At 44.0% G+C, this 144,179-nt stretch overlaps 1 protein-coding gene across 1 annotated transcript; it reads right to left on the bottom strand.

Moving 5' to 3' along the window:
* Window positions 1-71,191: 71,191 nt before the first annotated feature.
* Window positions 71,192-124,713, bottom strand: LOC144766622 (protein mono-ADP-ribosyltransferase TIPARP-like). Its single transcript, XM_078650407.1, has 6 exons — window positions 124,543-124,713; window positions 118,883-119,355; window positions 98,623-98,791; window positions 96,444-96,631; window positions 85,111-85,356; window positions 71,192-72,999 (listed from the first exon to the last, which is right to left on the bottom strand). The coding sequence occupies exons 2-6, from the start codon at window positions 119,344-119,346 to the stop codon at window positions 72,555-72,557; spliced, it is 1,512 nt and encodes a 503-aa protein (XP_078506533.1). The 5' UTR covers window positions 119,347-119,355; window positions 124,543-124,713; the 3' UTR covers window positions 71,192-72,554.
* Window positions 124,714-144,179: the final 19,466 nt, after the last annotated feature.

Genomic DNA, 144,179 nt, shown 5'->3' with positions numbered 1-144,179 from the left:
GTTTTATGCCGATTTTTCTTCATTTTCATCGCGTTTCACACCGATTTGATTCTGGACGCTGGCAATTGCTGTTTTCTGGTATTTATAAACGTTTATCAGTATTATTTATTTTGACAATATCAAATTCAAGTAAGGTGCTGCCTGCAATAATTTTTGTATCTTTCCTCAATAAGATATACATTGATATTTACATATATTATTTTTTTTTTCTGGGTTTGTGTCATTATGCCTGACACTAACAGTGCCATTTCTTCTGGTGAAAAGCCTGTACATGGCCTGAACCTAAATGCTCCAAGAGAATTTTTAGTTGTTCCTGGTGATCCTCCTGTTGCTTGGTTAGATTGGAAAGAATATTTCTTGAACTATGTTGCAAATCTTGAAGATGTTAGTGGACCTTTCACTCCTGAAAGAAAAAAAAGGATTTTATTATTAGGTCTTGGCCCTGAAGGATTAAGAATCTACAATCAGTTGGACAAGACTGATAGATCTGCTGGTGACATTGATGTTTTCAATTCAGCACTTTTGGATATCGATGATTATTTCTCTCCTTGTGTTTGCATTGCTGTCACCAGACATTCCTTCTTTCAACGCAAGCAAAATAAATCCGAATCAGTTGAGGATTACGTTTCCGCACTTAGAAAATTAGCTGTTAAGTGCAAATTTGCTCAACTTCATGATGATCTTATTCGAGATCAAGTTGTCATGTACACTAAAACTAAAACCATTCAGAATAAACTATGGGTTGAAGGTGATGGAACTTTGAAAGAAATTATCGCCATGGTTAAAAAAGCTGAACTCTCAGAACGTTGCGCAAAGGCTTCTCTTTCCAGTGAGAAAAAGGAAACTGAAATCGTAAACAAAATTTCTGAAGGGAAATCTTTTATTAGAAGTAACAAAGATTTCAGGTCTACTAATGCTAAAAAAGAAAATTTTGACTATAAGAAAACCTCTGAACCTGTGTGTTATAGATGTGGTAGTCATTCTCACCTTGCTCATTATCCTAAGTGTCCTGCTAAGAACACTAAATGTCTGAACTGTGGGGTTATGGGGCATTTTGCTAAGGTCTGTAAAAGAAAAGTCTTTAAAAATTCAAAAGGTAAGATTGCTTGCATTCAAGAGGTAGCACAGGATTGTACCTCATCTTCTGATGAAGAAGTTCTACTTGTACAAAATGCAGTTAAAAAAAAGGTAGTATTGAACATTTCTGATATTGATTCTAGTAAACCCTTATGCCAAGTCTCATTAGGTGGAGTCATGACGCAACTTGCTGCAGATTCTGGGTCACCCTATACTATTGTGAACAAGAATGTTTGGGATCAGAAATTTGTTAACCAAATTGGAAGTTGGTTGGAACCTTCTGATATCTCACCTGTTAGTTATACCGACAACACAATAGAGATTTTAGGGTTCAGACTACTAATTTTCAAGTTTAAAGGTATGCATGCCACTTGCAAGTTGTATGTGTCGAAGGATGGTCCTTCAGTGTTGGGTTGGAGGGATCAAAAAAGTCTACACATAATTTTGGATCCCAATAGCAAGGAACAAGTGTTGGTTTCCTGCATAAGTGAAGACACCAAGAAATGGGTGATTGATGAGTTTCCTTCTGTATTTACTGGCACTATTGGCAAGCTGAAAGGTTTTACACATCAAATCAGACTTAAAGACAATGCTATTTCTAAAATTCACAAAGCCAGGAATATTCCTCTCATCATTAGGGATGAGGTTAAATCCGAACTTGATAAATTGTTAAATGCTAATATTATTGAGACTGTTGAAGCAGCTGAATGGGTTTCGCCATTGGTCGTCGCACGCAAGGCCAATGGCAAGGCCCGTTTATGTGTGGATTTGAGATATTTGAACAGTCAAATTTTGGTTGATCAATATCCACTTCCACGCATTGATGAAATGTTGTCCTTAACCAAAGATGCAAAAGTTTTTTCCACTTTGGACCTATCAGCAGCTTATCATCAGGTTGTTCTTGATCCAGAAAGTAGACATCTTACATCATTTGCTACTCCATTTGGATGTTTTCGATTTAAAAGAATGCCGTTTGGCTTAGCCTCTGCTGCGGCAGTATTTCAGAGGCTAATGACCAACCTTTTTGGAAACATCAAAGGGGTAATCTTTTTCCAGGATGATATTTTAATTATGGGAAAGGATAAAGATCACCATGACAATCTCCTGAGAAAAGTTCTTAAGGTTTTAGCTGATAATGGTTTGGTTGGGGAGCTCAGCAAGTGCAAGTTTTCAAAGAGCTCTGTTACGTATTTAGGTCATGAAATTTGTGATGAAGGGATAAGACCTAAAACAAAATTAGTTGAAGCAATAGTGAATTCACCTGAACCTAAGTCCAAGGATGAACTCAGATCATTTCTTGGTTTAGCTGAATTTTACTCTAAATTTGTTAATCAGTTTTCACAGAAAACATTTCACATGCGTGTTCTCATGAAGAACAAATCACCTTTTGTTTGGGATGAGAAATGTAGTGCTGCATTTAAAGAAATCAAATATGCCATAGTGAATGCGCCTATGCTACAAGGTTTTGACCCGTGCGCCAAAACTTATTTGACCACTGACGCTAGTGGAGTTGGTTTGGGGAGTGTTCTCTCACAGATTTCTCAACAAGGTGATGAAGTTGTCATAGCCTTCGCTTCACGATCATTGTCACCTTGTGAGGAAAAGTACTCTGTGATCGAGCGTGAGACGCTTGCTGTGGTATGGGCAATGGAGCATTTTCGTAAATTTATTTGGGGTAAACAGTTTATTTTACGTTCAGACCATAAACCTCTGACCAAGCTCCTCACTACGGAAGGTTTGTCCAGAGCTTCAGCCAGGATTGCTCGTTTATCCATGAGACTCCAAGATTTCATTTACACTATTCAGTATGTACCTGGTGCAAAGAATGTGGTCGCTGACTTCTTAAGTAGATTACCCTTACCAATGAAGGAAATTGATTTGAACTCTTGGAATGATTGTTGTGTTGCTGGAATTTTTTCTGATCCTCATGGCTTATCAAAGGATGAGTGGAATTCAGCTTCTGGCAAGGATAATGTTCTTGAAACAGTTAAAATAAAAGTCAACCAAGGTTGGGTTGTCTTAACTAAAACTGACAGTCAATTGAAGCCATTCTGGGAGGTCAAAGATGAACTCAGTCTTGACGGTGATTTCTTATGTCGTGGTGACAAACTCATACCACCGTTAGGAGTACGCCAAAAAATTATCTCTTTGGGCCATGAGGGACATCCTGGAATATCCAGAACAAAAAGAATTATAAAAGCCTTGTACTGGTGGCCAGGCATTGACTTGGAGATCGAAAGGTCTGTTCGAGACTGTGTGCAATGTGAGTGTTCTGACAAAAGTCAAAAAACGCTTAATCCCCCAATGTCCTCACTTAGGTGTCCCAAATTACCCTGGGAGGAATTAGCATTAGATATTATGGGACCTATTGTGTGGCAAGATGATTCTATCAAGTTCATCTTAGTCTTAGTAGATCTATTCTCCAGATGGATCGAATTGAAAGTAGTTAACAGAGTCAACACTGAAACTGTTATATCATTTTTGGATGAGTGTTTTATCAGAGAAGGTCTTCCTGCTTCTATTCTAACTGACAACGGCGTTCAGTTCAAATCTGATACCATGAGGGTATTTATGGAATCATCTGGTATCAAGCAAAGATTTTCTGCTGTTTATCATCCCCAAGGCAATTCTGTTGTAGAAAGGGTCAACAGGGTTATTAAAGGAACCTTGCAATTAGCCAACAAGAACAGAAAAAATTGGTATGGCGAACTTGACAAAATGTTATGGTCTTATAGAATCACTATTCATGAAACGTGTGGTGAAAGTCCATTTGGTTTAATGAGAGGCAGATTTCCGTATTCCAAATTAAATCCTGTGTGGATGGGGAGAAGCAAAGAGTATGCTTGGAATTCTGACAAGGTCACAGAGAATATTTGCAAATCTCAGGATAAAAGCAAATTGTATTATGATAGAAAACATGGTACTAAAGATACTCACGTTGAAGTTGGCCAATTGGTTAGAGTTAAATCTTCCAAGAAAATTGGGAAGTTACAACCTAGATTTTCTGATCCCAAGACAATCACTAAAGTAATGCGTAATACCGTCTTGTTAGATGATGGTTCCATTCATCACATGAGTAAGATTGCTTTTGCCAGAGGGTCTGATCCTTGTAAAAACAAGAAGGGGGATGTGTGTGGTGACTTTTGGTGGTTGACTCCAGTTGTGTCCTTGGATTCCAGCACAGATTCTTCTGACGGAGACAATATTGTTAGTCAGTATTCAACTCCCTCTGACGGTGACAATATTGTTAGTCAGTCTTCAACTCCATTTCCTGGATCTGAGTCTTTGGTCGAAGAACCTCAGAACGTTGGTAAAGAGCCTAGTTCTGTGCCATCTTCTTCTCTAATTCAATGTGATCACTATCCTCCTGTCGCTGAGAGTTTGCAACCTCTTGTTCTTACCAGAAGTGGTAGAAGTGTTGTTACTCCAAGATTTTTAAATGATTTTGTCTGTAAATAATTCTTTAAGTTGATTTTGTTTTTTATTATTTTAGGAGGAGGATGTGTAGTAATGCTTATAATGTTATTTTTAGAAGTGCTTATTTAGCAATGATAGAACTGTTGTAGGTCATGCATAGAATGTGTGTATGTCACTATGCTTGTGTGTGGAGTGCTGGTCAGTCTGGAGTTCGTTTACAAGCTGGCAGCACCTTTTTATCTGTACTGCATATCTTGAGGAATAAAGAAGATTTATCACCAAACTTGGTGGGTATTCATTCACTACACCCCCCCCCTCTCATATTGTCATCACTGTGCCCAGGAAGAGTAGGACTCGCATACTGAGATTACTCTTCCAGTTTCGATGATGAAATGATCCCGGGAGGCTGGGCGGCAGCCGGCTGGCCTTCGGGAGCTGTCCCTCGTGTCAGGGAGAGAGAAGCTCTGTGATTGATGAGGAGAGAAGGCTGTGGAATAACCAATCCAGCCTCTGAGAGCTTCACCCCCTCCCCAAAATACTACAGTCACGTGACCTTGAGAACCATTTGTGAGACCTGTAATCCGTATGAAGCGAAGGTCATTGTTCTGTCTCTATGGGAAATCAGATGAACACAAGCTAGGTTGTTACAAAACGTGAACATGAAGCACACCAAGACAGAGATATAACAACACAGCAGCATAACTGAAAGTTAAATAAATGTAGTAACAGCAACTAAATACAATAGACCACAGAAAGATAATGACACAGAGAATAGCCGGGTCTGGTGGCTCAGTAGACTAGTGTGTCTATTGCAGGGGCCTGTGTTCAACCTCATGGTCACGAGTTCACTCAGCCTTTCATCCATCTGAGGTCGATAAAATGAGTACCATTGAGTTGGGTAACAATACATATCTGTTATTCAGCGCCAAAATACCTCCGGTATGTTATGCAAGAATACGAACTAAATAAACAACATGTGATGAACCTAAACATAGCAATTCAGGGACAAAGCCTAAAAACAAATCTTTACTCCCAAGTCACTTACACTGACAACCTCACATGCCAGAATTCGTCTATGGTTGGTAAATATCTTTGAGAGTGGCTATGGAGCAAGCAAATAGGAAGGCCTTGGGTAAACTGGAAGCCCCTGAGGAGTGGGGGCTTCTGTGCACTAGTCTTTGGCCAATCAAGTTGTGTCGAAGGCCCGCTTTATTCAGATTATGGCGTTATATTTAGCATTTCAGTGGAATTAAAGTTATGACTTAAAACGGACAGTGACCTTGTGGTGAATGTCCTGTGGACAGGGCGGCAGGAAAATGTACTGATTATAATGGGAAAGGTGTATCTTAAACCGCACAGAGACAGAAGACAACACCTGAATTCCTCCAGCAGGTGCGTCGTCCTTGCATTACCACGCACTGCCAGCAGATGGTGCCGTTTTCTTTCCTACACCAATGCTTCTCCCGTGACCTGGTTGAATCCAGAGCTGGTAGCAGGCCACGCCCCTCCCTCTTCCCGCCTAATCCATTGCAATCCTCTCTCTTCAAAGTAGCCATCTGTAAATATTTCCGATTTAAACCGGCTCTCAGTCAAAACCTCTGCACATCTGTTGTCCGGTGGAATTCATCATGTTTGTTAAAATAAAAAGCAGAGGGATTGGGGAGGGAAAATCTAAAAAAAGAGGCCGTTAAATACCAGCCAGCAAAATTCCACCATTTATGGACACATGCAAATTACTCACCACTAGTATCACAGCAAATGGCATGCCGCTAATAAAAGACTAAAAAGGTTCTTTCATGTGGGGGGTCTACATTTATTTAGGTATGGTACATGGAACCTTGTGAGGTCATCAGCCGCTTGTATGAGGCGTGTTAGCACATGTACGATATCTGAAGACTTGCGATCTCATCATGCAGATGTAAGACATACACAGCTAGATTCATGAACGAAAAATCGGCTCGCAAAGGGCCAGATTCTCAGAATCTGGCCCTTTGCAAGCGCAATTTTTGCATTTGGGATTCATCATCCCAAATGCAAAAATCGCTATTTGCGAAATCGCATATTTGCGAGGAATTGCGTTTAAGGAATCTCTATTTGAGATTCCTTAAATGCAATTCATGAACCAATTTTAAATTGCAAATTCGCAATTTTTGGCCGCTATTTACCACGAAGTCTGACTTCGTGGTAAATAGCGAAAAAATAGAAAAAAGCACTTTAGTGCATTTTTCTCAGTTGCATGTTACACACACACATGTCCTTTGGACACCTGTGTAAATTTGCATTTCAGGGGTGCTACAGGGTGTCCTTTGGACACCCCTGGCACCCTTGAAATCGCATCCTTATTTGCGATTAGCAAATTGCTAATCGCAAATAAGGAATAACTCCCCATTCATTCCTATGGGCCTGTAGGCCCATAGGAATGAATGGGGAGTCATTCCTTATTTGCGATTAGCAATTTGATAATCAGAAATAAGGATGATGTAGGAATCGCAATATTTTGTGCCATTCCTACATGAATCCCGTTTTGCAAGTCCTTAATAGCGATTCCTTAATAATCGCTATTAAGGACTCGCAAAACAGGACTATGATGAATCTAGCTGTTAGGCACAAGTGTGTATTTTAGGATGGTCTAGAACAGTGGTTCATAACCTGAGGTCCGGGACCACTTGGAATCCACGACAACTACTCAGGGGGTCCGCGACTGATTAGAAAATTAAATAACATTAACACATTATTAAAGTGTATATAAATGAAGAAGCAAAATGTAAAATTGGAAATTGAAAAATGTTCCTTAAATGTGAAGGAATCGGAAATTGTAGACTAAAAATTAACTTAGTGTCTTCAGATTGATTCGGAGATCCCAATTTTTCTATCTTGGGGGACCTTAACCTACATTTCGATAAACCTAACATCCCTACGGTCAGTGGCATTCTTGCGGACTTGGAGGCCCTTCAGTTGGTGCAATTGGTTCGTCAGCCCACTCACACCGGTGGCCACACATTAGATCCTTTTTTCACCAACTTGGCAGAGGCTTCTGTCACTGCCGTCTCACCCCTCGGTTGGACAGACCATTCTTTGGTTGCCATCTGTACCCCTTTGCCGGGAAGGATCATTATCCCCCCTGCAAAACTGGTCGTAAGGCGGCATTGGAGTAAATTACGGCTGGAGGACTTTCATCGTGCCATCGCCATGGAGCCATTAGATCCTTTTGTAACTGTTGACACAGGTTACGATGGGTTCTGTGTTTGGATCTCCAAGGCGCTTGACGCCCTTATTCCTCTTACCGCTTGTAAGATCAGTTCTAGGGACTCTAGTCCGTGGTACGACGGTGCCTTACGTGCACTCAAGGGTACCTGTAGGCGAGCAGAGAGGGCTTGGCGGTAGGCGTACGATACTGGGAAAAAGGCTATTTATCTCGCCTCCGTCAAATCTTACCATCGGGCTGTTTGCCGAGCTCGGGCAACTTACTATACTGCCGAAGTTGGCAACAGGTCCAACCCCTCGAAAACCATCTTTAAACTGATGAAGGATCTTTTAGCTAAACGACCCTGTGCTCCGACGACTGGCTCCACCGCTCACTGTGAGGCCCTTGCTTTGTTTTTTCAGGATAAGGTCTATAACATCTATAAGACCTTCCCTTCCACAGGGCCTCCAGTGGAGTCTCCGACTAACATCTTTGGAGATACCGTTTTGCACGCGCTGCCCCCGTTGACATCTGAAGGGTTCGACGTCTTGGCTAAGCAGGTTAAATCGGGGTCCCCCGCTGACCCGCTTAGTTCGACTCTTTTTAGAGATCAGTCGTTCGTGGGACGGACTGTGGTACACTCCTTGATTAACTTCTCGTTGGAGTCCGGCACGGTTCCCCTTAGCTGGAAGCGGGCAGTGGTTTCTCCCATCTTAAAGAAACCCTCACTAGACCCAGATAAGCCAGAAAATTATCGGCCTATCTCCCTGCTTCCTTGGCCAACCAAAGTGTTGGAGGCCCATGTCAACAAAGTTCTTTCGGCCCACCTTATCCAGGCTAACATCTTGGACCCCACCCAGAACGGCTTCCGTGCTGGTCACAGCACGGAGACCGCCCTTCTCTCCATGGCGGAACATCTTCGCACGGTGATGGATGCGGGGCAGACAGCGGCGCTCGTTTTATTAGACCTGAGCGCCGCGTTTGACACTGTTTCTCATCCCATCCTGTTGCATCGCCTGGAGGAGATTGGGCTGGGTGGTCCTGCCCTCCAGTGGTTCCGGTCCTTCCTTGACGATCGTTTCTTTAGCGTTGCCCAGCCACCGTTCCAGTCCCAATTCCATCCTCTGAAACAGGGGGTCCCGCAAGGCTCCTCGCTGAGTCCCACATTTTTCAATCTATACGTGAGACCGCTGGCTGAGGTCGTCAAGCAATGGGACATGACTATGGTCTCATATGCCGACGACACTCAGCTAGCGGTTACGATCAGCGGGGATGCAGACCGGGATGCCCCCAGGTTTCAGAGTGGACTCAGGGCGGTGGCAAGCTGGATGAAGAACAACTGTCTCCAGCTCAACGCTAAGAAAACAGAGATCATGATCGTCGGTAGGGGGGCGGAACTGTGGGGGGACAGGTGGTGGCCGGCTGAACTGGGGCCGGCCCCTTGTCCGGTCACTGAACTGAAGAATTTGGGAGTATGGATGGATCCTGCTCTTAGCTTTGTGGGCCATTCGAAGAAAATCGCGGCCTGCTGTTTCGGCATTTTGCGGTCGCTGCGTCCCATTCTTAAGTTCTTTGGCCATCGTACCAGGCAGTTGATAGTCCAGGCTACTGTGCTATCTCGCCTGGACTATGCAAGTTCTCTCCTGGTGGGGACCAACTTGGCTGAGGTCACCCGCCTCCAACGCGTTCAGAATGCTGCGGCGAGAGCCATTGTTGGCTTACCCCGTACGAGTTCTGTCTCCGGCACACTGAGATCACTGCACTGGCTGCCTATCAGGGCAAGGATTCAGTTTAAAGTGCTGTGTTTGGCATTCAAGATTTTGAGGGGAGGGGGTCCTCAAATTCTTGCAGATCTTCTGTCCTGGTATGTACCTACCCGTTCTTTGAGATCTGAGGGCCAAGCTCTTGCCGTGATCCCTCGATACAGGTTGTGTCGGGTTGGTGGTCGATCCTTCCGGGTCAGAGCAGCCGAGCTTTGGAATTCCCTCCCTGTTGAATTGCGGTTATTAGATGATCTTTTAGCTTTTCGTAAAGCTTTAAAAACCTTTCTGTTTTAATAAACCTCCTTCTTTTTTATCTGTTGTGTTCCCTGTAGGTGTTGCATATTTCCTGCCATGCGCCAGGACGCCCCTTAGCTGGGGCAGCTGTGCGCAATACAAATATGTGTAACATAACATAACATAACAGATGGGGGGCAATGTAAGCGCATCATACAGCATATAATATGGATAATGATTGGCCTCAGCTGAATTTAGAAAAGCTCCAACCTTTCCATTACAATGTAATCTTTGGTGTATTGTTTGATCACTGCATGTTTACGTATCTTTGTGTATTGTTTTGTGGTTCAAATCATCGAAATTGCTTTGGCCGGGGTCCCGGATTACAATAATGGCCCAGTGGGGTTCCCCGGCTTCCAATAACGATTCACTGGGATTCCCCTTATTCCAGTGCTGATTAAATGGGGGTCCACAGACCAAAAGAACCGCGAATCTAGGATATTTCATAGCATGCTGCGCCATCAGCCAGAGTACGCTATTTGAAGACATTTAGAATTTGGAGACTTATAAGGTCGTCACCAGTGCAAACTGAGTCTTTTGAGGCTATTAGCTAGACATAAGAATTACACTTGTCCAACTCTCCAAATTTCATCCAAATGGCTGTTGACTCCTAAACTCTGCCATAACAAATATAAATGTCAAGTTTCTTCTGTTACTCTGTCTATTTCCGGTGGCCAGAGGCTGAAGCTCCATTATCTCCAACAAAGCTGGACGAAAACATCCACCAGAGAGGAACAAACAAGAGAGATGGGGAGGTGCAAAAAGGACAGAGAGATTGCAGAGGGACAACTACACCTGACCTAATTGTATTGGAGTCTCACACCTTGAAGCACAGTCTCAGTGGGTGTGAGATTCACTTCTAGGTGCTCCAACTGACTCATCACTCATTGACTGTAAGTCACTTCCCTGGGGTACTATCCTCACTCGCTTCAAGCAAGTCCCACATATTTCTGCACAGTCTTTCTCAATAGATGGGAGTTTCATAACATGGACCATAGGTTTACTGGCTGCTTGCAGACATTACACCACAGAGCACTATCCCAGTGGTGTGCATCTGTCTGGCCAGAGTGCAATCTTCCTCACTTGTAGCAATTCTAACTTATTAGGGCACCCCCTCACCAGTATGGAATGGCTCACTCAACTTGGTGCACAGTGTCACTCAACTGATATGTATGCCACACTGGAGAAAAGTCTAATTTACTGGGTATAGGTCGCACATCTTGGTGCACCATTAACCCCTTCCCTACGGGGCATATTCCCCCGCTGTGCTGGGGGGGAGGGGGGGCGCACACAGCGCCCCGGTGCTCGTGACGAGCTCAGCTCGTCATGCAGCACGGTGGTCGTGTGCTCACACCTGTTTCTTTAGAACGCTCGCACAGCAGGGGAATTTGCCCAGCGTACGAGCGTTCTAACGGTCATGACGAGCTCAGCTCGTCATCAGCACACGAGCACTGTGGCTCATGACGAGAGCATGGAAGGTGTTAAGGTAATAGTGCATGAGTCTCATGCCCTGGTGCTGCCTGCAGCCCCCAGTCCATGGAGCACAATCTCTCTAAGGAAGTGAGTGCCATCTCTTGGAACATGCCAGTCTTTGAGACCGAGTCTCGCATCGCGGAGAAAAGTCTCAATCAATGAGTGTGCGTCTCATGCCATGGTTTCACTCATTGCATATGAACCATGAATGTAAATGCAGAATCTCATTTGTTTGATGTGAATCCCATACTTAGAATGCAGTTTCACTCCCTTTCAGTAAACTAAAGAGAGCATTAGCTACATGTGAAATGTTGGTATTGTAGGAAAGGGAAAGAAAAAGTAATAAATATGGTTATTAAGGGCCTGATTACGTGTTTGGCGCCGGCTCTCTGCCGGGATAGCTGTACCAAACCCGCACAAGGACCGCCCGCCGTATTACGAGTTGAACTCGTGTATGGCAGACAGTCCTTCACTATTTCCAATGGCGGTGCCTGGAAAACAGGCACTGCAATGGGAACATCAAAAAAAGTTCCAGCACGGCATAGATGGTGACGTCCATGGCGTGCTGAAACTTTGGGAGAATACAGACACATGTTGTATTCCCTGAATGTATCCCCATGGCGGGGGGCATGGGGTCCCTGTAGGGCCCCCTTTGTTCCTGCACTACCGGCCTTTTCATGGCTGTTCTCCTGCCATGAAATGGCTGGCTGTGCAGGAACTCGTAATATGCTCAGCAGGACTTCGCCAGTCCTGCTAAGCATGTTACATTGTGGCGCAGCTCCGCCATCGACAGGGAACAACTGTTCCCTGGCGCAGCTGGGGGTCCTCCGCTGCAATGATTTTTCAAGTCGTAATGCAGCGGATGGACAACCACCACTGCGAGTCTGGCGTTTACAAGACATTCAGACTTGTAATCAGACTCTAAGACACTTAACCATACAACAAATACATTAAATACAAAAACAAGGAAAAGAAAAAAGAAACACAGCTTTCACATCCTTTTTTTGTCAAGATTATTCAATTTCCTCACAGATCTTAAAAAGCGTTCCAACCCCACAGCAACATCAAGAAAGCGCATATTAGCTAACAGGTAAATTGCATCACGTCTCCTTCAAATCCTATATTTTAAAAACAATGGCTTTAAAATTTTTAATGCAACTTAATACATTAAAACGTAGGTACTTGTACATTTTGTTGTCTTGTCACATATGCAGGTTCTCCCTCTTGCTTGAAATATCCCCGCCATACTCGGTACTTGCAAAGTGGGGTTACAACCTAGTCTAAATTTTACAATTTCTCATCAAAGAGATGGATCATCAGGTATAGATATGGAAACGGATGTATGTCGTTTCAACGCGATGTTTTACATCGCAGTACTTTACGACGCATGTTTTACAACGCAAGTCGTTACAACGACTTGCATTGTTGGGGGCTGGATAGTGAACAGTTTAATTTACTATTCCAACTCCAGTCCCCATGGATAGTAGGGAAGGAGTTGGATAGTAAATTAAACTATTTACTATCCTGGAGCGCCCCCCCAGCGCAATTCGTTGCTACAACTTGTGTTGTAAAAGTTGCGTCGTAAGGGAACTGCAGTGTAACATCCGCGTTGTAAAGGATGTTTCCCATGGAAACACGTCAGAATTGCCCGGAGTCTCCAACATTAAAGAAATTGAGGATTTATGAGCTAAATAGGCCTATCTTTTTGCAAAGACATGCTTAATGCAGCCTCCCTAAACAACTTATTTTGGGGGAATGGACCCCATCCTCCAATAGCTTCTGAGGTAGAGAAGTATTCCTTGGTATCCTTGATATATTTCAGAAATTCCTTTGCCCACATAAGTTCACTATGTTGGGCCTCAAACCAACAGATCAGTTATAACTCCAGCACTCCTTCTTCCGAAGACAGTTTATTACAAACATTTTTAAAACAAATACCAGCCATATGGGACCATGCAAGTAAGTTAATTTCACAACGTACGCTTTGGATCATCAACCTTTTCAGTAAACATAAAACTCGTTTCAGACACCTACTTTCTAACAGGTCTAAAATATCTCTTTTGTTATGCAGGTGATTTCAGAGCCATAAGGTGCTAATGGTGGAATTTTGAGCAAAAATACATTGACTAAAGGGGGTTATGATAACCCTTTCACTTTATATTAAACTTTACCAAAGAAGCTGCCTGTAAAACTGCTCTTGCTTTGACAACTCAAAAATGTTTGTCTAAGCTTAAATGATGGGGAAACAGCATATCTAAATGTTTGTAAAATCTCGCTTGGTCTAACTTTCCATTGTCTAAAAACCATGTAAAGATTTTTGCTTTTTCACCTATTGTAAAACGTTTGTTTTTTCCCTATTTATTTTTAGATTATTTTCCTTACAATAGTCTTTTAAAATATCGATTTGTTTCTGAAGGCCCCTTGGGGTGTAATTCAATAGAACCAAAGCATCTGCTTACACCAAGCATAGTATATGAGACAGACTCATCTTAGGGGAGAAAGAGCTAAGAACATCAAATGGACTTGGTAAGTCAGCCAAATCAATCAATCAATCAATGGCTTGTATGGCGTGACTATTCACCCGTAAGGGTATCAAGCCACATACAGACTAAACAGAGCGAGGACGCATCCCTAACGCAATCCATTCACAATACAATTTTTTTTTACTAAGGAAGCCAGAAGAGTCCATTTCAAGTTGAGTCCAATTTGAGGTATGAAGGGCTTGTATTAAATACAGCAAGCCATGTGGTATATTCCAGGCTAACAAATTTTCCAATAACATGTCACTATCGGCGAAGTCAAAAGCTGTACTCAACTCCACAAAGCAACACCATCTCCTATTTATTTCTTTGGACTTCTTTTCAAATGACCACAATACAAAACAATGATAAACCCTCCCTGTTCTACTAGTAAAGGCTTAATTACAGAGGCATATTCCTCCAATTTTCTCAATAGTACTTGAGATAAGATCTTTGCGGAAATATCCAAAAGGTTGATGAGCCTATAGCTGTCTGGAATGCTTTCATCCCTTTTCTTCGATAAGGGTATTTATTAATGGACCCCTTCCAGGATTCCGGAATGGTACCCGTTTCTACTATCCACTGAAATAAAACCTGTAGCTTTTCCACTCACCATTCACCATTTACCCTTATTATGACTGAGGGTGTGTTATCAGGCCCAGTGGCCCTGCTTAATTTGAGTGATGAAATTACATTTTTTGTTGTTTAGGAATTTTAGATTTTGTACTACAATGGATATTGAGAAAATACTTTATGTTGTAATTAGATATCACCATAGATTTTTTTACGAACTGTTCAAATAGAAGTTAGTTAAGATAATCATGTTTTTAAAATTTTCTATAGGTATGGAGTAAATGATGGTTTAGCAGATGGGATTTTCCTTTTTGATATGTGAAACAGCAACTGTCAAGATTTGTGTATGAAATTATTTTAAATATTGTGAATTTGTAAGTATGAGTTCTAAACTTTGCATGCAAAAACTGTGTTTAAAATGCACTTTTCATAATTCTGAATATCGATTCTGGAATGTCTTAGTGTTTTAGCTCATCTTGATTGATTGCACTCCCCGGATGAAGGGAAGAGGCAATAAATGTACCAAAACATGTTCAGGATAAAACTTTGATTTCAAACTACATGAAAATCAGAAACTGCGGTTAAACAACACCAATTACATTTGGGATTTGAAAACTATAAATGGCAACTCGCCTATAAAATGAACATAGATCATCTGGTGAAGGTATGTTCTGTTTAATCGATTTACACAACCAATAACAATTTTCTATTTTGTGGTCCCATTGACATTAACGAAGTTGTTCATAGGGAATTTTAGTCCAATGTCTCTCAAATCTCACTCCTGTGAACTCTTGGATTTGAAATCTCATTTGAGACCTCCCGGAGGGTCTGGTTGGCCACAGGTTTACCTGTGGAAAGGGAGGGAGGCAAGCCACTGGAGGAACAGGGGTGGGATTTTACCAGCAGTGGCGGACGCTCCATGAGGGCGTTGGAGCGCCGCCCCACTGCTCTCTTGCAGTGCTAGAAGCAGAAAATAAAATGGTATTTGAAATACCATTTTATTTTCTGTCTCTCGCGTTGCGAGAAAGCAGACAGCAGGGGTATGCCTGGTTGGGGGCGGGGAGGGGAGCGTATGCCTGTTTGGGGGCGGGCAGGTCGGGGAAGAGTGGCTTGCACCACTTTGAGTGCTGTGACTGCTTGGTCGGCCCTAGGGCCGACCAAAGCAGTCATGTGCACTCTACATTTTCTCTATGTGGGCTGCATATAGCCTACATAGAGAAAATGGCCTCTTTATCAGCGCCCCGCTAGGCGCTGCCCCTGACTCGGCACCAATCACAACGCTGCCATTGCATTGTTGTGATTGGCTTAGGAGGGGAGGGAGCTGTAGCATTCCCAGACAGGCCTGCTTGGCAACATCAATGTAAAACACTTCGGTTTCTACTGAGACAATGTGCCTCGCCACATCTTCCGCCGTGCCTTCTTTCAGGCGTGGACCTTCCTGATCACAGGCATCCGGATGGGTGACAATGAAAAGAGACAGCAGGTAAACACAGGAGGAGAAAGAAGGATGTGATAATGGGATAACAAGTGGAAAAAATCAAAGTATTTATTGGATTACAGTGAAGTGGTGAGGGATCAGAAAAGGAGGAACAATCTACATCATCATCATGTGACTGTGGACAAACAGAACAGAAAATATGCAGTACCACAAAAGACCACAAGCCTGCATCACACATGGGAAGCAGGGATGGAGGCAGTGAGAAGGGCCAAGATGAACCAATGTGGCGGGCACAGCAGATGAAAAACAACATGGTGGCTGCGATTTGCAGGAAGGCGCAATGTCAGCCTATGCACATGATGCATAGTGGCAGAGAGTAAATGAGGAGACGCAGAGGGACAGGGGAAAAGAAAGAAAAAGAACTTGTGGCTGAAGAAGAGGCAGCCTACACAGTGGGTGCCTGACGGCAGAGGACAGATTCAATTTAGGGGAAAATGGCGCACAGAAAAAAATCAATGCATTTGCTGCAGGGGGATGATAGTGACAGGGAACATATGAGGAAACTCAATGGACAGAGGCAAAGGAAAAACATAACCTGCAACCTTCATAAACAGGTTGCTCTGGCAGTAGAGACAACAGGTAGAAGGAGAAGGGGTGATTAACAGGATTAGTATGCGGGCTTGAAATGTATTATATTTATCTTCTTGTTTTACTGCTCCCATTAGCAGTGCTCTAAAGTCCTGCATATATGAGCATAACTCTTAGCCCCTTCCGTGCTCCCGTCGGCCAGCGGCTGACGGGAGCACTCCATCCCCAGTGCTGCGCACGACCGTTGGCTGACGCAGCACCACCCACCCTTTAGAACGCCCGCACCGCGATGGAATATTCGCCATGGTAAAAGGGTTAAAGAATAAAAGGTAGCATTAGTTATACTTGAGCCCAGATGTAGTGCCTTGTGAGTTAGCGATGAGTTTTTTGTTCCTGATGGACTCCGTAAAGCTATGACGTAACTGTTCTGGTGTAGTGAATAGAGTTTGTGTCTAGAACATTGAGCTTACAGTTACACACTGAGGAATAAAGATGTGTAATACTAAGCTGCATGTGTGGCGTATTCTTCTATGAGTACCCAGGCTGGGGAGGAGGCTACACCACAGAGCAGAGTGAGATGGCAAGTGCCCACAGTCAAAACCTTGCGATTCAGTCACATTACTTACATTTTGCTCTGTCCTTAATTTATTTGACAGAACACTACGCTGTGCACGACAGGTTATAGCGAGCTCTTTTTCACTCGTCCATATCGTTATATTTTTCAAAGTAAGTTAGTGAAATCATTTTTGCTGAATATAATGGACCCTGATGTCTCTTGAGTGATGAAAAATGAATGTATTCAACCTTTGGGCCATGACATTTTAAAATTGTGATTCACTCTTATGTGTAATGAATATGATTTGGTCACAATAAACTGCGTAGGTTTAATCATCTTTTTAGATTTAATAAATGATGCACCTGTTGGGTGTTTTGCACACGGTTATTCCATAGAATATACAGTTAGAGATATTTTATTGTAAAATATGTTATTCAATACAAAGTGGTAATTAATTTGTGTTATATCCACACAAGGGGTTGTTCTCCACACTATTAAAAACTGTCCTGATGATGGTCTTTTAGACACCTGCAACTGAGACCGAAAGGTCGACCTTCACATCGTCTCCAAAATATAATTTGTTTTCCCTAAGGGTTTCCTTTGTCCATGTTTGACTTGAGTTACTCTGGGTTGATTATTTGGAGTAGATGTTTTGATTATGAACTGTTCATAATTTTATACTGTGAGATTTATTTCTGTCTGTATCCCCATTTTTTGATTTAATCTGATAAAATTCAGTTTCTCTAATGAAATAGGTTTTTCCGTGTGCTTTCTTCTTTTTATATTGTTGCGATTTATCTGTGTTATCCTGTGGATACATCATTGTTAGATTGTATACAACTAACTTTCCAGACTAATGCATACAAATTCTTGTGTTTAAGTCTCTCAAGTAAAATCCCTTGTAGACAATCTCTCTTTGATACTATATTTTGCCCAAGCCTACAAGGGTTTACTGGGTTACCCAATTTCACTTACACACAGTCAAAAGGAGCACGCACTAGAGACACACATACCAGGGGAGGGGAAGGGCACAGTCTTTTCCATTGTGTGTCCCTCTTGTGCAATAAAGCAGTCTCACTCACTGGGTGTGAATCGTACATCGTGGTGCACAGTCTCGCTAAGTGAGTGAGCGTCTCAGTTGTAGGAGCGAAGAGTTACTCACTGTTGGTGCCCCTTCTTGGAGCACAAATATCCTTGCTAATTTGGGTCAAATCCCAATACATTGGAAAAAACGCAAAAACAAAACACAAATGAAGGAGAGGTGGAAGGGGAGGGGAGGGGAAAAAGAGGTGAAGGAAACAGGCACTGGCAAAATCCGTAAGGTATTTAAAAGATATTAGCTGACTTTTATCTATGCAATGCTTGTTGTCAAAACTATACAGCATTGCAAATAGAAAATACATTGTTTTTTACTGATGCTGAACAGCAGTAACCAAAAGAAATAAAGCAAAAATGGCTGGCCTGAGAGTGATGACAAATATGCGCTAATGTTTCTCTACGATGTGGCATAGCTTGATGATATATACGTGCACATTTGTCAAAGTAGCATGTGCACGTATGCGCCTTAATAATGCAGTGGTACATTATGAGTCATAAAAGTTACATGCACATGCATCATTAATGTTGCACACATGTGCATCCATTATGCTGCAGACACATTTTACTTTTAATTGAACGATTCAAGATGGTGAATGCTCTTCTTTGAGTAGTAAATTAGAACATACAGAAGGTGTACAAAAGTGCATTATAGAAAATTAAGTGCCCTACAAATAAAAAATTATAATATATACAGAGAAGGATGCAGGAGCGATGGAGCACAGGGACAGCAATTCAATGCAGCTGAGCGGCAGGGAGCAGCAGAGGAGCTGAAGCAGGAGGAGAGAAAAGAAGAAAAAAGCTAGGAGGGGTTGGGAGGGAGAAGCAATGGTTTTGATGGGAGTGGAAATGGGCTTACAAAGGGGGAAACAGTACATGGGAAGAGAGCAGGAAAACACGTGCCCCCCCCATGGAGCGATAAAAGAAAAAACTGTTCTCTGAGGTAAGCCTTAGAAGGATACAAGTCATGCAATCAAAAGGATTGTAAAGAAGCTGTGCTCAAGGAGAGGGACTAACACTTTCAGAAGAAGGAAAGCCATTGACTAAAGATAATGCAAATGAGACTACAAGAGAACCAATCACCGATAAGCATGGACTGACACAAAGCCAGTTCTAACTTTTGCTACTGACAGTACAACAGTAGGTCTTTTGATAACTTAGGCTGTAAGGTTAGGACCTAGGGGCCATATGTATGAAGCAAATTCGCATTCGCATTCGCATACGCCGAGATTCGCAGAATTTTGGCGTTTGCGAATACGAATTTGCAAAATGGTATGTATAAAGGAAAATCTGGTGCAAAATAAGGAATCGCAAAATTTGCGATTCCTTTTTGTGCAATTGCATATAAGAAATCGCAAATTTTGCGGTTCCTTGAATGCAATGTATGAAGCAAAAAAAAAATTGCAAATTGTCCCTAAGGAATTGCAAATTACCACCAACTTCAAGTTGGTGGTAATTTGCGAATTCCTTGAAAAATGCAAATTTTTGCATTTTTCAAAGTGCCATGTGACGCACATACATGCCCTTAGGGCATGTATGTGCACCACATGTGCACCCATGCTTATTTCAGGGGTGCAACAGGGTGTCCTTTGGACACCCCTGCACCCTTGAAATTATTCTCAATTTGCGATTTTCAAATTGCGAATCGCAAAATTGAGAATACCTTCCCATTCATTCCTATGGGCCTCCTGGCCCATAGAAATGAATGGGAAAGTATTCCTTAATTGCGATTCGCAATTTGCTAATCGCAATTAAGGAATACTAAGAATTCGCAAACAAATTACGAATTTGCACATACATACCAATTTGCGATTCTGAAATAGCGATTTCTTAAAAATCGCTATTTCAGAATCGCAAATGGGTACCTTGATACCTATGGCCCTAGGTGAGGTCTAAAAATGGAACAGAAAGTTGATCATAAATGTCATATTTGCTACAGTTCTCATCATCATGGATATGTCAACCTTGCCTTTGTCATATCAGTGTTTGACCTATACACTATAGGTCTGGATGCGATACCTCCAGAGATTAAGCAGATGACTATTAATCCATTACTTAAAAAGCCCTTTCTAATTAGCAAGCAATTGTTGTATTACTTCTTGGACAGCATCACTCTGAGCTCAGAGAGAATATTGTGGCTGCATGAGATGATCTTCCAGAAATTGTTCTTTACCATGAGTGGCGATTTTGATCCTTTTAGACGTCAGCTCTGCGTTTAACACGGTGGAACCTCCCACTTTGATTTGATTTTTTTTTAGCATACCAAGGTCATTTCTACTTTTTTTCCCCTTTATTCTGCTCCTTTTCTCTCCAAGAGCCATCTATCTCTGTGTCTCCGTCTGGAATCCCAGCTTCTGGAATTACTTGGCCGCCTTGAGGTATGGATGAACAACAACTGGCCTCAGCTCAATGTTGCCATGACAAAACTCTTCCTGACTGGTCTGGCTCCAAGACTCCTTCGATGTGCAGTGGAGACCATTTGCACCTCTTTGTTCTACAGGTGATCACTCTACAATCAAAGGTGAGGACTCTTCAGGTCATATTGAATTGCAAGAAGTAGCTAAATCCTCAAATTCAATCCAGTTTAAATTTAAGACAGTTTTTATATTTACAAGTTAAACTTAAGAACATATAAAACATGGTTTATTTAAACTCATGAGAGACAAATAAAGAAAAAGAGAAAACGTAGAATAACAAAATTTTGGGGAAAAAGGGCTTATATACAAATTTCATTGACTCTTTTGTGTTATTTACAGGCTTTTTTTTTTTTTTTTTTCCACAACCGTGTTTTATTAGAAGTTTAAGCAGATCATACAAGCTTTTTTGACATGGGGTGCTGCGATCACGCCATGTCTTGATTTAAAGAGCTCATGTCTCCTGTTACATATAATAATAATGCATGCAACCATCCCAAGCTCCCCTCTATATCGCATTGCATTTGCTGCAGAACGTTTGATGCCAACTTAAGCATGATCTAGCTGAAAGCGGATACGCATTTTCTTTCCCTTTAAAAATCCTTCACTCTATTTTTACCGCAACTTTTACAAAAATGACCTGCTCTAAATTTACCTCTCCTTTCTATTTTTATTTTCCATGTAGAACACTAGGTCTGTTCTCCCTCGCGCAGCTCAAGCAGATTTTGGCTCACAACCAACCTATCAATAGAGTACTTCAATTTAAATAATCATTTTAATGTAATTACTTCACGCGGCGTGTTAGTCATGCAAAGGTCAAGCTCCGCACACATGGCTGGAATTACTGATGATTTGTCCCAAAGGACCCTCAGGAGACAAGGGGACTTCATCCCCCAACCAACAGCACGCCAGGAGGCGCGTTTGCCGAGTGGTGGAGAAAGGGGGCAGGACCTCCGGTGAGATGATGGCTTTAAAAAAAAGAATATATATTTTTTTTCAAGGGAGGGGGCTGCGTGGAACCCCTTCCCTGGGCCATTTTAGGCCCGGGGGGACCCCAAACCCCCAGGGTCAGGACTTTTTTTAATGGGTGAAGGGAGCCGCACGGCACCCCTCCCAGAGCCGATTTCAGCCCTGGGGGAGAGCAGTGTGGTCCCATCCCGGGCCAATTTTGGCCCCAGGGACCTGCCTTCAATTTTGGGTGCCCTAGTCCCACCCAGGGCACCCATTGACAATAGTTAGGGACCGCAGGAAAAGGTTCAAGGCCCCCTGGGTCCCTGCCGGCACCCTGTGTCCTGCGGGAGCCAGCATTTATTTCACTGGCAGAGAGCTGCTAAACATACAGCTCCCACTACTCCACAGCAAACAAGCTATGTCCCGAGAGTGGGCACAAGTGGACATAGCAGAGCCAGCACTGGGGGGCTGGTGGTCCCCAGGGCCAATAATGGCTATTAAAAGGGGGCGTGCGGCCGCCTCCACTATTGATTTTAGCCCCATGGACATGGTCCCCGGGGCGGGTGGTCCGCAACAGACCCACTTCATTGCTTTCATTTGGTCCGGGGGGGGGGGAGGAGGGGGTGGCGGTCCCTGGGGCAAGCGGCGGGCCATGGAGGGGGTGGCTTTCTCTGGGGCAGCGGTGGAGGCCCTATGGCCTCCCCCGCATTATTTTTAATTTACATCTGTGCCCCGGGGAGGTGGTTGTCCCCGGGGCAGCGGTGGACCGCAAGGCTTCCCGTATATGATTATGTGACTTCCCCGGGGAGGTGGCAGTCCCCAGGCAGTGAGGGAGGTCATCAGGCCTCCCCCACATTATCTATCATATAAATATGTGCCGGGGAGGAGGAGGTCCCCGGGGCTGCAGGGAAGCCCGTAGGGCCTCCCCCGCAAGCTTTTATATAAATCTGTGCCCCAGGGAGGTGGTGGCCCCTGCATAAATTAAGTGACTGCCCGGGGAGGTGGCTATCCCTGGGGCTGCGGGGGAAGCTGTAGGGTCTCACCCGCATTATTTTTAATTTACATCTGTTCCCCAGGGAGATGGTGGTACGGGGGGCAACTGAGAGGCTTCCCTGCATATAATTTTGTGACTGCTCCTTGTACCGCCACCTACCCGGGGCAGCTGCGTGGCTCCCCACATACAATTATGTTACTGCACCGGGGAGGTGGCAGTCCCTGCGGCTTTAAATAGCCTGAGGAGGGGGACCCTGTGTGCCCCTCTCCTATATTTCCACAATTCCCCCGATTTCAAACAAAGAGAAGGCGTCTGAGCTTTGTTTTTGGCAGGGGTTGCGGATCCAGCGTGACTCCTGCTGATTATTATTTTTGTAATTTTATTTTTATCCTGGGGGGTCACTGTGGGACCCCCCACCCACCCTCAGAGGCCTAGGGGGTCAGGCTGTATCTACCCCGACCCTTTTTTTTCTTTTTTTTCTGTGACTTGGTTCTCCTGAGTCACAAGATGGCTGCCAACCCTTCCTGATTTGAAGTGTTGGCAGCCAATCAGATCTCAACACGAAATTAGGAAGGGTTGCAGATCCACTGTGTTCCTATATATACAACTGGAAATTTCTCCGCAACTACTGAATGGATTTACACCAAATCACAAACAAGTCACACCCCTGAACCAACATCTACCTTCCTGCCAAATTTGGTGTAATTCCGTTGAGCAGTTCAGGTTGTAGCTGTGTCTAACGGTCACATGGGAATTAATATGGGGAAAACGTGCTTTTAAGCGCCCTCTGGTTCTCGGCCCCCCATTAAGAGATCATCTGAAACTTTCAAGATAGCAGCTGAAGTGAGCATCGTATTAGTTTTAAAAGTTCGTGATGATTCGTCAAACGGCGGCAAAGTTACTAGCCAAACAAAAAATGCAGTTCCTATGGAAACTAGGTGCTAACTATAACTACCTGCTGGCGTCCTAACTCCACATCTATGTACCTCGAAGATATATATATAGCTTCAAGGTGCATAGATGTGGAGTTAGGAATGGTAAATCTCTACTTCCCTATATGCACTTAACTTTCAATCTTTTGGCCCTCGATATACTGTCCACGATATTATTGTAGGTCGATATTCTGAGGGTCAGTATTCAGTACTAAAATGTTTTCTTACCAAATTCCATAACCTGGGGGTCTTTTTTTACCATCCATCATCATATCCTCCGCAATAATTTTTTGCTTATGCACCCAACTGCTGCGTACAAAAATGGCCCAATTACCCGCATATGTTAGGATACTAATATGTAGACCCTCTAATGACTAAGTAAATAGGAAGGTCCAAGAGGGAAAAAAGTACAAGAGGGGCGGGCCAAAGCCCTGCTTTACTCCACTGCTTATCTCAATCTGCTCTGTGCATTATCTCAAGTCCCACCTGCATCCAGTGTGCCATGTGTAGCTATTTCAGCAAGTCAAGGTGCATCTGAGGAATCCCAAGAAGCCTCAAGTTTTGTCCACAGTAGCTTCTTCTCCATATGTCAAATGCAGTATGGAAGTCCTCCTGAAAGCAATAGTAGTTAGAAAAAAAGATACTTACCTTCAACAACAATTTTGTAGGCTGTCTAAATTCAGATGCTGTCCATCCTTCCGCCATCTAGTGGTTGGGCTTGGAAAAGCATATTTTCATTCTAAAGCATTTTTCAGCATCAACCATGTGTACAGTAGGTATTATTATTATTTTGAGTTTTATATAGCACTAGCTAGACCCGAAGGTTATCAGAGTGCTTTACATGTTATGTAATTCCTAAGAGTCATAGTTGAATAATAAAGCATGACCCCATGATATCATTACCCCAAAGTTAACAATGTCCCACAACACAGCCACCATCAGGGTGTATATTCACAGACAGCACATTATTTATAAGGTATATAGGTAAAGACAAAGCAATTACACTATTCACCAGTATCGCAAAGGGTGCAACCGGAATCTAGAAGATGCTTCAGCTCTTTTTTTTGCAGAATGGTTCACCTGCCATGCATCAGTGTAAAACAGTGTTACCACTTTATGGAAATGGGGGTACAGGGCAAGGGCAAGTTGCCTGCAGCACTGTTGTCTCTTGTTGTGCCTCGGTACCTACACAGTAATACCTAATGGCAATCACCCTCACTGCCTCAATTCAGGAAGGACCTCAAGACCTGGCTCTTCGACTGAACCCTCCTTTCCCCAGCGCCTTGAGACCCTAATGGGTGATTAGACGCACTCTATAAGCAAATAGTACCAAGAAAAGTAAAGAAGCTGCTTTCTTCCTTGGTCACAATTTTCTAGGACTTGAGAGCAAACTTTTATAATCTAATAAAAAACCTAGCAGAAAGGAGTGCATGATTAAACAAGCAAGTGTACCTTTTGGTGACATATTACACAAATGTTTGCATGGTATGTGACACAGACACTTGTCAGACTTTCTCATGGTTTTATCTTTTGCAGTGTAATACGTTAGGGTCTGACATCCAAGTTATGGGAAGTTTCTTGCTTGATATTTGAAAACATTTCTAGTCATTCGCCAGTTTTCGATTGTCTTGAAACACATGTAATGAATGGAAACCTATTAAAAGCGACAAAATCTAACTGTAACTCACCACAACTACCATAAGAATGCAAAAATAGTACATCCTCCATGCAGCATGTCTCTCCCTGAGCTCACGCCTGTTACCAACTCAGATTATGGAATGAATGGTGATTTTGATTCTGAGAAAGCAGGTCTGGATCCAGCAAAGTCAGAAAACTTCAGGCCAGCATACCTCAATCTGTGGCAGAAAAGATTTAGGGGTAACTGGCTAATCAGCTGAGAACTTTTTAGAGGCAAAGTTGAAGAATTGCATGAGATTGACAGGATGTATCCTACGCTGCATGGGTACTACTTCAGTATTTAATGGAGTGGACCAATAGAATGTATCTGCTTAGAGATTTGTAGGGATTATGCACAGAATATTTTATGTGTACTTGTGTTGGTGCCTAGGTCATTTTATAAGAATACCACTAGTAATTGGAATGATGACAGTGCAAATTCTTTTTGGAAGACAACCGGGAAGTTTCCTGCATGGATTGGGTACTGTAGTCATACTGGTAGCTCCCTAGACAACCGTTGGTCAGCAGTGGTGTAAGCCCCCTGATGATTCTTTGTAATCTGTCAGCAGCTTTTGACAGTCTGAAACATGCCTTACTGCAGGGTGGTATACAAGAGGGTGAATGCAGTGGCTAGAAATGACTGCTGTCGTTTCTATCTCAAGGTTCAGCAAGGTTCAAAATTAGGGTCTTTTCATCACATTTGCAAAGACCAGACCTTTACTTTAAGGACTGCCACATAACTCTTTACTGTCTCCTTACCTCTTGTCCAGGGCAGATGCCAGCCTATGTAGAGCCTTTGGCCAAGCTCGTCGGCTCTCATGCCCTTCAGCTTCACCTTTTAATGTATGCCGATGATACCCAGATAATAAATATAACTTGATTCGAAAGATGAGGAAGGAACTCTCTTTAAGCAAGACATGACACAGGAGAAGAGTGGATGAGATCTCATTAGCCAAAGTTCAACACTCACAAGATGGATATTGAGATTGTAGGGGTCAGCACAAACACTGGACACCAGATTGCTGACTATAAAAGAAGTGTTTCACCCAATTTATTACTGTAAAAAATCTGGAGTTTTTAATACCACTCAGACCTTGATCAGTTGGATTTACTTTCAGATAGTCTATGTTATGCATTGCTACTAATTTCTGCAAAATCTTTTGAAAATCTTTGAATGTGTTTTGCAAAAAAGCAGAAACCTTTATTTGGCAGCACTCAAAATAGGACTTCAGCTGTGGGTTTCAAGTGAAGCACTACTCAGCAGCCCTCCCAGGGAATTCCGGTCAATGTGGTCCATCTCTTGAAAAATGACGAAATATAAAGGGCATACAGAGCAAAAAAAAGTGCTAGCAATCCTGGAATTGCGCTACTAAAATCACGATGCGGGTATCCGGGCCAAGTAATAGAAAGAAACATGAAGAACATCCTAGGGACACATACTTTTTATTTGCAGATGGGGTGGATTAATTAAAGAGATATATGAAGATCAATATATCAACCAAAGACAACACTACCTGCACCGTGCAGACAATCTACACCCCACAGGTGATAACCACACTTTCATCGAACAAATAATGGAGATCCTCTCTATCAACAAAGCGCCACACAGTTACCAGATGTTCCTTGGGGACTTCAACATTGACTGGTACTACTCAAATGATCCACTAATGAACTGCTCTTCTCCGTGACCTCAACCTGCTTCAAGCCTGCAGCAGCCTTACTCATACTAAAGATCTTAGACTTAATCATAGCCAAGGAAAACACCATCCTTTTGGACTCTATCTCACCCTGTGACTGGACTGACCACCACTGCATCACTTTCTCAATAGCTGGAAAGATACCCACCTCTAAATGCTATCCCGTGAAAACAAAACATTGGGTTAGAAACACCCTCAATCTCAATTAAGACTTGCTGGCCGCCACTAGCCACAATCTCCGGTCCCCTCCCACTAACATGGTTGGCACTCAAACCCTCACTATGCACTATTTTAACTCTATCTCCAACATCCTGGACTACATCGCCCCAAAGCAATTAAATAGTCCCAATAAGAAGAAGCAAACCCTGGTTGAACTGTAGCCTCAACGAAGAATGCTACGCCCTTTGGCTCATGGAAAGAGTTTAGAGACTGAACCTCTCTCTGACTAACCTTAAACTTCTGCAGATAAAACAGAGCGTCTACAATAGGTGCATCAGGAGGGCCAAATCGTCACATTTCCGTCATCAACTAGACACAGCCTTTAACCCCTTGCATGCTCGTGACGGAACCATTCCGTCACAAGCCACGGTGGTGCTGTGCTGGTGATGGAATGGTTACGTCATGGCCCGGTCGCCGCCGATCCTGCGTGGCTGTGATTACGCGCCTGCGCTGAGCGTTCTATTAGGCGGGCGGGCCGTGACTGAACCATTCCGTCACAAGCACAGCGCCACAGCGGCTCATGACGGAGTGGTTCCGTTACGAGCATGGCGGCGCCGCGCGGCCCCCCTCCCCCCTAGCACCGCAGCAGAATTACCGCCGGGGCCAAGGGGTTAACCATCCCAAAAAACTCTTTGAACTAGTTAACCAACAAACTACTAGGAAATAGTAATTCCACCATGTCAGACTCTACAACACTAACTAATTGTCAAACTTTTTCCTTCTTTTTTTGAGAGAACTAAATAAATTGACAATGATCGCTGAAATGCTGTGAATCTCTTACCGACTGAAACTCCGCCACAGCACGCCTCCATTCCGCAGGAAGGGCAACCAGCCCCACAAACCTAGAAATAATGCCTCTTGATCCATATTTCAGACATTTTCTAACTCTAACTTCTTAAAGCTACTGACTTCCACAAAATACTCCAACCACTTCAATCACCCTCTCCCCTCCAAAGTCCTCAATGAGACTTCACACCTCCTTATACCAGTATGGACCAGAATTATCAATGCCTCCCATACACACGCCGCTATGCCAGACTGTCTAAAAAGTGGCCAGGCCACCTTTAGGAAGCTGGCTCTGTATATGATATTGCCACAGGGTGGTAATACCGTCCAGAGTCCAGGGGCTCCCCAAAAATATACAGGGCTTAATGTAAAACCCAAAGTGCTCTTTTACTGGTGGTGTGGGTGAGCAGCCTTAAACCTAACACAGGGGAGTGTAAAGCATTTATTGCTCAACAATGATCAATAATGGACACACGACTCAAGAAGGAGATCCAGAACAAATTTGGAAATAAACATTGTGTTTGTATTTTATTTTAAGACCAAGGTCTTTGTAATAAATTATGTTTTTCATAAAAAATACTTTTCACTTTGAAAAATCGACACTTAGAAACTTGTCAACTTAGTCCAATGTTTTCCTATGGGGAAAACAATTTTGTGGTTAAGCAGGTAAGTATTAATCTTACAGTCCCAGTCTTCAGAGCCAAAAGTTAGCAAGAGCCAGGGGTCAGGTAAGTATCAAAACTGCACCACCAGCCCCAAAAACGTTGAACATTCTCCCTCCAGAGACCAGGACCAACCCATCATATCACCTTTTCAAAAAAGAAGTTAAAATGAGATTGCAGAATAATCTCCTTCCTATCTGATGTGATTATCCATACCACTTGGATTACATTGTTTCCCTACACTCACTTACTTTTGTTTTATAATAATTCGCACATTTTTACTGTGTGTGTTATTATCCTGTGACTTTGTACTTGCTCATTGCATTTGCTATAGTTATGCTTTACAGCGCTCTGATACCATAATTGGTCTTGTTCACACAATATAACATTTCATAAATAAAAAAAAATCTTTTGTGGTTAGGCAAAAGTTTAGGAGAATGCACAAACAAATAGAAAAAACAAAATAACTGAATAAATTGAAGCAAACGAGTGACTCTCATAAGTTGCTTTTTGTATGTCATTTTTTGTATCAGTTTGAGAAGGGTTAATAAAAATGTACAATTAAATGCTATCCTTTAAAAAACATAAATGAGATGTTGATGACCAGAAAAGGAGAACACATTTTCAGCTAATTGGACCTACAATCAGCCTGTAATTAAATTACACTCCATCTAGAATCAAGAGCTATGACACCATTCAATGCTTTGGAAGGAGTGGACTAGTTGAAAAGGGGAAACATCCTTTACCACGCAACTTTTACCACGCAGTGCTTTTACAACACAGGTTTTACAATGAAAACCATTACAACGCATTGCACTGGGGGGCGGTCTAGGATAGGGAATAGTTTTAATTTACTATCCAACACCTTCCATACTATCCACGGGGACTGGAGTTGGAATAGTAAATTAAACTATTCACTATCCAGCACCCCCCAAAGCAATGCGTTGTAAAGGCTTGCGTTGTAAAACTTGCGTTGTAACAGCATGCGTGGTAAAAGCATGCGTTGTAACAACGTACATCCGTTGAAAAGAATACCATTTGTTTTAGCTGTGGCAGCTTCCATTTTCCAAAGACCGATGCACAATCTATTTAAGAGTCATAAACACACCTAGCATTCTCACAATGCTACATAGAATTGACTAGGAGGAGCATAACACAACATCGAAAAATGTACTAAAAACAGTGCAGCAAGCTAGGCTGATGTTCAAAAAGTAAAAATGCCAGGTCAATGTTGAAGGGATTAAATATCTTCACCACGTAAAATCAGGACAGTGATTAAACTTAAGCAGGATTTGTGGAAAGCAATAAGAGAAGCACCAGTGCTAAAATCAGGACAGTGGATCAAACTTAAACAGGATTTATTGATAGCAATAAGAGAAACAAAAGTGTCGATAAACATAGACCAATTAAAATATTTTATGAGACTAATGGAATACTATTTCAAGTTGATTTTTTCACTACAGTACATTATTGGAACCACTATGCAAATTGATGTAAAAAATGCCTAGAAATGTGAATGGGGAGATCTGCAAAGGTTGGTGTTTGAGAATGTAAAAAAGTTAATTTTTGAAACAAGGGTTTGGGAACTATTCTGTAGGAAAGGAGATGCTACAAGTACAGTGGATGCCAGCCGTTATGGGTTTGGAGCAACATTGAGACTGAAATATGAGCATATAAGGGAGGTTCCTGCATTAGTCTCGAGAACACATCATAAAATCAAAAGCAATCATACAATTATTGAACGAGAGACACTGACGTGCGTTTGGGTGACAACACACTTCAAAAAATATTTGTTGGCTGGTAGTTCACTGTGAGGGCAGACCACAAACCACTTGTGAAAGCATTAGAACCAGCAGCTGCAATACGGTAGGCCTCATATTAGAACCATGTGGCGCGACAAGCTATGCCTCATATTAGAAACATGTGGCGCGACAAGGTATCCACGAGGCAGGCACGTCTGACATCAAGACTGCAGGAGCAACAGTACAAAATGGAATACTTACCAGGATGGAAAAATCAATTGGCGGACAAACTAGCAAGAGAGTCAGACACAACAACAACAGACAGTGGAAAAGAAGCTGAATCGGGAACTGTGATAGCAAACCTGGATGAGTTAGAACAAAATAAGGCCACTTTAAGAATGGGAGAATGTAAGAAGGAACCAAAGGTATATAAAACTTTGCAAACTATCATGAAAAGCACAGAGCAAAGTTGGGACACTAAGAACAAAGGGGACGATTCACAGAACTAATCTGAGACAAAATCCTAAACGTATTACTTTTGGTATTCACAGAAGGCATTTTAGTAGTAAAGTTAGGACTCCTATCTTTACTACTACTAAATGCCTTTTGTGAATACCGAAAGTAGTAAGTTTAGGATTTTGTCTCAAATTAGTTCTGTGAATCGGCCCCATAGAAATTACTTTAACCCCTCCCATGCTCATGACACGCTCAGCTCGCCATGAGCCACAGTTGCGCTCTGCTCATGACGAGCTGAGCTCGTCATGACCGCCGTGGCGCTCACAGGCAGGGATAATTCCCCTGCTGTGCTGAACGGTCCACGAAAACGGGGGAGGTCATGACGAGCTTGATGAGCACAGCACCACCATGCTGCATGACAAGCTCGTCATGAGCACCGGGGCGCTACACGCGCCCCCCCTCCCCCCAGCACAGCGGGGGAATATTGAGGAGACAGACTAGGGACAGTCACCAATGTGCGACGAAAGCAGTTGCAGCAAGGCAACATAGGAAAGAAATTGATGAAAAGGCACCTGAGAGTTACAGAAGGTACAAAAGCAATTGGATCAAATTAAAATTCCTAATGGGAATTGCAATTAGCAATGTGATGATGTTCTTGGAAGAGAGTTTCAGTGGAGAAGGAATGATGCAACAGATTGCCACAGACAACGAGTGCAGCATAAATGGAAGAGTATCTGTATCAAACTCAAAAAAAGTACACCCAACTTTTCTCAAAGAAACTGATTAGTCAAAAAAGGTCACCATACAAATGGTGATCTGTTGCAGTTTAAGTGTGGAAACAGTAATACAGAACATGTTCACTGCACACAGAATCAAGACTACGAAGTCAACAGTCATTCGGCATTTGAATACAATCGTCGACGCAAGCAGCGTGACAACTTAAAACCATGGTGGACAAAGTTTATCAAAAAAACACTAACAGAGAAAGGGAAAAGGCTCTTAAAACAACAACAAACTGACAGTATTTCTCTCTTGGAAAGGTGGGAACCCTAGTGGTGTGCCATTGGACAGAAATCAAGGCATAGCCCTAGGGACGGCTGCTCATAGACAGCGACTGCAGCAGGTGCACAACACCCATTGGGCTCCAAGGGCTTCAGCCCCCCGTCTGTTGTGTGTGGCAGCCCAGGATGAGACAGCTTCCCAGGCACACACACAGCCCACCCGAGCACTTCACAGGTCTTTAAAATACCATTTGCATGTTAATGAGGCCTTGCTGTTGTTTGGCCCCTTCTGAGAGCCCCTGCAGCTCCACTCTGCTGACTATTACTTAAAGATTCAGCCCCCCCACCCCGAAATTTGTCTCTAGTTGCGCCTCTGGACTGCAGCATAAGTCAGACCCGATTTAGGCGGCAGACTCCCAGTTTGTAAAACCATACATGGCTTTATTGTACTTGTCTGCTACCTAAAAGTGCCTTAATTTCTTCCAATGTTAGTCAAGGGGGGTATAATGCCTCTATTTCTAAATGTTGCCATACATGCTGCAGTACTAGATCCAAGGAGCGGTGTACTATCCAGTCTCTACCACAGACACCCCCTGCCTCCTCCCCATCCCTCTAATCCACTCTCCTTTCACGTAGAGCCCCAGGGCCTACACAGCAGGCCCACGCTCAAACACAGCACCACGCGGACGTCCTACGTACACCCACCGTAGCAAATACGTGGTGCGTCAATGACACGCACGCACGCATGCCCCCCACGTGAGGACACGTTGATTACAGGGCTTTCTATGACCGTTGATGACCGTGACGCAATGCAGGCGGTGCTGTCTAGCCAATGAGCTCGAAATTTAGTCTGAGATCAGTTCAGCTGAAATCAGCCCACACTTCTTCACCCCATATTTGCTTTTCTTTCTTTCTTTCTCTTTCTTTCTTTCTTTCTTTCTTTCTTTCTTTCTTTCTTTCTTTCTTTCTTTCTTTCTTTCTTTCTTTCTTTCTTTCTTTCTTTCTTTCTTTCTTTCTTTCTTTCTTTCTTTCTTTCTTTCTTTCTTTCTTTCTTTCTTTTCCCTCCTTTGCACTTCCATGTGTCTTCCTTTATTTCTTTCCTCCCACCCCGTTCTTCTTCTTATATTTTCATTCCTCCCTCCCTCTTTCTGTCACTGCCTTTCTTTATTTCGTCCGCCCCCCACCCCTTCCCCCTTGTAACCATCCCTGTTAGCATCCCACCTTACTTTTTTTCTGCCCTTCTTTTTCTTTGGCTACCTTTGTTCCACCATCCCTCATTCTTCCTCGTTCCCCAGAGGTTTGATTGAAGTGTACAATGCAATCAGACTGAGCCAGTCACCAGAGACAACACATTCCAGACATCGGCCCGCACACGCCCTCCCACAGCACACTCACAAGCCCCCTGACTCACAGGAGCTGGAAATAGACGTGAGAAAAAGGAAATGTCAGATGATGAAACTCTTCTTGCGCTGCAGAGGCAGTAACACCTCTAATCAGACACAAACCCGCCTCTGCACTTGAAGCCTGACCTGTCAATGACAGGCTGTCATAGACACTTATGAGTGGTCACGGCTCTAATAACGCGCCTCAAGCCGATACTCTACGACCCAGGTCTGTTAATACTCAGCAGGGCCGGTTCTAGGATTTGCGAGGCCCTGGGCTAAAAAGGAAGGTGTGAGGCCCCTCTAATGTAGATAAGTGGCCCCTTGCAAGGAGACCATTCACAGACACTGTGGGAGGCCTATTTCCAGCATTTTTGCGCCCCCACAGTTTTAACTTTGAGCCCACAAGCATTTCTCACACCTTCAGTCCGATAGGTGTGAGAATTGCTTGTGGGCTAAAAGTTAAAACTATGGGGTCGCCAAAATGATGGACAATGGGCCGCCCACAGTGTCTTTGAATGGGTCTTCTTTCAATTGAAGGGAGCGTCTCCCTCCCTTATGTATCCAGATACCATCCCTGAGAGGCCCGGGGAGGGGGGCCCCTCCATTTCAAAGAAAGGTGACACCTTCCTTTGAAATGGATCGCCAGGGAACCGCCAGGACGCATCACCAGTGCGTGGCCCCATGCTGGTGAGCTGAGTGCGAGGCCCTGGGCAGCTGCCCACGCTGCCCATGCCTAGCGCCGGCCCTGATACTCAGATACACACAAAGCAAATGCTTGAACTCTTTTAATGCACCTCGAGCATCCCTGCAGCACCCGGTGATGTTGCGGTCAGCAGTTTTGTCAGTGCGTCTCAAGCCCTGGTGCAAGAAAAGAAATGCCCCCCCCCCGCTACTATTCGAATGATCAAATACAGCAATAATCAGGGCAAGTGGCTCCTCAGGACTCTCTGACCCGGTGCCACTGCACCTGCTGCACCAATAGACCTGTGCATCCAGTAGCGAGACCCACGCCCAGCTGTGCCACTGCCGCTCACTTGCGATATGCAGCGCCCCCTGCTGTTCTTCCGATGCATCACATTTCTCACCTAAGGAGTAGAGCGCTACTCACTAAAAAATCGTTTCAACACCCCATCAGGGGTAACAAGCGCTATATAAATGCAAACCTTTTAACCTCTTCTGTCCCTCTTCTATCCTTCTGAATCCAAATAACTGACTAACCTATCCACCATTTAAATTACTTTCATATTCCACTATACTAATTCAACACTAATCCTTTATGGGTTCTGGAGTAGTATGCTGCTTGCCGAAAAAGTGCTTTGACGCCTCGTCAGGGGTAGTAAGCGCTATATAAATGCAATTACAATACAATACAATACACCTAGTACCTCCCCCTGCTGTGCTAGGACATGAGCCCGCGCCTGTTACTGGTTGGTACTGGATCCCACACACAGACATACCAGCACCGATGAGCCATAAAAAGCGCTTTGACGCCTCGTATGGGTTCGTAAGTGCTATATAAACACAATTACAATGTGTCGCACCCTCTGCATCCCCTCAAACAGCTCTGTCGGCGCACCTCTACCCAGACCCACGGCAGCCTCAGCTACTCCGGCCCTGTCTCCCTTCGTGCTGTCTTCCAGCGTTTAATATCTGTAAATAATTCATTAATCGCTGCCTCCATAATGCACGAGCGGCGGATTAATTATTAAAGAGAGCCTTCTCACCTCTGCAGGAGTGGCTGTTAATCACCCATGAGAGGACCCTGCAGTGCATTGTACTCTGTGTCCTGCTCCACCTGGGGGGTCTCGAGCCAATGGCCGCGGCGCCAGAGATCCTGGGAGATGCCTCGAGGCGCTCAGTGATGCAGTAAAAAAGATGTCTCACAAATTCATAGATTTTTGTCTCGCACGGTGATGTCTCTGGAAATGTGTTTTTAAGTGGGGGGTGTGTTTGTGTGTGTGTAGTAACATAACATGTATTTGTAAAGCGCACGTTCACCTCTGACGGGGCATCTTGGTGCTGAAGAACAGATGTTTATTTTTACCCAATGTTGTATATTCTTACTTGGTGTCTGTAGTCCCTTCTTAGTGTTCCTACCTTCTCTATCTCCCATAGTACCTAAGTGTGTTCTATCTGGTGTGTTTGGATTCCAGCCTTGGCAGTTGGTCTGGTCAGCTGTGGTGTTTTACTGCTCTGCTATCTTATCTTGCGTAACTTAATAAACCTATCTTAATATCCTGAAGACGTGTCCTGCTGCCTACTTAATTCTATTTACAACACCCAACTCAATGGTACTCATTTTATTGACCTCAGAAGGATGAAAGGCTGAGAGGACCCATCAGGATTTGAACCTGTGACAATGAGGTCGAACACAGGCCCCTGCAGTGGATGCATTAGTCCACTGAGCCACCAGACCCGGCTAGCAAGATTTCACTCATGTACATATTCCCAGCTTCAGAGACTGCTCACAAATTGGTACAGCCAGGGTTCATAAAAGAACTCTAGAAACCCGACTGGGAAACTACAGCTGTTTTCCAAAAAGTGTAATATATTTTGTGAATTAAAGCATACGTTTTCCTGCAACATACCATTTATATCTATGCCAAGTGAGTCCACTATTAGGACTTAGTTACAGAAACAGTGGAGGGGCAAGTTTGTGTTTCCCAGTGATGTTTCAGGCCTCTTAGGGTATTGGAGACCATTGACTTGGTCAGTCTGATACAACTTTTGGTAGGAGTCAGACGGTTGAGCTGATTTTTAAGGTCTCATTGGCATTTTACACCGTGACCATGGGCTTCTCACCCATTTGGAAAATGTTTTGAAATTGAGTTTTTAGACATCAAACTGGATAAATCTTTTGCACCAAATTTTCAAGAAGAAGTTCTTGTGGGTTGTGTGGTGTTCCAAAGTTCAGTCCAGTCGCCACTTCTTTACAACACCCACATTCATGGTCCCCCCAAAAGGCATTGTAGGGGAGTGCAGACTGATAGGCAGATCCTGCCTAAGGGTTCCACGTCGAGGAACAATAATGTTTGCGGCTGAGTGTCACCTATCATCAGTGGCGGTCACAAGTGCAAGTCCCGGGGTCATACAGTTACCATCTCACATACTTTTATCGAACCCACGAAAAGCCTGGCGGTCTCGAACAGAGAACAACAGAAAATGACTACCACATCCTGGGAGAAAACTCCCAGAGGTTCACGTCCATTCGTTTTTTGTTCTTGTTTTGTTAGGTTGTTTATGTAAAACAAAAAAGTTTGCGAACGGCTGAATGAAACATGGCGGACACTTAGCAAACGTATAAAGTCTTTCAGAGGAGCCACCGGGCGGGCGGTGGGTCGTCTGAAGACAAAGATGCCTCCAGCAGGCAGGCGGAGACTTGCAGGGGCGGCTCCCCAGCTGTGGCGGAGGAGCGTCGCCCCACTGCTGCTTCCGAGCAAAGGAAACAGTGAAAAATAAAATGATAACAAAATAATTGTATTATCAGTTTCTCTGCAGGGTAGCTGAGTCACAGGGCGGGGTGGGGTTGGGCCATCCTGAGCTTTAGGAGGAGGAGTGGTGGGCACTACTAAGTGCGCATAACGGTTTGGGTGTCCCTCTTAGGCTAACCAAACCGTCATGCGCACTTAGCATTTGTCCTCCCAGCTGTGTTGCACAGCCGGGTGGAGAAAAGCCACAGGCTCCCAGACACTGTCTGAGCAGGAAACCAGGCCGCTCAGACCAATCCCAGCGCTTCTCTCTTTGGGAGTAGTATTCCCAGCATGAGAGAAGTACTGGGATTGGGATCTGGGAGCCTGCGCACCAGCATGGAGCATGGCGGACTGGACGTAGCATCAGGTAAGTCATAATTTATTCCATTTTTCAAATATTTATTAATGTATTTATGTCCCCCCTCGTCCACCCTTGCTGACCCACCAAGTCGCATTGGGAGCAGCTTCCACTGGTGGAGAACTCTAAATGTGGCAGGAGGTAGTCCGCGAGGGCAGACGAGAGTATTACTCTGGGGGACAGTGAGCTACCCGCCAAAGCTGTAATTGAGGGGACAAATCTTTGAATAACATAAGGATGGCACAGAGAACCCCCCTTCACTATTTAGTACAGAGAGAAGGAGCCAGGATTTAGAGAAGAAAGAAGTTATCTGGCATGAGTAAGATTTCAAAGTGAAACAAACAGATCCACAGAGCATTCAACAGCAGCACTGAAGAAATATATTAGCAATTAAGTCATCCCTGCCCCTCTACTGCATCCCACTGTAAATGCAGAAGTCAGCAGGCTTGCATGCAGAGAAGCCCAACCCTTAGCAGAGGACAACGAGTTTGCTGTATGCAGCCAAGAGACGAGAACTGATAATCAGAACAAAGTAATGGGTCTCATAATAAAGGATATTGCTCTGCGCCTAAACAGCCAGCTGATTTTTTTAGACGAGATGCATTCTGCCCACTGAAATAATTCATTGCTTTGCTTAAGAGAGGGATGATGTGTAGTTAGAGTGCACAGAAAGTGTTGAATAATACACTTGAGAGCTTGCATTAGAGAGTGTGTTGCTTTCTTACCTCGCCGCCAAGTCCTGGAACACCCTCCCGATCCTCATACGGCATACCGAAGACCTACTTACCTTCAGGAGGCTACTCAAGACCTGGCTGTTTGAGCAGTAGCAGCATTCCCCCCCCCCACCCCCCAGCGCCTTGAGACCCTCACGGGTGAGTAGCACGCTTTAAAGATGTTTTGATTGATTGATTCCAGGCACCTGACCCTCTCACAAGACCCAGTGGGAAGAGCTGAAGTGGCTGTTTATTTAAGTTACACGTCTCACCTTTGGTTCTACTTTGCTACAGTGTGCAATGTAATGTAATGTAATGTGGTATTTATAAAGCGCAAACTGTTGCTCCGAAAGGAGCATCCTGGCGCTGATGTGCAACGAGAAACTAAGCTAGAGATAGTTAGATTGCAGCCCAGACCACTGAGTCCTTTGCTTTAAAAATCCATATTGTCAGTGCCTTGCAGAAGTTACTTTCCATGGTATGGAGTCTGATATCTACCGGGAGGGTATTCCAGGCCTTAGAGGCCAGCACCGTGAGAGATTTCCCTCCCTTGGTTTGATATTTGAATTTTGGAATGATAGCTAAATTAGTGCCTGCGGAGCGAAGCACTCTTTTAGGGGAAAAGGTAGAGAGCCTATACGAGAGGTACCTAGGTCCCACCTTATTAAGGGCTCTAAAGGCGGTAAGAAGGATTTTAAAAAGAATCCTCTTGTGGAGAGGAAGCCAATGTAGGCTCCTGAGAGCAGCCGATGCTGAGGATCTGCGCGGTAATCTCACAACTAGACGGGCTGCAGCATGTTGGACACTCAGAAGTTTCTTCAGGGTGGTTTTCTTAGCAATAGGCCATTACAGTAGTCTAGGCTAGACAGAATAAGAGCCACCGCCACTGACTTTCTGGATTCTACTGGGAGGAAATCAAACAACTTTTTTAGGGATTTAATAATGCCAAAGCATGTCCCAGCAGTGGCTCGTGCATGAGAATCAAAGGCCAAAGCCGAGTCAAATTTGACACCCAGGGTTTTCGCTGTTACAGTCTCCAGGGGTGGGGGGGGGGGGGTGATGAGCCCGTCGGCCCCCAATCCTGTGGTAGGAATTTGGTGTTTTTACCCATAGGGAGGATGACCTGGCCTACTTCCGAAGAGAGGGTGATTCTGCCAATAAGCCATGTGCACCCCAAGTGTGCTCAGCTCAGAAGGAGCCCGCAATTTCCACACCACAACAAACCATCCACAATGAAAAGGGCTGTGGGCAGCTTACACTACTGCATCAGGCACTGTCACATCTAACCGTGCCAACACTGGGCCCCTGCATAACTGGGTCTAATCTATCATCATGGAGTAATCTGGTGGGGGTGCCTAGACCATGAGACAAATGGGAAGAAAGCATATGGCACCAACCCCCACACTGCGTTGTTCATATGAGTATCTTTTGATGTCTAGTTATTTGTGTAACCTTGTTCCTCTATATACAACAGTGATTATACAAGATTTGGGATACTATTCTCCGTTCTTCTGTTTCTTGGCAAAAGGTGTGAGGCCGGCTCACCAGACCAGGTATTGAAATGATGCCCGGATATGTACCCAGGACACAAAATTTAATTCCCCATCTGTACTCCTCATTGCACACCTGTCTCCATAAACCTACAGCAGACCACACTTGCCAAGGAATACCCTTTTTAACCTCTAGTTGAGGCATACGGCATTGGAGGACCAAATTATGCAGCAGGAAAAGGCAGATTATGTGGCATAATGCAGACGAGTCCATAGCAGTATTATTTTGTCATCTTGACAACTATTGATACTTTCTGGGCAATGCACCACCTCATTAGTACCAGTTTAACACATGTATGCAGCAATCAGCAATTGAATAGGTGATCTGTTAACCTTTGGCAAAGATCTACCACTGTGCACAACTATATGTGTTGCTTTTTGTTTGGGAACTTTTGATCCATGTGTGCTAGAAACACGAGTTCTTGTATGAACTCTGAATATGATGCAGCAGATGCTGGATTATGTGTAGGCCTGGGCGGTAAATTCCGTTCGCGGAATTTGGGAAATTTCGAGTTCCGTTGAGAGTGCGAAATTGCCCAGAATTCTGCGTTCCACGACTTCGCGAAAATGTTTGCTTGTTCGCGTTCTCAAATGCGTGTTCGCGAGATATTTCCCCCAAGCACGCAAACAGTGATTACGAACAGTAGAAAAGCATCGCGAACAGGCAATTCCGTGTGTTCGTGGAATTTCTGCATGTTCGCAGAGATTTTTCACCATTTCGCAGAGATTTGCGTAACGCGATTACGCCAATTCCGTCCACCCCTAATTATGTGGCAATACAGACAAATCCATGATTATATGATGTTTTGAGATATTGAAATGGGTGGTCAAATTGATAATCGGGGTTTTCAAAGGCATGGCATTCCACCAAAGACATTCCTTCAGTATCTTTTAAGTGTTGGCACATGCAGGACATCCTGGGAGAAGTTTCACCAAGAGGAAGGTCAGGAGTTCTTATTGGTCGCCTGACATGGATAGGGAAATTGACGTAATTGTTACAGATTGCTCAGCGTGCCTTATGTGTGACGAATGTATGAGGACCAAGGATCCTGCTCTTAGCTCAGTAGCATTGTTAGCAACAGTGTGGGAAAAGGTAGCTCTGGATTTTATGCGTTTTTGGAAAATGTTGGAAGAGTAGACTATTTTGACTGTGATTGTGGATTTTGGATCAAAATGTTTTGTATTTTTTATTAGTTTATTGGTTAGCAAGATGACCACTAAGATTTGTTGAAAAGTTTTTAGATGTAATATTGAGATGGGATTTATTCTGAAGCACCTCTTAACGGGTAATGAAGTGTAGTTGTACTTTTAGGAAATGGTTCACTTTTTGAATGCTCATGCCATACTTCAGTCATGTATGCATTTGTACCATCTGCAGGTGAATGGGTTGGTGGAGAGTGTGAATGGAGTAATTCAAGCCATTGTGTGGCTGTGAAGATAGCAGTGGATAAGATAGTTTGTTCATTCAGAATGACACCACATGCATTGACACTACATGTACTGAATAGGAGGATGGGTTTGGCAGATAAGGGGGGGTGTTAATGAGAAAACCATAAGCATGTGAACAGACTAAGTTTTGGAGTTGGTCTGGATCTGGTTAAATAGCATGCTAGGAAAGCTTTGATGGATTTAACTATGACTAAGTGACAAATGTGCACTAGTGCAGAGATATATTTTATGACTGGTGCCTGAGAGAAATATTTGTGGCAGTGTTAAGCTATGAAACAGGGAGAGAAGTGAGTGACAAACTGTGTTAACGTCAAGGGCTTTGAAGGAGGCTGAAAAGAGGTTTTCAGTTCTTGCACGAGGCAATGGTGTACTGATCTCCATCCCATAATTTTAGATTTTTTGGGGGTGCCTTTAGTAATAACACCTCTTCATCAGCTTATATTTAAACGTATTTACTAAAGGGCGAGAGAAGGCCACACATTTCATTGCTTGGTGATTGACATACATATTAGAATTGCATTTTAAAGTTGTTTACATGCATTATAAAAGGAATAATGTTCCAAAGTGCTTGTTGTATTATGTTCCACCGCAGATGTGTAGATTATGGCTGTGAATGAGGGGAATGACCCATGAACGAGGAGGTACAGTGAAGAGAGTATATGGCATGGTGGAAGTGGGACAGCCTGGTTAACAGAAGATGGTGTTCAGAGATAGTGAACCAATCGAGGATTTGGTCATTGATGGCAAGGGGAGTCTACAAAGGGACGACAGATGAAGCCCATCCTCATCGCCAATATAATGTTGCAATGACAATTTATGGCACTGAGTAAAAGAAATTGGTGTCAATTTAACTGAAAAAGCCTTCATCATATCCAGCCAGGAAGCAGGTCTTCAGCTGTTTGGTTAAAATGAGGTCTGGGGCTTCTAATTAAAACCTTTTAATTCAAAAACACTTCCAATGGGCATCCGCCTTACAACACCCTTATGTGCTGTCAGTGCAATATCCACCTAAGTAGGTAACTTTGTAAACTGCTGCCACATTTATTGTATATGTCCAGGGTTTGTAAAAACGAAATGAGGGAATCCACGCGGTGTGCAAACCTTAACAGTGTCTTGGTGCAATATTTGATAGTCCGATATATTGAAGTATTTGACAGATTTCAACACTGCCTGTGTTTTTTCAAAGCTTGTTGTGAATAACTTCTCATTTGTCCCTCTAGAGAGCTGTGGAAATCTGGGTTCTTGTTGCAGTCCTCCCAACTTTTTTCAGTTTTTTTGATCCAACTTTGACTGAGGTGTACTGGGTCCCTGTTGAACAGATTCCCAGTATCAGTGTGCTTTCCCTAAATCTGTCCCACAATTGGCACAATGTCAGCAACCCCTGTAAGTCCCCAGTTAATGGTACCCCTGGTACCTGGGGCATTGGTACTGAAGAGGGTCCTCTAGGGCTGCAGCACAGATTGTGTCACCCCAGAGACCCCTCACGAAGTTCATGCAAACTGACACTGCAGACTGCATGTCTTCGTGCAGAGAAAACTGAAGAGTCGACATAGCACACATTCTTGTGTGCCATGCCCCCATACACTGCATGGGGTATAGATAAGTCACACCTTGTGCAGGCCTTATGCCCTAAGGCAGGGTGCACTATATCCCATGTGTGGACATATCTGTATGAGCAGATATTACCCCACAATACCAAGTCCATTCTCGGATATTGTAAGTGCACAGGGAAGCCATAGAGTGTACATGGGCTGGATACTTGTCATTACGAGTTTCCTAGCTCAATGCTGGCTTCACTGTACCCTAAGATGTTTGGTACGAAACATCTCTTCTTAATACATCCTCACTGATGCCATTGTTTGATTTACTAACAAATGAACACAGGAGACCATTTAGAGGGTCCCCTGAAAACCAGTCTCTGACTTGTCTTAGCCAGCCTGCCATCACCAGACATGTTTCTGACCTCATGGGTGAGTTTCAGTGCTCTCACAGGCCAGGAACAAAGTCTGCTTTGGATGGAGGTGCTTCACACCTCTGCCATGCCAGGATGGCCTTCCCATGTGGGAAGCTTTAAAGGTGATGCCATCTGTGAAATACAACCCAGGCTGCTGCAGCTAGTGGAGGTTGTCAACCACTCCTTTTGTTCTCCACATTTGGCTGGAGGAGAGGTGGTAAAATTAGTTAAAATAGGAGGTGGGTCCCCATTCAGCCATTACCACCCCTAAAGTGGGACGGGTGATATAGAGCCAACTTTCATTTCCCTCCATCTTGGTTTGAGAGAGAATTAGCCAATTAGAGTCAGGGTACTGCCCTTCCCACAGGAAGTGGTCATTTAGTGAGGGTAGACACCCTAAAGATAGGTAGCCAATTGGCTCCTACCTGTCACGCCCTTTTACGACCTTTAAAGTAGTATTTAGGTGGCATTCCATGGACCTTGCAAATTAGCTTCAACAGAGATGATAAGGACAAAGAAGAGCTGCTGTAGAAAATTGGCACGAAACCCTGCCTGTTGAATTAAGGACTCAACAATTGTGGTGGGCTGTCTCGTCCTGCAACTGTGAGACCGCCAAGAACCCCGGAGATCCTCCAGCCTTCTACAAATCACCAAAGAACTCTCTTGGAGTAGAGGTACTACTCCTTTACAGCCCGCAGGCACCAACATCGCTAAGTCAGGTGTCGACTTGTTGCTACCCGGTAGCTCCAATGCAGCACTCAAACCAAAAGCGGTACATCAGCCCTGGAGGATCAAATCTGTCTCCCCTCCAAGTTTGGAGACACTAAGATCTACCAGAACCGTGTCGCACCAATACCCAGTAGTACCAGACCTCCTGCAGCATACAGCAAGATGAAGAGTCTTATCCAGGATCAAACTGCCCAGGAAGCAAGCAACCATCGAGGGACGTCAAGACCCCTGGGACCCACTTCATGAGTGGCCCAGCTGTCCTGGAATCGCCTCTCCAAGCTGCCTGCTCCTGACCATGAGGACCTCTTGATGGATCACTGACATAATATCGAGGGACATAATATCGACTAGCAAAAATATCGTTGACAAAATATCGACAGACAGAATATCGAGTTTGTATCTACAAACAAGTAAGTACAAAAATATCGAGTAAAAAATATCGTTTACAAAAATATCGTTTACAAAAATATCGACTTTATTAAAAACAGTGTTAAATTAAATTAATATTAAAAAATAATTACTAAAATATACTTAAAGATACTTAAATTAACTTATAATATTTAAATAATTAATAAAAGTTATAAAAAAAGTTTTTTACAATCATATTTATTAAAATATATATATAGTAACGTAATATAATTAAATAATATCTAATATTATTACCGTACAATAGCGGAAGTGTAAAAATTACTATTCCCACTCCAGAGAGTGCAACAGTAGGGAAAGCGTTGGATAGCGTAGGGATAAAAATTACTATTCCCACTCCAGTGAGTACAACAGTAGGGAAAGCGTTGGATAGCGTAGGGGTAAAAATTACTATTCCCACTCCAGTGGGTGCAACAGTAGGGAAAGCGTTGGATAGCGTAGGGGTAAAAATTACTATTCCAACTCCAAAGAGTGCAACAGTAGGGAAAGCGTTGGATAGCGTAGGGGTACACATTACTATTCCCACTCCAGTGGGTGCAACAGTAGGGAAAGCGTTGGATAGCGTAGGGGTAAAAATTACTATTCCAACTCCAAAGAGTGCAACAGTAGGGAAAGCGTTGAATAGCGTAGGGGTAAAAATTACTATTCTCACTCCAGAGAGTGCAACAGTAGGGAAAGTAAATACTTCATATATTATTTAAAAATATATAAATTAATATCTATAAAAAAATTATTAAAAGTAATTACCAATTTAATATAATATAATAATTAATCAATTAAAATTACAAATTCACATTAATTATTACAATTAATTACCTATTAATAAAAATTAATTACAAATTAACAAGTAATAATTTAACATTTAAAAATTAATTAACAATGAATTCAAATTACATACAATTAAAAAAAATGATTTATTTAATTAATTATAAATAAATGACTTCCCACCCTATTCCCCTATAAACCCACAACACGCTACAGAAAATAAATTTGTAAATTAACATAATTTGCAATTAATCAATTAAATAAAATGTATTGGCATTTCAAATTTAATTAATTACCCATAAAAATAAATTAACTATTAATTCTAAATAAATACAAATAAATAATTTTACATATTTAATTAATTATAAATAAATTACTTCCCACCCAATTCCCCTATAAACCCACAACACGCTACAGAAAATAAATTAGTAAAATTAACATAATTAGCAATTAATCAATTAATTAAAATTAATTGCCTATTAAAATTTAATTAATGACCAAATATAAATTAATTAACAATTAATTAAAAATGAATACCAATAAATAAATTTACATATTTAATTAATTATAATTAAATTACTTCCCACCCTATTCCCCTATACACCCACAACCCGCTACAGAAAATAAATTAGTAAAATTAACATAATTAGCAATTAATAAATTAATTAAAATTAATTGCCAATTAATTAATTATCAAATATAAATTAATTAACAATTAATTAAAAATGAATACCAATAAAAAAAATTACATATTTAATTAATTATAATTAAATTACTTCTCACCCTATTCCCCTATAAACCCACAACCCGCTACAGAAGTTAATTATGCAAAAATTAAAAAAACAAAATGCATTAATTAAAATAAATTATAACATAAATACACACTTTTCACACATATAATAACATAAAAAACACTACAAAAAATTCAATATTATTAAAAATTCGATAATTTTATTAACCTATATTATATACTTCGATATTTTTACTTTCTATATTTTTAACATTCGATATTACATTACTTACCTTAAAAACGATATTTTTGATGTCTATATTCTGTCCATTCGATATTTTGTCCATTCTATATTTTAAACTCGATATTATGTCCATTCGATATTTTGTAGTCGATATTTTGACTGTTTACCCTGTGTTTCTGTGGTCTTGAGGCAATTGCGACCTGCTCCCTTGAGTGGGAACCCTCATACTTATCTTTAAGTCCCTTGTGCAGTGTGTTTTCAAGGGGCCCCGTTCTTCGTAGCGCACCACATACCAACGACCTCAGCACCCTGCTCCTGGCAAATCCGGGGGACTCCCAAGAATACGCTGGTGCAACATTGGCCCTGGCCTTGCTACTTAGATAAATCCAGATGGTGAACCTTGAGATCCAAATGCGTGAATTTATATGCATTTTTCTATTTTCTCCCATTGATTTCAATGTTGCGTAATTGCGCACAAAAGTGATTAATTTTGCATACTTGAAAAATTCATATCTTTAAAAGTACTTACTGTGGAAGGAAATTCTTGGCCTGAAATATACATAAAAATCAGTGTTATTTTTATAAGTTGGTCTTGGATTTATTCTTGAGTGTGTGTCTCATTTATTGCCTCTGTGAGTACAACAAATGCTTAGCACTACCCACTGATAAGCCTAACTGCTGGCCCACACTACCATAAATAGAGTAATAGTACTATCTACTTTTGTTTCTGTATACCAATCTGGGTCTCACTGCACTCTCTACACAGTGTACTTCATTTGACTGCACTATGTAGGGAGCCAGCTTCCTACAAGCGCCAATTTCAGCAGCCTCCATTTTGTTTACCAATTTACATCTTTGCAAGTCAGCGGCATATTAGTTGTGAGCTTAGGATACACTGATTACCAAATAAGGCTACACAAATTCAGCACCCATGGTGTTCCTTGTGCCAGGGATGTTTCACTGTTATTAATGAAAATCGGCCCGTGTTGTTGCCCCGATAGGCTCATCTTTCCCAGTTGATGACTCATATGAGATATCTGAACCCAGGAGGCACCTTGACAGGTGGAACCAATACAAAAGGGGCCCCCTGAGAAGGATTAAGGGCAGACGTCAGGGGAAAATTACACTATTGCAAAGGGAAGAGTCCACCCAAGCGGATCAAACAATGGCCCATAAAGAGTCCACTAATTTACATACACAACATAGAGCTCACCAATGGGAGACGAACAGGCCACAGGGTAGAATAAACTTCAAGTATAAATGTACAAAATCTTTATTTTCTTTCTCATATTTTCTTTGCAGTAGTCTAATTTACCTTGACAGGTGGATGCTGAGCATTAGAAATACATGTCCAGGTTTCTGCATATTGTGGCCCACATTTACAAACCTGTCACACAGTGCAGCACAGCACCCAATGTTTCTGCATTGTGTTGCGCGACAGGGCAAGAGAGGAAAGCACCATATCTACAGAGAAATTACACCTTCCTTCTCTTTCCCCAGCACTGGCGCAGGATCAAGCTACCTAGCACTACGCATCTGTGTACCATAGTGACAAGGGTTTCTGTGGAAGAGTACCCTTCCAGTGAGAAAAACTATGCTTAGACTAACTTTAAAACGTGTGTGATGTAAAATGCAGCAAATTTACAAAATGTGATAAGTTAGGAGAAATAAAAGAATTCCTCATGTTTAATGCCTGCTTTCAAGTGGCCTTCATTTTTGGTGCAAACCCTTATCTACTATTGCTAGTAGATAGGGGTTTGCTCAAAACCCATGGGAACATCCATGATCCACCCATAGAACACCCCTTGATACAAAGTATGATGGTAATTAAGTTGATCACCGCATGTGCCCACCAAAATCTTAGTAAATAAGACCTTAAGGGCACAATGTACTAGGAGACAGGTTGCAATTAGTGGTTGCAAAGTGTGCTCTAACTTTTTGCAACCTGTCTCTGAATTTGCGATGTGACCTACGTACAATTAGGCTACGTCACAAAACCTACAGTCGCAAAGGATTGTAGAATGATCTGTATAATGAATATTAATTAGGCAGGTCGGTATTTGCGACCTCGCGCATTTGATTACAAACCCAGCGATGGTGGCCAGAAAGGAACACAAGACACAGCCCCGTGTTTGCATTCCCAAACAGAAAACCATTTTTCAAGCAAGCCCGTGTTCCTTAAAGTAACCTGTGGTGCTTTGGAGAAACTGTTTTCCATATGGTCTCACATTGGGTGGAACAGCCATTAGTCACATGGACCACTGCCTTCTCCCCTTCAAGGTCCCAGATCGGATTCATAAAGGGGAAGTTGTCCCGAGGGATGTATGCCAGGACAACGCGATCTAAAAGATTGCGGTACTTGACAACGCGGGCATTACAACGCAAGGCGTTACAACGACTTGCTTTGGAGGGCGCGGATTTTGGAATATTATAATTTTATATTCCAACACCAGACCACGTAACAGTAGGGAAGGTGTTGGAATATAAAATGACAACATTCCTTGCCCAACAGCGCCATCCAGCGCAAGTCGTAGTAACGACTTGCGTTGTAATGGCATCGTTGTAAAAGCACTGCGGTGTAAACACCGCGTTGTAAACAATGTTTACCGTCCCGAGTGAACAGCTTTCACATGTACAACTCCCTTACTATCTCTTTTGATGTGTCCACTACTTAAAAGTGATTTGCAATAAATACCACTGCGCTTCGCAACTAGGAGAGGATCCCATTGCCACAGCCTCTCTTCTAACTCTGGGATTTTGCAAATCGCAGTGTGTGCAGTCGCAAAATAGCTGTGTACCCTAAGTCCCTGATGTCCAATAGGGAACTCTCAGTATACTTTGCTATGAACTATATTTGTTTACTCCTCTTTTTATCCACTAGGGAAGGCCTTTAATGTCCCAACTGTTCTTGCTCTCCTCTGTCTTTCTCTTTCTTGCTTGCTCTGTATATAGGCTTTCCTGTTTTCAGTTTCTATTTTTGATAAATTCTGGTGGGGTTTTTTCAGTGTTTTCAATATCTTAAAAACAGTTGTTATCAGTGGTTACACATTTTTGCGCCACTAAAAACAACAGAAAAAGTGTTTTTCCAGTGTTTATGGGACGTTTTGCTTTTATTATTGCTTGCTTTCTGCACTGAAAGAATATGGTATATAGACAGTGCACTTATAGTGTATATGAGGTCCAAATAGATTTTTGCAAATTAATCTTATTGTAGTACACTATGCAATACTTCTTCAGTGAGTCTTTAGGTCATGTGCACTCGCTCTTTCCTTCCCATGTAAACTTCTGTAAAAAGACCCTCTCTGCATTCTTAGCCCATTGGGCGGAGAACCATCAGCTAAGGGACACAGTTGGGATGACTCTTTCTTTGATGCCACATAAAGCACAAAATGATAAATATTTGCGTTTTAGTTCCTATGCATTAGAAACCAGTGCACCAGAATGGACTAAAAAGTCAATAGCATCCCTCATTAACTCTTAAGATTGTAAAGATGCTTTCAGCATACCATCTAACAAGTGGCAAGGATCTACTACAGGGAATCACTTCAGCTCGGGTATCAATTTTGACAGGTCATCACACAACTTTTTTATATACGTAGCTGAATCACTGCAAATACAAACAATATCACTCCAATCTTTGTTGAACTTGGAAAGAACCTTTTTTGCAGAGCATTACAAGTGACACTGCGTTCATGTTTTCCAAAAGTCTTAAAATAATTAAACTAGACCTAAAACATGAAACTAAACCCTGCATCTTTAGACCAAAGGCCACAAAACTGAAAAAGTAAAAGGAGAAAGAAACAATATTTTAGTGCCATCCCTAAAGAACAAAACTCAAGCAGAATAATGTTAGCCAGTCTTTCTTACTGCTACTTGTATAACAAAGTTACATTGTATTGACCCCTTCAGGAAGAAAAAAATGACTTTCACTCTCTTTTTCCTTTCTTTGAATGGCATTTAGTTTGTGGTTGTCCAGGTGTTTTTTCAGTGTTTATATGTTTTCACCGGTGAGGGCTATTTTTCTTTCAGTGGGGTTTTATCAGTTATTATAGGGTTAAACCTAAAACCCCACAGCCTATCTGTATACTATAAGAATATTGACATTAAAATGTAGTAAGTTTTTAAAAATCTACTGCAAAAGCTATAGTATTTACAGACATACAAAAAGAGCCTTAGCAAAAATAAAGAATTCCAAAACATTAATACAGTAATTAAAAGTATATTTATATTATAAATATACACATTATTGAAAAGTACTTTTGTTTGCTGTATCTGTAATTTTGGGGGAAAAAATATTAGTTGTAGGACAGCCTTTAAGTAGTATCGGAATGGATGGTTCCTCCTTTAGACACTTGAATGGATGCAGTGCCTTATTGTCTGCTGAAATTTGCATTCACATTTGGCGGCGCTTTAGAGTCACCAGCTGCAGTATTCATTCAATTTCAGATTTTTGCATAAGTGCAGCGCTGCAGCTCTTATCTGTCTGCTTCATCTCTCTCTCCATGGTACAGCACTCTATTCTGTTCTCCCCAGTCTCCTTATTTCTAAAGATCTACTGTCCTTATTTCAAGCCAAAACCACTTGGCCCATTTACAGCAGTGCTTAATTTGAGCCAGTGGTTTCAGGGGGGGGGGTAGGGGGGGCACTGACAGGTATGTTTGGGGACCTGCACTTGTTTTTCCTCAACAGACTTTGATCCAGAGCAAAAGAGGGAAAAACACAGCATGACAAAGAAGAAAGAGAACGATGAAAAAACTGTGACAAGGGTATTTGTTTTAAATAAGCAATTTCTGTCTCAGAGTTTCAAAAGGGAGGTGTGTGTGTGGGGTATGGCGGGTGAGGGGGTAGACAGGCATGCACGAGACTCACTACCAGCCCAGGAACCTTTGAAACAAAAATAAAGATGCTTGTCTTCTCCTATGAAGCTGGTGATGCTGGCACCTGGATTACATGAGACCTTTACATCTAGCAGCTTTCCCTTCAGGGTTCTGTGAACAGTCGGTTCCACCGGTGCATGGCTGTACTTTGGCGTTATGTATGTGTGCAGCTGTGCAGCAAGAAGTTCTGTGATTTGTGTGTGATCATTCTGTGGTAACTACTTTACCCTTGCGTGTGGCATCATGTGTTGAATGGAGGTGGGGAGTGGCTACACGGATAAGGACACTAAGGCGAACATCACGAAGGTCTTGGGGGATGGACTTGACACAACCTAATTCCTTTTACCAGCCTTTGGTATGGGCGAGGTGGGTTCATGCCCAGGGCGCCAGCCTCCAGGGATTCAACTTAGTCATCTTTCAATCAGTTGTTTTTTTCTATGGTCCATTGGCAGCTGAGTTTAATCCTTGTCTAGCCTTCCTTGTCCTTCTCCTCCCATCTACCTCGCCCACACCACCCCATAAACCCCAACCTGACCCTCACCAACAACTTGGCACTAGCATGAAGTAGCTGAGCTGTGTGTGATTCAGGAGGGTTGGGGGGCAGTGCTTAATTTGAGCCTGTGGTTTCCGGTGCTCAGCACCGGCACTTAATTGTCAACACCAGCACTTATGACAGTCCACCACAAGGTGGCACTGTCTGGCTAATTTAGAGATGACCACAGCAGTTAATTTTGAATTCAAAACACATTATAAATGGCCATTAACTGTCTCCCAAGCTATTCTTATAGCTTTGGGGGCCTGGGATAGTGAGTCTGAATTGCCACACTTGTAGTAGTCTGATGGTTAGCAGTTGTGTTGTTTCGATCAGTGGCAGCATGGCTGGGCCAATGTGTGGTGCAAGCTGAAGTGTTCTTCTGACAAGGGCCCTAGCATTTATGTGTTTTTACAAATTAAGCACTGGTTGGGGTGGAGAGGCTGCTCACTGCTCTGATGTCATCATTCAATGACTTGCTTATGAACACAAAATGTTCTTCCTATTGCCTTATTTTACACACAATCAGCAGCAGAGGCGCCACATTTGGCTCTGTCAATCACAGGCCTACCCTGTCTAACAGGGCTATTTCTAATTCAAACAGTTTTGTGAGTTTTCTAAGTTTTAAAAAGGGTGTCTAATCGCTGATTCCAACAAGGTGAGAATTTCATAGTTTAGGAACAATAGCAGAGAAGTGGAATCCTGCTTTAGTGCCCATTTTCGGATAACAGATTTGAATGATTGAGTGTAAACAGTGCCGGACAGCATTAATGTGAACTTCATCTCCTAATATGGAAGAGATTTGTGGAAAATAGGGTGGTGTGCTAGGTCTGAGTTGAGGTGACGGTGGCACAGTCTAAGCACATGACAATAGCTCGCGCCTGCATTGCAAGCATAAAAGTGAGCCACCCGGGTCCTCAGGGATTTCTGTAGGTAGAGAAAGTACTGGGTACTTTCTAGTAAATACACTGGATCTAACCCAATCGGAAGTTAAACACAGGGCCGAGAATCTTTCTTCTATCTATTAATGGGATGCACAAAACCTTTTGGCCCAGATTTTCAAAAATGTCACACAACGCCACACCCACAGTTACTGCACTCCGTTGCGTGAGAGGGAAAGAGCTGGAAAGTGCCATATCCTACTAGATATGGCACTTTCATGCCCCCTCCCTAGCACCGGCGTCCAATCAGGCTACTGTTATATAGTGCAAAGGTGTCTGCGTGAGTCTAGCACAGGGTTTGTAATGGAAGGGTGGCCTTCCAGTTGAAAATACTATGCTTAGACTAATGTTACAACTTTTCCCACGAGATATGGGCTGTACAGTACAGCACATATGCAAAGTGGGAAAATAATTTCACATTTTTAACGCCTGTTTTCAAGGGCCATCTTTTTTGGTGCAAAACCCTAATATTGTCAGTAGATAGAGGTTTGAGCTAAAAAAACATGAACAATTGCATGAAGAACGCCCATGTACCACCCATGGAATGCCCACTTGATGCAGACTTATGTAAAGCAGCGCCTTCACCAACCTCTTGGTAGACTCACATACTGGCCTTCTCCAGGCTCATAGCAGAGACAGATTCAGCCTTCTCCAAACCTCTTGACAGACTCAGATGCAGGTCTTGTCGGGATTTATGGAAGAGAAATATGCCAGTCTCCAAACCTCTTAGCAGATATTGGCATCCTCCTTTTAGACAAGGATGGTGTGGTTCTTCAATGCCTTGGGAGACCAGATGTGTCTTTCTCCAACCTCTTAGAAGGCACAGGGGCTGGCCTTCTACAGGCTAATAGCAGAGGCAGATGCTGCCTTCTCCATACCTCTTGATAGATTCAGATGCCGATGTCCTTCTATTACACAAAGACGATGGCCGTTTCAACTTCCTGGTAGACACAGATGCTGGTGTTCTCCAATCTTTTGAAAGATAGAGATGCTGGTGTCCCATTAGACCAAGATGCTGCCTTTTTGCAAAATCTTGGTAGATACTGTCTTCTCCAAACCTCTTAACAGACACAGATGCAGATGTCCTCCTATTAGACAAACATGCTGCCCTTCTCCAACATCTCGACAGATACAGACGCTGACCTTGTATTGGCTTATAGCAGGCAGATGTTGGCCTTGTCCAGACTCAACCACACAGATGCTGGACTTCTCCAACCTCTTGGTAGACAAAGATGCTCGTCTTCTCCAACCTCTTGGTAGACAAAGACGCTCATCTTCTCCAACCTCTTGGTAGACATGGATGCTGGCCTTGTCATGGCTTGCATGGCAGAGAAATATGTTGCCTTCCCAAAATATACTAGCGTCCACATTTTAGACAACGCTGCTGCGGTTCTTCAACCTCTGCGAAGACACAAATGCGGGGCTTTTCTTTTCACTTGGAACACAGCCATGCCCTAAGTATGCGAGCGTGTACTTGCGTATAATGTGGATGAAAAATTTAGGCAGTGACATGAGCCACAAACCTCTTTTAGGGCCTCATTTTGGCTTGTGGAGTGTGCTCTATTATTGAACTCAAAATACCTCCATTGAGGCCTTTATAGTTAATTGCAGCATCCAACATAGAAGAAGCATAGTGTCTCCAAGAAAGGAGAGGATACCTTAAATTCGATATAACGTCAAAAAAGGGGATATCTCCTAGCACATAAACCAGCGGAACAATTGCCACATCCAAATCCATCAAGAATCTCATGTTTTTAAGAGGAATTAATTTGTTTTCTCCTAAGACAGCAGGGATTCCTTTTTGCCTGCATTTAGATGCAGCAAGCTACAATTCAACCATTCTTGCATACCCTTGAAATATTCAAAAATACCTGTTTCTTCCCCTTAGAATTAATAATGAATCAACAGATTACTCAAAATGTAAATGAGAAGGTCCATATAGACATTGAAAACAATAGAGAGAACATCAGAAGTACTAGATCAAGTACTAGATCAAGATGTTGAAGAGTGGTGTGAGCGGCTGCCTTGTTGCCATTCTGAGGCATATTACCGAACAGCCTAATATTATTTCTGAGAAGATGCGAACATGTGGCAACCAAAACTATTGTCTCCAGTTTTGGTTGTCAACTGCAGCAAATGATGTAGAGTTTGAGAAAGATAAGAATAGAAAGATCCTTACACACCATTGGCAGTGCATCGTTCCAGAGCTCAAGGTCCTTCATCTTGGGTTGACGACTGCAGTATGACTATCGAAGCATTTGCTCTTGCCCTTTGTCTAGAATGTCTGGAAGGAGAATAATTGACAATGGGGCACATGCATCAAGGTAGGCTTTTGCAATTTCTTAATTGTGATTATTAAGGAATTCCATTCAAGGAATCGCAAAAGCCTATGCATGTAGGAATTGCTAAAAAAAATAGCAATTCCTAAACATTCCTTAATTGCGACTCGCAAATTGCAACTCGCAATTAACCCTTTTTCAAAGTTTTTGCAATTACCGACCAGTTTAATTTCTTGGTATTTGAGGCCCCAAATAGCGAAATCACTATTTCAAAGTGCTTCTATCATTGCCTTTAAGGAATTGCATATTGTGATTCCTTAAATGCAATCGCAATTTGGGATATCGCCAAAACTGCGATTACCGAAATTGCATATCCCAAAATCTTTCATGCATCGCAAAAGGCCATTTTGCAATTGCAAACTTACGATTTTTGTGAATCACACTGTTTGCGATCGCAAAATCCCTTAATGCATGTGCCCCAAAATCCCTAAGATCATTGGAAATAGTGAACATTTGATACTAGAGTACTAATGAGGTCACCGAAGGTTCAAAGGTCAAGCACTTCCTATTGGGCCACGTGTAAAGCATTTCCCTTCTGCAGTCAGGAACTATCACTTCCTTCAGGGATTTGATAAGGGCACTGGGAAGGACTCCCTATAAATTGAGCATTTCTGCTCATACTAGTGAGGGTGGTGTTGCATCTAGTAAGCAGTCTTTATGCAAACTGGTGCCAGCACAATTCTTCTAATACAAGTTGCTGTAAATTAAAGTAGAGAATATAAAGAGAGGTCTTGTTTGGAATTAGAAGTATGGATATTTTGCATGGATGGCACACGGTAGTCACAGAATATGAGCGATTAAAAAAGGCCTACTGATTCATCACAGAATTTGAGAGACCCAAGGGGCAGGCATAGGGGGACCTGCAAGAGGAGAACAACTTGAGAAATTGATTACACTGATTACCCAACTTTTCCATTTTCTCTTACCAGTATTATCTCTTTGCAGATAAGATTTCACCCTGAATTCTCTCATCCTGTACTTGTTGGTGTTTTTCCACTGGATTTCACATTTTTGTTCCCTTGTTTTAAAGATTTAATAAATTGTGTAACCGTGAGGACCTCATGGGTTAGTGTGGTTTTCAGTTTCCATGCTATGAATTGAAAAGTTTTGGAGATGACGGAATGCAAATGCAAATATTGTCCCTCTAGGCTATACATGTCAACTGTATGAGATATCTGTATTAAAACTTAATAAAAACAAATTACAAAAATATTGTGTCCTTTTGAAAGTTTGCTAGTGTCAGTTGTCTTTATTGATTGACAATGACAAGGTAATAACAGTGGGGTTCATTTTAAGAAAGTCAGTCAGAAAGTATAATTTCCTTCAGGGATTTGTAAATTTATTTATTTATTTAATGCGATTTTGTATAGCGCGAACATCACCCGAAGGTGTCAGAGCGCTTTACAAAAGTACCAGTTGCGATACATAAGGATTTAGGATTACATGAGTTACATAAAAGATACAAACAGGAAAAAAATGTGCAAATGTACAAGTTGTAAAGTCACTCAAGGAAGAGATACAAATGGATAAACTCTAAGAATCACATAGGAATGGTAGTGAGTACAAAGGTCTACTACATATACTAGTGGTTAGATGGCACTGGGAAGGACTCCCTATAAATTGAGCATATCTGCTCATACTAGTGAGGGTGGTGTTGCATCTAGTGAGCAGTCTTTATGCAAACTGGTGCCAGCACAATTCTTCTAGTACAAGTTGCTGTAATTAAAAGTAGAGAATATAAAGAGAGGTCTTGTTTGGAATTAGAAGTGTGGATATTTTGCATGGATTACACACGGTAGTCACAGAATATGAGCGATTAAACAAGGCCTTCGATTCATCACAGAATTTGAGAGACCCAAGGGGCAGACACAGGGGGGCCTGCAAGAGTAGAACAACTTGAGAAATTGATTACCCTGATTACCCAACATTTCCATTTTCTCTTACCAGTATTATCTATTTGCAGTTAAGATTTCACCCTGAATTCTCTCATCCTGTACTTGTTGGTCTTTTTCCAATGGATTCCACATATCTGTTCCCTTGTTTTAAAGATTTAATGAATTGTGTAACCGTGAGGACCTCATGGGTTAGTTTGGTTTTCAGTTTCCATGCTATGAAGTGAAAGGTTGTGGAGATGACGGAATGCAAATGCAAATATTGTCCCTCTCGGCTATACATGTCAACTGTATGAGATATCTGTATTAAAACTTAATAAAAATAAATTACAAAAACATGGGGCCCTTTTGAAAGCTTGCTAGTGTCAGTTGTCTTTATTGGTTGACAATGACAAGGTGATAACAGTGGGGTCCATTTTAAGATGGGATTTAAGTGACAACAGGAAGGGGTTGCCATCACTTAAATACCAAAAAGCTGGAACCTGCTGGGTTTTTATTTGTCTGCAGAGTGAATTAGGGTTACTGCAGGTGAAAACAAAATAAGCCCAACACAATTGCTTTTAGGGGCCTTGTCAGGAGCCAAGCAGAGCAAATAATGTCCTTAATTGTAACTGCATTAAGGTTAGCACATTGCCCTTGGGAGTGTTCTTGAAAGCAATGTCCCCAGGAGGGGGTTTAAGTCTGTAGTTACCATTACGCTTGCGTGTGTGGCAGTGCGTGCCTGCGGGAATGCCAGGGGGACGCTACCTGCTAGAATTCCAGGAGGACTCTACCTTATTGACTGCCACAAATTTCAGAATGACAAACAAATGAAGGGACAACCCACAGTCCTTCAAATTATGTAAACAAATAATGACGTTGCCTCAGGGGGAGCAGGAGCCTGTGCTTCTTAGGCAAAAGAGATACACATGGTAATGATGAGGATTTTTGTTGACCAACTGTTTAATGGATACCCATATATTCTGCTTTGTGCAGTATACATAATTATATATAATACAGTTATTCAAAAAACATAACAAAAAACATGAATTAGGTGCTCTTGGTGGGCGGCGAAGTGTACGTGAATGGTAAAGATTCAGTGAGCAAGAAGAGCATTGTAAAACATAAGGCATAAAATATTAGCCTATAGATGCACAAATTCAAGGTTAGTGAAGCCCTGTGTTCAGGACCCCACAGATGGCATGTATGTAATAAAATCAACAGAACAACACATTGACGTTTCGACCCCAACAATTCAACTTATAAATGGAGTCTTCCCCAGGACAATACAAGTAGACACCTACAATAAAGGATAAATAAACTCTTAGTAATGGTATAAGTGTGATTTTACTCAATGCGTAATCTCCAGCATAAGAAAAAGGTAAGGCACCTTACCTCTTGGTGTAAGAGATATTTATGGAATTCGGTTGTTCTGAGTCAATCAGTTTTATAATACTGATCTGTAAGGTATAAGGCTGTCATTAGGAACAACTAGTTGCGTGAATGAAAACACAAGTATTGATGTGTGCATGCATCCACCTGATAAAAAGATGGGAAACCCTGGTGTGTCGTCCAAGGGTGAGGCCGCAGAGTGACTTATAATTGAAGAAAACACTGTGTGGGTCTGCGTTATCCTACGGGCACAAAATGAATGTAATGTGCACAACATCATGTGGCGTCTCTGCACACAGTGGGCTGCAATAGTCTGATTTTGCATAATGCCAAATGGATGAATGGGGCGTATGTGGGGAAAAAGCAAAGACTGGTGAGTGCAGTCAACAGGACAGAAAATGTCCTAGACGAACCCGGCCATAAAGGTGCCAGGCCCCAGGGTCATGTACTGTAACATTAAGATGGACTTTTAACATAATATGTATGGAGCCTCTTTATGGCATAAGAACACTACAAACGAGACAAACACAGGACTTACTCGTGTGCAACCATACAGACGCGTCAGCATTAATGGCCATTTTGAAGTATTACAGATACTTCATTTGAATATGAAGCAAAGCTTTACTTCATGCTTTTCATGCATTCTTATTGAAATGTTTGTCACTTCTCTGGAGACCGTACAATCCCCTACTGAATGCTCTCTTTATCATCAAGCTATCAGCCACTCTCGCTGTTGGCTCAGCCTGTCAAATTTCAAACTAGTTGATAATGGCATTGTTACAGCTTCCATTGGGGAGACGGCAAATTATTCTGGGAATTCTACCGCGCAGAGTGGGAGGCTGCAGTCCATCAAATCTACGAAATCACGGAAACCTGCATGCCACACGCCCACCATCATGGCTTGGAGCAGTGCTTCTTAACCTCTTGCCTTCTGGGGACCTCCATTTAATCAATATTGGAATCCGGGGACCCCAATGAGTAATTACTGGAAGCCGGCAGCCTCGACCTAAGCATTTTTGATCATTTGAAACGCAGAAAAATACAGAAACAAGCATTTATCAAGCAAATATACCAATTATAAAATATTTTATTTGATTCACAAACATATTTACAAAAAATCAGAATTTGAATGGGAAGGTTGGAGCTTTCTAAATCCAATTGAGGGCACTCATCGCCCATACTATTTTCTGATGCACTTGCACAGCTCCTATGCTATGAATCAATCTTAAGTTACTACTTTGCTTTTTAGGTGCCTTTTTCAAATCCGTTCACCTTTACAAAATGTTTTAAAAATGTTCAATTGTACGTTGTGCTTCTTTATTGACATTCACTTTAGAAGTCTGCGAATATAATTTAATTTTCTAAGCAGCCACGGACTCCATGAGTAGGCTTGGTGCCCCCCCCCAGGGGTCCCCTGACCATAGGTTAACACGGGAGTAGTGTTTGCAGTGCATTGCTTATGTCCCACTGTGAGGCGCCGCGTGCCCAGCACCTGCCCAGATCCTGCTCTGTCGTCCATCGCAGCGCGCGCACTGCAGAGCCTCTCGGCGTCTGCGCGCGCTGTCATTGCATGCATACTAATGAAGTCTAATATATCACCTGCTAAAAGAAACTATTTAATTTTACCTGGGGTTACAGTCCATTAAAATAAAAAAATAAAACGTGTCTCGTCACGAGACCGCCTGTTTCACTCCTGCTTCAGTGTGACTTTGGGAAGCGCTGGAGCGCCACCTAGTGGCCCTTTACTTAACTGATTTCCTATTAAAACTTGCAGTATGGCAAACCTAGAATCTCCAATTTAGAATGAGGGTGAGTTTTGTTTCCATTGCGGTGCCTCGTGGGTATCAGATCGGATACCGGGTTTTTAAGGAGGGAATCTATATACTATAATAAAACTGAGATAGTATTACAATTAATTGATATGTCGTTAGATATTTAAACAAACAAGTCACTTCCCTTTGTTAATTCTCTTTCTGGTGCATACTTTAACTGCAGAACGTAGGGCAAGGCTGGGAGAAGGAAACATGCGCTTGCCTAAGGTTTCTATAAGTTTGTATTTTCAGTCAGGTGGAGATGTATGGAAGGCGTTAGGATTCTCCTTACTGGTAGAAGTCTGAACCATCAAGCTCTCCGGTACATGATGTGGTGTGAGAAATTCAGGGTCGCCTGGACCAGTGCTTTAAATGGGCCGGTACTCACCGGTACGGAGTACTAGCACTTTTTAATTTTCGCCCCTTGAGTACCGGAACTTCTCCTAGGACAAGGGGAGTACCGGTACTCATGGGGGCCTTGCCTAGACAAAGGTGGTGCTCCTCATTTTCTCCTGCCTTGGCAGCACTTTTCACATGACCTGCTCCGATTCGGCAATCCTGGGCTGAGCCCGCACAGGAGCGCAGGAACAGCAGCTCTTCTCACCTGGACACAACAATCTTGTGCTTCTCTGCAACTCTTCCAACAGCAGTGAGGCGGCAGGGTGTTTGGTCCACCCTTTGATCCTGCACAGTGGGAGTTTAGAGTCCATCATAAAACTGATGGACGAGGATGTGGGGCGCATTCTTTAGGCAGTAAAGCCTTTTAGCATGCCACTGTTTTAAATGACTGAAAATGTTAGTTTATCAACAATTTAAATTCGGCATTTTTACTTTGCCACTTGTATGATTACCCTCAAACAAAATTAAAGGCAACACAATTTTGTTTGGTTTGGTGCATTTAAACAACAAGACGGCCCGCAAGTGCTACTGTTGTTGCCTTTTCAAATAGATTTATAGTACATTAAATTAGGAGGTGTAGGGGCAGAGGCCGAACGAAGGGGCGAGCCAGGGTGCTTTATCAAGACTACAGAGTTCCTGTGTTAAGCTCAAGCACATACAGTATACCCTTGGGTTTAAAAGGCAATTGAGCAGACCCCCCCACACCCTCCCCAACCCCATTAAACTCATGCAACGTCCTTCAATTACTAAATGCTGGGGGCTCGGTGTGTGGAAGAGTAGAGGGCAGGAGGCACTTTTCTGCCAAAAGCATAGTTTGTAGGCTGTATTATTCGTAGCTCGGCCACTTATCAAACTGTAATCTTAGGCAGAAGACTTGTTTCCTCAAATTGAATGTAAATGGTGCTCTGAGATGGCTTGTTTCATGTGTCTGGTAAAAAAGTTAAACCCAGATCTGTTGACTGGGTGTGAGTGTTTGATTGGTTCAGATGCTCCGTCCATAACCACCCCCTTTTGTACCGCTTTGTTCGCCAGAAGTTGGCAGGGTATGCTCAGACTTGAGTCCCTTGCTCACTTTGTCACTGGATTCAAGCAAGCCAGGCTGAAGACGGCTGACATGCCAGAAACCGGTCCTCGGAAGCTTGTTTCCGGTAAAGGGAAGGCATGGCTTGGCAGTTCGGACTGGACTGTTCCCATGAGGCACAGGGTCAGACTGTTTTGCATATGGCCATGTCTGAACTGGGGTGGCAGAGTGGGCTCTCGAACGGTGATGATTAAACCCAGATCTGTTGACTGGGTGTGAGTGTTTGATTGGTTCAGATGCTCCGTCCATCACCACCCCCTTTTGAACCGCTTTGTTCACCATAAGTTGGCAGGGTATGCTCAGACGTGAGTCCCTTGTTCACTTTGCCACTGGATTCAAGCAAGCCGGGCTGAAGACGGCTGAAATGCCAGAAACCGGTCCTCGGAAACTTGTTTCCGCTCCAGGGAAGGCATGGCTTGGCAGTTCGGGCTGGACTGTTCCCATGAGGCACAGGGTCAGACTGTTTTGCATATGGCCATGTCTGAACTGGGGTGGCAGAGTGGGCTCTAGAACGGTGATGGATTAAACCCAGATCTGTTGACTGGGTGTGAGTGTTTGATTAGTTCAGATGCTCCGTCCATCACCACCCCCTTTTGTACCACTTTGTTCGCCATAAGTTGGCAGGGTATGCTCAGACGTGAGTCCCTTGCTCACTTTGCCACTGGATTCAAGCAAGCCGGGCTGAAGACGGCTGAAATGCCAGAAACCGGTCCTCGGAAGCTTATTTCCGGTCCAGGGAAGGCATGGCTTGGCAGTTCGGGCTGGACTGTTCCCATGAGGCACAGGGTCAGACTGTTTTGCATATGGCCATGTCTGAACTGGGGTGGCAGAGTGGGCTCTAGAACGGTGATGAATTAAACCCAGATCTGTTGACTGGGTGTGAGTGTTTGATTGGTTCAGATGCTCCGTCCATCACCACCCCCTTTTGTACCGGAAAAAAAGGTCAGCAAAGGTGCGTCGAGTTCCCCTTGAAACTTTTAGACCCTCTTTAGTAACCTGTATAATGCTGAAAGGCTGAATTTTTATCACAGTAGAAAAAAGTTACCTAAACATTGGTGGTTTTGAGTCCAGTTGTTTACAGTTGAGTGGCCTCTTTGGTGACCAACACCATGTAGCAATCTCAGCAGAGGCCAAGAACTGAATGAGCCCCAGTGCCCTCCATTTTGGCAGACTTACCTCACCAGAACCCGAGGGTGGGGGTGCATGTTTTTGAAAATGTGGCCCGTCTTTGTTCTCATCCGGTGCCTTTCCCACTTCCCTAAATGCCCCAAGGGCTGCGAGTCTTTCAGCCGACAGTGTGCACTCACACAACTGGGCAAGTCAATTCTTGTGGCTGATGCCCAGGTGTTTTGACATGGCCTGCCAGGATGCCAGTGCCAGGGGTTTGAGGCGGAGGTTCCCATGATACAGAGCATTTGGGTTGGTGACCATTCTAACAACAGCACCAATCTAAAGCCTGTGCCATTCTGTCCTTCTCGGTGGCCCTTGCTGCCCCTTGTATGATTACCCTCAAACAAAAAAACACCTTAAAGCCAACAAAATGTTGTTTGGTTTGGTGCATTTAAATCCCTTGTTTCGTATGGGAAACCATACATAATCCACCTCGCCTTCAGGAGACAACTCAAGACCTGGCTGTTCGAGCAGTAGCGGACCCCTTCCCCCAAGCGCCTTGAGACCCTTCCGGGTGAGTAGCGCGCTATACAAATGTTATGATTGATTGATTGATTGATTGAGTCAGGCAGCTCCATTGAATGCCTTACACTTTCAGACAGTTCTAGATTTTTGTTGGTAAGGCTTTTGCATGCTGGGACTCGTAGTTCCCCTTTCCCATAAGTAAGGGTTTCTAAAAATTCCAGCATGCAAAGTTTTGATGGCAAAATTTAGAGACAGTTTTGAACTTGCCATTTTTAGTAAATGCTTTATAAATGATTATTAGGTCAACAACCATTGGGCAGATACTTCCAATTTTTTCACAATGCACTTGGATTTCTTGCATATAAAGTTTGGAAAGGTTGAAAACCTAGCCCGCCTCTGGCTCTGCCCCTAGTCCCATCCCACACTCCACCCCCCAGTCCATTGCTCCTTTTGGAGAGTACCTGTACTTATTTTTTTCCATTTAAAGCACTGGCCTGGACTGGTCTTTGGTGACGAGCGACCCCCATGTTTTCTTTTTTTTTTTTAAGAGTATTATATAGCACGTAATAGACCCGGAGATATCGGGTATCAGAGCGCTTTACATAGCACCAGTTTCGTTACACAAGGACACATTCATTTTTTTTTGTTAGGCACGGGAAGATTAAGTGATTTGCCCAGAATCACAGGATGTTGAGCGTCGTTGCCGAGACTTGAACCCGCCTCCGAAAGGTTCGACGTCGACCGCTCTAGCCGTAAGACTACATCCTCTCTGTTTGTGGGAGGTGTTTGCATGGTTTTGCCTAAGTGCACAAGAGTACTGTCAGGGCCTCGTCAAATGGCAGGAGATGTTTGGTAGGAGTCTGGCCAGGTCTGAAGGATTGCTGTCAGAATATAAGGTTTAACCTCCATAGGGGGGAATTACAGGTCACTGGCCTTTGCTATTCTTCTAGTCACAACGGCGAAAGATTTGCTCTCCTCAGTGGCTAGGACCAGGGGGAAAGACAAACCCAATGGCTCAGGGGGTGTCTAAGCCAATCACACCCTGGAGTTCCTCATACCCATTGTCTTCGTCATAGTGTAGGGCAAATTCCCATTCTGCCTTTGATGGGAGTCTGAACCAAAAAGCTGATGTAGTGTATGTGCGTGGCCGAGTGGTAAAGGCAGTTTGTTGGAATCAGAAGGATTGCCAAGGGGCTGTGTTCTGGGGGTTCAGAGCGTGGCCTCGGAAGAGGTCGAGATGAGTTTGGCTCAGAAGTCAGTGATCATTATAGGGTGTGGATCATATTCCGGCTCTATAGACTTCGCAAAGTGAGGTGCTGGGACCAAAGTCACCACCGAAGCCAATGCAGAACCCAGCCACGGTCGGTAGTGGGAGTACCTGCCGGGCGGTGACGTGGGGAGGGGGAGGGGCAGGGTGGGGGGTAGTAATGTATGGATTACGGAGTTTAACCGGTAAGTAAACATTTAAATAAATAACATGAATTTCGTTGGGTGCACTGCATCGCATTTGGTGATGCAGTGGACGCAACAAAATTCGTTTTATTTATTTATATGTTTACTTACCAGTTAAGGTCCGTAATCCATACATTACTACCCCCCACCCTGCCCCTCCCCCTCCCCACGTCACCGGCTGGCAGCTACTCCCACCACCGGCCGCGGCTGGCAGAACCCAAGGTGGGTTCCAGAGGCACAGACGGTGCAGAGGGCAAACCTGCCAGCGAAAGTCTGAATGGAGGAGCTATAACCTAATTGCGGTTAGTTGGTGCATCTTCCTTATTCTTGTTCTGTCCCTTGCTGCTCAGCCAATAGTCATGTCATTTGGAATGTTGAGTGTGTGGGACTTGAGGAGATGTCAGATGGAAGAGATGGGCTGAGCAGCAGGGAGGCAGCTCCTGGTGGGGTATTACATGGACTTTACCAACTTCCACTTACCTTTATCTGAAGCTGTTATCTTATGAATAAATCAACTACTTGTTTCTACACAACCCGACTACGAGGTTTACTAGATTTTAACAGGAGGCTTCAGTGGATCATTGATGCCGCAACAGGGGGCCGGAAGAATACAGAACATGCGCAGAGTGGCCTCCCTGACGGCCTCAAATTGCTGCAACGTCGCTGAAGGACCTGGGAAGCCAGGGGGCATTGGGAACAGGCTTGGAATCTGTCTCGAATTCAGCTCCTCTGGATTTCAGGAGAAAGACAGGTTCCCTTCCACCTTCTCTGGAAATCCTGAATGACAGCAAGGGGCCGATTTACACTTGGATTTCTTGCGCTTGTTCTTTGACTTATCCGAGGACTTTGACCGCAATAAAGATCTACCACAGGAGAGACTTTTAGAGTGAGATGGGACCTTCCCTTCGACAGCGACCGGTCATGGTGCGGAGTCTTGTGTATTTGGCAATGTAGAGTTTTACTTCATGATCCTATAAGGCCTTCCGGTTCATCTGGGTGCAGTCGTCGCAGGCCCTGGAGTTGTGTTGCGACCCAAAGAACCAGAGGCGTACCTGTTGGGGATCTGTCACAGACATTTGTTCACAACGAACCCTACCAGGTTTAAAAGCAGTCATTTTATGAGGGGACATTTCCTTGCTTGTAAATTATTGAAAAAAGCATTGGAAGACTCATAAAGACGAACGGAGCCGAGCTGCTGATCGAAATCTGAAGCCAAGGAAATAAAGCACTGACGTCAGCATGACTCGGTGGCACTTAAATGTGGCTCTGCTCATCACTTCCGGAGTGGAACATCGTAGATGCAGAGCTGCACAACACCACCTACTGGCACAGAGGAGTATTGCTTTTAAGTTTTCCATATACAGTCTGACACCTAAGGGATTTAGGGCCATATGTAGGTAATCACATTTTACCGATTCCTAAATACCGAATTTTACTGATTCGGTATTTAGGAATCGGTAAATGTGATGTAGGTAATGAATCTGTAAAATTTACCGATTCGGTAACATTTCTTATTACCGATTTGGTAAATACCGATTCGGTAATAAGAAATACCTTCCCATTCATTCCTATGGGCCTGGAGGCCCATAGGAATGAATGGGAAGCCATTCACTATTACCGATTCGGTATTTACCGAATCGGTAATAGGGGGAGCATATTCAAGGGTGGCAGGGTGTCACATTGACACCCTGTTGCCCCCCTGAATCGTGCATGGGTGCACATGTGGCGCACATACATGCCCTAAGGGCATGTATGTCTGCCACATGGCACTAAGAAAAAAGCAAAAAATTGCTGTATTCGGTATCTACCACCAACTTGTCGTTAGTGGTAAATAATGAATCCTTAAGGCTAAAATGTACTCACTTGAGTGCTACCTACATAGGCTTTAAGGAATCGGTAATTTACCGATTCTTTAAAATAAGGAATTGGTATTTTACCGATTCCTTAAAATAATGAATCGGTAAATTACCGATTCCTTATTTGCAGCCTCCTACATCTCAAATCCCTAAATACCGGTCGGTAACAGTGAAATTTACCGAATTTCAGCGTTTCCGACCGGTATTGCCCCACCTACATATGGCCCATATTTACAAGGTGAGGATCGACAGGTAGAAGTATTCATCAGAAATGGGGTTACTCATATATATATTTGAGAAAATGAAGTAGGGAATGCACGTTAGTTCCCAGGTTTTAGTCAGAGAGCGCTCTACACAACCAAAACTCTAAGACTGCTCCCCTCAAATGCCTGTTTATGTAGCCAAGCTTTACGCATAGGATTAGCACAGTGCCATCCACGTCGAGCTAGAAAAGTGACTGCCTTTTGCCATTTATGCAGCAAAGACTTTTGAATCGAGAGCGCATAGAGGACCAGAGCGCAATTATTCCACTATAGAAAAAGATGTGTTGGCTTTATTCTGGGTGGTGAAGAAGTTTAAACAATTTTGTGAGCAATTTGTTTCGCGTTATTTTCTGATCGCAAGTTTTTAAAAGAGATCTTTAAGAAGAAAAGTCTGGATGCTCTATGGATTGTGGCTTTACAAGATTACCATTTTTCAGTGAACTACATACCTGGTGCCTTTAATAAGGGAGGCGACTGCGCAAATGGTTCGACACACACCACATCATTATGAAAATAATTATGAGCTTTGATCTGATGATGTCAATGTTTGTTTGGTTACTGAGGGCCGTTTATCTGAAAAGCAATGATTAAAATAGATGGAAAAAATGCAGTACTGGGAGAGTGTTGGGTTTACTGGTTCCAGAAAAGAGACACTGAAAGAATGTGGACAAAGAGGTGAAAAGGTAACAAAAGTATTAACCATCCAGGATGTTTTTTTGTTAAGGGCCTCAAGACAAGTTACTCGTACTTAGAGAGGTTAGCAGAGTTGGGGCCTTAAGGACATCAGGCTAAAATTAAGAAGTTGTTATTGGTCGCTTGAAATTGATTTGATGGTCTAGAGAAAGTTAAATAATTGAGTTGACTCTTAAAAAAACATAGAACACTGCCCCTGGTGGCCTGGCTGTCACTGCAATTAAAGACGTTTCTATACATATGGTCATTACGATTGTTTGTCAGGGAACATAATCCCACATTTCTTCCAAATGACAGTGAAGTTCAGCTAGTTTCTTGTGAGATGGAACATACAGGAAACTGCAAGTATTCTGCTCCTATCAAAGTGGTGAAGCTTTTCAGTGCAACAGGCAGATGGGCACATTTTGGAATCTTAATCCAGTGGTTAATTTGTAAAAACAAAAAAATAAGTGCCGGGGCTCTAGTCAGGAGGCCGCTTGCACCAGCACATTTCTCCTGTTTGCACCACCTAAAACAGAACCATGAACGTGGGGAGAGAATGTGACGTAATGGCCAGAGCAGCTGACTATGGGGCTGGGGAACCAGGTTTGAGTCTCGGCGTCGGCTTAACATTCTGTGAATCTGGGTAAATCACTTAACCTCTCCATAAATGAATGTGTCCTTAACTAGTGCTGGTAAAAAGCTCTGGTGTTGATGATTACTATTGGCTCAAATTAAGCACTGTCTTAATCGTATTGTTGTAGTCATAAGATGACTCACCGTTCATTTTTTATTAGGAATGTGCTATTTAGTCTCTTCTGTCTTCTCTTTTACCCGTTTACCTCCTTTCTCTTCTCCATCCTTTTGTTCAGTTGTGGTTGGGTTCTTGTCAGGGTTTGGGTGATATTATTTGGAGTTAACTGCCTATTCTTTATGTAGGGATCTTTTCATCTTCTTTCATAATTGGAAGATATTGCTATGAACTGTGTTAGATGTTATGGCTGTTAAAGGAGGTTGACAGCTTGTTGAATGGACATTAAACTAGAGTGTTAACATAATCTGTATGCAGCTATTATACTGCAAAGGAACTCCAATCGTCCAATACTTTATCCACTCTTTTGGCACATGAAATTTATTTTCTCCCTTATGGATCATTCCAAGCCATTTCACCCTCACCAGATAACCTTCCTTCACAATAGCACCGACGAATCAATTACACTCTCCAATATGCTTTCATTTTCATTCACAGCCCATCTACTCCTTATAAAGAAGTATGATTCATTGCCCAGTGCTATCCACACCTCATAAATGTTGACACTCCAGTACCAACTCACACCACTAACCATTGTTAACTGCAGATGGTCCTTGCGCAAGCAATTAGTGCACTCGACCAATCCACTATTCCTAGGGTGGTGCAATGCCTTACAATCCTCATTGCTATCACTGCAAATAAGCGCCTTGCCCAATGAAACAAAAGATGGTCCATTGTATGTCACCAGCTCATCAGCAATTCCTTAGTGACTGGAAAAACATCCCTCATAATTTTTTTAGATTCCTTTGGAATGTGCATCAGTGCCGAAACTCACTTCCGGTCAGTTAGAATAGTAATCCATCAAGACAATCATACATTTGGTATTCCCACTCAATGCATGATCTGCACTAGTCACATGCAAAGTCAACTTACTCTACATTCACCTGGCCCCACCCCAGGTTTAAAAGGACTGATATATGTCTCCTGTAATCACTGTACAAGTCAACCAGTCTCTCACAAATTGATCAACTCCCTTGTCTTGTGTCGGCCTCCAGAAATCTTCACATGTGGATCATCACACACATGCTCATCGTGCGCTAGTTTCCACACTCTCTTCCTCATTCCGAAGGGTACAACAATGTCTGAAACCTCTCCTCCCACTTGCTCTCTACATTGTACAATCTTCTCACTTCACTCTCGCATTAGCTTTGTCTGGACCATTGGAATCCAGAATGATATTAAGCCCTTCTATCATCAAACCAACAGACAAGACTTGTTCTTTGTTACATAAACAACTCTTAAATTTCGGCATTGCATCAAATTCAACTAACACATCGATTGAGTTCTTACTGTAATCAAACATCTTAACGTTAGAATTCTGATATCTCCGTAACTTCACCCACCTTACTCACAACCACATTTACGCTTTTCTTGCTCCCCATGTCTCCTTTGCACACCCAAGCAAAGTGACCCTTTTTGCCCCACCTATGACGTATTATGCTCCATGCCAGACAACTAAACTCTCGTCTGTACGCATGTGGTTGTTTCTCCCACACCTGAATCAGTCACCATTTCTGTATATAAACCTTGTCTTACACTTTCGATTTACGACCCTTGATTGATCGGTCCCACTGCCAGTACCTCCACACAATGTCTCAATTCTATATTCTCAGTCTTGCCAGATACTGCCAACACTTTCCTGAGCACAGCAGCATGTTCAATACTATGAGCTAGCTTCACCACTTGATCTAAACATAGACCCTTCAAGGACAATCGCATGTAGCTGTGAACAATCTTATACCAGTGAGACATGCATCAACAGGTTCAACACTCACATTGGAGAAAGACAGAGACGTTATTACCAGGCATTTCTACTCCCTGAAAGAAGTATGCCTGTCTAACTCTAAGGGGCCAATTACGATGGCGGGCGGACTCGAGTCCGCGCGCCATCGTTGCAGTGACTGGGACCGCCCGCCTTTAAGGCGGGAGTCCCGCACGTAGTTTTACGATGCGACTGCCACCATGGCAGTCGCATCGTAATACTACGTGCGGGACCGCAACGGGCCCCCGAATCCAATCCCTGCAGCCTTTCCATGGCGGTTATCCCGCCAATGGAAAGGCTCGCTGCACCCACCATTGTAATTTGGCAGACGGTGACTGCTAGGCACGCCACCATTCTACCCATGCTGACCGCTCCGCCAGGCAATCAGTACGATTGCTTGTGGCGGAACCATGGCAGGCGGTCTTTGCGAACCACCATGGAACTAGGGCAATTCCCCCCCGCCATCGTATTTTGGCGGGTGGAAAATTGCTGTCAGATGGCCCAACACCACACGGCTGGCGGTGGCGGGCCTTCCGCCATTGTAATCGGACCCTAAGTTCTTCCTTAGTTAATTCTAATGTCACCCCTCTTCAAGATAGAGGCATATTCATCAATTACATCTCTTTCTCCCATTCTGTCACTTCTTTATCAGAATGAGCTCCCTTCAAAACCTAACTTGTGCTTTAAGTGACAGCAGATATTTTATTTTAGGTGAACCTGTCACCATCTACTGCACCATCTACTGCACCCAGTAATGCCTCAAAACCCTCCTTTTATTGTTTCCAGGTCAATGGGATTTCAAGCGCAGTTAAGAAACGTTCAGGTACTACAACGTTTTGCATGACAAACAGATCAGAATGAATATGTATTGACGGGTGCATACACACTGCACGCTCACAGGTGTGCTGAGCTGCTGCCAGCAACACCACCCATTCTCCACCCAAAGGAAGATAAAATGACACAAACAATGCTTCTGTACATGGATCCCAAATGATAATCCACTGAGGCCCAAGAGACCCACTGACGCCCACGAGACTCACTAAAGTCCAAGAGACATGCAGTGCACCCAAAGTGAAAGTACTCTCACTGTCTGCAAATAGGAAATGTCTCTTAAATACAGATCCAGGTATCAGTAGTTCTTCCAAAGTACGAAGTAACATCATTATTTCAGTGATGAGCTGAAGAATACTCCACGCACTGCGCTACGCAGTTACAGCGCGCACAGTCAAACTATCATCCAGGATAATTGTACACATGAAGATGATCACCGCTCCGCTTCACTAGCATCTGTCAGTCAAGACTGCTCCAAAAGGATGTATGACGTTGCAACGTATACATTTACATCGCGGTACATTACATCGCGGTTTTTACAATGCAAGTCGTTACAACGACTTGCGTTTGAGGGCGCTGGACTTAGGAGTAGTATAATTTACTATTCCAACTCCAGTCTATGTACAGTAGGGAAGGTGTTGGATAGTAAATTATACTATTCCTTGTCCTAGAGCGCCATCTAGCGCAAGTCGTTGTAGCGACTTGAGTTTCTAAAACCACGATGTAATAGCATCTTGATGTAATCCCTGCGTTGTAAACGATGTTTCCCCTCCAAAATGGCCACCATACACTGGTATGAAGACTTGCCTCTTTTGCACTTGGGATACACATCAGGTGGCCCAAACCAATCCTATGTGTATGTGTGTGTGTGTGTGTTTGTGTGTGCGTGCACACAGAAACGTGCTGATGTGATCGACTTTGCACGCAAGCCTCAATGATGGCTCTGACCGTAATTAGTCATGTAGCAGATATGCAACATTACTACTCGATCACGGGGTCTACAGAAGAGCCGGAAGACTTTCTCCCCAATTTGTGAGCTTGCAGGATATGCTCAACAGGGTGCTTCTATATAGAGTTATATAGAGAAGAGGAAGCAAGAAAGCAATCTGTATCTACTGCCTCAATGACAGTATCTATTTTCTTCTGGTTTTTGGGGTCCCCATCCAACAATCCTTATGTTTTCGTGATTCGAAGAGGGAAATATATCCAAAAACAGGAAACTCATGTTTCTTAACATGTGTAAGTCTGAACTCACATTTTGATTTCAGGTATGTGCTTCTACCTGTCTCAATGTTTTCATCAGATCTCTGCTAGTCTGATCCTCTACAAAGCAAGGTTACTTGAGGTTCTCTTACTTTTCTATTCTCTTGAAAGAAACACCAAGGTCTCCACAAGTTCTCAAAACAACTTTAATATTTTCACACATAAATGTAACACTTAACAAACAAGAAACCGTAGATAGGCACTTGGTGAAAGAGGCGCTGGAACATCCCTCTCTTTTACTGCTACACGATATTTTCATTCTTTGGAAAAAAAGTGAAATAGATGAAAAAGTTTGACCTTTTTTTTTTAAAGCTGTAACGTCCATTTAAAGAAAAGCTACTTTAATCATTGTGAAATTACAGTGACATGCCATTTCAAGGCATGGTACAGTTTCTGGTCACTGTCCATAGCATTCAACATCCCGAACTTTATGGGGAGGGGGTAGAAAGGCAGCTATAACGGTACAGATTTTTCACAGTTTGATTATGTCGGAATATAGAAACCTCATAATAATTAAATTGGTCGATCAAAAATAAAAGTAACAAAAACATCGAAGGAAAAACACAAATATTAGGAGGACAAAAAGTAAAAATGTAAATGAAAAGTAAGGAGTAGTAAAACACATATATATACAGAACTACAGGATAAGGCTAGACTCTCCTGTAAATTAAATGATAAAAAACAGGAACAGTACAATTAATTAAAAAAAGGATAAAAGTAGTCAAGAGTAAAGGGTTAACGCAAAAGAAGAGAAAGAAAGGTGTGCAGGGAGATCCCCGTACAATAATTCAAAACAGGAGTCAAAATCAATTTATATAAAAAAAGGAAATTCCAAAATTAAATACAGAATTCCCACAAATAATACTGTTAGGTAAGTAAAAAACAATAAAAAAAAGGTTTTTGACAGTATTGACCCCGATGTTAATCTCAAACTGACTCCAATATAACCAAATGGAACCATCAGAACTTTCAAGTGGTTAAGGAGGCAACGCTTCGGTGTCACGTCAGTGACAGAGTCCCCTTTGGTTGCAGGAAATCAAACAAAGAAAAGATGTATTCGACTGTCGACTCAGGAAGATGGTGTTTCTGATCAGCAGAAGCATATATGCTTGGTGCTTGAGTTCCTGGAGAGGGAGCAGGAAGTTGACGATTGATCCCCGGCTCGCGGCACATCGAAAGGTGCATCAACCGTATCTCAGGAGTAAAGTTCTTGAAGATAGCATCATAAATCAACTTTTCAAAATGAGGGCTTTCAGAGTACAGACCAGAGCTTCTCCTTGCTCGTGGTGGTACTTTTGGGGGCGGGGTTTAAGGATTCTGCGTTGAAGTGACAGCGCCAATATTAATAATGCGCACGCGTCCTCTCATGAAAAGCTCTCTTGCACTTCCATGAGCCTGTCCAGCGGAAGCAATGAGGCTCTTCTCCAGTACCTATCGTGGCTTGGATAATCTCTTATCAGCGGCAAGACCCTGGCCGTAGACCCTTTACTCAGTCACGAGGATGGGTTCGGAAATCAGCTTATACTCGATCAGGAACAATGGGTAACACTGACAACTGTCAAACACAACAAAGATCTTGGGGTTCAAGAGGTCATCCACGCAAGAGTCATAGAGGGCATAGGAATCCGACAGTGCCGGCGGGCGGCTGTATGATGACTTGCCCAATGCCATCTTGCCAACCAGCACCTTGGCCAGTAACATGTAGCGCAAACCCTTCTCGGCACTCTTGCTGAACTTGTGGGCATAGCTGGCTTCCAGTGCAAAGTAGCTGCCCTTCCCATAGGCAGTACCATTGAGACCAGAGACGCGAGGGTCAAAGTTCTGCTGGCAGATCTGGTCTACGCTGTCTTGGGTTGTCCCGTGGTAGAGGTGTTTCTCCAGTGATGTTATATCAGCACTGCTCAAACCCTGAGACATGAACTCCTTCTGGCTAGAAAGGGGGAGAGATGCAAACAGTGTCACTGTGAAGCCTTTGATAGCAATTGCAAACCATCAACACCAACCACCCACCAACAATATAAGCAAGAGACTGTAAATCAATGGGTATCACAGCTGTCATCATCTCAGGAATCCTGGTCACCCCTGAACATTTGCATTAGGATTCCTTCCATAGCCCTTCCTGAAGTGGACACTGACCTCTGACCCACCCTAGGCAAACAGCCTCCAAATTCCCATCCCCAGTCTATAGAGACATTGCTTGATCTCTCCTGCAGGGGATTCCTAACACTTCTGGTGATATGTGGCTTGATGATCCCAAGGTGAGTAAGGGGAGAATGTGTTTGCTGATGTGTCAATGGACACAAATAAGGCATCAAGAATACAGATGAAAGGCAAACATTCACAATGAACTTTTTGGGCTTCAGTACAATTTAACAACACTTCTCCTGAGTTATTTGCAGTCTCAGTGGCTGCTCAACCAAGATCTATACAGATTCCTTAGGACAATGCACCCAGTTATTGCTCCGGGCTTACTTGGCTCTTCAAGTTGACATAGAGGAACAGTCTATTTGGTGCAGAATCTGCATAGATTCAGCACCCACTGAACTTGGAGGTTTTTCTCTTTTCTGTAGTTCTTGGGGGTTGTGCCTTTTTGGCTGTCATTGATCAACAAGAGTTTGAGTCAGCCTTCCAAGGACCAACTATTCTGGAGATATCTGTTAATAGACACAGACACCGGGCAGGGCAGGCATGCGTAGCAACCCTCTTGAGGCTTATTTATGAGCCCTTGAGTCACTTTTGCACCGCTGGTGCGTCACTTTTCATAAATGAGGCCCTTTGTTTCCGGTGAGCAAGACACATCTCGCTTCAACTACGGCACTACAGATTTCAACATGGATGGAGTGAGGGAGTTGTGTGTGTGGAGGCAAGGACAGCGGGGCCTGGAGATAAAAAGCCCATGGGCACAGTCATGGCACACAAATCAGATACAGGTGTCAGAGGGTCGGTAAGGCCTTTCTGGGGGAGGATAAATAGAAGCATTGGGAAATGGACTACGCTTTTTAACTTCTTTGGGTTGTGGAGTTCCCACTGCCACTGGCGGTTTATTCACTGAGGATGTATTCATGTACTTTTATTGTTTTCTCTCTTCCCTGGAGTCCTCCTATTTCCTCCTTTTCAACCCACAGGATCTTTTCCCTTTGCAATTGTTGGCTTCTCCTGTGGAGGCTTTTGCTAGCGATCACACTTATTTTCATCAACATTGGCCCCACTCTTCAAACCTTGCTTCCTTCCTCTAGATTTGAGCTTCATTTCTATACTGTCCCTCTGGTGCTCACATCATCTTGGAAGGGATGTATGACGTTACAACGCATACAGTTACATCGCAGTACATTACATCGCGGTTTTTACAATGCAAGTCGTTGCAACGACTTGCGTTGGAGGGCGCTGGACTTAGTAGTAATATAATTTACTATTCCAACTCCAGTCTACATACAGTAGGGAAGGTGTTGGATAGTAAATTATACTATTCCTTGTCCTAGAGCGCCATCCAGCGCAAGTCGTTGTAACGACTTGCGTTGTGAAAACCGCGATGTAATAGCATCGCGATGTAATCCCTGTGTTGTTAACGATGTTTTCCCTTGGAAGGAATGAGTTGCTGGATACACTAGGGATTTTGTTATCGCAAGTTCCCTTACTGCACAATCTGTGAAATATGTAACAATGGGCCCATGCTAACTCCAATGTTTCATACTGGTGGCCAGAGATTAAATATTATGGTGTGATTACAAGCGAAGTGCCTACTCTCCACTACACTCTATGATCTTATCCCGCAGTGCCTTGATACAGACAACAACCGCAGCTGCGTTTCGCTGTCCCTTACCGCCATTTTCCCCTGTGTGGGCCTTTAGCACCTACCAATCCCTAGGGGCCCGGTGTGTAGAAGCATCAGCATTGACCTTTAGAACCCAGCCCTTTCTACATCTTCAAACCTGACAGCAACTCGGTTTAGGGTAGCGCTTCGCTTCTAACCCCACATCCTAGTTCCCACTTATGACCCTAGATGCCTCCATTTCCATACGTATCCCCATCTAATGAAAATCTTGACGTCAACCAGCCAGCTGTGAGACTTGGGTCCCTAAATTTGAGGTTCAAGAGGAAATTGTCATAAGCACCCGTAACCGGTCTCTCCCTTGCGACAGTGAAATCCCACAATTAAAACCTGCTTACTTCGCCTCCCTCTCTCTGACAGTACTAATGACCTAACCAACCATTATAATAACTCTATTCTCCAAGCCCTTGACGAAATTGCCCCAATTAAACTCAAACAACAAAAAAACAACCCTCCCAAATCCTGGTTCAACTCTGAACTCAATAATGAAAGACGATCCCTAAGACAATCTGAACGTGTTTGGAGAAATCATCCCACCGATGACAATCTTACCCTCCTCAGAACTGCCAGAGTCCAATACAAAAAACACATCTACAATAAAAAAGCCTCCTTTCTCCGGTCACAACTTGACCAAGCTAAAAACCGACCTAAAGAACTCTTTAGCATTGTTAAAAAACAAACCTCCACTGGCCCTCCTAAAATATCTGCCTCTATTGACAAATGTGAAGAAATTGCCAGCTTTTTTAGCAACAAAGTCAATAAGATAGAACTATCCTTCTCCTCCCTCCCCCCTCTTTCCAACCCTCCCACACTCTACACACCCTCCCCAACACCCCTTTATCTCTTTCGTCAACTCTTCCCACTCTCCTCGACCCATCTCTTACCCTTCCTGCTCGCGCGCATTCAGACCTCTCTACTAATAGACTCATAACTAAAAATAATGCTTCTTGGAGTGAATTTAGTCCAGTTTCAGTGTCATCGATCACTAACATCATGACTAAACTCAAACCTTCCTCCCATTCCAAAGATCCTCTTCCCGCCCATTTGGTCCAAGACCTCAAATCTACCATTGCCCCTATTTGGACCAATATCATCAACTCCTCCCTTGCCACTGGTTGCGTCCCAGCCTCCCTTCAGCTTGGTCAAATCTCTCCCATCCTGAAAAACACCTCTGCTGACCCAAATGACCTTAACAACTTACGCCCTATCTCTAACCTTCCTTTTCTCTCTAAAGCCCTAGAAAAATGTGTCCTATCACAACTTGAGAAGCATATCCTCGACTTCAATCTCCTTGATGTTTTTCAATCCGGTTTCAGAAAAGGCTGTAGTACAGAAACTGCAATGTTAAATATCACAGATGACATTCATCGCTCCCTTGACAATGGTGAATCCTCTCTACCGATCCTCCTTGACCTCTCGGCGGCATTTCATACTGTCCATCATCCCACCCTTCTAAACACCCTCAAAGATCGATTTGGCTTGGAAGGCACTGTACACAAATGGTTCTGCTCATTCCTTCAAAACAGATCACAGCAAATCAAACTTAGCCACTTCCTCTCTAATCCTCAACCTGTCTCACTCGGGGTCCCTCAAGGATCCATCCTCTCCCCAACCCTTTTCAACCTTTTCATGGAACCACTCACCCTCATTCTCAAAGAAGCTAAAATTAGTTACCACCTCTACGCCGACGATACACAATTATACTACAAGATCAAATCCCACAACGACATCCTTCACCTCAACGACACCCTAACTAAAGTACAAGCCTGGTTCCATCTAAACCATCTCAAACTGAACCCCAAAAAAACAGAATTCATTCTTTTCACCCCAAAAACAATACCCTTCCCATCCAAATCTGGATCAATGATATCAAAGCTCTCAATTGCTCCCTCTCCACCTCTAACTCTGTTAAATCACTTGGCATCAGCATCGACCAGAATCTCAACCTCATTCCCCACATCAATAATGCCGCCAAAAGTGCTCTTTTCACCCTTCTCCACCTCAAGAAACTCAAACCTTTCATTCCAGCTGATGATTTCAAAATCGTTGTCCAATCGCTAGTCCTCTCCAGGATTGACTATGCTAACGCCACCCTTGCCGGCACCCCTAAAACCCATCTTGCACCAATTAAATCTGTCCTCAATCTAGCTGCCCGACTCCTCTCTGACTGTAAAAGATTTGACCACATATCGCCCGTCCTCAAAAATCTTAATTGGCTCCCAATTGAAGGAAGATCCTCTTACAAGATTGCCTGTATCACCCACAAAGCTCTTCATCAAAACACCCCCGCCTACCTTGCAACTAAACTAAAAAAAGCAGGCTGCACCAGGTCCCTGAGAAGCACCGACTCCCTTCTCCTGATCCCACCCAGACTTAATTGTCAAAAAACTCAATCCCGTGCATTCTCTGGTAATGCTCCTACCATTGGGAACTCACTCCCCAAAAACCTTCGCTGCAACCCCTCTTAATCTCTTTTCAAAAAAGAACTCAAACTACTTCTCCACAACTTATATTGGGGTACCTAACATGTCCACTCTCTCTACTCTTATACCCTCCCCCCACCTTGTCTGAATTCAACATCTTTTCCCCTGTTAACTGTTTCGCCTATTTTTAATTTGTACCTGTCTCTTACTCCCCCACCTTATCATATACTTTTTGCAAACTGTATCCCGTTGCTAATTCTGCATATATTTCTATTCTATCCTATTGTGTCTAACTCTGTTGTAAAGCGCTCTGATACTCCAGGGTCCAGCAGCGCTATATAAAACCCTTGAAATAAATAAATAGTGAGCCTCACCAGAATCCCTGCCAACCGTACCCCGTGTAGACCTGTCATCGAGACACTGAGATTTCATGTGAATTGGCCTTCAGCACCTGATTCACTTTTGGGCTTTAGTTGGACCTGTGTTCCTGTTGTAGGCTTGGGGGTTTACAGGCGTTTGGACTTTCTAGCTGCAAACTCATCCCCATGGGCTCAAACCTACTGAGTTTGCCAGCTATTCAGCTGCTTGTCAGAACGCTGTTAGCAAACCTATCGACTGGCGGAGTGTTCTAAATATCATTTAGAAAAAATATCGTTCAAATGGGTGTTGAATTCTCTATTATTAACTCCAATGGGGTGATATTTTTCTAAAGGACATTTAGGCCAGAAGATATTCTGGGACGTCTCACTTCAGCAGTTTTCACTGGCCAGCATAAAGAAACACTGCAGTAAACACATGTACAGAAGCACCCTGAGAACACCTGAGGTTTCTGCTCTTATGACATTAATAGTAGTAGCAGTCCATGTTACAAAAATCTAGCGACTAGCAGACAAATGCTGTAATACTTTCATACTATGTATGTGCACGTAAAACACTCCCACCTTTTAGTAGTCATGACTGACAGATTTCATTACCCAGGACATCCAAGTGCTCAAAGAGAATAACACATAGCTGTCAAGGGTTCAGATTGCTTATGTGTGACATAGAACTTACCGCGCTCTCGCGGAACTAACTGAAAGATTGCAGTGTGTTGTTGCGTGTTTTAAACTGTGTATTCAAGCGGTCTGCTCTTTTTAAATTTTTGCTGTATTTGTCTGATTACGAGACTTAATACTCCCACTCACCCGCACTGTAAAATTTTACATCTTCACCCGCTGTTCGAGCGGGATTAATCTCAGGCCACACTTTGGCAGCGCCATTTTGGAGGAGGAAGGGTCAGGCACTCGCCCACTAGTCAGCGCCATTTTGGGACGCGCTCTAGTGGCTGGGTCAGGGCTCTCTGGCAAGGGTATTTAACTGGGGAAGTGCGTTCGCGCGGCCCAGGACTTAGAACTTATCGCGCTGTCGCGGAGCTAACTGAAAGATTGCAGTGTGTTGTTGCGTGTTTTAAACTGTGTATTCGAGCGGTCTGCTCTTTTTCAATTTTTGCTGTATTTGTCAGATTACGAGACTTAATACTCCCACTCACCCGCACTGTAAAATTTTACATCTTCACCCGCTGTTCGAGCGGGATTAATCTCAGGCCACACTTTGGCAGCGCCATTTTGGAGGAGGAAGGGTCAGGCACTCGTCCACTAGTCAGCGCCATTTTGGGACGCGCTCTAGTGGCTGGGTCAGGGCTCTCTGGCAAGGGTATTTATCAAGGGAAATGCAAGCGCGCAGCGCACGTGTGCAGCGGGCGTGCCGATGGCACGCCGGAGGCAAGCCCGTCTGCACCCGTCCGCGCCAAGACGGGGCTAGGGGCCGGAACCCCTGTTCGAACCAGCCCGGGCAACATCTGCTATAGCAGGGACATGCTCTTGAGGGTTAGAGATGTTTTGGGGGATATTTGTACGCATGTCATGCTAACTGAGGCTGAAACTAATCACTGTCCTCACTGCAATTTCTCATTTTTGCCTTCTGAGCCTCCTCTTTCAGGCACGACTGAAGCTAAATCCTTTTCCCTTTTACATCTCAACTGTAGGTCCCTGCCGAAGCATGCGAGTGAAATCCATTTGCTGCTAGAAGAGAGATGTCCTGATGCTCTCTTTCTTACAGAGACCTGGACTAACATGGCTTTGGACCCTGATATAGTCCAAGCTCTTCCTTCTAACTATACTTTGGTTAGGCAGGACCGGGAGGGTGGTCGCGGAGGGGGAATTGCTATTATTTTTAAAACTAGGTATAGTTGTAGATTGGCAAAATGCTCTGTAATGGATTGTGAGAGCTTATCCTTTGCAATTGGCTTCTCTCCTACCTGTACTTTTTCTGGAATCCTCTTGAATCGCCCCCCAGGAGGCCATGCTAATTTTTGTAATGATCTTCCAGGTATCGCCGCAACTTTGGCTAGCCTTGCCCCTAATTTCTCAATCATTGGTGACTTTAACATTCACCTGGACGATTCAGATTCCACGTATGTGCAATACTTCTTAGTAGGCCTTGAAGCCTTTCAATTTAGACAAATCGTAACTGTCCTACCCATAAATTTGGTCATCTGCTTGATCCTTTCTTTACAAACCTGGACAATATTTTCTTGAAGGAAACCATTTTAGTCCCCTGGTCAGATCACTCATTACTATCTTTTGTATGGACCCCTCTTGATTTGCCACAACTCTCTATGAAATCTAAAAAATTGGGCCGGACCTGGTCCAAACTCCCAGTGGACGAATGGGCAAACAATCTTAATAATTCCATTCCCTTTACCCTGCCCCAACCCCATCAAAGCCTACAATGACTTCAATAGCTGGTTGGAATCCTCTTTGGACTCTATCCTTCCTAAGAAAGAATTTTCTCATCATACCGAACATAATAAGAAAACCTGGTATACACTTGAGCTTAGAGGGCACAAGCAATCTTGTAAGCAGTCCGAACGGAAATGGAGGAAGGATTTCTCTGATTCCAGTAAGGCGGACTATAGAGCTGCACTTAGGATGTATAGGAAGAAAATAAAAGCGGCTCAATCCAGCTATTACCAGGAAAATATTGAGTTGGCCTCTAATTCTCCGAGGGAAATTTTTTAAATTTTTAAATCCCTAATTTCCCCTCCTAGCTCCCTCTCTGACCCAACGAATGCGCAAAAGCGCTGTGATGAGATTGCAAACTTTTTTGCCACTAAGGTCGCTAATATTTACTCGCTATTTCCACAAGCGGAGGTTGATGCACAATCCTCTCCCTCCCTTCCATATGCCAAGTTGGAGACTTTTATCCCTCTTTCCTTATCAGACACTGTGCTTCTTCTAGGAAATCTTAAATCTGGATCCTCGGCCGATGTCGCGCCCCCTTCGATTCTTAATTCTGTTTCAGAGATTGTCTCCCCAGTTATTCGGGATGTCATTAATTCTTCGCTTGCGGCCGGAGTGGTTCCCCCACTGTGGAAGGAAGCGAGAATTAAGGCTCTCCTAAAAAAAGCCAAATTTAGATCCCGGGGATTGGGCTAGTTAATGCCCAATCTCTTTACTGCCAGGCTTCAGTAAATTGGCTGAAAAGCATTTAAACTCTCTATTGGCTGCCTATGTTGAGAATATTAACGCTCTACATCCCACTCAGATGGGATTTCGTAGTAAGCAGGGCATGTAGACCGCCTTTATTGCTGTGATGGAAGAGACGAGGAACATTGTGGATACTGGAGGCTGCGCTGCTATTATTTTATTCGATCTCAGCGCAGCCTTCGATATGGTAAATCACTGCATTCTGATCCAAAGACTGCAGGATGTGGGGTTGACGGGGACTGCTCTCAAGTGGCTGCAGTCTTTTCTTACTGATAGATCTTTTATGGTCTTCGAAGAGGAGGCTCTGTCACAACAGACCCCCCCTACAGTATGGTGTCCCCCAGGGATCCTCTTGAAGTCCCACAATATTCAACATCTATATGCGGCCCCTGGCAGACATTGTGCTTCCTTGGGGGGTCCAGGTGGTCACGTACGCTGACGACACTCAGCTGGTAGTGTCGCTCAGCAACAGTGACACAAGTGATAAGAATCTTACCTCGTGTCTGACCAAAATAGCTGAGTGGATGGATCTTTCCTTCCTCAAACTGAATGGATCCAAAACGGAAATTATGCTGCTTGGACATGCAGCCCCCCCTAATCTAGACCCGTGGTGGCCTAGTTGTTTCGGTTTACCCCCTTTGCCCAAGAAACAAATTAAGAGTCTGGGTGTATGGCTGAACTCCAACTATAGCCTTTCCGTACAATCACGCAAAGTGGCTGCTACTTGCTATGGCCTAATCAGACTTATGAGAACGATTCTGCCACTCCTTCCTTTTGACGCTAGGCGGCAGCTGGTTCAGGCCCTCATTTTGTCAAGGCTCGATTACGCCAATGAGGTCTACCTGGGTGCTCCTAAGGGGACTATTAACCCTTTACAAGTGGTTCAGAATTGTGCTGCTCGACTTCTGTTGAATGTCCAGAGGCGGGCCTCTGCTAGGTCTGCCCTTTCTCAACTGCACTGGCTTCCAGTGCAACAAAGAATCTGGTTTAAGGCTATGTGCACTGTCCATAGGTCGATCACCGGTAATGGCCCCCCGGTGATCGTGCCTATGCTGGAACCCTATCAAGCTCCAAGGATAGTGAGATCGAATAACAAAAATCTTCTGACGGTTCCCAGGATTCGTCGGTCACGCATGGGTGGCCGACGCTTCGCCCTTCATGCTGCAAACTTGTGGAATCGACTCCCCAATTCCATCCGTCTGGACCCTAACCATCTCCTTTTTAGGAAACTGCTGAAGACCTCTCTCTTTCCTTGAGTAGTGGCAATGTTCTCTAGCTCCTAAATGCGATGGGATGCCCTAGGGTAGCCATGCGCTATAGAAATGCGTATTCATTCATTCATTCATTTTCATCATTTCAGTGCAATTATGAGTGCCATTCAATGACTATGAGTGACACTTTCTCGAGAACAGTATAATGTCACCCATACGTAGTAGTATCATGCCACAGCCCACTGCCCAGGTCAGACACCTGTTGCCGAACGGAGCGGCAGAGAAACAATAAATTAAACAGAGATTCTGTGACCGAGCCAGCCTGCACCTCCCTAGCTGACAACCAATCAAATTAATGGCATGATCAGATCATGATCAATTAACAAGAGTCTGTCCAGGCTCTCTGCCATGTGGGACCCGAGGCCGACTACAGGATGGGAGAGGGGCCACAGCGGGATCTTCTCCCTGAACAGTTCTCCAATTAGGCCCCTCTTTTACTGCAGTTTACACTGACCCAGTTTTTGGCATGTATTTAGAAGCTTCGTTTTGCGGCTTGACATCCACATCTATTTGAAACTATGGTTTGAGCAGGGGGTACTTTTTACATTGATTAGGCTGGTATGTGGTTTTGTGTTCCGGTCTTCAAATCTCTGAAGTCCGTTTGTCTTGCACATGAGTTTCATTGATAGCAGGATATTTCTACATCATTATAAATTGAGATTCCTATACCTCCCGTTGTACACTAGCGCCATCTTGTGGCCTTTGCAAAACAAGCTCAACTTTTATGAGTCCGTCCCAGCAAAGTGAGAAACTGTAACTTCATCTCAGGCACTGCGGTAATGCGGGAAAATGACTTGAAATGCGTTATCTTAACACTAAAAGCGTGACAACTGGCGGGGGTGGTAACAAATAAAGTTGCCCTGTACTTGTCTCACATGGGCATTAATGGAAAATGACAGAACCAGTATAGGTGCTTTGTAACTACTGATTACCCCAGTGCCCAAAATTAACTCCTCACATTTACCATTCAGTGGTCTGTGAGTCCACATAAAACCCTCATCTACACTAGTTTGCTTCTATTACTGTTGGTGATGGTGGTTGTGGACTCAGTTAGCCAGGTAGAGGCATTTAGTGCAAGCTGTAAGATGTATCTGTCGACACCTGATTTCCTCTCTCAGGTTTTCAGAGTGTGGCTGAGTAGAAAGTCAGAACAGTCTTGGAGCAAAAGTTCTACTAGTGACTCTCTGATTGCTTCCACAGAGAGTGCAGACAAGGGCATGAAACAAGTCAGTCCATTTCTCAGCAATCCAGGGATTGCAATAAACTGAATCCCAGAAAAAGTGGTGGCGGACAACCATCAGAAATCTTTTTGATTCGAACTATCTACATGGCAGGGCCAGGTAATGCTTGCCTTCAGGGTATAACCAAGGAGTTCCAAAGTCTATGGGCTAGACCCTGTCATTCTGATAATGAACTACAACAGACTGATGAGGTTTTGCGTAAACTTCATACCATGATATTAGTCTATCCCAAGTGATGCTAATTACATGGTGGGGACAGAGCAACATCTCAACTAGTTGGGCATTCCAAATATCATCTTCTATATGGTCCTGCTTGTGTGACTAACAAGAGGCTTTTACTGCCAGTGTCAGGATGCTGTTTTAATAAAACATAGAATCTCGATGAAGTCCTAGCCATGTTTTTTAACATTACAATCCACGAGGGCCTTTCTAGGGATTTTTCAAAGGAATACTGACTGGCTTCTGGGCTTTTACATAATTTGATGATTTTCTGCAGGAATTGGGCATCTCACAAAAAGCAGCTATGGTCAGGTCTACTGCAGTGGCATAACCATTAAAAGCGAAAACGTACAGTGTACACTGGGTTGAAGGAATACCTAACTCGTGTAGGGGGTCCAAAGCATCTTAGCCATATTTTGGTCAAGGGAGACATGGAGCCATCTTTCCGCTTCATATCCTGCAGGCCTAACAGCCTACTAGAAAGAGGAACAGCTAAAATCGGGCTGAGGGGCGCAATTTAACATGTTCTTTCCTTCTACATCAGGCCAGGTATACTTTTGAGTGTGCTCTTAATAAAAAAAACAGATTCTGTCAAATCTCTGCACTAACTCTACCTTGAGGAGGTTTACTGTAGACCACGTGCCCACCAGTTAGGTGCCATGGAACATTCTAAAATAATTGTTTTGGGTTTGCAAGGCCAAGTCCACGCCCCATGACATTAGTGTCCATGCATTCGGCTGCACCTAGCGTATAATCTAAGGGTGGTAGTTTAGCCAGGGATTTATCGGACCAGCTACTCACGGCAATGACTTACAGAAGTAGAGAAGAATGCAACACTTGTGATTGTGAAAGGGAGGACTACAGAATATGGACTATGGAAGATCGTGAGGATTGAGCAAAAACTGTTGATGTGAAACAGGAACACAGTATTCGTGAATGAGATAGTGTGCAAATCAGGACGTCGATTATGGATTGATCGTGAAGAATGTATAAGAAATTGGATACATGAAATAACAAGGTTTTTCATGGGAGCGCTTAAAAAAAAGATGCACGTTTGACTTGTGATACGAATAAAATTCCAAAAAGAATTGAACAAGCCCTGATGAAGTCCGGGTTAGGACGAAACGCGTAGGCTGAAAAGATTTGATGAAATTGTCTGAAAGATTTGATGAAATTGAATGAATTACATTATATGATGTTCTTTCTTTAATAAATTTGGAACACAAATTCTTTGGAACTGAAAAAAATGTCCTGCGGACTGGACTTTCTTTTAGAAATTCAATAATTGATTGAGAACATTAAAAGAAGGGGATACGCTCCTTTCCTATTGGTATTGTTGCATTCAGGATTGTGGCCTGTGAGCGGTGGGCCACGGGGAGTTGAGCGTTGCTATTTGAATTGAGAACAATATTATCTAAGGACAACGACTTGTGCGCACAGGTGTCAATCCCTCACCGCCCTGGGTTGAGTGAATGAACATAAACATTAGTGCAAGCATTCACGAGCTAGAACACTCCCAAGTGAGCCTCACCATGTGTATTTCTGCCAAAGGAATTTATTCTGTATTCTGTGGATGGCGTAGATCAGGGCCTGGTTCTCTGGAAGTGTCTGGTGGAAGTCAGTCTCAATCTTCATGTATTCCGCCTCCGCTGGATCCAAGGGCAGTTTCAAGAAAGCAGCATCCAGACTCCGCGGCTGCATTAACCACTCCGAAGGAAAGGGATCCTGATACACCAAGGTGTCAGGAATACTACCATGGCCAAGCTTTATCCCTGTTCTAGAGAAAAATGAAAACATGAGAAATGCACATTGTGTAATGACTAGAGAAGTTAAAGATGGGGAACCCTCAACGATAATAAGATGACAGAGGAAATACAAGGGGGCACTGACAATTGTCAGTGAGGGGGAAAAGAAGCAAACAGATGAAGTTGTTGATGGAAAGAAAACAGAGGGACAAGCATTGAACAGTGACTGTACAGGATGAAAAGAGAGGAACAGTTAGCCATAGAGAGAAGTAGCGAGGCAAACACTGGATGACCACACAGAGGAAGGAAGGAGATCTAAGGCTGGTTGGAGGGTGAGAACAGCTAGTGGGTATGGAAGAGGGCAAATGGGTGGTTAAAAAATGAGCATGTGTTAAGCAGCTTCTGCAGGTAAGAATGTCCTATTTATATTCTTACAAACAGCATGATCCTTCTAACATAAATGCCTTACAAAGCAACAGTGGCAGGACATGGAGTAATTGGCAGGTGTTATGTATAACATAAACCAGAGAAGGTATTGAGATTCTGAGGGTTGAAAAACAGAAGCCATTAATTGGCCAAAAGTACTCATAGACAGATTTATGGAAACAAAGTAACTACACAGAAGGCCAATTTTAATGTGATACACCGTGTGTCATCATTTATTATTTTGACCTATTGCACGTGATGTTACTTCAGAGTAGTTTTGTCTGCACCATGTGAGGCCCAAACTGTGATCTCAGGCACCTGTGAGTTTTAATAATGGGAGCTTAGAAGCCTATGTAGAGAGATAAAATATAGAACGTAAAGATATTAGAAAGATAGCCCATGGACAGCGGCTCAAACAAACATCAGAACCTTTTAGAGGGCCCTACATTTTGGCTGAGAGACAGTCACATTCTGGACAAAAGGGAGTAGTGTGTGGTGCCTGAGAGCGTTTACTAGGGTTCTGGTAGCAAAGCTGAGCATGTTATTCAGTGGGGAGAATGAAAACTGATGGCGGGCCTCAAGCTCTTGACTAAGACTAGTGAATTCATTAGTACCTGGCTGCTGTGGAATGAGAGTCATTGGTTAACGTTTAGTTTTTGGTACTAAGCTGCAGTGGAAGTAATAAGTGAAAGGTTGGACAGTCCACCATAATTTCTAGCTGAGATGGGGAAACAAGATGTCTGTGAGAAGTGGATAGAAGCTGGTGGTCAAAATGGGTCGAGTAGAGGAAGAAAAGTGGAGCAAAGTAGCTGTTACTGTTGATTTGAGAAACCACACTCCCTTTGTGAAGGACTCAATAAACCTTCCTGTGGAGGAAGCAATCCCTTTGTGAAGGACTCAATAAACCTTCCTGTGGAGGAAGCAATCCCTTTGTGAAGGACTCAATAAACCTTCCTGTGGAGGAAGCAATCCCTTTGTGAAGGACTCTTACAAAGCCATGGTTGTGGATACAAGCGGTAGAGAACATATGCATTAAGCTTATAATATCAATGGATGAGATATATTCATGCCGCACTAAAGCCACTTATCTATTCCTTAAGCTAGAAGTCCATGAAATCACAGAGACGCAATGCTGTAATACTGGGACGTTGGAGCATCAGCCAACACCGTTTAATAGAGACAGAAGTGAGTTAGATCACAAACACTGGCCATGGAAGGACAGTGATAAGCACCAGTAGAGTGGTACTCGGCAACACAAAAATAGCAATAGACCAGGAGTAACTCTTAAAGGACCTGTCTAGTGTAGAGAAATAAATCAGTTCGCTTTAACCAGGCTTGCATCCCTCACGATAACTAACAATCAGCATTCTTTCCTTTTTTAATGATCTCAGCTTGGGTTTGAGATGCATAGTGACATAGGGGCCCATTAGGATGGCGGACGGATTGCCCCCGCTGGCCTGGCGGGGGCAATCCGCCCACCATCCACACAGAAATGATCCCCGCCACAATAGGATGGCTGAGGGGTCCGCGGCGGACGGAAAGACCGTCTGCCGCTTTTCCGCCTCGGTCGCCTTGAGACCGGGGCGGAAAAGGTCTGATATGGTGGCGGTGTCTATAAGACACCGCCAGCCATATTAGGATGGGCTTTGGGGAATGCCTTTCCATGGCGGCAATGCCGCCACGGAAAGGCATGCGGAGACTCCCTGCGGGGGCCCGTTGCGGGCTCCCTGGGACTCCGGGGGGATGGGAGGTGCACATGGGGGCTACCTATGTTACCCCCCCGCATTTCATAGTGCAACATGGCAGGCGCTGCGCGGTGCCTGTCATGTTGTGCTTTGAAATGCACAACATGCTTTTTTAGCATTGCGGCGGGCAGTGTTTTCAGCACCGCCCGCCGCAATGTTAAAAATGCAGGATGCACCCGCCACTGTGGGGGTGCATCCGAATTCCAAGGACGGGACCCCCCCTTATGGCGGGCGGTCCCGTTGTCCAACAGAGTCTGTCATCCTAATAGGTTCCATAGTTTACTGAATGCCCCTGTAAAGACATGGCTACAACACGCCCTGTGGCATTTGGGTCGAAAGATATCTTCTTTGCTCCTTATCTTAGGGTCAAGGTGGCCTAATGTTGTGAAGTGAACAGCCTCACAAAGCAGGTAAGCATAAAGGAGGATTTATTCACAATGTACTTCACTCACAACGTGACACGTCCGGTCAGCTCAGATTCCAACAGCAACTGCCTGTTACTCTCAGAATCCTCACCCATCGTTCGCTACACGTGCGAGTCATAAGTTGTTGAACAATAACACGTTACATCATCTACATCACATCAACTTCCCCCTGAACCAAACACAACCACACACATAAACCACCACACATAAATGTAGCTAAAATTAATATCTTATAAAGTCAATAAACATTTAACTTTTCATGACTTCTACAATTAATATCTTGTAAGTCACTAAACTTCTTAGAACTTCTTCAAATGTAAGATCATACTGATCTCCTGACTTCATTCTGGTGAATTAGTCTGTCTGATGCTGTTGAGAAAAGGCTGTGATCAACAGACACACTAACTTCCACCTCAGGACTACTTCCTGTCTCTGTTTGTCTACCGGCAGGTTCTAGCTATTGTGCCCAGTCAGAGTGAGGAAAAGAACGTTTTCTTTCCTGCTGTTGGTTTGATCCTGTATGTTTTAGTAATTGCCTTTTATTCCACCATCCTTTGCCTACAATCAATGCAGTGCCCCTACTGACTTTACCAACCTGTACATGCATGGAAATTTTGGATTCACCTTTCCTGACTCTGATTGGGCACTTAGTCAACACCCAGTCTCCGACCATTAAATTCACACCTGACAAGGTGTCTTCTGTCAAAATCGTGTAATTTCAGCTTTCCTTCAAAATCACATTATAAGCAACATTTTCCTTGTTTGACACCACCTTGTTGTTCTTGTGTACCTTTTCTTTCAGCCATAATGTAAATAAAGCTGTGTGTACTTCTCTACCTCTTAACAAAGGAAAAGGAGTCACACCTGTTGTACAATGTGGTGACCTAATGTAATTCCACACTTTTTGTTTGGTGAACTCACCTATATCTATACCTGATGCCATGGCAGTTTGCATTCCTTCTTTTATGATCTTATTTCCACGTTTAATTAGACCATTAGATGTTGGTGAGTAAAGAGCTACCTTCAAGTGTTTAACCCCTTACATGCGCCCGTCGGCCAACGGCCGTCACGACCACTACCTCAGTAGTGCTGCGCGCGTCCGTAGCCCGACGCAGCCCCGCCCACTCCGTAAAAAACCGCGGCGGAATTGCCACCGCGGTTAAGTGGTTAATTTCATGGTGTGACAAAAACATAAATATTCGTTCTGAGACTAAATGAGTACCACTGTCAGTAATGACAGTGATCCTTCTAGTAAGAATATCTGTTCGAGAAACTTAACGGCTGCATCAGTATTAGGTGACTGAACAAATGAGTGATACATCCACTTAGAAAAATAATCAACTGCGAGTATCAAATATCTCAAACCTCCAGGTAAAGCAGAATAAGGTCCAGAAAAATCTAAACCATGTTTTTCCTATGCTGCTTCGGGAAAGGGGCAGGATGCAAAGACGTATGCATATTCTTCCAGTGTTTATCCGAAACTGAACACTCTGGACACTTGCCTATAATGGCTCTTACTTGGTTAGCTGTAGCAGGCCACCAATAGTGTTGCTTCATTTTCATGTATGTTTTAGTAGTACCCAAATGTCTCTGATGTGCTTTATAAATGATGGTATTACGTAATTGTGTGGGTGGAAAAAAACAATTCCCTCTTGGGCTTATGCCATTAAGAACAGATAAGTCCTCGTCAACTTGGGAGAATATTTTTAATTCACCATTTAAACACCTACTTTCAGGCCAACCATGTTACAATATGCTCAATGGCTTTGATCAATGTTTGATCATTCACATAAGCCTTTGTCTAGTCTCTTTCACTCACCACTGGCTCATATTCACTCACTGCATCCACAAGAGCAACACATTCAACATCATCAACAAGACATTCATCCTCACCGTCTTCTAATGGCAATCAAGAATAACAGTCTACACGGAAATTCTTTCCGCCCGGAATGTGTTTGATCACGAAACTGTACTCCTGGACCTTGGACACTAGTCTGGTAAGTCTGGTTGACATGTTGCTCCGATTGCAACTGTTGAAAATGTGTGCTAATTGTTTACAATCAGTGTGCATCTCAACTTTGCTTCCCCACACACAAGTGCCTCATGCTCAGTGGTGCTATACTGACATTCATATTGCTTTAGAGATCTTGATGTGATACCTACAATTTGTTTTTTACCTGTAAACTTCTGACCTAATATAGCACCTAACCTCAAATACTTACAGAGGAACAACTTTCATAAAAAGCATGCCAAGCTGGCGCTGTCACAAACAAGTTTTTGAAATCAGCAAAAGCACTTTCCAAATCATTGGACCATACAAACCTTTGACCTTTCCTGAGCAACACTCTTAGGGCCAGATGTAGGTAAGTTCCATTTACCGATTCAATATAACAATAACACGTTACATCACAGAATACATCATCTATATCACATCACCTTCTCCCTGAACCAAACTTAACCACACATAAATGTAGCTCAAATTAATATCTTATAAAGTCAATAAACATTTAACTTTTCATGACTTCTACAATTAATATAAGCCACTAAACTTCTTAGAACTTCTTCAAATGTGAAATCCTACTGATCTCCTGACTTCATTCTGGTGAATTAGTCTGTCTGATGCTGTTGAGAAAAGGCTGTGATCAACAGACACATTGATTTCCACCTCAGGACTAGTTCCTGTCTCTGTTTGTCTACCCACAGGTTCTAGCTATTGTGCCCAGTCAGATTCAGAAAAAGAACGTTTTCTTTCATGATGTTGGCTTGCTCCTGTATGTTTTAGTAATTGCCTTTTATTGCACCATCCTTTGCCTACAATCAATGCAGTGCCCCTACTGACTTTACCAACCTGTACATACATGGAAATTTTGGATTCACCTTTCCTGACTCTGATTGGGCACTTAGTCAACACCCAGTCTCCGACCATTAAATTCACACCTGACAAGGTGTCTTCTGTCAAAATCGTGTAATTTAAGCTTTCCTTCAAAATCACATTATAAGCAACATTTTCCTTGTTTGACACCACCTTGTTGTTCTTGTGTACCTTTTCTTTCAGCCATAATGTAAATAAAGATGTGTGTACTTCTCTACCTCTTAACAAAGGAAAAGGAGTCACACCTGTTGTACAATGTGGTGACCTAATGTAATTCCACACTTTTTGTTTGGTGAACTCACCTATATCTATACCTGATGCCATGGAAGTTTGCATTCCTTCTTTTATGATCTTATTTCCACGTTTAATTAGACCATTAGATGTTGGTGAGTAAAGAGCTACCTTCAAGTGTTTAACCCCTTACATGCGCCCGTCGGCCAACGGCCGTCACGACCACTACCTCAGTAGTGCTGCGCACGTCCGTAGCCCGACGCAGCCCCGCCCACTCCGTAAAAAACCGCGGCGGAATTGCCACCGCGGTTAAGTGGTTAATTTCCTGGTGTGACAAAAACCTACATATTCGTTCTGAGACTAAATGAGTACCACTGTCAGTAATGACAGTGATCCTTCTAGTAAGAATATCTGTTCGAGAAACTTAACGGCTGCATCCGTATTAGGTGACTGAACAAATGAGTGATACATCCACTTAGAAAAATAATCAACTGCGAGTATCAAATATCTCAAACCTCCAGGTAAAGCAGAATAAGGTCCAGAAAAATCTAAACAAAGTTTTTCCTATGCTGCTTCGGGAAAGGGGGCAGGATGCAAAGACGTATGCATATTCTTCCAGTGTTTATCCGAAACTGAACACTCTGGACACTTGTCTATAATGGGTCTTACTTGGTTAGCTGTAGCAGGCCACCAATAGTGTTGCTTCATTTTCATGTATGTTTTAGTAGTACCCAAATGTCTCTGATGTGCTTTATAAATGATGGTATTACGTAATTTTGTGGGTGGAAAAAAACAATTCCCTCTTGGGCTTATGCCATTAAGAACAGATAAGTCCTCGTCAACTTGGGAGAATATTTTTAATTCACCATTTACACACCTACTTTCAGGCCAACCATGTTACAATATGCTCAATGGCTTTGATCAATGTTTGATCATTCACATAAGCCTTTGTCCAGTCTCTTTCACTCACCACTGGCTCATATTCACTCACTGCATCCACAAGAGCAACGCATTCAACATCATCAACAAGACATTCATCCTCACCGTCTTCTAATGGCAATCAAGAATAACAGTCTGCACGGAAATTCTTTCCGCCCGGAATGTGTTTGATCACGAAACTGTACTCCTGTACCTTGGACACTAGTCTGGTAAGTCTGGTTGACATGTTGCTCCGATTGCAACTGTTGAAAATGTGTGCTAATTGTTTATGATCAGTGTGCAGCTCAACTTTGCTTCCCCACATACAAGTGCCTCATGCTCAGTGGTGCTATACTGACATTCATATTGCTTCAGAGATCTTGATGTGATACCTACAATTTGTTTTTTACCTGTAAACTTCTGACCTAATATAGCACCTAACCTCAAATACTTACAGAGGAACAACTTTCCTAAAAAGCATGCCAAGCTGGCGCTGTCACAAACAAGTTTTTGAAATCAGCAAAAGCACTTTCCAAATCATTGGACCATACAAACCTTTGACCTTTCCTGAGCAACACTCTTAGGGCCAGATGTAGGTAAGTTCCATTTACCGATTCTAAAATACCGAATTTTACCAATGCGGTATTTCAGAATCGGTAAATGGTATGTAGGTAAGTATTCGGTAAATATTACCGAATCGATAATATTCGGTATTACCGATTCGGTATTTACCGATTGGGTCATTCCCATTCATTCCTATGGGCCTGGAGGCCCATAGGAATGAATGGGAAGCCATTCAGTAATACCGATTCGGTATATACCGAATCGGTAATAGGGGGAACATTTTCAAGGGTGGCAGGGTGTCACATTGACACCCTGTTGCACCCCTGAATACGATGATGAAGCATGACACCAAGGGGCCTGTTGGTGTGTGAGGGGTATTCTACACAACACTGTGTGCTCCCCACCACTGTAGGGACCACTACCACCACTAGAGTGGATTCCACTTTGTTTATGTAAATTGCCTGGGGAGATCGAATCCACTTTACCTCTCCCTCCCTCCTTTGTTAAAAGACCCCTGAATAGTGCATGGGTGCACATGTGGCACACATACAGGCCCTAAGGGCATGTATGTCTGCCACATGGCACTTTTAAAAAAGCAAATAATTGCTTTTCTAAAGGTATTCGGTATGGTGGTAAATAACGAATCCTTAAATGCAAAATGCACTCACTTGAGTGCTCCCTACATTAACGATTCGGTAATTTACCGAATCGGTATTTTAAGAATTCTGTCATTTACCGATTCCTTAAATTACCGTTCGGTAAATTACTGTATCCTTAAACCTGCCTCCTACATCTCAAACCCTAAATACCAGTCGGTAACGGCGAAATTCAGTAATTATGGCTGTTACAGACCAGTATTGGGCTACCTACATCTGGCCCTTAGTTATTTACCTGTTTGAGCATAGCCTCGCACAAAACATGCATAATAATAAGCTAAGCCCAGGAACAAATGTAGATCATCTTTATCAACTGGTGCTTTGGCTTCCTTAATTTCCCTGATGAGGGAAAACTTGGGTTTTATAACAGAACAAGATATAGTGTGACCTAAATACTGAAGCTCATTGCTGGCATACTTACACTTGTCAAATCTGATTGTCATGCCCCTACGTATTGGAATAGCCAAAGCTTTCTTCAATATTTTGTTGTGCTCCTCCAAACTCAATGCTAAGACTAAAATATCGTCCTGATATGCCTGCACCCCAGTGATTCCCCCAAATAGACTGACGATTAGTCTCTGAAAGAGGCTTGTAGCTGATGTTAAGCCAAATGGTAGCCTAAGATACCTGAAGGCACCATACAGTGTCACAAAAGTTGTAAGTTCTTGAAAATAAGTGGTTAAGGCAACCTGGTGAAAGGCCGACCTTAAATTTATAATGGAAAGCCACTTCGCACTTTCAAGGTTAGCCAACAATTCATGTATCTTGAGCAGTGGGTGGCAGTCCATCACAATATTCCGGGAAACATCCTTTACAATGAAACTTTTTCCACGCAGTACCTTTACAACGCAGGAATTACAATGCAAGTTGTTACAACTGGAGGGCGCTGTAGGATAGGTAATAGTTTAATTTACTATCCAAAACCTTCCCTACTATCCACGGGGACTGGAGTTGGAATAGTAAATTAATCTATTCACTATCCAGCGCCCCCCAACGCAAGTCGTTGTAACAACTTGCGTTGTAAAACCTGCGTTGTAAAGGCATGCGTGGAAAAAGCATGCGTTGTTACGACATACATCCCAATATTCCTATTGATGGCATATAAGTCAGCACCCAATCTACTTTCTTCAGGTTTGGCTGTGCTACTCAAATGGGTGCCACCCATTGTGATGAGTCAGTCAGTTGAATAAAGTCTTTTGAGCACAAATCCTCAAGCTTATTTTTCAGTTCCTCCCTAACATTTAATGGAACAGACCAAAGCTTGTGCGCTACAACATGTGCTTGTGGTATTAATTTAATGCGATGTTCATCCATGTACATACCAATTTGTTCATGAAACAGTGCTTTAAATTCAGACAATATTTCCTCAACTGTCTCATTGATGCAACCCACACAGGCTACTGTTATTTCTATGACAACTACTGGGTTGTCAGACCCTGGAACTAAATCTAGCTAGGTCTTGCCAGCCAATTATGTTTTTCCCTTTTGTATTGACCATACGTAACAACTGTTCCACGCCTGACAATGATACGACGTAGACTCAGCGTGCAGGACCTTAAACAAAATGAATGACCTCTCAATATCTTAACTAGGTTGATAACTTCCAATAGTGTAGGGTTCCTGCAACTTAATAATCTTTCCTGGATTTTTCTTGGCACACATTTAAATATGAACTGGTCTCGAATGTATGTGTCTAAATTTGGACCAAATTCACAACTTGCAGCTAAAACTCTGAGAGAGGATACATATTCCTCCACATTTTTCTCGGTTTGTTGCTTGCATTAAAAAAAGGATGCAGATTTCTTCTTATAGGGGAGGGTTGGCATCGGTTAGGGATGTAGGAGTTGAATATGGCCTAAACAATACGGCTATGTAACTTTTCAAATTAGAATTGTAGATGGTACTCGTAAGTTCTTTTCACTGGTTAAGGTTGAAAAACAATAAAATGATAGTTCAAAAAAGAGTAGGGAAATAAGGGAACACTGAAAATTGGAATCTACACAAGGGACCTTCGATAGCCACCGAAAAGAATGGATCAGCGAATAAAGACCATGTAAGAGGGAAATAGAGAACTACTGAGTGATGACAAAGGAGGGATTACACTTGGATCTTGTGCAATGACCAGAGAGGAGAGTGAAAGAGTGAAGCTTTGAAGAGTGAAAGAGTGAAGCTTTGAACAGTGTGACCAGAGGGAAGAGAAAGGGTGGGAAATGAATAACAACCGTAGAGACAAAAGAAAGAGTGAAACATTAAACAACAACTAGAACAGAGGAAAAATGAAAACATTGAAACGTAAACATAAAAAAGAAGGCAAAAAACCCTTACCAATAACCACGGTGGAAGGAAAGAGTGGAATATGAACAAGAAAACATCGAAGTAAGACAGAGATGAACATCGAACATAGACCATTGAGAAAGGAACCGGGGAAAACTGAAAGCTGGCAACAGGGAAGAAGGTACTTGAGGAATTACCATTTGGGAGAGCTAAAGAAAGTAACACTAAAATACGAGCCTGGAAGAGTTCAAGAGGGGAATATTACAACAAACATGGAGTAGGGAATCACTGAGCAATGGATGAGGTGGAGAAAGAGGTAAACAACCACAGAGAGGTAGTACATAGGAGAACACTGGCTGATAACACTACAGATAAGGGAAATAGGGACTCATTGGCAAATAAACCACAAAGAAAACAAATAAGTAACATTCAAAGATAACTGGCAAGGGAGAAAGAAAGCTGGCAAGATGCTTTTTTTGCTCTTGTGAAAGGTTCTTCCAAACATACAGTGACTACAATTTAGGACAATGTTAAAGGAATAATGATGAACCAGTGAGAATACTTTACTTTTAGAAATGGAGTGACTGAATACCAAAACATTTGACATATTCTTATGCACATCCCTTCAGCCGAAGGAATTTAACAATGGTGATGTGTGACACCTTCTTAAAAAGGACCAAAGTGTTTATCAAAACTCTTGGATCCAAGTTCTCTTTTTATATAATTTGGGAACCTTTGTGTATATATGTTGGCATAATAAAGAATGCTTGATGTGTTATACTGTCTATTGTACACCCTGGCCCCAATGAAGAAACATAACATTAACACTCCTTATAGAGAACAAGAGGTTTGGAGGGAGGGGATGGATGCCAAAATAGATGGAGAGCTGGGAGGAAATGTAGTTCAAGAGAAAACACAAAAGCCATGAAGAAAAAAACATTAATATTCCCTCAATACATTCTGCTCACCCTCTCAGAAAGGTCCCATTTCTTCTACTTAGGTACTCACTTTAAATATGGTGCCATGCTCTGGTAGGAACGGTAGACTGGCCTCCTTCGCATCTCACGGCAAAACTTTGTCCTCACATTGTATTGTTTGAGGTGCTTGAGGTCCACTTTGTAGACATTGCCATTGACCTCAAAGTAATCGTTCAACACTCTTTGCTTGTACGCCTTGTTCAGTTGCACCGAGATGGACTGTGGACACAAAGGAGAAAAGACTGAGGTAAGTGGGGAGTAGGTGTGGATGGAGAAGATATGGAGGTCACAGGTGGACCCGGAGGCCATGTGGCTATTTTGACCATATCCATGAGTACATACTACACTACATGAGCACACGCGTGTCGTGTTAGTAAAACATATAATAAACATGTAAGAAGTTCATTTTCCATTTAAGTTGGTCAGGTTCTGCAGACATTAAGTCAGACAACATCAGACGTACGTTCTTGTCACCTAGGAGACAGCGGCCTCATTTAGATGACGATGGTAGCAAGGCATCTGACAGTAACTGGAAAATGTACGCCTCCCCTTCTTTCAGTTTCCCTGCCTCATTTAGAGTTTGAAAAGCAATATTTCCCCTCCCAGTGGCAGACCTGTCACTTGCTCTGCCATAGGGAAAAACCTTGTGACTGAGGCAAGCTGGAACATATCATGTTGGGCACCATTCCTGCCAGCATCCAACTGGTCCACAGTGTGAACAATTGCATCTGGGGAAAAAGCCCAGAAACATTCCCATATGCTGAGCACCAGCTACCAGTGCATGGTGGGCACAAGTGAAGTAAACCCCAGACCAGCAGATGCGTACAGCTCAGTTTCCGCCTTAAATGCAGTGCTTAATTTGTAAAAAACAAAATCACTAGTTGCCGGGGGATGAGACATTGCTCAGGACCCCCTGCTGCTTGCACTACCAACTGAACCTGCCACCGCTGCCAAATTCCAGTAAAATGCTCCATACAAGGCATCACATTTCTACAGATGTGACAGTTTGGACAATTACAGGCCACCCAAAACTGCAATATGGACCCAGTGCACTAGAATTTTTTTTAATGTATATTTGTTAAACTGATGTGCTCTGCTCAAAAATAGACAGCTCCACCATGTGGTGGAGTGTCATAAATAAGTGCTGGTACTGAGTACCAGTAAACACTGGCACAAATTAAGCACTACTCAAATTCCACGCCAGCACTCTGAGCTCACATTGTGCATCATCAGTCCTACCTTTGGCAGTTTCAGGGGGGTGGGTGCCACCTGGCAGTTCTGTATAATATTGAACATTTAAGTTGTTTATGACTCCTTCGGCTTTGATTGAAGACTCTAATCTTTAAGAGGCTTGTAAACATGACCTCTTGCAGTGTAGGGAGGGACAGCTGGAGATGAATGGACAGAGAGCATGATGGAGGGAAAGATGGAGAGAAGAATGAATGTAGAGAAGGGTGGGAAGGGGGATGGGATGGATTAGAGAAGTATGAACATTGAGGATAAATAGATGGACAGAAAAGATACAAAGTGATGGATAGGAGAAAAGAAGGAATGTGAAAAAGAAAGATTGATGTGGAAAAGGAAGGATGGAGAGAAAGATGGATGACAAGACAGAAGGACAGGTGCTAGATGGCCAGGGAAGGAAAAAAAGACAAAAAAGGTAGGAGAGAAAGAAGATGAATGTAAAGAAAGAAAGATGGACAGAAAGAAGTGTTGATTCATGGAAGAGGCAGAAAGAAGGGTGGATGGATGATTTGAAAAAGTGCATAAAACAAGGAAAGAAGTACAAAAAACTGAATGAAGAGTGTAGACAATGAATTTATTTATTATTTCATGTTTCTGTCTACTTCCTTGGTATCACGTTCAACAGTTCAAGAGGAAGACAGAGGGATAGACACACCAGGCTCAAGATAGCACACTAGGCTTGTTTTAACACACATGTAGCAATATTCTTTAAAACCCTCCTGGACACAGGCGGTGCCACTAACATTTCCGAGGACCACTCACAAGGGCATAAAGCCTTTGTAAATGAAATGGTCTCATTAACTTTAAAACTTTCTGCTAGGTCCCACTTTTGATGCAGAGTCAAGCAGCCTAGTTTTCTTTTTATACAAGAACTTGACTGCACCTTTGGAGGCGATAGGTAACACTGAGGAGGGGATCAGAGGCAGCTCTTTCATGCACAGGGCCCCAGCTTCCGTCTGTTTTACCTCCTCGTAGTCCTTCCAGAAGCCCGGCCCCTTCCAGTAGAACCGCCACTGGGCTGGGAAGTAGGGGTTGACCCTGGGGGAGCCGCTGTTGCGGAGTCGCCGGATGCGGTCATACTTCCCAAGACAAAGCCTTAGCGTCTTTAGGTTCACCTCGCACGATAAGCCATCGCTGTGGAAGAAAATGGAGACCAGACATCAGTGAGAGTGTCAGAGACGTCATCCGTCACAGACAGATCTTCAGCACAATCCAAGCGACAATCCTGAGCTAATGAACACCGTCTCCTACAAGGAGGGGAACATAAAAGCTGTGGGCTCCGCCATAGTCTAGCACGACTATAGCCAGCGTGCCGACACCCTACAGTGACCGCCACTCCCAGAGCTCCCACACCACCCCCACATGCCACGCTCCCTCACTGATAGGGCGCCATAGAATTTTCAACATCCAGCACTGCTACACCATCCCTCACGACAAGCATGTCCGCACCCTACACTACCTTCCACTGCAAGCACTGATACTCACTCACTCCTGTTCCATCCCTCACAGCCAGGGCTCCTGCACTCTCCCCAGCTGCCAGCGGTCCTACTCTGTCCTCCACAGCCAATGCTCAAAAGCCATTATCACAGCCAGGATCCTACACCATTCCTCACTGCAATCATGCCGGCACCCCACCATCCCTTCCACAGCCACTGATATTTATGTTTTTTAAAATAAGGCTGCTACTACTTTTAGACTTACTGCACTTGGCACTTTCATCAGGGACTTCATTGCCTGCCCGTACCCCGGTCCGTCACGGCAAATGCTGATTGAACGGAGGGTGATTTTGGGGCCTTTACCTTTCGATACACTTTCGGGGACATTGCTACTTCCGGGTGGTGAGCGGGCTAGTTGCTCCCGCTGCTCACTCTACATAAACCAATGCCAGAACGGACGTGCCAAAGTTAAGCCTGTCTGCGCCCGTCCACGCCTGGCTCGGGCCCAGGGCCAGAACCACTGCATTTTTGCCGAACAGGTCACCTGGCAGAACTTACACTCGCAACAAGCTATATAGGCTCAAGGGTACACCAGGATGTCCACTCCTAGACATGCAGACTGAGACCAAGCGGTGCAAGCATTGTATGCTGACGTTTAGTCATACCAAAATTAACGCGCTACAACTAAGGTGTTCCCCCCTAGTTAAGAAGGCCACTAAGGTCATTAAGGCGATGCTACTTAATACACAATCTTTAGTGAAATATAACACGGAGGTGGCGGAATAGATTGAGTCACACACACTGGACCTGGCATTCATAACGGAGACTTGGGCAGATAGAGCCTCGGAAGTGGACATCGCGCTAGCACTCCCAGTAGGCTATTCCGTTACTCGAGCAGACAGAACATGGAAGAGGGGAGGAGGGCTGGTGATTATTTTCAGAGAAGAGCTGCATGTAAGGGGATCCGCAGCAGGTAGTTCCCATGATTGCGAATTTATGTCCTTTCAGGTCTCACCTGACAGTAATCTTACCCTAAAACGTCTATTACTTTATAGACCACCAAGGGCGCAGACTCCTCTTTTGGATACAATTAGCCCTATCTTACAATTCAGCTTTGTTGGCCCTGATTTTACGATTCTAGGGGATTTTAATCATCACATAGAAAAACTAGCTGACAACAATATGACCTTACTGGTTGATGCTATGGCCAGTTTCGGTCTAGATTATATTGTCAAACAGGATACACATGTGGCCGGCCATACTCCAACCTTAAAATTGATTAAATAATACCTGTTCCTTGGTCAGACCACAAAGCTATCTTGTTCTCTGTAACTATAGAGCCGGGGCAGCAAACTCGTACAAAAGAGCATAGGCTAGTCACCTATCAGGACTGGGCCAATATTGACGCCCCTACGCTACAGGAATTATTAGCTAGGACTAAACCGGAATAAGTGCCAAACAGCAATGTGGATAGGTTCTGTTCATGGGTTAAGTCAGCGGTCAATATTGCAGCCCCTACAAAAAGCTTTGTTTGTAGGAGGAAAAATCGGTCAGAACCATGGTTCACGGAAAAACTTAGGACACAAAAACAAATCTGTAGAAGGGCCGAAAGGAAATGGAGAACTAACTATGACCAAGACAGGAAAAGGGAATATGCACAAACACTGGCAGAACACAAAAAAATGCTTATAGGGCAAAAAAGCAATTATTACACACAAAAAATAAGTGAGGCCAAGAACTCTTGCAAGGAGCTTTTCGCCACAATAAAAAAACTAGCGAATCCTCCTGTTGTAAAACAAATGGAAAGTAGCACAGAACTCTGTAATACTCTCGAACAGTTCTTTGTAGATAAAGTTACATCAGTTTATGAATCTTTTAAAAAGTAATAATTATGCAAGCAATTTCAATATTCAAACATTTCTACGCCCAAAACTGGGTTCTGCTTCTTACCTCCCTCAGCAGAACAAATCAGCCTGGCTGTAAAGAACATTAGGTTCGGGGGTCCAATGGACCCTTGTCCACCTAAAGTGATGCACATAATCTCAGAAATACTTAGCCAACAACTAACTCTTGTGTTCACTGAGATAAATCAGTAAAGTAATTTCCCAGACACATGGAAAACAGTATCAGTGCTCCAACTTTTAAAAACAGCCAATCTGGATCCAAAACGACTTAGCAGCTACCGGCCAATATCCAGAATTCAGTTCCCAGCCAAAGTTTATGAAAAATTGCTTAATAACCAATTGACAGAATTTATACCATCTAAAGACTTTTTAAACCAATCACAATAAGGTTGCAGGGAAGAGCACCGAACAGAAACTGCACGGGTTATGGCAGCAGAGGGACTCAGGAGTATATTAGACGCAGGAGGGAAGGCCGCCCTGATTCTATTGGTTCTTTCAGCGGCCTTCGACACTGTGAACCTTGAGATACTCTGTGCTCGTCCAGCAGAATTGGGGCTTCAAGACTCTGCACTCACGTTGATGCCCTTTTCGAAGAGACAGATCCTTCTCGGTCAAAATGGGAGATTTTACATCCAAATCCTTTAAATCTCCTTGTGGAGTGCCTCAGGGTTCCTCCCTGAGCCCCACGCTTTTTTATGTTTATGTTGCTCCTCTGGCAGAGATTATCAGGCAGTGTGGGTTTCTTCCGGTATCGTATGCTGAAGACACCCAAATAGTGGTGTCAGTTGCAGGCAATATGGAGGAAACAGCCAAGCGATTTAATGACTGCATGACGCAGCAAAACTGCCTGAAGTTAAACGGTGATAAAACCAAGGTTATGTTGTTGGGATCAAAGACAGACTTTTGGTCTCCCAATTGGTGGCCGGCCAGTTTGGGCGTCTGCCCAAAACCAGTGGGCAAGATAAAAAATCTAGGAGTCATATTAGATAATAAACTGACTTCTGACGCCCATATAAACAACCTCTCTTCGGCCATCTGTTAGATTTAGAAGAGTCTGCCTATTCATTCCCCTCGAATCACACAAAACGTTGATCACAGCATTGGCCCTGTCCAGTCTAGATTATGGCAACGCCTTGTATGCAGGGATCAAAGCCGAACATCTCTCAAAACTCCAGCGCCTACAGAATGCTGCTGCAAGGCTGATCCTCGACATTCCCAGATCTGAGCCAGTTGGACATATATTGAGAGCCCTCCATTGGCTACCTATGGAAAAAAGGATCATGTTCAAATCACTGTGCCTGGCCGTTAAAGCCTTGTTCTTGAGATCACACCTGAAATGGTATGTGCCGACCAGAAGTTTGAGATCATCCCACACAAAACTTCCACAAGTCCCTAAGTTTAAGCAGGTGAGATGGGGAGGGAGAAGCTTTTTGTTGCGGACTGCCAAAAACTGGAAACTGGAATCTCCTCCCGATCGCGTGGCTTTGCACCTGTTAAGGCAGCACACGACTCTTTCCCAGGAATCCACTGTGCATCGGACCCAGCGCCAAAACGCCTTTGAGCAATTGCGCACTTTATACATTTCTAATCAAATCAAAATCAAATCAGTGCTCCCAAGTAGAGCTGGGCAGAATTTGCGGAATCGCGTTACGCAAAACTCCACGAAACGGTAAAAAATCTCCGCGAACACGCAGAAATTCCGCGAGCATGCGGAATTGCTTGTTCGCGATGCTTTTTTACTGTTCCCAATCGCTGTTTGCATGCTCGGAGGGAAATATCTCGCGAACATGCATTTTGTGAACGCGAACAAGCAAAATATTTCGCGAAGTTGCTGAACGCAGAATTTTGGGCAATTTCGCATTCTCCGCAGAACGCGAAATTACCCAAATTCCACAAATTCCATAGCCGGAACGGAATTTGCCGCCCAGGCCTCGGCAGAGGGACTGGTCCGAGAAAATTGCCAGCGCTGCTTTGGGTTGCCAGTCTGGTCATGCTTTATGGTCACTCCTACATTGTCCCTCACAGGCAAAATACTCACTCCATACACTCTCTTCTTTTAGCAAACTCTCAACACCATCCCTCAAAGCCAGAACTATGATGCAGTCACCCCTCTCACCTGCCTTCAAGAAGCATATCTGGATTTCTACTTAAACCTGTAAAGGAAAGTCAAGACATTCCAGGTCTATGGCTGTATCTGTAATAGGAGTAAATATATTGTGCTCATAAATACAGTAGACCGACGCCCATACTACTGCAACTGAATTTACACACATTGCTCCTGCCACAAAAGGGCATGAGCACTGTACCCTAATTAGTCTGAGGACCTCAAATAGCTGAGTAAGTAGAAACTTTCAACTAGGAAAGATAAACTCTTGACAAGTTGCACAGTGGTACGTGTGACTCATATCCACACTTGACCGGTCATTGACTCCTCTCACCATCAGAGGCAGCGGCACCTCCCCCCCCCAAGCAGGTGGGAGGTCCATCCCTAAGGTGTGCTACCCTTAAAGGCCAACCCAACTCTGGCCTTTACCTGCAGTTCCTACACAGAAATGATGAGACACCTAATATATCTTAGTATCATTGTAATAGGTTTTCATTGACATTTCTTCCAGAGAGAAAAACACAAGTGCAAAACTCACATTACAAAAATAAGTGTGGATAAATCACATACTAAAATCTATGGGCCCTATTCACAAAAGTAATCTGAGACAAAATCTTAACTTTACGACTTGCGGTATTCACAAAAGACATTTAGGAGTAGTAAAGTTAGAAAAGTTAGAAATCCTAACTTTACTACTCCTAAACTAAGACAAAATCCTAACTTTACGACTTTCGGTATTCACAAAAGGCATTTGAGTAGTAAAGTTAGGATTTTGTCTCAGATTACTTTTGTGAATCGGGCCCTGCATGGCCAACCCAAACATTGTTGGGATTACAGCATACTAAAACCATTAATACATATTTTGGGACTGGAAGAAAAAATTGCACATAGCTGAAGGAATCACTTTTGAATGAGATGGAGTCAATGAGATGTAAATGGATAAACATAACTTTTCAATAAGGGAGGAATAGGTGTAAGGGGGAGAAGAAGAAGAGGAAGAAGGGGAAATATCAGCTCTTCATCATCTGAGTGAGATTAGAACCAACTTTTTCTAACAAAGATCGGAAGAATTACTCTCAAGGAGAAATGGACATTGGGTGCATAAGGAATATGCGGCCTAAGAGAAAAATTATCATTCTGTTGACTTTTCTGGAAATGGCTTTAAAAAGGAGTACCCCGTGCCTGGGAAGAAGTCTGATTGAATCACAGGGAATTACCAACTTTACGTGTGGGATTTTGCATGTTTCCCAACATCCATCTGCAAAGGAAATTACATTGCTGGTTTCCAGTCAAAACTGCCTTCAAAAGGAGAAGTTAAGCAAGAAGACTAATTTCCCAACATCCATCTGCCCAGGAAAGGACATCACTGGATGTACTGCCAAAACTGTCTGTATTTTATGGCGGCTGCAGTGCAAACTTACTGTTGGTGCACTAAGAGCAAAACCCATCTGCGCCCACCGCCAGGACCCCTGGCCCTCCTAAAAACCCACCTCCCCTGCATCACTTCTCCACCCCAAACCTTCATGCCCTGAACCCCAGTCGCATCTCTCAGAACTGTTGCTGCACCTCATCACCCAACATTAATGGTACATTCTTTGGGCCATCTGCCATGTCACATGCACCCTTTGGCATCTATCTCACTCTCCAATTCACTTCACACACCCAACACACAAAACCACACATACTGACCCCCACTACACCACATTACTACCTGCCTGCATACTGCTCCACATTTGTTCTCTCACTAAACACGCAACCAAAATTTGGGATAAGATACACAACCAATCCTTGGACCTGCTCTTCCTGACCACAATCTGTCTGACTCCATTTTCGGCTCCAGTCATTGGTGCTGCAATACCCTCCAACGATACAAGGTCGCAAGACAGGACAGAACAAACAGCCCTGAAGGAGGGAATCAGTATCATCTTCAAAGCATCCATCCAATGCTCCAGCACTTTAGAAAGCACAACCAGCAACGTGGAATACTTGACCTACAAACTCCTCATCACTTCCAAGTACTCCTTCAGCAGTACTTGGATACCCTGATCCTCCACTCCATCACCTTGACCTCAACTACTACCTGGAGGACCTCACTGATGCTAACACGATCAACCTCTTCGAGTACCTGTCCAACTTTGGACTCACCCAGCGAGTGGAAGGCCCCACACATGCTACCTAACAGCTTCAGTAATTTCACAGTAGAAAAGCCCATACCGATCACCTAGGCAAACCACACCCTCATCAACTTTGGGATACTCATCCCATGCACCTGCAGAAACAGAGTCTCCAAATCGTGATGGGACTGGTGCAAGACCTCAAAGCATCCTTATCTTCTGAAGTCCTACACCACATGACTCGACACAAAAACCACACCAAATCCATCTCATACTTCAACGCCTGGATCACAGACTGTGCAGACACTCTGGTTCCTCTCATAGACAACAAATTCACGAGAACCAGACCATTAGCCAGCTGGTAAACTGAAGAGCTCAGGCTCACCAAACGCCACTGCAAGCAACTTGAACGCAGACGGAGATAAAGTCTGGTCAACACAGACAAGGGCACCTACAAATCCACCCTCAGATGCTACTATCAGCAAATCAGAGCCACCAAATATCTGCACTCATGGACCACATGGAAAGCAGCCCCAACAACAGCAAGGAAATACTCACCATAGTTAATGACTTTACCTCTCTGGCAGCTAGCTCCACCAGCATAACCCCCTCTCAGAACATCTGCTGCCAGCTGTCCCTATTATTCAGTAATAAGATCACCTGCATCTACGACAACTTCCAGTGCCAACTCGACCCTTCCACCGTTGCTGCCCTCCTGCCCATCTCAACCAATAACCAGAGAACCAGCCAACCCCATGGCCCATCATGGCCACTCAACAAACCGCAGTGATCCTGCAGTCCATACACTCCGTACCACCCTCGGACCCTGTCCTCGCCACTTCTTCAAAGGAATGGACCCCATCAGGGTAGGTCTGATGACGATCCTTAACAACTCAATCATTGCAGCCACCTACCCGGAGACCTGGAAACATGCTACAGTACTCCCCTTCCTCAAGAAACCCTCAGCAGATCTGAAGACTCTAGCCAACTACCGGCCTATCTCTCTATTACTCTACCCTAAAGAAGTCATAGGAAAGATGATAAGGAAACACTTTGCCACTCACTTCCAAAAACAGCCACCTCCATGATACCACTCAATTCGAATTCAGGCCCAACCACAGCACAGACCACTTGTTTCCTCGAAGAATGACATCCCGATGATCCTCGACAGAAAAGACACCGTGGCCCTCATCCGACTGGACCTTTCTGCAGCCTTTGACACTGTTTCCCACTTCATCCTCATCTACAGGAAGCCAGCATCCAGGGACCTTTCCAGACAGGCCGGACCAAGTCAGCCACCTTCACCTCAGAGGCCATAAACCTCATTTGTGGAATTCCACAAGGATTCTCACTCAAACCCACCCTGTTCAACGCCTACATGACTCTACTCCCGAGCACCATCCGGGTCCATGAGTCATCATCATATCCTATGGTGACACCCAGCTCACACTTTCCCTGTTCGACAATAAGCCACACATCCAAACCAATTGTTTTGCCTGCATGGCCCAAGTCGCAAGATGGATGAAAACCAGCCTCCCCATGTTTAACACAAACTCGAAGGAAGTAGTAATCTTTGACAAAGACAATTTGCTGTTCCGTTTTAATCTGATGAAATACTTGCCACCTTTCACTCTGTGTTGTCATAGATAATTGGATCTAGTACATGTGTTACAGTGCGTCCTGTGGTTCTAAGAGTTCAGTCTGAGTCTTCTACCATACAACCTGTTGGCAAACAGGGTTTTCTTCCTTTCTATCATCTGCACCCCCTTTTCCCTGGTCCCGGGTTCCCTTCCTTGTCTTGGAGTTACTATACAGGTGGTGGTTTAACCTAAAAGGGGAAAAGTGGGTGTGATATGTGCACATTACAGTGCTTTGATCTTATGTATTCCCCTTTTTAGGTCTCCTGGCGTTTAACAGCGCGTCAGCGCTGTGTCCGCCAGGAGATCTTTTGTCAGTGACTATGCTTCCCAGGAGACAGGGCTGGCCGCGCGCATTGCCTCTTCAAGGAGGCTATTTGAGCGGGGCACGCGCTCGCGAACGCGCTCAGCTGCTGTCTCCCGGGAAGCTCTTTCACCAAACACGCATGCGCATACACAGACGCATACACAGACACACACACACACACACACACAAGCGCCCATGCACGCACGCACCCACACATACAGAGAACCTACCCCCGCTGTCGCATACACACACGCGTGCACACACACACCCACAAGTGCACCGAGCGCCCCCCCGCCCCCACTTACCGCCACTCCGGACTTCAGCCGCCACCGCTCCTCTCCTGGGCAGGCACTCCGTGGGCGCGGCTTCCAGCAGGAAACGGAAGTCCCGCCCCACGGTAGTTTTCCTCACGCGCACACGACCAGCTGGGGAGTACAGGAGCAGGTTCGCTGAGATGAAGTGCTGGCTGGGCGGCCAATTTCTGCTGGTGGTAGGTCATGACATTTAGAATAAAAAAATCATCTAAAGAAAGTAGCACACTAACAGTTATAAGGTGGCCGCACTATCGGCTTTTTATCCTGTCAACTTCCACGTTCGATCGGGATAACGGCTACAGCTGGAGCAGAAGGAAAGGTAAATATACCCATCCAAAATGGATTCTACTCAGTTGCCGCATTGAAAGTGTACCCCCGGAACGAACACCTGTTGCCCGTCTTCACTTTCTATACCCTCAGCACCTCCTATTCTTTTCATGGCCGATTTCGTCTCACGTTTGGGGTCCTCAAAGTGTGGCAGACCGTTGTGTTTCATGGCCGCCCGCCTCCGCTGGGCCATTTAGTTGTTGTTAGATGTCGCCTGAAAGACCCCTTCATATAGAGTACGCCGTTAAACTGACCTCGTGCGAAGAGGTATTTTTCTCCACCTCCGCCGCACTTCAAGGCGCTACCCTACGACGCCGCTGTGGACCCATGATCTACAGCCCGTGCCTGACGCCGTCACTTGACTCAGGCATTCGCGCAGGACAGCCCTACCGGGAGGCCCTATTTGATCTGTAAATCCCCCCAGTTCCTGTCTGTCGCTCTCATTCGCTCGGTGCGGCAGCAGCGGGGCGGAGCGGCTGCGTCTCGTCCAATTAGTTACCCCCTTCCCCCCCCACACACAAAGACACCATTAGACCGACCCCCCTCCTTCCCCCTGGATCCGCACCCTACTCGCACCAAGGTACGGGGGCTCCGGGGCCTGCGCAGCTTTTGTGCTGGTGTAGGGGAACGGGTGTTCGGTTCACTTTCTGATGTCTGGGGCGGCTCAGTGCTGCAGGCGGCCGAGCCCCCTCTCGGTACGTCACTGTGCCCCCGCAGGAGGGCCTGACCTGGGACCCCTCAGCCCCTGTGCAGACCGACTGATGTGACGTCACGGGCCTTGTCTTTTGTTTATGGTCTGCAGGCGTTGCTGGGTATGGCGTCATACGCGTCCCTGGTCTGTGTGCAGGCTGGGAATTCGCTGAGAGGGTCGCAGCTGCGCTCTTGGGTTGTAGAAGGTGACAGTAGCCACGTTGTGACGTCACGGCCCGAGTTCAATGTATGCCGGGAGGGTGCAGTACGACGTCATCCACTGAGTCCGTTCTGGGGGCGGGGGGGACAGGGGTGTTGTGACCTTTAGTAGATGTTCTACCTGAATCTGTGCGGTGCACGAGCCTTGTGTTTTTTCTGCCCTATAGGTGTTGTTTATAGCAAGTAGGTATGACGTGAGAGCCATACCATCCTAACTTCTGTGCATAGTGGGAGGGGACGTGTTGCCTTTTAGCCTGTCAGCACTCGGTGCACGAGTACGCTATGTATAGTGTCTAGCATTCAACACACTGCTTCTGTATGGGCGCAACATGTAGTTTGGAGTTTGCCTTTCAAACTGTCGCAGATCTGTTTCAAAACTTAAAGCCTTGCAGGTAGTTTCAATTACATGGCACAAACAGAGCATAGTGGAACCTAATGGCGTGAGAGTGGTGTTACGTCATTTGCTACTAATGCTTCTCAGAGTTTGTAGTCCAATGCTACGGTAGATCCGCAGGGTCGTGATGCAACATCTAGTTATAATGTTTACTATGTTTTGTAGCGCATCTGTTTAGAACCGTCTCTGACTTCAAATACAATTTGCAGCCTCAGAAAACGCCGCATTGAATTTAATATCAAAGACAAAAGGTACCTTGTGTCATTGTCCTAACAATATATGCAGTTTGTTTTCTCGTCTAGTACATGAGGGGGGCGCAATGCACGCTGCCTGTCAAAACGTACCCCTGGTATTAGTGGGGTTGTCGCACCTCTAATTTGTCAAATGGTGAGCATGCTGTGTATACACTCTATAGTTAATATAGAGTAATCAGTTTCCTCCATCGGCACGGGCAAATTATTAATCTGGATGTGCTCTGCATTTTCCGTAGGTCCGTTTTGAGTAGGGACCGTATTTTAGTGCTCAGAGTTAGGGAAGCATGAGCTTTTCTGGTTTTTAACACAGGCGTTATTTTACGGTGGCACTCTGCTCGCATGCTTCAGATCGCATATGATGTGAACACTTTGGAAGTTCTGTTTACTACACATAATGCAAAAGCAAGAGATCAAGGCTCACCATTTAACTTTTGGCAGCCTAATCTGGACATTCAGTTTTATTTCCAATTTAGTGGCGAACTGAAAGTGAAACTTGTTTTTTGTCTGACTGCTACCTCCCTAGTGCAGCTCTGATGGAAGTGAGTACTAATTGACGAAGACGTTTTTATCATCTTTAGTTCAACACAGAAAGCGCACCCCAATTTCCTCTCTCCAGCATACTGAGTGTTGTTTGACTTGTATTACTGTTAGAAGATACACCGTTTGGCCAGGTTTTTTTTTATGCCCGTAACAAGTGTATTATTAGCGGGTTTGTAAAGCGGCTAGAATCGACTCCACATGGGAGTATCTCTGCGCTAAGAATTCTCTTACAGTGGAAGTTGGTAGAAAGCTCTAGTGTTTGTTTATACCGAAATGTTTTACCGATCTGACTCGAAATAAATCCGCTTTATTAACGCATTCATTATTATTCGAGGGATACTGAATGTAATTTGAAATCTAGAGAATACCCAGATGCTCACTCAGTGCAAGGGCTATTGTAACATTACGTTTACTTTGGCGTTCTAAGATCTTTAGCGGAATCAACCATACTAGAGTAGTTGTGTGCAGTGCTTACTGTTCTTTACCGGAAGCCTGCTGCAGCGACTTCCGACTAGGATATCTGGCGTTCGATACTTTAGAAGGGCCAAATCATGGCTGTAAACCATTTGATCGCATGGAAGCGACGCGGTGCACACAGATAAAAGTGGGAGTAGTATCGAAGTTGTCTACTCTGCCTCTACTCTTAGGCGTTCTATCCAGTTGACCACTTACGCACGACCTTACTCTGCTTTCCTTTGACAAGGAAAGGTCTATTAAGAAAGTGGCAGCCTGCATTGGTATATTTTCAGCATCTTGGTCTTGCCAAAGGTTTCCTTCAAGTTCAGTTTTCTTTCTTTGCACAGGTGGTGTGATTTAGGCTATCGGGGCGTAGTTTATGTATTTGAGCACTAGGTAGTGTTTTAATTCAATTGTCGTTTAGAGTTCAAGTTCCATTAAGGCACGGGGTAGACATTGAAAATGGTACGACTAAATAGTGGCCCAGTTCAGTTTGGACAGTGATTCCAGATTATTATTATTTTTATTTGCTAAAGTGATAAGACGTGCTTCTTTTGTTTAGATGTTTCCCAAGTTTTTCTAATTGTATTACTATATTTTTGTGTATGGAAGGCGAAGTGTTTGGGATATACATATATCTCCTTTTTAGGTCTCCTGGCGTTTAACAGCGCGTCAGTTTATCTCTGAGTAATACAGTGTCTGTCTATGGTTATTTGACAGTGTTGCTTCGTCTCTTGGTGTCTTACAGTGTCTGTCTATGGTTAGTTGACAGTGTTGGTTCGTCTCTGGGTGTCTGACAGTGTCTGTTTGTCTATGGTTAGTTGGCAGTGTTGGTTGTTCTCTGGGTGTCTCTGATAGTGTCTGTTTGTCTATGGTTAGTTGACAGTGTTGGTTGTTCTCTGGGTGTCTCTGATAGTGTCCGTTTGTCTATGGTTTGTTCACAGTGTTGGTTCGTCTCTGTGTCTGACAGTGTCTGATTGTCTTTGCTGAAGTAGATTGTAAAGTTCTTTCAGGAACATCCTCTTGCATTACGACATTGCAGGCAGCAGGCCATGCAGGAGATGGTAGGGAAGTCACATGACACAAATCATCTTTATACAACAATTCAGAGTTTGATAACAAATTAATGTAATATACAATGCCAATAGCTCAAACTTTAATACTGGGAGACCTATTGCATTGTAAATGCTTGTTCACATTGTTGTCTCATCCCTATTAGAATGCATAGTATGTCGTGGTTTGAAGTAAAGGGGACTATTGACGGAGACAGTGACGCAGGGCAGAAGTGGATGGAGATTCTCATTTCTCCAGTAAACTACTTCACTTAACACAACCTTTTCTGGAGTTTCCTACTTTCTTCACATGAGCGACAAGGATGGGGTGGTTGAAACGTTCAACCGTATGTCAAGGAGTGTATCAAAGTTGCAAACCTTTAAGGGGATGGATTGGGTCATGGTGGTGGAAGAAAGAGTGGAGGAGTACAGATTCACGCCACATTCTACATCAGATCTATGTCGTTCTGCAAACACAGGCCTTACACCAAGGTCAGACCTTATAGTGGTCAACGCCCATCGATTGAGGAAAGGGTCAAAGAAGGGAGGATAAGAGAAATCCTATTACAGAAAGTTAGGAAGTAACATTACGATACTTGCAAAGCTTTCAAGGACATGGATATTAAAGTGAGTCAGACTGTGAGAGTGACGTTACATAGGAAAATAAGCAGCGAATCTCAGCATAGTGATCCTCGTCATGTTATTAACCCCTTCCATGCTCATGACGAGCTGAGCTCGTCATGAGTTGCGCCGCTCGCATGCTCATGACGAGCTCAGCTCGTCATGTAAGTCGGTAAATTGAAAAAAGCCGCACAGCGCAAAAATGACCGCAGCACGCATGCGGTTAAAGTGTCCAAAGGGACGACCAAACTGGATGATGGAAGGATTTGGAACTTTAAAGGATTGGCAGTGAATAAGCAGTGTATTTGTTTTTTGTAACTGTTTTTGTTTCCTCTTGTTTTTTAAGTTTGGGGGGTTTAATTTGGGGGGTGATATGTGTATATTACAGCAGTTTAACAATTTACATTGTTGTTTCATCCCAATTGGAATGTTTAGAATGTTTTGGTTTGTAGAAGAGGGGACTGTTGATGGAAACAGTCAAGCAGGGCAGAAGTGGATGGAGTTTTTCCTTTCTCCAATAAACTACTTTACTTTATTCAACGTGTTCTGGAGTTTGCTACTTTCTTCATAGAGGGATTGGTCTTGCTACCCATATCTGAGTGGACAAAGATTGTAATGTTCTTGCTAATGTTTAAGAAAAATGCAGATTTAGAGGAATCAAATTGTCCTTTGACAAAACCAGTCTCATGAAGTTCAATTATTGTGAACATTAATGTTTGCAATAGTGTCACTATTAATTTAAAAATAATACGTTCTTATCAGCATTGAAATGCAAGATCAGTATGTAGTTTTTAGTATAAATGGGGTCTCAGTCTTTCTTAGGAGTTATAGTAATAAAGATTTCAGATAATAAGACTTGATCTCCTGTGGGATTAGAAATGATCTAGAAATTATTGTGCAGCTTACATTTTAAGCAATCCTGAAAAGTTTAGTTAAATTCTGTACGAAGACAGTCTTGTCCAGGTGCTTTTCCGGTTCCTATTTTGTTTTACTTACTGGCTCCCTTTTTTTGTATTTGGGGCTTCTCAATCGGTTAGTAAATTGGAATCTATGTGATGCTTTGACAAGTCTACAAAATAGGGTTTGATTGTGTAATGAGAGGCACTAGATCACATGAACACAAATTTCTGTAGTATTGAGAGAAAATTTAAAAATAACATTGGATTTCAGAGTGGGAGAATTATAATCCCCCAATAGAAATGCTCTTATTACTTTTTTCCCTTTCGGTTATTGTTCTAAGACTCTGCCATGTTATTTTGTGCACTTTGGGATTGAGGAATATTAATAGCTGAGTCAAATTGGGGAGGAGAACTTGCTGATTTCAAGGCAGAGTTTGCAAAACTCTTTCAATGCAGAATCAGAGATGGTATTGAAAAAAGCTAATTTTAGGGTTTTGTTCTTATTAGGATACCTTTGGATGGCTTTAACAATTGCTTTTCATTTTGCTTGTACTACATATTAAATAACATTGCCTTTCAAAATTGCTTTAAACGCCTCTCATGTAGTACCATGGTTCAATTCAAACTCGCTGTGGAAGAAAAATTCCTCTCTAAAGAACTACAATAAGTTGCTAAAGGTTTGATTTTCAAGAGGACATTTACCTTCCATTTTTCATATTTTGAGTCAAGGTCAAGTGAGAAGGAGATGAGCATAAGTTCTGAGATGATTAGAGATACAATATTGACTTTGCATAATCAGGAAAGAGAGTTCTTGTTCATAGAGAACTGATCGATCCTTGAGTTGGAACTGTGCGGAGAAGAGAAGGAAGTGAACTCTTAAATTGTGGATAGTTCATTCCCAATGGGCCTATACTCAGTTTTGATTGGATAGTAATTCCCTAAAACGAAAGGTTCTTAACATTATGACGTCTGTGGACCACCACTGAATTATTACTGCAATCCAGGAACCGCGACTGAGTCATTACTGGCTAGCTAGGGACCCCTGGTCTAAGCAATTTCTATAATTTGTACCTCAAAAAATACACAAAAATACATAAACAAGTATACACCAAGAAAATGCTCAAATATTGAGATATTTTGTGTAATTCACAATTAAAAAAAGAAAAAGTTAAAAAAAATCCAATATTAGTATACACCTTATTAATTTTAAGGTACTCATTTTAATGTTAGTTAATTTTGTAAACCAATCGCGGACCCCGGATAAGGCCTCACAAACCCCCTGGAGTCCTCAGACCACAGGTTAAGAGCCCCTGCCTTAAACATTTTGTTTTAGCTCAACCACGCATCGGATTTCCCAACTGGCAAACGCACTTGAGGCACCACCACCTAGAACACTGAGATTTGATGTGTATTGGGATAGTTTGCACCAAAGAGGAGGGTACCTTTTCTAAGGTACATGAATACACATCGATCCTTTTACTGCCGGTTGTGGGGGAACTTGATTTTAACGCATCTTCCTTTGACATCTTTTTCTTATGATGCTGCCATGATATTTGTAGGTCTATGAACTGCTGGTGCATATCTCTTCCTATCTACTGATGGTGACCAGCAGACTTGTGTAAAATATCTTAGATTCTGTAGCATCCAAGAAGAATTCCCTACTCTTAAAATTTTTCATGAGTTAATCGGATGGTGGACTATGTTTGTCATTTCATGAGCCCTAACATGAGTGATATAAGTTACTCTTCTGTGATTAACTATACTCAGATTTATAAAGTTCATTGTCTTCAACCATCTTTCACAGTCTGTCATTTGACAGTGTCTTTCGCATTACCAGTCTTGGAGAAGACTGGTATGAGGTTGACAGAATTGACACGTTTTTTGTGAAATTTTGAATGCATGCGACCGGAACAAATTGATAATCAGACCAGCTGATGAGGGATGAACTAAAATGCTCTGGGAATAGGTTGCCGAGTTCATACATAATTTTCCTCTTTATTGCTTAGTTTTCTTGTGCCGCTTTTCGTATCACTTTAAAGACGCTGCTAGGCACTACAGTTGCTGCAGTTTGATTGCCTGCTGCTTATTTAACGAGGTGGTTGTGAAAATTGGGTAGCATAGTTCACTAGAAAGTCTTCTTTCTGCATTATTTTTCAAAGCAATTAATAAAGTATTATTTGGCCACAGTACAAATGAGGTTTCATTTGCTCTTTTGTGAGTTGAATACTTGCTATTTCACTTTGCTCAGTTCTTTACAATAAAAGCTCTAAAGAGTATACTCATTTTCTGCCAGTCTATTGGCGGGTGACAGCAACAACATAGTAGGTAGCATGTGACATAGAACTGGGAGACACATGATGATGCTGGTAAGGGCTCTATCTGAATTTGTCTTGTGCTCAGGTCTTAAGCAAACATGCTTGTTTCCTGCAGTCATACAGCCTGCTTATTGCTCCCTGTGTTTCATAGTCTGCTCCTTGGCATGCTGCACGCTGTATGGTACTTTGCTGACATGTCAGCACCACAACACACACTTACCTCTGCATAACTTAGGGCCAGATGTAGGTAAATCTGAAATACAGATTTCTTAATAGCGAATTTTACCGATTCGCTATTAAGAAATTGGTATTTCCTATGTAGGTAAATATTCAGTAAAAAATACCGAATCCTTAATATTCCTTATTACCGAATCGGTAACTTAGATTCGGTAATAAGGAATTCCTACCCATTCATTTCTATGGGCTTGGAGGCCCATAGGAATGAATGTGAAGATATTCACTATTAGCGATTTGGTATTACCGAATCGCTAATAGCGGGAGCACTTTCAAGGGTGCCAGGGTGTCTAAAGGACAAAAAATACCGAATCCTTAATATTCCTTATTACCGAATCGGTAATTGAGATTCGGTAATAAGGAATTCCTACCTACCTACCATAGGAATGAATGTGAAGACATTCACTATTAGCGATTCGGTATTAACTTTCAAGGGTAAATGTAAATGTAAATGTAAATGTAGTTGAGCTTATATAGCGCACAGCTACCCGCAGTGGGTGTCCCGGCGCTTGCTTAGGGAACCCTTCCTGGTATTCCCCTGTGAGATAGCAGGGTATCCACAAGGTGAAAGTCAGGCATCCCGCCGCGAGGGGCCGTTGTGGAGATTAAGCAAGCTATTGCCTAGAGTCGCAGAGTGTGAACCCGTGAGTCGAGGAGGCACCGGGGCGAGAATTATCGAGTCCGTGGAATTTTTAGCCCAAGACCCCGCCGAGGCGGGGAATTGAACCCTGGTCCAGGACCGATCTCAGCTTCCGGGTCTGCTGCCTCTAACCCCTGAGCCACACTTCTCCAGGGTGTCAAAAGGACACCCTGTTGCACCCCTGAAATGTGCATGTGTGCACATGTGGCGCACATACATGCCCTAAGGGCATGAATGTGTGCCACATGGCACTTAACAAAAAACAAAAAAGTGATTTTTTTTAAAGGAAATCGGTAATTACCACCGACTTGAAGTTTGTGGTAATTACCGATTTCTTAAGGCTCAAAAGCACTCTTTAATGTGCTTCCTTACCGATTCCTTAAATGCAAGAGCAATAAGGAATCGATATTTACCGATTCCTTATTTACCAATTCTTTATTTATCGATTCCTTACCTATATTAGGAATGGCTAAATTCCGGTCGGTAATGCTGAAATTGACCGACTTTCGGCATTACCGACCGGTATTTAGCTACCTACCTCTGGCCCTAAGTGAGCTACACTTGCTCTGTAGTTGAAGTTCCCAGGGCTACGTTTCTCAGGTATACCACTAAAACATTTATTACAGTTTGTTGAATTCAACACAGCATAGTCACAGCATAGCAGCTGTAAAGTGTGTTCTAATTATCTAAGGTGCACGCTGCTATTCTGGGCTCTTAATGCTGGATCTCAGGCTTGATTGTCTTTCAATCCTTGCACTGGATGTAAAGCTTTTTGTAAACCTTCAGCTTGCTTTGGCTTTAGATCAACACCAGCACACGTTTGTCAGGCAGTCTAAAACCTCAGCAGAAAAGGTGCACCTTGTCTGTAATCCAAGCCACATTATAAGGCTTCTGGCATGTTTGTAGGCTCAAACGCAACACCTCAAAGCATTCAAGCAGCATCGCTTTAAAACTCATCCACCTGCAATGGTACCCCAACAGTGGTGACATGGAGCATGCTGGCCACTTATAACACAGGAATCAGCAGGTTTGGGTTCTGGAAACCTCTCTACATCTTCTGCACATACTACAGAGAACTAGTTTTGATACACGTGTCACCTGGGAATATCACCACTGGTAGACTAGACTCAGCGTAGTGCTAGACTGCCTAGACATTGGGCCTCAGAGGCTATGGTCCATCAATCAGAAGGAGGCCTTGCACCTGGCTTTAGGCCTCCCAGAAGAACTGGTCTCTACCCAATGGTATCCATGCCTAACCCTACAGGGCTGTCCATCAGGCAGCCCACCTGTGAGCACCTTGCTCTCAGCTCTCTAGCGAATATAGCACGTTACTACGCGTGCTATTACCATGAAGTAGGTTACAACGCGGTCGTTACAATGACCGCGTTGTTAACACGCGTGGCTTTACATCGCAAGTCATCTCTACGGACTTAGGAATAGTATAAATTACTATTCCTACTCCAGTTAGCGCAACAGCAGGGAATGTGTTGGATATAAAATCCAATAAAAATTCTCTGGTGTTGCACGCCACCTACCGCAAGTCGAGAAACGACTTGCGATGTAAAGCCACGCGTTGTTACCTACCTTCGTGGTAACAGCATCGTTATAAACGCTGTTTCCCCTCTCTAGCAGATGGTCTGGCTATCTGAAACTGCCAAACCTTGCAAAACTACTCACACAAGCAACAGCCCACAAGAACACAACAATCACATCATTCCAAGCACTCGCAATAGCTCCGGACACGACTACACCCATACGAGATAAGCTCATGCTCCCTTAGTGATCAAAGATGTTAGTTTTTTTCTCAGCCTCCCAACTAAGGGTCACTCAGTGGTCTGCAAACAACGCAACTACTACTTATATTACAACTGTCGTCATTTGGTTTCATGCTGGCATGCAACAAATCAAGACTGAGGCACACATCGTTGATATACATGATATTCTACATAAAATGTATTGTATTTAGCACAATTACTAACAAAGAACAATGGTCAGAGTGCAACGTACAAAGCCCGGACACCTAAAGTTTACCAGGAAAATGTATGGAAGCAATTTTGCAGATGAAAACAATAAAAATCAAAGCAGGCTGACAAAATGCCCCCCCCCCCCCCCATCCAAGATTGTAGATGGTGTCCAGGGCCACTAATTGACATAGAAGCATCAAATATGGTCGGAATGTAAGGCAGATGGGAGCAACATTTCACTTCTATTAGTGCATTAATTATCCCTGCACCACCCATGGCAGCACAAAGATCTGGTAACATTACGTACTGGATCATAGAATTGACATCTTGTAGTAAAGATCTGCTTGACACCCCTAAGATTCTGAATGGTTGCATACCAGCCTGGGACCACATTAAGCATCGAATTTCTCTATTCTGTACATGTGCATTTCTTTTGAATTCCCCTCGGTGGTCTGTTCCCTATTTTAAAATCTCTTAAACTCCAAGGCAGAAATAAGTTTTGAGGGCATTGAAAAAGCATGAAAGTTTAGGAGTCCCTGAAAAGGTAAAAAAGAAACGGCTAGAGGTGTGCTCACCCACCCAGCTGAATAGACAACAAGCATCAATCCCTAATGCAAATGCTACAAGGACAAACAGTTGAGAAAGGCGCTGTGGGCACCTTGTCGTATCCCCTGCCTCTTAACCAATCCATACCGCACATACTGCAGAGATTGGTGGACATAATGCCCCCCACCCCGACAGCACCCTTATTCCATACCGTAAAGTACATGTTGCTGGCAGCATCCCCCCTCTAGATCAACCCACCTGTCTTCGAGTGTGACACGATCAGTGTTGGCATTGCAGTAGTTGCGCTCAAGCTGCTCCTGTGCCTTTGGGCCAAGCGGGATCCACATCTTAGTTGTCTGCACTCTCAGCTGCCAGTAGTACGGACCAGGGGTATGATGCCTAGTGCACTTAAGTCCTGAGCGGCACTTTCCAAGAAGGAAGCGATCACAGATCAAGACCGGATCCGCCTCATGGGTGTAGAAGACATCTTGTGAGGTGTCACTTTCTGGCTCTGTTGAGGGCAAAGTGAGATCGTCAGCTGCCATCTCAAACTCTGACTGATCACAGCCATCTGCCAGGTGGTCATGTGGCTGGCAGAGGTGGCATTTTAACTTCTTAGCTCCTCGGTTCGGTTGGACGCGTCTCTTGATTTGCCGAGTAGGCACCTGCTGATGGTCTGGGTGGCTGTTGGCCTGCTGCTGACAGTCAGCCGACTTACTCATAGTGGATTCCTGCAGCAGAAAGAAAAAGCATAAACTAGACAACAGAATGGATTGTCATCATATTTTCTCAGATCCAAAGTCTTATGGGATGATGTAAAGTTTTACATAAGCTAGAGTTCTCCAATGGATTAGCAGGAGCACTTTTGGCAAAAATGCATGCTGGGTGGAACGCTATGTGATGCACCTACTTGGCCTTTTTGTTTTTATATTTCAGAGATAAACACCAGTGGTCCAATTCACAAAGAGCCTCCGCTGTAGTCATGGCGGGATCTCTGCTGTTGTGTCGGGCTCTCAGTAGTCATAGCGGGATCTCGGCAGTGGTGGCGGGGTCGCCGCTCTGCAGTTTCTCATTTCAGAGACCACGCCATGACTGTGGAGCGTCCGCCACAACTGCGGAAGCTTTCTCTGAATTGGACCCTAAAAGCATTGAGTTAGTTACTAAAGTGTGAAAAACAGATGTCACTGCTTCAGAGTGTTTTCTCCATACTTCTTTAGTACATATCTGCTTTTCTCTACTTGGCATGGTGGACCCATGCATGATAAACGAACATCAGATGGTCCACCCTAAATAGCTTGGGCCTTCTGTAGGCCACGCTCTGCCTGCCGTCCCTGTGACGTATGAGCCTCCTGTCAAAGGTTTCCAAAAGCAGAACCAGCAGCGGCACTGCTACAGGATACAGGCGGTTCCCCTACCTCTAAGAGGTCGAAGAACCACAAGTTTGATTGAGCGAGAGCTCTAACTATGGATGGTGGTTCTTCTAGAACAGTACCAATACAGAGACTCACCTTTATCACTTAGGCCATCATCAATTGAGCTTTGTGGTTACAGCCTGGGTCGCCGGATGGAAAACACAGAATCAGACGTCTCACCCTAAATATGGCAAGCTTTTTGAGGTTACAGAGTGATTGGTCACCAGGAAGGTGGCCCCATAGGAGGGTTTCCGAGGGCAGAGGTTGCTAATGTTCTACTACTACAACAAAGCAGTTCCCTCAACTCCAAATGAGATGAGGGAGCCAGAGGGAGGGTCGTGGACCATTTGATTATTTTTGGCAGATGTCCTGATACCGCCCTCCTATAAATGACCCCCTTACTTACGCGCTTTCACGTTTACTAAAACATTTTTACCTGTCACAGGCTTTTGAGCATACTAGGTTAAAAAAAAGAGTTGCATTAAATAAATACTATGATGCACTCCATAAAACGAGGTGTGTTAGGACCGGTTAGACAAGCAAATGTTAAAGCATGGAGACAGTGGTAGAATTACACAAGATATCTTCCTAGAGAAATGGGCCATTTCGGAAACATTTATTTTGACAACCTGAGCCTGGATGCAAATTTAGTTACCTTCTGACATATCTGTCCCTGGGCTGCCAGATTATAGTGAAATATATACACAAAATGGGGCAACTGTCACTAGATTCTTTGCCCTAGTCTGCCTAGCAAGCATAGCAGTCCTTGGCAGGGCAATTTATCTATAGCAGACATAGGTAAGGATTAAAGTCCCTCTGCATAAGAGGCCACTGTGTTTTTTTGTTTTGGGCAATTTAAAAGCATAAAAGTCTGCCCACTGAGCGTAGCAAAGATGGCGACAGCCACACAAACTTTTTAGCCTTTGGAGGATTCTCCTCGGTAGCAGTTGTCCTTGAGGCTTGTAGATGCCCGCCGACAGGTGGAGATCACTAAAGAGGGTGTAAGGTCTTCACCCATGAGAGTGTAAGTCAGTAGCCTTCTCTTGCCATGGCCTTAATGACCCCCCTCTACATATCTCTCTATAAGATGATAGATCAGCTGTATACTTGAAAGGTCAACCAGAGGTCCTCTTTCAATAGAAGGTGTAAAAAGTCTCAAAGTGTTGGGGCATGTGACTCTCATAGGAGCCCACGTCAAGCCTAAGACAACCTCAATCCACGCAAGTGGCCAAAGCCCAGTGCTGCTTGCAGCATGTGTGAACTGGTCAGGTTGCCAGGCTTGGCATATACACTCATGACATCATTCTCATCTGAATGCCCCTCTAGTTTCATGTCACTTACATAAAGAACCTGGGGAGCTGTGACCATTGGGGGCCTGTCAGGGTCACTTGCAACTATTCATGGCCATCAAGGAGAAAGCTGCATCTCCCACTTCACAGGTCTACATGTAAGATGCCCGCCCTGCTCTGTGTCGCAGGGTTCAACTTTGTTTATTTGTTTCAGCCAGTTAACTGTGTTGCAGAGCGCCCTGAAGCTGCCATAAGGCCACAAACTAGTGCTGTTTAAAAAACTAAACAAAAATGAAAGGGCCTACAGCTGTGCTCCTCTGCAGTCCTTGGAAAGTTAACAGAGAAGTGCAGGTACTCACTTTCCAAGAGAACATGTTTGCTATTGAGAAGTGTTGGTACTCCCCAATGAAAGGTATTAGACCAGTCCTGAGAAGTACTGATACTCACTGATTAAAAGTACTGCACCCAGTGCCAAGAAGTGATGATACACTCAATTCCAAATTTTAAAAGTGCACTTAGTACATGTCCATTTAAAGCATTTATTCTCTGGAATAACCTATATAAAATAGTATGTACAGAGCTCTGAGCTAGCCAATTAAATGTCCTTTGCATTGCTCATTAGCAGCTGTGCCATGGAATACCCATCGGACGCCAAAGGGTGCCCATCATGGCTCCAATGGCATGGAAATCTCTGGCATGAGACGCCAAAACAGATTTCCCACGAAGGGGCCCTCAAACATCCATCCTGCCCATCAGAGGACACTGCTCATCGAATATTAAGCCAATAAATGCTTGTGATGTGCCATGGGGCACACATCAGTTTAATCATAACTAAGGCTCCCTCCCCCACATGCATCAACCTATTTAGGAAGTGCAAACGGTGCGAATCGGTAAATTCGGCCGTTTGCACTTCCTAAATACGTTTTTGGGATGCATGAAACAATTCGCTATTTTTTGCATTTCTTAAAAATGCAAATGCAATTAAGGAATCGCATTTGTGCGATTCCTTAAATGCAATGCATCAATTTGTAAAAAATAGCGAATTTTGAAATTGGAAGTGCAAATTAACACGAGGTTGACCCTTGTGTTAATTTGCGAAAATGTTTAAAAAAGCAAAAAAATGCATTTTTTAAACTTGCATGTTACAGACACACATGTCCTTAGGACATGTGTGTGTGAAACATGCACTTGAAAATACATTTCAGGGGTGCAGGGGGGGGTCCTTTGGACCCCCCTCTGCACCCTTGCAATGCATCAAAAAATTGCGAGTGCAAAAAAAAAAAATGCAAAACGGCATTGATTCCTATGGGCCTCTAGGCCCATAGGAATCAATGTAATGCCATTCCTTAATTGCGATTCGCAATTAAGGAATCGCAATTTCCGAAAATTAAGAAATCCTAAAAACTTTTAGGATTTCTTGATGCATAGGATTTTGCATTTCCTAAATAGCGATTCCTTAATTTTCGCTATTTAAGAAATGCAAAATCCTAGATTGATGCATGTGGGGGCCTGTTTTCTGTTTTTACAGGTAAATACAGACAGAAAACAATCAGCCAGATTCATCAAGCGAAATGCGATCGCAAAAGGGCCAGATTCTGAGAATCTGGCCCTTTGCGAGTGCAATTTTTGCATTTGGGATTCATCATCCCAAATGCAAAAATCGCTAATAAAGAATTCGCAAATTTGCGAGGATTAGCATTTAAGGAATCTCTATTAGAGATTCCTTAAATGCTATTCATGAAACAGTTAAAAATTGCGAATTCGCAATTTAGGACCGCTATTTACCACGAAGTCAAACCTCGTGGTAAATAGCGAAAACTTAGAAAAATGCATTTAAATGCATTTTTCTAAGTTGCATGTTACACGCACACATGTCCTTTGGACATGTGTGTGCACAACATCAGTGTAAATTCACATTTCAGGGGTGCAACAGGGTGCCCTTTGGACACCCCTGCACCCTTGAAATCGCATCCTTATTTGCGATTAGCAAATTGCTAATCGCAAATAAGGAATAACTCCCCATTCATTCCTATGGGTCTGTAGCCCAATGGAAAGCATGGGGAGTTAGTCCTTATTTGCGATTAGCAATTTGCTAATCGCAAATAAGGAACATGTAGGAATCGCAATATTTTTTGCAATTCCTACATGAATCCCGTTTTGCAAGTCCTTAATAGCGATTCCTTATGAATCGCTATTAAAGACTCGCAAAACGGGTCTTTGATGAATCTAGCAGAATGTGTTTTATGTCTGCAATTATTTTTAAAAGTGGATAAATACAGAAAATTGTGCTCCGTTTAAGTGACTCTGCATGCTGTCTTTGAGGATTTATAGGCCAGCAGCCAGCTGAGCATATGAACAGCGTGGGAAATTAAAAAAACAGGACGACATGTATTTAAATAATGGCATATGTATACATTTATAGTATAATGCTAGTATTTACCTGTGGGTGTGTTGTTATGTAATATTTGACAGCTTAAATAGTTAAAACCCAACGGACATCAAAGTATGAGTGTGCGTCTATCAGCTGAATTAAATATGGAAATGTACAGTTTTTCAACTTCATTTACACGCAAAATAAATATGGTTAAATACAGAAAAATGGCCCAAAACGATATATGGATAAATACACATGGAAATGTTAAAAAAATAAATACCATAAAACCGGGAGCCCTAATCATAACTAAAGAGATGTGTCTTAACATCCAAATTTGGAACTGGGAATGCGGGTTCGAGTCTCGGCTCCGGCTCAACATCCTGTGATTCTGGTCAAGACGTGCCCTCTCCCACTGCCCATAAAATAAATCTCACACGGTGTGTGTCATGCACTCTGGTGCTCATGTACAGGGCTCGAATGCCCTTCGGCCTAGTTCCTGCAATATAAAACTGCAAAAAAAAACAAAAAAACGAAAACGGTAATAAATAAACATGCGGCAGCCGACGACTGGAAATGTTTCAGAGATAAAAAATGTCTAAATCTAATGATTACAACCGTTTTGGAATAACAATTACGACCATTGTATGCGTGATAAAAGACAAAATATAACAAATATTAACACTCATGACTTTAACAAATTGTTTTCGCTAAATGAACATCATGGATTTTTGTGCCATGAAATAAAATAAATCCCCATCATACTCAAGAAGGCCCCGCCCACCAGGGCCTTTTCCACGACCTTTCCCTGGACACTGCATGTCGCCCTCTCTTCTTAACGCTCACCTTCAGTAATTTGTCAATTAAGTTTCTTGTTTTTTTTCTTTTTTGCCGGACTTTCCAAAATGTAATTTCTCAAGGCTCGAAACCCACCCAAACCAGCTGCTCCGCCTCAAGCACCGCTTTCCAGTTTCCAGGCCTGTGGCGTCACACTGTATCCTTCACTTTCACTTTCGGTTCATCGGTTCTGTTTACCTTTCGTGGGCGGAGCGACACCAGGGTCAGAGTGCGTCACGGCGCCCCCTGCAGGGCGCTGTGAGTACGTGCAGGTCATAAGGCCCAATGGCACAGCATGGTAGCATCTTTCAAGGCGGCAGAGGGCGGTATCTGCGTCGTTTGAAATGGAGGGGGAGAAGAAAGTAAAACAATATTAACAGGTCTAGCAAAACAACTGTGATCTTTATTATTTTTATTTTTTTATTTAAGCGATTTTGTATAGCGCGAACATTACCCGAAGGTGTCAGAGCGCTTTACAAAAGAACCAGTTGCGTTACATAAGGACTATGGATTACATGAGTTACATAAGAGATACAAACAGGAAAAAAAAGTAAATAAATTGCAAATGTACAAGGTGAAAAGTCACTTAAGGAAGAGATATAAACAGGAAAAAATTGCACATGTACAAGTTGTAAAGACACTCAAGGGAGAGTTACAAACAGATAAACTCTAGAATCACATAGGAATGGTAGTAAGTACAAAGGTCTGCTACATATACTAGTGGTTAGAGTTCTAAATATACAAATAGTAAGTTCACACAGGTTTACAATTTAACAGCGATTAGGCTTGGACAATTATATAACACATATATACATATATATATATATATATATATATATATATATATATATATATATATATATATATATATATATATATATATATATATATATATATATATATATATGGCTGGCTGTTGTTTTCTTGTGATCCTTCATCCTCAAGTATATATATATATATATATATATATATATATTTATTTAAGGCAGTCCAGCAAAAAGAGAGAAACAATTGAGGGTCATCAGGGGGAGTCGGGAGGGAAGAAGGGACGGAACAAAGGTCAAACAAAATGGCGGGTCCAGGTCGTGGGTATAGACGGAGACCTTCTCCAAAAATCCTTCCAGAGAGAGGCCTGTCGTGTACACGGCTCATGTGCCTCGTGTAGAGGCCTGTCGCATTTATTCCAATCAAAGCAGGTACAAGGGCATGCAGGGAAATATTGTAGAAATCAGTGTACATAGCCTGCAGCCATGTTTGCACACAGTGTGCCAGGCTCGGCAACTCTTGCCCTTACGAGACTATTAGTGCCACAGCGATGACCAGTACCCACTGGTTTTTATAACACCAATAACCAATTTCTCTGATGTATGCAAATGAACAACATTATTACATAAAGGAAGTACGCCTGTGTAACATTTTTATTATTTAATTCTAGCTGTGACATCGCTAGTTCTCTATAATAAGAGAATGACATGGCTACTCTTTTCCATTTTATCACCTTATTTTTATAATATCACTTTTTAGTGAAGCTTCCTTGCTCCACGAGTGTCGGTATTTTGCCAATACTAAGACAAGATGAAAACAAATGATAGATTTTCAGGCTGCCCTTTGCTTCCTGACTTTTTGGGCCAGATGTATGAACATTTCGTTTTGCTAGTCGCAAATTGCGATTTTTTGCGACTTGCCATTTGCGACTCGCAAAACGTAATGTACTAATGTGTCTCAGACACATTTAGCGATTCCCAATTCGTAAGCAAATGGCCTGCCTCCAGTGGCGGGTCCTCCGCTAAGACAGAGGAGCGTCGCCCCACTGCTTGTTGAGTAAAGCAAAATAAACATAAAATGATAATAGAAGGTATTATAATTAAATTTTTCTTAGCGAGACTCTGACTCCAGCCAGAACGGGCAGGGTGGGGCTAGGCTCTCCACCGTCAGATGGTGCAGAAGTGGTTTGCACTCCCTCCCTAAGTGCGCATGACGACTTGGTCGACTCTCTGAGGCCGTCCAGTCATGCACACTTGGCATGTTCTCCACTGGGCTGTGTTACACTGCCCAGTGGAGACCATGCCCAGCCTCCCAGTTACTGCCCGAGCTGCCGTTTCAGTGGCTCAGACCAATCACAACACTGCTCCTGCAGCATCGTAATTGGCAGGGAGAGTCTGAGAGACTGGGTGCTTCCGGTGCTCTGCAAGGACTGAGGAGAGTCTTGCGGCAGCGGCAAAGAATGTATGTTAATTTTTTATTTTTACATTATGCCTTTCCCGATACCGCCTTACCGCCTCACGACCACCAGACAGAAGTAGCCGCTACTACGTTCCATTGGGAATGGGCTACAATCACAGGGATGGTAGCCTCCTGGGGAAAGCAGACCACCATGTCTATGATTGCTTTTTTAAATAATGCAACGTTTTTTTTCAAATGCAGCCCGTTTTCCTTAAAGGAAAACGGGATGCGTTTAAAAGAAAAAAAATGAAAAGATTTTGCGTAATTTTTTTATGGCAGGCTCTTAAAAAATATTTTCATATACATTCACAAAGGAGAAGGGATCCCATGGGAACCCCTTCCAGTTTGCGACTGGCTTACCACCTACTTGAAGCAGGTGGTAAATGTGATTGTTTTGCGACTGCATTTGCAGTTGCAAAACAATCTTACATACCAGTGCAACTCGTTATCAGGAAGGGACGCCCTTGGCGTGCCCCTTCCTAATAGCGACTCACAAACCCTATTTTGCGATTCAGTAATAGGTTACCGATTCCCATAATAGGGTCTGTACCAGTAGCAACCGGCTTTGGAGAAGAGGAGTGGGATGGGGGAGAGGGTGACAATAACAGCAAAAACAACAAAAAGGGGAAAAAATAAAGAACTTACCTGCAGCCCGCCGCATCGCCGGTCTTCTCTTCCTCTCATGGCTCCACTGCAGGTACAGGCTCTCAGCCTCCCCTGCGACAAATCCTGATGCTGTTCTCATACATGAGAGCAGCTTCAAGATTGGCCTGTTCAGGCCCGGACTGGCCGTTGCAGGCACCGGGCAATCCCCCGGTCGGCTGCGAGGGTGGGGGCCGGTTTTGGGCCCCAGGGGGCCGGTTTTGTTACAGGGTCGTTTTTTGCAGCATAGCTGCAAAAACGGCACTGTAACAAAATCGGCCGAAAACCGGCCCTAGCAAAGAGCACGGTCGCACCCCCCAACCTCCTGGGGGGAGGGGGGGGGGCGGCCGAGCACTTTGCCAGGGCCGGTTTCGGTTCCCAGTCCGGCCCTGGGCCTGTTCACCAAGAATTTGCACTCCCAGGGAGACTGGGAGCCTGTGCTTTGCTGTCTCCAACCCAGCAACTCATGCTGGGTTGGAGAGAGCTTCAGTGCACATGACGGTTTGGCCAGCCTGAGACAGCAGGCCAAACCGTCATGCTCACTGATAGCAGTGCCCACCACTACCATTTCTGCCTATCATCCCCCTAATCCCGCCCCCAAGACTCATCTTGGAAACAAAATAAAACGATAATAAACCTAGGGTTTATTATCCTGAAAAAAAAATGTTAACGCTGCCGGCAGGGGGTGCCACTCCTCCGCCATAGCGGAGGAGCCGCAGCCGGTTTGTACATACTACAACCATGGCCCAATTTTCCATGTGCGAGCACTAAAATCGGTCGTACATCTGGCCCTTAATGTCTTTCTCCCCTCAAGATGGTTAGGGAGTCACATCAGCATAGCTGGAATGACAAATTGTAGTCCGTCCATGAGGTCAGTCCAGTAACAAAGGCCCCACCGACAGCATGTCGGAGTACTGGGTGTTCCTGTACTCTCTGAGGAGCTGTACCAGTCCATTAAGTTCCCATCCTTGGCTCACACAAACCTTTCACGTTTTCTTTAGGGTCTCCACAAAATGTTCTGCTTCTCCAATGCCTGCAACTAGTAGGGCGTGATCTAACATTGTTATATTCCGATGTTCCCAGACACTTCGCTGAATCCATTCTCTGAACTATTATCCTTTTTTTTACCTTGTTTGAGAAAACATGTATGAACGTTGTTTTCCCAGTTTGGTGTAGTGTTGCGCGGGCTGTTGAGCCCGTGTTCCTGCCCTGTACATGTGGCATGGCCTAGAAATAAGTTGAGGTCACATGTTGGTATAGTTGCTTACTCGTCCTCAGAGGGGGGTTCTCCCTAAAAGACCACACCCACGAGTACAGACTTGTATTTTCTTAGCCCACATGACTTAGGACATAAACCTCTCATCCAGTGGAGCGTGGGGACAAACAAAACCCAGCCCTGCAGGGCAACCCACAGTAATGCTTTCCACACATCTTTTCATCACTGGTGCAACATTATTTTTGGGATGAATTGGAGCAGCCAATGTTGACTGTAAGACTTTGACATCAGGATAAGTGTAAAACATGCCAACATTGCCTTGAGTTGCCTTTCTCAAGGGGTATTACAGAAGTATGTACCAACTTTATTTTATGGCTTTAAGCTGTTTGCTTGTTTGCATCTCATTGATTGGCTGCCAGACATGTACGGAAGAATACAAATAAAAAATACGATTGGTGGAATGCTTGAATTAATCTCAGCACTGGTAATTACTCGGGCCACTTCCCAGTACATTGTGGTCTTGCCCGCCATGTCACCTCAGTTTGGACCCAGCCATATACAAACCAGCCTTGGCCCTACTCCAATGGGAACAGACCAGCCCAACCTGGCAGGCCACTTAACCCAGGAACAGGAACACAAGCAACCAGAGGCTGGTTGGTACAGCGTGGAGCATGAGACCCATGTCTGCACATAACCATCTCACTTAGAGCATTGAACTGAAGTATACAAAAAATGATGGAAGGAAAGCTTGAATTAAAATTAATCTCAGCCACTGGTAATTACTCTGAGCCGCATCACAGAAACATAAGGCACTTGGCGACTATGTCTTTTGGCAAATCATCCATCCTAAGAACCTCTGCAATTCGGGGGGCAGCTGGGAAGAGGTTATATCTTTATACGCTGATGATGTCCTACTCTATGTCCAAAAGCCGTTCGACTCTATCCATAGAATCATGCATATCCTACGCACGTTTGGCGAGTACTCAGGATATCGCATTAACTGGGACAAGTCCCTAGGTCATTTGTTGGTAGGACCTCCGCTGAACTTATCCGCGGAATGTCGGGGGCTGGTCTGGAAAGAGACCTTTCGCTACTTGAATCTGGATTACGAAATCGGAAGAGGAGTTCATGCGATTGAATGTATACGCTCAACTGGAGAGGCTACGAGGAGATGTTGAGCATTGGATAACTCTTCCGGTCTCCTTGATGGGACGCGCCGTCCTCTTTAAAATGATGGCCCTCCCTCAATTGCTCTATATTCTGCAAAACGTTCCCTTCTCAGTTACGGAGAAGATTTTCCGGGCGATCGAATCAGAGCAACGCACACTTCTATGGGGAGGGGGGTGCCCGAGAATTGCGCTGAGGAAGCTTCAGCGGGGGACGTACGAAGGGGGGCTCGCTGTCCCCGACATCAGGCTCTACTATTGGGCGGCACAGTTAATCAACATCAATGGGTGGGTGTTTTCTCCGATGGATGAACCGGCGTATAGAGTGGGCCGCATGGTACTTGGGGGGGGATACCTACCTTGCCGCCCTTTACCACAAGGGTAGACGCAGTCAGCCTTTTCCACCTCAAACTGCCACAGTGGTGGAGATATGGAAGAAGGCGACTAAACTGCTGGGTTGGGAAGCGAAGCTTACGACACAAACCCCGATATGGGCTGGAAATTATCTGCAAGAGGTTGCTAAATTGAAGGGCCTTCGCAAGTGGGGCTTAATTGGTATTGACGTATTGGCCGATGTCTGGAAAAAAGAGGGAATGCTAGAGTTTACTACCCTGCAGACAGAATTCCAAATGGGAAAGGGGGAGTTCCTTCACTACCAGCAGCTCAGACATTCTCTGTACCAACACATGCACTACGGGGACCAACTACCAGAATATGCCCCACTGGAAGATAGATTATTACTCGATCCCAGGATAGACAAAGCCATTTCCCCTCACATACAAAAAGCTAATTAATAATATAGCTGATCCCCTGGGGCCTCTACGCGAAAAATGGGAGTCCGAGGTTGGGTTCTTGGAGGAAGACGACTGGAGGGAGGCCTTACAGAGTCCCCAAGAGGTGGCAAACCGTGCCCGGTTTCGGCTTGTCCAGCTGCGCATCCTGCATTGCTCCTACACCCCACGCATGACACAATACCTCATAGGATACGTTGCCACGGAGTACTGTCTGAGGGGCTGAGAGGAGGTGGGAACCTTCTTCCATATTTTGTGGGACTGCGCCAGGATCTGAACATACTGGTCTAGATTGGTAGACATTATGTCAGAAGTGGTTGGAACTGCGGTTCCACTGGAGGCCAGATGGCACATCTTAGGAGTTACGAGCGACATTACGTGGCCCAAGTGGGAAAAGATTTGGCTGGCACTAGTGAGCATGGTTGCCAAAAGAAATATAGCGAGATTATGGGGTAGCAATGTTTTACCATCAGTGGACGATTGGGAGAAAGATCTAGACTGGTGCCAAAGAGCTGAAAAAGTGATATATAAAAGTAGAGGATGTCCCAAGAAGTGGGAGAAAATATGGGAAGCATTGAGAATGTACAAGGGGAATCTACTGGAAAGCCAGTCCGACTCCATGACCTCCTAGCGCTATGCATGTATTTTTGCATTTGTATGCAGACCGAAATGTTTGGAAGTGTATTATAAGTGATCTTGCCTTCTGTGAGTCCACATACTATCTTATGCTGTCACAGTATGCATCTGTTTTTGGAGCCTGTCATGATTGTTTATTTTAATAAAAAGAATTTGAAAAAAAAAGAACCTCTGCAATTCAACGTAGGTTTGCACCACCTATTGGTTGTCTGTGGGTGGTAGGTATTCAAACCAAAAGCTTTTCCCTTGGACTTATTGTTAAAATCCAAATTTTCATAGCACAATAACGTTTTTATTATTTCAGTTGTATACAGTTATTAACAGATGTTACTAGCATTTTATTGTGTATATTATTAGATATTTATGAGATTCTAAATATTGTGGTAGGAGTATAATTGTAATTTTTTTACACCAAAGTTATATCTGTTATTCTTTTGTTTATAATTAAGTATCTCATACACACAAAAAGCTAAATGTGCCCTAGAGGCTTACCTTCTTGGGGGCCTCCCACCCTTACTTCGTGAGGCAGATCTCAACCATGGGTGGTTCACGGTATCTGCCCGGTTATTGTGGTGTTCCTACAGTCTCTCACAAAAAAATGATAAGGATGGCCTCACACCCCCCCTGTGTTTGCCAAAAAATTCTCTAGTGACTGGCCAACCCTTTCTCAAAGTGTTTTAGAAGGGGATTTTGCAGGAACAAGGGGAGGGTCGTCTAAATAAAAATCCCTAACTCCTGCTAAAGTATATACTTTAAATGGGGGCGTGGCTTGGCCGAGCAGCGGAATGGCCGACTGCTAAAGCGGCTCCGCCGGCCAAGCATTTCAATCCGATAATAATCCGACATAGAGGCGACCGAGCACGGCCCCAAGCTCGGGCATCTGTGGCTGACACCCCCTGGCACCCACGGGCGAAATCTGGTGGCGCTGCCCAGCCTGGGAGACGCTGTGACAGTGGACGGCCCTGAGACGCGACGGAGGCCTGCCCGGGGGTCTGGAGCCGGGTCCTCGCGTGGCGGCTGGCCAGACGGACGAGAGGCCTCCGAAACCATTAGAGCAGAGACAGGAGGGCCCGGGAGTGGAGCCGCTGTAGCCCGTGGTGCCCGACCGCAGTAACGAGGGCACGACGAGGGCCACCACTCACACCCCCAGAGGAGGCATACATATGCCCGGTGGAAGAAGAAGCTGTTTGGTGAGCGAGACGGAGAACTCTCTGCGGGCGCTCCCTACCTCGCGGCAGCGAGGATAACTGCCCCATCCCTCGGCAGCGGAGGCAAGCGGAACCGTATACTGGCGGTGCCCGGCGTGGAGAAGGCCGGGGCCGCACAACTACCGACGGCCTAGGGGCACGACCAGACAGCCATTACGCGGACACGGCGCAGCTAATTGCACAAGCCGCCATTCAGCGTGAAAACAGAGGTGCGGCGCCCACCCGCGGCATCGGAGGCGAGGCAGGATTCCCCCAAACACACCCCCGGAGGAACGAGCAGTGATCTGGAGGCCTGAGAAGCAGATTTGTAGAGAGCGGAGGTGGGCTCACTCCGGGCGCTCCCTGTCCCGCGGTGGCGGGGCTGACCACAACAGCGCCCGGCGGCGGAGGTGAGCAATACTATCTATTGGCAGAGCCCGCGTGGAGGGGGTCGGGGGCCACACAGTTACTGACGGCCTCAGAGGTGGGGGGAGAGGCCGGACCACTATGCTGTGGACACAGCACTGCTAATTGCGCAGGCAGCAATCCAGCATCTGATTGGAAGTGCGCACCCTCACATAGCACGCCTCAGAATTGGAGAATCTTGAAAGGCACGGCGTGACAGACTGTTGATGCGTACCCCCGCCCCTGGGGGACCGAAGAAACGCTGCAGTGGCCGATAGCTGCCGAGGAGTGGAGTGGATATACAATGGCGTGGCGCAGCACATGAAACACAGCTCAAGAGACTTTGCTGCCTATCTGCCCCCCCCCCCTATCGCGGAGCTGATCAAGGTGGCCGGAAATCGAGCTTGCCACCCCCGCTGGTCATAGAGGATACAAGGTGCAGGGGTGACCACCTGCAGCTCCTTGTGGTACCGTCTGGAACCATCAACATACTGCTGAATCTACATTTTGAAGCCCATGCTGGCGTAGGTGGAGGACTCAAGGGCCTACTCTGCGGGACCAACTTCAACAGTGAATACTAACACACAGTAACGATGGGGAAGCCTGACACGCGCCAGCCCCGCATCAAAGGGGAAAATAGGGAACAAGCCCGCCGAGACGGAAGATGGGGAACATAGCCAAGACGAGGGGGCGCGGCGAGCCAACTCCCAGCGGATGACGTAAAGGCAATGTTCCTGGAACTCAAAAATGGTTTGAAGGGCATAGACACCAAAATGGATGCCTTGGCTGACCGGATGGACAAAATCACCCAGCGTATGGACAAACAAGAAGGCCGGGTGAGTGTCCTGGAGACGAGGGTAACTGAGACAGAAGAAGGTCAGACGGAGGTAGAAAAAAAGATCAGAGGCATGGACAAGGTGCTAGACCTCATACGTCAAAAGAATGAGGATTTGGAAGCGCGCTCGCGCAGGAATAATATACGCATCACAGGAGTGGCGGAATCGACGAACATTTAGAACATGGAACTCTTTGTGGAAGATATGATGAAGGAACTGTTTGGCCCCGGTCTCTCATCCATGTTCCTCATCGAGTGAGCGCATAGAACGCTAGGCCCGCGGCCTAAACCTGGAGCACCAGCGCGACCAATCCTAGCCAGAGTTTTGAATTATAGAGACCGCGATGCGATATTACGCCTTGCCCGGGAGAAAGGTAATATGAAATACAAAGGCAATGAGATCGCTCTATACCCGGATTTCACTTTACAGATCCAGGGGCGAGAAGGGAATTCGTCCCTGCTAAAAAAATCTTTCAGCAAATTGGACCAAGATACGCCCTAATATATCCGGCTAGGCTGAGAGTGCAGAGTCCGGGAAAGCCAACGTTTTTCACAGACGCCAAAGCCGCATTGAAATATGCAAAACAACTGGCTAAAGATCAACACTCGCTCCAGACGCAGGACGATGGCCAATCGCAGGACAGACTGAGTGATAACGACTGAGACTGAACATCAACGGTTGGCATGAACGAACTCAGCGGACGTACTGGGTCGATGAAGGCCTGTAGATAGCAAGTTTGGGGTAAGGCGACCACCATGCGGTGGTATATAGATGTGCCTTGATAGACTCTGGGTGCCGGGGGTTGTCATATACGAATGCTTGACAATATTACTAGCGGGCAGGGGGTTTATGCCAGTTCGCCTGTAGCAGCTTGGCCACCCTGCCATGAGTGCAGGGGTTGTCGCCGGCAACCCGACGTACCCTCTAGGATGATTCCTCATGTTGGGTTTTATCTTTTGATTTGAGGATATGTATGGGTGGGGGGTGGTAGTGGATCACAACCTGATTGGGGGGTTGGTGTGTTTATGGGAGGGCAGAAGGGTTATTTTGGTTGCAGAAGTTGTCGTCCGGGGTTCAGATGTCATACCAGAAGTACTATGCAGAGATTGAATTATGTAGACATATGCTGTCGCGGTGCTGCCTGGGAGTGCCGAAGTGTGAACATGTCCAGGGAGCCATCCAGAATTCATCATTGATCGCTCCTTATTGCAGCTTCTCCAATGACCGCGATGGCTAATCTAGGCACCGCCACCACCTTAAAATGTATAACATGGAACGTGCGAGGTCTCAATGACCGCAGAAAGACCAGACTAATACACTCATACCTCACTAGACACAAGGTAGACATCTGCTTTTTACAGGAGACCCACCTTATTGGCTCTGCAGCGGCTGCGCTAGTGAATAGACGCTGAGAGGTGGTCGTCACTGCCAATTACTCTAATTATTCCAGAGGGGTCGCTATTTTGCTGCGAAAGGGCTTGCACTGGCGCACGTACAACACATTAACTGACCAGGAAGGCAGGTATATAATACTAGTGGGGGCACTCTGTAACACGCCCATAGCACTAGTAAACACATATGGCCCCAACACTGACAGCCCAGAATTCTTCCAATGCTTATGGCATGAACTCAAAAAGCTGGGGAACATCGCGATACTTTGGGGCGGAGATTTCAATGTAACCCTATCCACTGATTTGGATCGACAGGGAGCCTTCCGCCTGCACCACCCGCAGTCAGCGGATCTCCTCAGGGAGATCATGACGGACCTTCATCTGGTTGACTCCTGGAGGGCAATACACCCTGCGGACAGAGAGGGGACATGCGTAACCCACCATAGAAATGCCTGGTCCAGACTCGACTACTGGCTACTTTCGAGCGATCTCCATGCCTGGGTGGTGGACGCGGTCCACCTTTCTCGCACCATGTCTGATCACGCCCCTGCACAGATAGTCCTTGCTCTTCCCCAAGCGTACATACAACCTTTTTCGTGGCGGTTCCCTTCGGGAGCCCTGCGAGACCAGGTATTCAGGGAGGAGCTTAGGAGTCGGATTGAGGAATACTTCGCACTAAATGAGGGCTCGGTGGAATCTCCCGGAACTCTCTGGGAGGCTTTCAAGGCGGTCACAAGAAGAGATAGTATCGCTCTGAAAACAGGAGTACTGCGAAATATTCACAACACGCTAGAACGTCTGGAACGAGAAATTAGCGGCCTCGAGAGACAACAGATTAGCTGCCCACCACCAGACACGATAGCAAGCATTAGGTCGAAACTCACCGAATTCCAAACTGAGGCGGAGAGAGAGATTGCTTATATGCATAAACATGCTCAAGCTCGGCGTTATGGCGAAAGCGAAAGGCCCGGCAGGACACTGGCGAGCCAACTAAGCGCGCCCAGAGGCGCTAACTATATCTCTGAAATCCATACTGCAGAGGGAGAGGTGCTCCAGGCCCCTCCTGACATACTGAAGGAATTCCCTCACTACTATTCCGGGCTATATACTTCTCGTGTAGCACCGTCGCAAGAAGATCTCGCCGATTATTTAGATGAAATCGGACTGGCGTGGTTTAATGATGGGGCCCGTAAATATATGGAGCTACCCATTACGGTGGAGGACGTGAAACAAGTTATAGGCGCCATACCGGGAGATAAAGCCCCTGGGGCAGATGGTCTAACGGCGGCCTTTTACAAAGAGTATGTAGATATATTGACACCTAGGCTGCTGCAAATGTATCTAGAAGCCGTGGAGACAGGGGAATTACCGCCAACATTACGCAAAGCCACCATTATCACCCTCCTGAAGCCAGATAAGGATCCAACCAGAGCTGATTCATACCGCCCTCTCTCCCTTATCAATCTAGACGCGAAGATATATGCAAAATTAATAGCGAACAGGTTACAACCTATGCTATCGCAAATTGCACTAACGGACCAATCGGGTTTTATACCAGGCCGCTCCACAGCCCACAACCTGTGCCCCATTTTTGGGGTACTCCGTTATTTGGCGCCCCACGTACAGGCCGTGGCAGCTCTACTCGATGCCACAAAAGCGTTTGATTCTTTAGAGTGGAAGTTCCTCTTTACTTTATTCTCTCACATGGGGTTCAGCCCACTCTTCATCAAGCAAATTCAAGTCCACTACACAGATCCGTTCGCCAGAGACCGGGTAAATGGCCAGGTGTCTCCACCCTTCCCCATAACAAGGGGCACACGGCAGGGATGCCCACTCTCTCCCCTACTATTCGCAATTGCCACTGAGCACTGAGCCGCTCGCGGCGTAGCTTCGGCAACATCATACAGACAAAAGTATAGGCTTTACCATGAGGGGCATCCTCGTCTCAATGTACGCAGATGATGTCACCTTTTACCTGACCAACCCCCGTGAAAACTTCGATATCCTAATGCGGGAATTCATCAGATATGGAGGGCTGACAGTAATTCAAATAAATTGGGCCAAATCGACTATGTTGCCATTGACTGATGAAACCATGCCATTTACCTCGGAGTTCCCGATCCAATGGGTTGACAGCGAGGTGTGCTAATTGGGCATTCGTATAAGTAGGACGATGCAGGACCTATGGACGGCTAATGATGGCAGGGTTATGGACTGGCTGGAAATTAAGATAGCGAGATGGAGGGGTCTCCCCCTGTCCTTGACGGGACGAATAGCCATAGTCAAGATGGTAATCCTCCCCAAATTCCTTTATATGTTTGTGAATATCCCTATGCTGCTAAATCAGCATTTCTTCAAGCGCTTGCGCACCAATATTTTGGATTTGATATGGGCTGGCAAACAACCCCGCGTTTCATGGAGGGTGTTGACCCTACCTTTTACGCAGGGAGGTCTAGGCGCTCCTGATTTTGAGCTATACGCGTATAGCTCTCAGGCCCAATTTTCACATTTTTGGCAACATCCTACCCCTTATCAGCCCCATGTGGCGATTGAAATTGACAGGGCTGCGCCACTTCCACTCAATACAGCCGTCTACCAGCCCTACAAATACCAGAGGAAAGAAATTGACACAGTTGAAAGCGTACGCTGGGCCTGGGAAAATATCGCTAAGAGAGCACATCAGGAGGTACTATACGCCCCATCTATCACACTGAGCGGCAATCCACTGATTAGCCCTCTACTGGATAAAGCTGTATCGCTCAGGGGAAATGCACATGAGTTACATAAAGGCAGTGACCTCTTTCCAGCCGGAGAATTTTTAACGATACACGACATGTGCAAATCACAAACCCCGACCGCCTCGGACATGCTACTTTACTTTCAGCTGGGAGCTGCATGCAAAGCTACATACAAGCAGGCGCGGTTCGTCCATTGGGGCGTGGGGGCGTAGCCCCCCCTGCCCGACGCCTCTCGCAGCTCCCTCATGACAATCATGTCAATGAATCAACATGACGTCAGACCGCCGGGCGGGCGTCATGTTGATTGATTGACATGATTGTACAGGCGGCAACACAAGTACGCATGCGTGGGGACGGAGGGTGAATTTTTACCCGTGCCCACGCATGCGCACTTGTGTTTTTGCGGCGTTGCGCATGCCCATCAGGAGCCCTAATGGGCGTGCTGCGGGCGAGAAGGTACCTGTGCCCCTGGCACCAGGATTGGCCAGGGGCGCTGTGAGCCTGTGACGTGTGGGGAGCAGAGCCCAGAGGTGGCGCGGACCGGGACCGGCAGCAAGGTAAGAGTGTGTGTTTTTCTTTTATTTTAAAGTGTTTGGTGTGAGCGTGCGTGTATGCATGAATGTTTGGTGGAGAGTGTTGTGAATGGATGTGTTTGTGTGTGTATGCATGTGTGAATACATTTGAGTGTTGTGTATGTGGGGGGGGGCGCCGCCGGCCTGAGTGGCCTGGGGCCCGCACTTGAAAATCAGTTTGCGCCTTACCACTGTAAAATGTCACCAGCCGCCCCTGCATACAAGACCTTCCCACATGAACCCCCATGTTGCATGCGCTAGAAAACATACTGTCTAACCCTTTGCCCCGCAAGCTCATCACACGAATCTACAGCACAACACAGAGAGAATCCCCAATCACCCGCACTACTTCCCGGGAGGCGTGGGAGGCTGAGGCAGAATTAACCATCACAGAGGATCAATGGCTGTATTGTTGCACCCAGTTAGAATTCTTGTCACCCAATTACCGACTAAGGCTTATACATTTTAACTATCTACACCGCCTATACCGCACTCTGACACAAATACACCGTATGGGTCTCAGGGAGGATGCAGGATGTTTCAAAAGTTCAGTGTTATTTAATCACACTGAACATAGGATTATATCAACACATTATTATGAATATGTTCCCGGAAAGGAAAGGAAAGGGTGGTTTTCAAAATAAAGAAGATGTGATAATTAAAGAGAAGGTAAGAGGGTATACAAAAAGGTCAAGTGCAGATCTCGCAATTCTAGACATGAAACTAACAAATGCTCTACCTCAAGCCACATATATTAAAGTAAAATCAGCATTGTGCGTAGCCATGCTTAGAAATCATGTCACAGTGCAGAGTCGCTGTTGATTAATCTGGCGATCAATAAAGATGTTGACATTTCAACACCAAATATACTTTGGGGCGCGGGCACTCTAAGCAGCTCAAAGCACTTGTGCACTGTTGAAACAGCGCACTTCAACCGAAAATTCTTGGGAGCAGTTTCTTCCTTATGCCCTCCGTCTGACAGGAATTTGGTATGAGGAAATTCTTTTTTTGTAGTCTAGTGCCCTCTTTAGTTTTTTTGGGGTGTGCACAACAGGCATGCACTTTAGAACATGCAAGAACAATCAAACCTTACCATGGAGGAAAATAAAAACATAAGGGAAGAAATTAAAAGATCGCACCAAGAGTCCCAACTTTTGTTTCAAAGGTTAGATTTGTTATCTGCTGGGTCTTCATCTATTCATAAAGAAGCAAATCCAGGAATTAGAGTAACGTCCCCAGTGGCCACACAATTATCAACTCAGGTTATACATGCAGTCTCCCCAATTATTCCCTTAGCTCATCCAAAACGCTTCAGTGGGGATCCTCATAAGGCCCAGATATTCCTAACCCAGTGTTCCCTCCACTTTCTCTGCCGTCATATAATTTTTTCTGACGACCAATCCTGGGTAGTGTTCATATTGTCATATCTGAGTGGTGGTGCTGGTGCTTGGTCAATGCCATTGGTTAGTCGAAATGATTCCATATTGTACGACTTTGAAAAGTTCAAAATTGAGTTTTTCCGCATTTTTGATAGAAGAGCAGCCACCCAAGCCACAGACAACAAACTGTTGGATTTAAAGCAAGGGAACCGAGATTTGATCGCAGTCGAGACTGAGTCAAAAAGATCAGCCATTTTTTATAGAGGGCTAAAAGATTAATTGAAAGATGCTTTGGCGCAAATTCCGGGTCGACTGACTGAAGTCTCTAAACTAATTGACCTGACCCTGCAAATAGATGAAAGATTGAGTGAGTGCAGAATTGAGAAGAGAAAAGATTTTCGTACATTTCCCCCTCGGTTTGATAGAGCCAGAACTGAGTCAGTTAAAACATCAGATCCAATCTCCACAGAAGAACCAATGCAGATTGGGAGCATTCGAGGACCATTAACCAAGGAAGGAAAAGGAAGACGTTAATCAGGGAATCTTTGTATGTACCGTGGAAAGTCTGGTCTTTTAGTAAAAGAGTGTGCAAGAAAGCCCAAGAGCAATCCACTGTTAAAAGAGAAGACCCACCAGTAAGAGGAGTTGCTCTGATGGGTGCAACTGAACAAAAGACAACTCCAATTCCACAATTAATAGCCAACACTTTACAGTCTGCTGCTCCACACTTGGTGATATCAGTTACCGTCATATTTTGCAAGAGAGAGATTACAGGAGTGGCAGTGATGATAGATTCAGGAGCCACCGGAAACATCAGCGATATCAATTATGCCAAGGAAATTGGAATACCGGCAATTAAAAAGATGAATTTTGAACATTTGAGAGCTGCTGATGGTACCAACTTAACCTCAGGGCTGGTCACCAAAGAAACAGAACTAATGGAGTTAAATATGCAAGATGGCCATCGTGAAAATATTTGCTTCAATCTCATCGACGCACCATAATTTCAATTAATTCTTGGATTACCTTGGTTGACAGAGCATAATCCAATGATCGATTGGAAGAAAAGAACAGTTAAGATGAATTCACAATATTGTCTAGAACACTGCGTCCATGAGCCAAGGCAAAGTCAACAAGACTCTCAAGCCACCATAATGGCACAACAATATAATACCAAATGTGCTCTTGAAACAAAAGAAGTTCCGGATGAATATCGAGATTTAGCCCTAGGTTTCAACTAAAAAGAAGCAGACCAACTTTCCCCCATCGATCTTATGATTGTAAAATAGACCTTGAACCAGGAGCAAACTTACCCTGTAGCACAGGGGTATTCAATCTGTGGGGCGCGACCCCCAGGGGGGTCGAGGAGTCCTGGTAAGGGGCCGCAGATTGTGAGTTTGCCTTAGTGGCGTCGGGCTGATTGAGGGTGCTCACGGCGCAGGGGTGAAAAACAACAAAGCCTCATTAACAACTAAAAGGTCTTGTAAAGACCTGTGAAGTACTGGGGTGCGGCTTTGTGTGTGTCCCTGAAGGTGTTTAAGCCTGGCTCACATACACGGGGAGGGGAAGGGATGGGGGCAGGGGAGGGTGGCTGGGGGAGGAGGCTGTAGCCCTTTGAGTTCAATGGACGTTGCACGCCTGGAGCTGTGGGTCCTGCCTGTTAAGCACAAAGCACGAACACTCAGACCTGGTGCCTGTGCAGGAGAAATGTGCCTGCGAGTCTGTTCTTCAGGTGAGATGTTGTTACAGCTTGTCCGCCCACCCGTCCCCAGCAGGGAGGCACAGAGATGCCCTCCCATGAGAGAGGAAGAAGAAGACGCAGAGAGATACTGACTCCACTCCCCCACCCCCCAGGAGAGAGGCACAGAAAAGGTGGGTGAATGAATAGATGAAAGGTTGGATGGATGAAGGATGGATGTACGGATGGATAAGAGGTTGCATGGATCATGATGGATGGATGGATGTGTGAAAAGGTGGGTGGATGAATGATGGGTGGATGTATGAAAGGGTGGATGGATGAAGGATGAATATATGGATGTAAGGATGAAAGGGCGGATGAATGATGGGTGAATGGATGGATGAAAGGGTGGATGGATGGATGAAGGATGAATGTATGGATGTAAGGATGAAAGGGTGGATGAATGATGGGTGAATGGATGGATGAAAGGGTGGATGGATGAAGGATGAATGTATGGATGTAAGGATGAAAGGGTGGATGGATGAAGGATGGATGGATGGATATGTGATAAGGTGGGTGGATGAATGATGAGTGTATGGATGGATGAAAGGGTGGCTGGATGAAGGATGGATGTATGATTGAAGGATGGATGTATGGACGGATAAAAGGTTGCATGGATGAATGATGGATGGATGTGTGAAAGGGTGGGTGGATGAATGATGGATGGATGGATGGAAGGGTGGATGGGTAAAGGATGGATGTAAGGATGAAAGGGTGGATGGATGAAGGATGGATGGATGGATGGAAGGATAAAAGGGTGGATGGATGAAGGTTGGATGGATGGATGGAAGGATGAAAGGGTGGATGGATGATGGATGGATGGATGGATGTGTGAAAGTGTGGGTGGATGGAAGGGTGGATGGGTATAGTTGGATGTAAGGATGAAAGGGTGGATGGATGAAGGATGGATGGATGTATGTAGGTATGGAAGGGTGAATGGGTAAAGGATGGATGGAAGGATGAAAGGGTGGATGGATGAAGGATGGATGTATGAATGGAAGGATGAAATGGTGGATGGATGGATGTGTGAAAGTGTGGGTGTATGAATGATGGATGGATGGATGTGATGAGGTCTAACAGGCGCATTTATGGTTGTCGATAGTTGTTGATGATGGTGAATATCAGTTTCTAGAAACATTTGTAGGAAGGGCGTCCTTAAGGCTAAAAAGGTTTTACAAGGGGGTCTCGGCATCAAAAAGTTTGAAGACCTCTGCTGTAGCAGGATCTATGCCCTTACTGAGACTAAGAACCATTATTTAAAGGAATATTTGGACAAATATCTTGCAAATAGGTTTTGTCGCCCGTCTCAAGCACACGTTTCATCGCCTTTGTTTTTAGTCGCAAAGAAAAATGACAAACTCAGAATATGTATTGATTATAGAGAGGTTAATAAGGTTACAATAACAAAAAGGTATCCGTTACCATTGATCTCAGTCATGTTGGATCAGGTGAAGGGAGCCAAGATTTTTCAGACCAGCTTCATCTAAGGAGCCTTCATGAAGTTTGTATTTTTAAGTAAGAAGTTTGTGGGAACAATTTACCAAAATAAATTGAAAAGCCTTTGTTTTTGTTTTGGAACTACACCATTTATTATTGAAAAGAGTTGACAAGAAGAAACACAGAGAGAAGCTAATTCCTCAGGAGTTCTAGGTAACTAAAAAGAGAAAACAGAATATTGGTAGAGAGTGAAGTAGAGTGAATGACCATAGGATGAATGAGAGTTTAATAAGGTTGTTTCAAGAGGAGTAAATTAAAATCGGAATATTATTGTATTTACAGATTCAATGCTACACCAGTATCCAGCCCCAGTTGAAAATTGAAAAGAAAGGTGTGGCTGATTAAGTAGAAGTTGGCATTGTCTGCTCCGATGCAGTCTCTCTCTATATCCCCATCCCCCTTCCCCCCTGTGGAGGCCTGGCATAGTGGATGAAATATACCTTGCTGGTTTACATAGAGGGGTATTGTGGATCTCTCTTCTGCTTCTGTGGACTCTGGCACTAAGTTTAGTGACGTTTTAGACAGCTTTGACATATGTCTTCTATTTGCCATTAACAGGGGAGGAGTACATTCAGTGATTCTTCCTCTTCCCCTGCGATGCTGGGCAGTAGATTCTTTTGGTAGGTACTTTGAAGTCGGAAATATTTATAGCTCGTAGTATCATTCTTACATAGGTTATATGTGATGTCCCTTTTTTGTTATATTAGGTGTTACAGAAAGAAGACAGTTCTAAAAATCTCTTAACCAGGGTCAACTAAGGAACCCCGTGTTCTAGTCTTCGTCTTTTACTTTACAGGTATAAGGGAATAAGGGACAACATATACATATTGTTAGCGTGTGTGTGTGTGTGTGTATATATATATATATATATATATATATATATATATATATATATATATATATATATATATATCTATACTACTATAATAAAGGAGAAACTTGCAGGCTGTGAGGCAAGTAAACGCGGGAACCACTGCACCAATCTACACACCCGATACACCGTAGAAATCGGCAGGGTGTGTAGATGGTTATAGGCTATATAAACTTTAAAAAAAAACATTATTCAAAAAAATTAATTAAAAAAATAGTCCCCCAAAGTAGCGCCGGCCGCGACGTGCGTGCTCACGTCGAGGAGTGGCGTCAGAGGACCGGCAGACATGGCGCGGGGGAGGAGCTGTCACGCGAGCAGCAGCGGACAGGCCAGCGACGGTGAGAGACCAGCATCCACA

The sequence above is a fragment of the Lissotriton helveticus genome, chromosome 7 (assembly GCF_964261635.1).
Source record: "Lissotriton helveticus chromosome 7, aLisHel1.1, whole genome shotgun sequence".
In the NCBI taxonomy this organism is placed as follows: domain Eukaryota; kingdom Metazoa; phylum Chordata; class Amphibia; order Caudata; family Salamandridae; genus Lissotriton; species Lissotriton helveticus.
Note: the sequence above shows the minus strand (reverse complement) of the source record. Positions and strands in the feature narration are given on the sequence as shown.

What these genes read in the sequence shown, in the direction of transcription:
- LOC144766622 (XM_078650407.1), bottom strand. Translation starts at nt 119,346, where the DNA reads ATGAGTAAGTCGGCTGACTGTCAGCAGCAGGCCAACAGCCACCCAGAC. An exon ending in TCTGGAAGGACTACGAGGAG is followed by an intron (nt 96,632 to 98,622) that starts GTAAAACAGACG and finishes TTGTGTCCACAG; the next exon opens with TCCATCTCGGTGCAACTGAA. An exon ending in CTTTGGCAGAAATACACATG is followed by an intron (nt 73,000 to 85,110) that starts GTGAGGCTCACT and finishes CCCCCTTTCTAG; the next exon opens with CCAGAAGGAGTTCATGTCTC.